The sequence below is a fragment of the Drosophila gunungcola genome, chromosome 3R (assembly GCF_025200985.1).
Source record: "Drosophila gunungcola strain Sukarami chromosome 3R, Dgunungcola_SK_2, whole genome shotgun sequence".
In the NCBI taxonomy this organism is placed as follows: Eukaryota; Metazoa; Arthropoda; class Insecta; order Diptera; family Drosophilidae; genus Drosophila; species Drosophila gunungcola.
This window is the reverse complement of record NC_069139.1, coordinates 29567261-29699985: the sequence shown is the minus strand read 5'-3', so window position 1 is coordinate 29699985 and position 132725 is coordinate 29567261. Positions and strand designations below refer to the sequence as shown.

Genomic DNA, 132725 nt, shown 5'->3' with positions numbered 1-132725 from the left:
ATGCGCTTTGAGCCCAGGCTTAATTCCCACCATTTTCGGCGTTAAGAACACTAAGCTGAATGCGTATTTCAATTAACAGAAAAAAAGAAAATGAATCATTAAAACAACAATTAATTTCATTGACTCTGGTATCCATTATTGCGGTTATATCCGCATTCCCATTCCCATTCCCAGTGGAGCCATAATTGGAAGCACCTCCCACCCAATATAACTTGAACCGTAGTGCAACGAGCACGATGTGGCTGCAATTTGTGCATTGTTATGTTTCTGGGAATATCTGTTGTGCACACACACTCGCGTCTGCCAATTGTTATTATTTTTCTGTCAATTTTTGCATTTTACAGAAATGTTATAATCCCAGACCCCCGGCGAACAAACATATCGATCGGTCGCAGTTTTAATTAATGCAAAAGCAGAAGCAACCATTTTTAATGTGACATTTGAACATGATTGCAGTAGGCATGGAAATGAGGAGAGATTCCATTGGATGGCTATGGTGGATGTGGCTGGATTCAGCACAGAGGTCCGTCACTTTTTAGTCGTCTTTAAGCATTGGCCTCGCATTATGCAGAAAACTTTACGAGTCCAACTTGATTTGCTTTTCTGCATTAATTTAATGCATCGCCTGACTAAATATTTATGCAATACACACCGCCCCATTGCACATTTTAGATTGGGAGCATTTCGGATAAAGAGTTGGTGGGGATTGTTTCATTGGCTGCGCTTGCCTGGATCGTTTGCGCTGATGGCCTTTTGGCCATATTTATGAAATTGCCCGACCCGCACTACCAAAGCGGCCGCGGATGAAACAAACATTTGTGTCGGTTCAAAGCGACTATGAAATGAACTTTTGGGAGAAACAACCATGTTATTACATTTTGCTTTCTCATAAACATTCTGTTTTTTATTTTAATTATACATTGGCATGCGTTTACGTTTATTTTTCGTTGTTGTCAAATAGCAAGCAAAGCCTTCATAAAAGGATTGAGGATGAATCCAACAAAGTTGTAACATCAGGATCTCCACGACACTGCTAAGACCAAATAAGGAACTAAAATGTAGAAAACATATTGAAACCTTGACTTGTTCTCTTGGCTACATTCATATTACAAAATATTTCTCACAAATTTTCTTATATAAGGAAAAAATATCTTTCGAACCGTCGCAATCAATGCCCACATTGGTATACCCTCCTCACGACCGGAAACTTGTCCTCCTTTATTCAGTTGAGTTTGTTTTTACACATTTCAAGTTAATGCTATTAAATGGTAATACTCACACGTTCCACGCATTCGAGGCAAAGGGGTCGTTGACCTAGGCTCAGGTAAAATAGGTAGTGAGGGGCGAAAATCTTTCCGAACAGGTGCATTTCCCCCATTTGTGCGCACTCAGTTGTGCGAAACTGTGCCGTTAAAAATTAGTTTTGGCCTGCATTATTTATGCCTTTTGTAAATGAATTCTACCTCCAGTTGGGGTGCCCATTCAAAAGAGGGATTTCCACACGGCGAAAGGTTTCAAATTGGAGTTGCTTTGCTGTTAATGGAACGAATTTATAATTTGCAATTATTATTTAGAAGTATGGCTTATTTCTCTTCATTAAGTTTTCAGACCGCAGTGAGCGAGAACACTTTTTAGGTTTTATCTCGTTTTTGGGCTGCTTGATATTTGTTTAATCTTACAACAATTAGAAATGTTCAACAGAAAGTGCATAACAAATTCCAATTTTACTACGCAAAATATTAAATCGTTTCAAAACAATAACCAAATTTAAAATAGAAACGCCATTCATTTTCAATAACATTTGGAAAATTAAATTATAATGCCAATGCAATAAAATATTTATTCGGTTATTTTGAGCGCAATAGTTCCTTATACCTTTATTCAATAATGTAGTTGAGTTACCCTTCCACAAGTCGTCAAACAAATACAATTACAGACCTGAAATTGGAAATTACAAAACAATGGCAAATACAGCAACAACAAATAACTGTGGAATAATAAAGTGTAAAAAATGAGAAATTCGCGGCAAAACAATGAAATAGCTCTAGCAACAAAACAAATATTCGGCAAACATAGCAGGAACAAAAAATGTTATTAACACAAATAGAAAATAAACAAAAACCTGGAATGAAATAATTGAGGGGGCAACATTTTGGAATTCGTGTGTTTGCTTTGTGTTTATTTTTGCGTGGGACAACCGGGTGAAAAATAAGCTACAAAAAAGAAATTTACATAATGAGGCTATTATAATTTCAATTAAAATTTATCTATGGCAGGATTTTTTGGGGTAGTATTCCCCTATGAACAAACCGGTGCATGACTAACGACCACAGCACTACAGCAAAAACTTCAAATTTGTTTTGGCACCCCTTCGCCTCTAGATAAAACAACAAAATTAACAACAAACACCAATCGCTTTAATTACATTATAAATTATGCAAACAAAGTATGTGCTGAAAACATTTTAGAAATGTGTGCTAGATGTGGATTTATGACAAATTGGGTCGTGCGAGCATAAGTTGGTACCAACTCTTTGGTGTAAGAAAATTTGACCAATTTTTACATCAAAGAGAGTTTTTTGGCTTATGTGTGGTTACTTGCTTATTTAGTGTTATTGGGATCGATTTACATCTTTTTGCGAACTAACTACGGCTTTAAAACAGACCAACCTCAATTAACCAAATATTTGCCACTACAAGTTGGTTATCAGTAAGTTAAAATTCACTTTTAATTTTGTAAAGCGTTTTATGTTATTTTGGAAAATGAAAAGCTTTTGAAAAAAAACTCTATTGGCCAAAAATTTTTTTTTTTTTGATTTGTTTGTTTGTAAACCATTGACAGTAGACTTAACAATTCTTCAGATAATAACAATTCTTCACCTTAAGGCAAGGCGCATTAAGAGAATTTCAACCCCAAATTAATCAGCATACGTTTCGTAGCCAATTACTTAAGACTTCTTATTTTAAGTTCCAGCTACAATTGGTAATTGATCCCAAATGAACATCTTACTTATGGGTATGCCCAAAATCGGAACCCAATATTTAAATTGGCAAATCCAGCAATGGCAGGCCGCAACATTTGCATACCCAAATGCGCCCATCTTTTTGCCCTTCTCGTCGCTCGCAAGCCAAAAATAAAAATGGCCGTTGTACAGTTGGCTGCCATATTTCGAGTCCTGCCAGTGTCAATGCAGGCGAATGTCATAAATTTCGCAGGCAGCCGACGAAGATGCAGGCCGCCCCTTGCCCCAGCTGCCTCCGCTGCAACTGCGCCGCATAAATTGTGTTCCAATAAATTTAAATTAGCAGAATGTCAGAGAGGTACGGCCCCGGAACAGTGCAGTAACACGAGACAGGCCGCCAAGTCTGGTGCACACAGTATTTATGGCACCGTGCCGGGGGCCATGGTGTTCAGGAGCCGGGGAAAGGGACTAGGTGTGACATTGTAATGGGTGTGGTTGTGCGGCCAGTGTCGCCACACCTAAGCACACTACGTTGCTGCTAATTAGCGTTGTCTTTGGACGGAAGGGACACTCTTAGGAAATCAGTACTCATTAAAACATGATGGTAATTATGTCCTGGGCGCATTAGAAATGAGCCAAATACTTAGTCCTTATTTTTTGCAGAGCTATTATTCTGTTTGGATTCAGGTACATTTGAGCACTAATAAATAAATTAATTTATATGGACATAAAACAAGCATAAGTGATTACTTGCCTAGCCAGAAAAATATTTGATATGGAAGAGAGGTAGTTATTTAGAAACTCATGACGTGATAACAATTTTTGTTTATTTTGGTAAAATTTTGTTCACTCTATATGGTAAACCCAATTCTAATTACACTCGCTTGTAAATGCAAATCAAGCTTATTTATTCAACGAATCTGGCTGAGAAATTGGGTGTGAAAAGTGTTACACACTTACTCTCCAATTGTGTAGTTCTTATCTTTTAAATTGAGTTCGTGAGTTTTCATATGCCAAAACGAATCAGAAAAGAAAAACGAAAGTATCTTTTTATCGAGAACGAAAGAAAGAACATTTGCAGGGCTGACAGCATTAAATATTAAGAGACAAGCCTCGAGGATGTCAAGCCAGTAATTTCTCAAATTGCAAATGACTTTGCAATCGTTCGAGGGTGTAAGCTGTGAAGCGTGGGCCCTGGGAGGTGGGCCGTGTTTCTAAATGCAACTCGTTTCTTACCCCACAAAGCAAATGGTCTGCGCTCCACCAGAGTCATCAATATAAACCTCCCACAACCGCAGACAACTAATGACTAACTGCATAAGTAAAACGAGATAGAAGGGGGTGTCGAAACACCATATCTTCAATACCCTTATTTGAATATCTACGGACAATTTTTAAACATTTATAAATTATTTAATTCATGCCTAACATTTTTGATAATTTCCTAAAGGCTAACTATAAAGTCAATTTAATCATTTACTACGTATCTGTCACAATGGACTGTTGGGATCGGAAGCTATCTGCATTACCCTGTGCCAGGGTATAATGAACCGAACATTTTGCAGCATTCCTCTTCTTGTGGCCGGCAAAATAGTCGCAAATGTCCATGAGCCGAAGCCACCAGCGCTGCAGTTTATCATTGTGAGAAAGAGCCCCCAGCCCGGGCCGTCTCCCTCCCACACAGCAGCCGTCTTCTTCGGAGCTGCCGAATCAGCAGTGAAGGACATCGATGTCAGCAACAGGAACAAAGGATGACCTCCGCCGCCTGCAGTCCGTAGCCCACTGTGGCATTCCATTTATAAGCCACCAAAACGAGACGATGTCGACAACGACGAGCATTGACCAAAACGAGTGGGAAGAGGGAAGAGGGAGACGGGCTGTGGGACACGGAAAGAGACGGCTAGATGAAGTGGGAAAAGGATGGGCAGCTGCAAGAAAATGCCACAAAACTGTTTGGTTTTCTTGCATTTTCGGATCCAACAAAACAAGGGGCGAGGAACACAACGCACCAAGGCTTGACAGCTGACATCGTGAGGAAGGAGCGGCCGAAAAATATTCAGGGCCCATTGTTGGTCCTCAGTTCTTGGCATTCTGTACGGGACAGCTGGAAAGTAAAAGTTCGTCATTCAATCTATGCGTGTGCTTGAATTCAGCCACGCCAATGACAACTTTCTCTTGAAAATTCAAGAGCTAACTTAAAACTTACAAGTTTAAGCTTAGTGTCCCTTTAAATGGGTAAGTTAGCTAAATGAAATTTATGTACATTAATAATTTTATAGAGTTACACTTTGATATAATGTTATAAGTTCATAAGAATATAAAGATATTCATAAGATTACCAAACATTGAAAGCAAAGATAGGGTAAAAACCCAATGATTATTTTAGAGACTTTGTTTCAGTACATAAATAAAAAGGATCAAGACATTCTTACACCCCCACTTTTACTTTGACACTATTTTGTATTCGATTATCCTTTCAAAATAATCTCTCGCTTGGGTTAGCTTGACCCGCATTACTATAAATATGCATTCGTTTCAAGGATAGCCTCCAGGACCAGGACCTGACCTATCCAACGCCTGACAAAGAGATCCGAAGCCAGCAAAGCATGAAATTTCAATTTAACCCATTAATAAACCCAGCTGAAAACTTCCAGCGAATGCAATCAGAGGCAGAGCGAAAGACACAAAAATAGACAATAGTCAAAGGCGGATCGTTGCCCCATCCCAGCATCCCCCCTTCACCAACTATTCATATCCCAAACCCAGCTTCCTGTCCAACTCTTTGGTTAGTCAGCTCTTGAAGCGGCAGTGGCCACAAAACAACTTTGGACTACATTTCACAGGAGCCACACACACACACACATAGAGACAGCGTCAGCCACGCCCACAATTTAGACGATTTCACACAACAGAAGGGAAGGAAGGGCGGGGCGTGGTGAAGAGGGGAGGGCAGCACTTCCGTTTCCGCTAGCTTGCACTGATTGTTTTATATCCTGTCAGAGGACACGCCGTTGCCGAAATTCACAAACTTGTTTTGCGCTTTCTTGGCGACTTGACTAAGAAGCGGACCCATGCACTCAACAAAATGTAATGAAAAGCTATTTGTATATCAGTAAAATATATCAGTCCTAAGCATTTTTTAAAACTGGCGAATAGTGCATTTAAATAAACAGCAACATCAAATAAATACTTCGGAAAGCGAAGTTTATATGCACTTCCAGTTATTACAAAAAATAAAAATTATTTAAAACGAATAATATTCCATTTGTATAAGTATATGTATAAAAACAAGAAAGGAAGCCAACTCCAGCAAGCCAAAGTGTATATACCCTTGCAGCTTTTGCAAAGATTAAATATTCCCTTAAACATCTAAATTTCATTGAAAACATTTTGAGCTCAATTGTTCGACTGTTCCTATGACAGCTAAATTGTATTGTTTACCGGTTTGCATAAAATTAATTCATTAAAATTTCCAAAATGGCAACTATGTAATTTAGTCGACCGAATTTGTATAATTTAAACTGTGGGTCTGAAATAATAAACAACTACTTTATCTCAAAGAGCTAAACAGACAGCAAATTTATGATTTTATTTTAATTTTTCCCGATTGTTCCTATGAGAGCTATACGATATCTAACAAAACTTTTAACTCCAAAAACTTCTGATAACATTTGCCGATTACTATTTATTAAAAAAAAGAATTTATTATATTTTTATTTAATTAGTTTCTAATTAATTTTTCATAGCCCTTAAAAATACGTTTGGGAACACATCCGTAGCTTTAGTCGTTTAGAAGTTTTGGGCGCGGGAAACCTATATATTTTAGCTATTTTCCCGCCAACCTAGCGGATTTTCTTAAAAAGTTGTAGAACAAACATTTTTCACCAAGATCTGCTTTATAGAGTAAAATTGGTTCTATTGATTATCTTTTGAACGGAGCATTCGAATGAGATGATTAAGGTGTCGTTGGAAGCGTATTTGGCACCAGAACAGAACCACAAAAATTATTGCTCCACTTTAATGCTGATCAATAATAATTTATAATATCGGAAATGTCTCCTTCACTGCGTTGCAAACTTGTGACTTGGAAAATACAAAACCCTTTGCAAGGGTATAATAATCGATCGTGTCCATTGCAACTATATGACATATGATTCCTAAGAAAGGTTTTTACCTTGAGTGTAAACTCGAAATCTGTCAAATTAAAAGAGCGAGCAGTGTCGAGCGCTACCCTATACTCAAATAAACTTTACCTTGTGTAAAAACGAACGAACGGACGGACAGGCTAGATGGACTCTTCTATTTAAATAAGTTTAATATATAATATATTAAATACTTTTAAATAAAAATCTGTTTGTAATTATGTGTTCTATCAAGGTTTTCTTTTTAGGTATATAAGTAAGGAAAAGAGGCAAACGGTCTTATAGGACTCACTCAAATTATTATAAACCGTAAAACACTTCCCAATTTTCGAGTGTAGTGAGATGGTGGATTTGGTGGGTACCGAGTCCCTCGACTGTAGTTGCATTGCTGCGGCATTTGAATGCGGTCCTCGTCCAGTGGCGTCCTGCGAGAGCCCAGCATCCTTGCATACTTAATCAAAGTGAATTACAAATGCCACCAGACAATGACAGTGGCAACTTGGCAAATGACGATGGAGTCGACGCCTCCTACGCCCCGTCCTTATCAATTTGAAAGTGTTTAATATAACGCCAGGACCAGCGCCAGGATAATGTTTCATTGTTGGCTGAGCAGCGGGGGAGCGCAGGAGTCGGGGTGTTGTAGCTTGTAATTTGTAATTTGCGTTAGCGAGATCAAAAAGCATTCAGTTAATAATAAGACCAGCAGTCCATTATTTAGCCATTGATGGGAACCGAGCACTTGGCGAGTCCTCCGCCTCAGAAATAGCGCTGCCTTCACAAAAAATTAATTTATTTCGTTTTCCAAGCTCCTTTCCAAGCTCCATCCCAAAAAAGAATTTGTTCTGAGAAAAAAGGAAAGTTTGCTTTATGGTTTGCACCTTTTTTTTCACTCAAACAGGAAAAGAACCCCTAAAATTCCCTCACCTTTTCTCCAAAGGGGCTTCCCCCTTGCTAAGCCCTATCTCAGTCCCGAAAGCGACAGTTTAATAATTACTCATTTTGCTTTTTTAACCAAATTAATTTGTGAAAAATGGCAAAGTTGGCTGGAAAACGGTTTCCATTATCTATGTAAACCTTTCTGATTTTAATGTCAGTGGCTTGTACTTCATTTACCCTTTTCTTTTAGGGCCTGATACGATTTTCGATTGTTTTTAGGTGTTCCATTTTTTTTGTTATCGTGTTTAATTAAAAGACTTTGCCCTTCTGGGCAGTTTCTGGGAGGTAATGAAATATCAAACACAATTAAAGAAAATGTAAATGAAAATTTATTTAACCTTATTTATCGATACAAAGGCGTGATTGTTAAATGCTCATTCTCTATCAATAATTCAATAAAATAAAAGTAAAATCAAAATCAGACACGTGGCAAGTTAAACTCAACTTTTTCACCAAAAATCTTACAAGGCCAGCAGAAAACAATATTTCCCATGACACCACCCACTCCGAATTTTACATCCCCGACGAGGCCCGCATAATTTTTGACGCATAGAAATTTGTCTGCAATTCAAATTCAAAATAGTTCGGCGACACAAGTGTATGAAAAGTCCCTCTGGGTGCAATAAGGAGCAAAGAAAAATGCGTAAGGAGACCCAAGACGTGAAACTTTCCAGCCGGACCGAATAATATTTTTATGCACTGCGGTGGGTCGGTATCGTTTTATGGGCCTTGATTTTATGACTGCTGCATATTTGCCGTGTGTTGGTGAGGGGAGGTGGTCCTGGAAAAGCCTCCCACGCAGTTTTCCCACTTTCCCTTTTGGACTGACAGCTGCTGCGGCACTTTCAATTAACCCTTTTGACATTGAATACTTGAGTACTTGATTTCTTGAATACTTGATACCGGCGGAGCTGCTGCCACTGGCTTAAATCGAGATTAGAATGCTGGAAATTTAAGGCCACACCCCACTCCTCCTGCCAACCGAAGCCCTCTGCATAATTTAATAAGCCCCTCCATGTAACCAACTCGCAGAGCTCGGCTTTCCTTTCTTTTCCACATCTCTCGGTTTAAGCCTATAATTTACAATGTTTCGGCGCGTCTTGACTTGCCATCCCTTCTCGGTGTTCGGGAAGGGGCAAAAATTAACATTTCTTTGCCGTCGCTTGCAATTTTCGGTAAGCATTTTTTAACTGGAAATTAAAGTGCGCGCAAGTGTAATTAAGTAGCTGCTCAAGTTATACGAGCAATCCCTTTCTGGCCATTTTTCAGCAGGCCAGTCGACTGTAAATGGGTTAAACTCTTGGGATTTATGACAATTTTTTAATTAGTTGACGCTGCCGTCCATCGCCCTTCGCTTTTCGGAGAACCAGAACCATTTACGTGATTTTCTCTCACATATTGAGCGGCATTTATAAATGCATATGGAAATTCTATAGCTTTTGGGTGTTTTTGGCTCATTTGAGTTGTTAAAAGTTTCTTTGATTGTTTTGGAATTGTTCGGAAATGTTAAAAGAAGTCTTGAGCAAACGATAAAGTTCACAAAGTGAAGCCTAATTGTAGCAAATTCTCCTAATGCCTTTTGGAAATGGTAGCTTTCTGCATGAAACCTGTAAATTATGGATAATCAATAAGCTCAATTACTTATAATAAAAGTCTACAATTTGAGTTGTTTGTTTGATCGACACTGAAATAATCAGAAATGTATCCACTTATTTTTATGGTATACCTTAAGTAACATGAATACCAGCTGTCTTAAACATTTATTTTGCTTGTCGGAGATGTCTCCTTCACTGCGTTGGAAACATTTGAATGAAATTAAATACCTTCTGCAAGGGAATATAATTCAATCCGTCGAAGTACATCCGCCATATCCGTCAGATTCTACGAAAACTAATCTCTCAGTTTTAAAGATATCTCTATGAAACTTTTCCCAACGTTGTCTTCCTATTGCAGGTAGTATATAAGTCAAACCGGACGACTATAGCATATAGCTCCCATAGAAACAGTGGACAGAAAAACTAATTATTACTTTGCTAATCTTCGGTTATTACAAATAGGCTTAGCCTTATATTTTATCTCGAATTGTGAAAACGACTGTTTTGATTTAAAACCAAACGATTCACTGAGAAAAACTGGCAAAAGTTTAGTTGCAAAAACTGGGTTGAAACGTTTTAAAGAGTGAAAGCTATATGCTAATATCGTGTTTCTTATTGTAACTAAAACGGTTTGTTTTACTTATCAAAATGTTTTTACCCTCATTTTGCACCTAAAACATCGAATTTAAGAGCTCTGTTTTCTCTGTATAGTTAAGTATTAGCTTAACAAAAATTAGGAACAAGAACGCATTGTTTCCTTTTTTTTAGTATAAAACTTTGCCAAGAATTAAACAGCCAAACAAACAACAAACATTTTCAACTTGAGAAGTATTTCAAAATAAAATTGCTAAGAAGTAAAAATATATATCATGTAATCCACAGCATCAAATCTTTAAAAAAAAAGATTTTAATGAAGAAATTATACAAAAGTAGATCTAAAGAGTCTTATCAGAACTTTACTGATGCATTAACAGCAGTAATGAAAGCAGTGAAGTAAAGCTGCGCGCGCAGTTTAATTTAAAAGCTAACATGATTTAAGTGGTCTAAAGAGTCTTATCAGAATGTTACTGATGCGTTAATCAGGGCGCAATAATGAAAGCAGTGCGTGCAGATAATGTTAGTTACGGGCGAAGTCTTAGTTTAAAGAGTCTAAAGAGTCTTATCAGAATGTTACTTTTGCGTTAACAGCGCTCGTTTGGAAAGCAGTTCAAGCAGTTCATGTTAGCTGCGCGCGCAGCTTTAGTTTAAATTTTAACAAGATTCAAGTGCTTCTAAAGAGTCTTATCAGAATGTTCCTTTGCATTAACAGCGCTATGTATGGAAAGCAGTTCAAGCAGTTCATGTTAGCTGCGCGCGCAGCTTCAGTTTAAGTGTTAACATGATTTAAGTGTATCTATAGAGTCTTATCAGAATGTTACTGGTGCGTTAACAGCGCCCTGTATGGAAAGCAGTTCAAGCAGTTCATGTTAGCTGCGCGCGCAGCTTCAGTTTAAGTGTTAACATGATTTAAGTGTATCTATAGAGTCTTATCAGAATGTTAATGGTGCGTTAACAGCGCCCTGTATGGAAAGCAGTTCAAGCAGTTCATGCTAGCTGCGCGCGCAGCGTTAGTTTAAATGCTAACATGATTTAAGTGTATCTATAGAGTCTTATCAGAATGTTACTGGTGCGTTAACAGCGCCCTGTATGGAAAGCAGTTTAAGCAGTTAATGTTAGCTGCGCGCGCAGCGTTAGTTTAAATGCTAACATGATTTAAGTGTATCTGTAGAGTCTTATCAGAATGTTACTGGTGCGTTAACAGCGCCCTGTATGGAAAGCAGTTTAAGCAGTTAATGTTAGCTGCGCGCGCAGCTTTAGTTTAAATGCTAACAAGATTCAAGTGCTTCTAAAGAGTCTTATCAGAATGTTCCTTTGCATTAACAGCGCTCTGTATGGAAAGCAGTTCAAGCAGTTCATGTTAGCTGCGCGCGCAGCTTCAGTTTAAGTGTTAACATGATTTAAGTGTATCTATAGAGTCTTATCAGAATGTTAATGGTGCGTTAACAGCGCCCTGTATGGAAAGCAGTTCAAGCAGTTCATGCTAGCTGCGCGCGCAGCGTTAGTTTAAATGCTAACATGATTTAAGTGTATCTATAGAGTCTTATCAGAATGTTACTGGTGCGTTAACAGCGCCCTGTATGGAAAGCAGTTTAAGCAGTTAATGTTAGCTGCGCGCGCAGCGTTAGTTTAAATGCTAACATGATTTAAGTGTATCTGTAGAGTCTTATCAGAATGTTACTGGTGCGTTAACAGCGCCCTGTATGGAAAGCAGTTTAAGCAGTTAATGTTAGCTGCGCGCGCAGCTTTAGTTTAAATGCTAACAAGATTCAAGTGCTTCTAAAGAGTCTTATCAGAATGTTCCTTTGCATTAACAGCGCTCTGTATGGAAAGCAGTTCAAGCAGTTCATGTTAGCTGCGCGCGCAGCTTCAGTTTAAGTGTTAACATGATTTAAGTGTATCTATAGAGTCTTATCAGAATGTTAATGGTGCGTTAACAGCGCCCTGTATGGAAAGCAGTTCAAGCGCGCGCAGCTTCAGTTTAAATGCTAACATGATTGCTCAAAAATTAATACAAATTTTTGCCAAGCTTACGAAACCCATTACAGTGGCAATTGCATGAACTATAACCCCGGTCGTTAATGGGATTTGGCAGGCTTTAACCCGCCTGCTGTTGAAATAGAGTCCGACTTTATAGCACAGAGCACCGAGCACATGGAGAATCATTAAAAAGCAATAACACAGAAGACACGAAACAGCTGTAGAAACGGCAAGTGGACGGCCCCGCGCTTATCAGTCCGATATTCTACTTCCATATTCTCCGGCACATGTTTCGATGTTTCGGTGCAGCACTCAAACTGCGATAAGCGTCGGGCGCGATTAAAGCCGCAACTGAATTGAGGCAGCCGAACCGACAGATCGGATTGCACGGCTCCCGCTGCTCAATTCAGTTGTTCCCCGTCGATCGCGGACTGCGGAAGTGTTGACATCGCTGGCACCCTCGTCCACTCTGAGCCTTACCCTTTCCACACGGAGGTAGTGAAGTCCCTGCGGTCGCGAGCCATGGAGATCCGAGTGGGAGTGGGCGATCTGCTGAAGATGGGCACCAAGTAGGTGGGCACGCTGGAGTGCATTTACAGTAGAAGCTCTTGTGAATGCCTCAGAAAAGTATTTGGGAACGAGGTTTCATCAAAACACACGATAAGGTTTATTGAGCCTCGAAATAATCACAAATAGTTGACTGTTTGAGTGCAGATTAAAGTGTGTTCTTCAAGTGAACGAGAAAGTATTTTCGGAAAATACCTTAATGGCCTATTTATTTGTGTGTCAAATATGTTGCGAACATTGCCTTTAATTTAATTGTCCGTCAATAGAAATAACTTTTCTATAGACAATATTTTCATTTAAGTTATATTGACCTTTTTATTTTCACTTTTTTTATATTTTTTAACTTATGATATAATGTCTAGGATCATGTTTTCCTATAGCTGGTCCGAATAGTCCTACTTATTTTGACTGAATCATATTTGTCGTTTGCTTAATTTGTTGTCATTAGAATTGTTCACTACAGGAGATCTTACTGTACTCAATTGATCGGTTGTAGGCGATAAGATAAGAAAAGCTTGTTATTAAACTGAATAATCTCTCTTTCTCTTAAGCCGAGGTACACTGAACAAAAATAGATTCAGATTGTCGTATACACTAACAAACAAAGAAGTTTGATTCCATAAAATCAGACAGCTTTGGAAATTATAAAGTGGTTTCATATTGATTTCAAAAACAGAATTTGAAATTTCTTTATTTGGCTAACAGCTATAAAAATGTTAAAAAAAAAAAAAAAAATCAAATATACCAAACCATTGATTCTTTTTAATTTATGTTTCTAAGTAAAGCCCTATTTCTCGCGCAGGCTCGTTGGCCACAAGATCGTCCAGTACCGCCTGGCCACCAAGCAGACGAAGGTGGTCTGCACCAGGGACGGCCAGGTGCGCGGACTCCGCCGCAGGACGCTCTACGACGACGAGCTGTACTTCGCCTTCGAGGGCATCCCCTTTGCCCAGCCGCCGGTGGGCGAGCTGCGGTTCCGAGCCCCCCAGCCACCACGCCCCTGGCTGGGGGTCAGGGACTGCACCTACCCGCGGGCCAAGCCCATGCAGAAGCACTTCGTGCTCAGCATCGTCGAAGGCAGCGAGGACTGCCTGTACTTGAACGTTTACTCCAAGCGCCTGCAGATCGGACAAGCCGCTGCCCGTGATCGTGTGGATATATGGCGGTGGGTTCCAGGTCGGCGAGGCCGGTCGCGACTTCTACAGTCCGGACTACTTTATGCAGCAAGATGTGGTCGTTGTCACATTTAACTACAGAGTGGGCGCCTTGGGTAAGCTATTCAATCTATTATTGTTCAAGATGTGTAAAGCAACTGCATCGGATCGGAGTAAATGTCATCATTTGAGATTGATAGCTAGGGTAAAAACCTTAAAAAATTCCATCTTTTGTTTTAAATGCAAAAAGTAATTTAGATAGAGGATGCAGGAGATTTGCAAGTGATCTCTGAAGTAAATTACAACTGTTTTTGATTCATTGCCCTTGAAATATCAAGATAGACTCTTCATTTTATTGTAGGCTAATAGAAATTTCGGTTATTTCAAAAATATATACTTGCTTTATGATCGGTTGCCACCCTGGACTATACATTCAGGAATATCTATAACAAACTAATTGTACGTTGCACTTGCCATGCCATGCTAAGTCAATTGCTCTCGGAAATAATTCGCAGACTGTATAGTTTAATTGCCCCCTACTGCCAATTCCACAGTCATGAAATCATTAGCAGAGAGATCATCACAACACCTGCAATTAATATTACCTTAGCGATCAATTAAAATAATGTAACAAACCAGTTAATATATCGGTGAACGCCTTTATTGTACCCTTGCAGAGGGCATTATAGTTTCAGTCAGAAGTTTGCAGTGAAGGAGGCGTTTCCGACCCTATAAAGTATATATATTCTTGATCAGCATCAGTAGGAGACTCCGTCTGTCCGTTTCTACGCAAACTAGTCTCTCAGTTGTAAGGCTGCACAAAAAGTTGTCTTCCTGTTGCAGGTAGTATATAAGCCCCATGGAAACAATCGAAAAAAAATGAAAATAAAATTTTTACTTCTCTAATTTTTCCTTTTTTGGGACCATAACTAAAGTTTAATAATTATAATTTCGCTTTTAATATTATTCAAATCAGAATACGATATCATATAGCAGCCACAAGAACGATTGAATAATTGAGCTGAAAATCGTCATAGATTCAATGTTTTTAGATATGTACTGTAATGTAATGTAATGTAAGTTCAGATGTTTTAAAGAATATTTAGTTTGCAATACCTGCAAGGGTATAAAGTATAAGTATTCGATGAACAACAAGATTAAGGTAAGTTTTAGCTAACTAAAATAAACTGAAAAAACCTTTGCATTGACTAGTGCACTAACAATAAAGTTAAGCTTTGTATAATGTATAAAACAGACTCCTAACAGAGCAACCGAAATGCTCAGTCTCTGAGCTAGACACTTGAACATTGAAACAGTTGGAGAGTGTCTTTCGATTCCATTTTTCATAGGGTCCTAAGGTAACTGATCATTTTCTGACAGCAAGTGAAATGGGGGACAGTTTCGGGGAGCTCTCATAATAAACAAACAAATTTAAAGCTTTAAAAACTGCGTAAAGTCGTAATTAAATAAATAAACACGACTGATTGCTTACATTTATTTGTTAAATACTTGTTTTAAATGAAAACTCTGTCCCGTTGCAGGTTTCCTCAGCCTGGCGGACCGCGACCTGGACGTGCCCGGCAACGCTGGCCTCAAGGATCAAGTAATGGCCCTGCGCTGGATCAGCCAGAACATAGCCCAGTTCAACGGAGACGCCCAGAACATAACGCTGGTGGGCGAGAGTGCGGGGGCGGCCTCCGTCCACGTGATGATGGCCACGGAGCAGACGCGCGGGCTCTTCCACAAGGCCATCATGCAGTCGGGGTCCATGCACTGCGAGTGGGCCAACGAGCCGAGGGGCAGGTGGGCGTACCGCCTGGCCCGCCAACTGGGCTACTCGGGGAGCGAGAACGAGAAGGAGGTGTTCCGCTTCCTGCAACGAGCGCCCGCCACCGAGATGGCCGCCCAGGGAATCGGCCTCGTCTCTCGGGAGGAACGGCGCGAGTACGTCCTGTTCCCCTTCACGCCCGTGGTGGAGCCGTATGTAACCGGGCACTGCGTGCTGCCCCGCTCCCACAGGGAGATGCTGCCAGCCGCTTGGGGCAACGACCTGCCGCTGGTCCTGGGGGGCAACTCCTTCGAGGGCCTCTTCGCCTACCAGTCCACCCTGCTCGACGAGGAGCACATGCTGAGCGCCTTCGAGGCCTTGATTCCGCGGGAGGTCAGAGAGCGGAGCTCGCAGTCGCAGCTGAAGGATCTGCTGCGCCAGTTCAAGGTGGACCAGTTCGAGGACCCCACCCGGGGGCGCATGGAGTTCAACGAGTGCCTGCAGATACTCTCCGCCAAGCACTTCTGGCACGGCATCCATCGCACCGTCTTGGCCCGCCTCAGACAAGCCCCCACCACGCCCACCTACCTGTACCGCTTCGACGTGGACTCGCCCCACTTCAATCACTTCCGGCAGGTGATGTGCGGAAGACACGTTCGCGGGGTCAGCCACGCGGATGACGTCTCCTACCTGTTCTACCACATCCTGGCCAACAAGGTGGAGAAGTCCTCGCTGGAGTACCAGACCATCCAGAGGCTGGTGGGGATGTGGGTGGCGTTCGCCCGCAGCGATGACCCCAATTGCCCACAGATTAGTCCGACCAGGTGGGAGGCCTTGGAGCAGAAAGGCCCTCAGATGTGTCTCAACATCGGGAAACAGCTGGAGTTTATGGTGCTGCCGGAGTCAAAGCAAAATCGGATTTGGGATAGCCTTTACGCTAAACACGACTTGTTATAGGTGGGAGGTTGGACATTTTGTAAATGAAGCGCAACTGGCTTGTGCCACTAATAAAACTAGAAATTTAATACATAAAATGTCATTTGCCTAACATGAAAATATAAATAAAATTGTACATAAACTTTAAATTAAATACGAGTTAGTTTTGTAATCGGTTCGCTTATAATAAATACAATGATGCATGACTATAACAAAACTGGTTAAGGTGCTCGCATTAATCACAATAAGAAAACCTATTTGTCTGCGTGAGGTAATTTCCCTTCACCATCAGTTCAAACTTGACCCTTGACTAGTGACTCGACGATGATTTGTACTTAAGTTAAGTTGAGTGCTAGCGGTAACTGAGCGAACTTATGTATTTTAACAAACTACTTTAATATCATGTTTTGCATTTAAACAGCTTATTTGGAACAATGTGAGATTTTGCCAGGTATTTGAACGGTTATAAGTAAACGATTAGAAAATGACAACTCATATAAATAATGTGTATTTTACATTTTCATTTGCTTTTATGCCAATTTTATTTGTAGCTCGAGTTCTGGTTAGCATATTTCGACGATTTGTTAAGCTTTCCGACACACAATAATTTGTTATTCGTTATCGAAGCTGCTGGAGCTACCATTTCTGCAAGCAATTTATCTTAACCATGTTTCGTTAAATCATTTTAAAAATTGGTATATGGGTATTTTTCAGAGGGGCAAGCACGGTCAGAAAATTACAAGTCTATAAAAATTTTTTTTTTTTTTTATAAGGAATCTACTAAATTTTACTTATATAAGCAAATATTACATTTACTCATAGCACATTTTGAAACATTCCAATGCAAAGTCAAAAAAGTTTGAAAGATTTCTTTTGAAGATATATTTTTTGATTGATTTATTTACACATTCTACGGTATAAATATTACCATATACATTCGTGTAGTATTGGGACTAACCCTGTTTAAACGGAGCTTAAAACAAAAGAAATGTAAAGTTTTATTTCCTTAATTATGACTCCATTAAAGGAGTTCAACTACACCATAAAATTCAAATTTCATTAAGCACTTGAGTTAATAATCTCAGATTTTGTAATTCACCGTCATCATTATTATATAATTGAAGGTCATACAATCTGTTTGGTTTAAAAATTAGTACATTTTTCGGTCCAGATAACCAATAACCATTTATTTATAGAATTAAAAATAGAAAACGTAATGTGTTAATCTCTAATTTCATATTTATAGATTCGGTAGTTCAAAATATGACCGAATACAAATCATTCATGTATCAGTACATTTTTATTTTGGCAAGTCGATTAGAAAAAAAATACAAAATTAAAACAATAATGTTTTGTGAAAAAATAAATGATAAGGCAATTAAAATAGACAATATGGCAACTTAAGAGGCGTTTAAGGAACAAATTGTATTAAAGCGATTTTTAATAATTTTTAAAGAATGTATGTCTATTTCAAAACGTTACTTAGAGCTATGCAACTTACACACACAAGTAAGACACAAATTTACGGACTAGTAGAGAGACTCCTTGTAGTAGAGTGAATCCCACACGGCCATGGACTCGGCCTCCGGCAACTCCCGCATTTCCAGCTCACAGCTGATGTTGAAGCACCGCTCCACGTCGTTTCCTGAAGGACGGACTGGCTCCCATTCGGCAGATCCCAGTTCCGGGCAGTTGGGATTCCCACTGGCGGCAAACGACGTCCACATGCCCACCATCCTCTCAATGGTCCTGTACTCCATCGACGACCTCTGCTGCCTGGAGGCTATGATGTTGTAAAACAGATACGACAGCTCATCCGCATGGGCCACCCCGCGGATGCGATCCCCGCACACCAATCGCCGGAACTGATTGAAGTGCGGGGAGTCGAAGTCGAAGCGGTACAGGTAGGTGGCCGAGTTGGGGGCGTAGCTCTGACGGGCGAGAACCAGGCGGTGCAGATCATGCCAAATCTGGCGGTGGGAAAATATATTTAGGGCCTCAAACATCCCCATCGCTTCCTGCATCTCGTTGTTGAAATAGAGCTTCTTCAGCCGTCGAACCAGAAGATCCTGCTCCTCCAGACTGCTGGATTGCCTGACTTCCCGCGGCAGAATGTTGTGGAAGTTCCTCATGCCCCACGGATCACTTCGCAGCACTTGGTAGGAAAACAGGCCCTCGAAGGAATTTCCGCCCATGACGATGGGTATATCGTTGCCCCAGGCCTCGGCCAACAGTTCCTTGTGCTTCCTGGGCACCACGCAGTGGTCGGTCTCATACGGCTCCACCACCGGCCCAAAGGCGAAGAGTAGGAAGCTCCGTATCTCGTCCTGCGTGATTACGTCCTGGTCAATGGCCGCAATCTGACGAGCGGAAATCGTGCTAAGAAATCCCAAAACATCCGCATCCTTTTCTTCCCCCTTGTAGCCCAGGTTCTTCGCCAGCCGGAAGGCCCAGTTGTGGTCCGGACTCTCCGCCCACTCGCTCAGGGCACAGCCCGATTGCAGGATGGCCTTGTGAAAGAGACCCCGTGTTTGTTCAGTGGTCATCATCACGTGGACGGAGGCTGCCCCGGCACTTTCCCCCATCAAAGTGATGTTGTTGGGGTCGCCGTTGAAGTGGGCAATGTTCTGGCTGATCCAGCGGAGGGCCATCACTTGGTCCTTGAGTCCTGCGTTGCCTGGAACGTCCAACTTGGGATCCTTAAGGCTGAGAAAGCCTATGAAAGGACAATGAAAGGTTTAACAAGAAAGGGGGCTCACTGCGGCAAGAAGAATTTATATACCCTTGCAGCTTTTGCTAAAACTAAAACTTATTTTAAGCATATAAATTTCGGTGTAAAAACATTGAAGCTATTATGATTTTTAGCTAAATTATTTTGTTAATGTTTTTGATATTGCGACTGTGAAAAAAAACTTGTTTTCTTAAAAATTGAATTATTTCCAATTAAACAAAGAATAAAAAACAATTAATAAAATTGCTGTCGATGCTGATAAAGATTATTAGAACGCTACTAACTATAAATCTATAGTAGGCACTTTTGGTGCTAAAAACGCTTCCTTCTACTGACTAATTACGATTGAATGAGTAAAAATTAATCTTAAACACCAGTCCTTCTTCTTCCTAAACTCAAGTAAGTTATTATTATATATATATATATATATATATATATATATATATATATATATATTTAAGTCAACAAAACTTACCTAATGCTGCCAACCTGTAGTTGAAGGAGACGAAGACCACCGGTTGCTTCATGAAGTAATCGGGACTGTAAAGGTCCCTGGAGGCCTCGCCCTTCTGGAAGCCACCTCCATATATCCACACGATGACGGGCAGCGGCTTCTCCGACTTCAGGGTTTTCACATAAACGTTTAGGTGCAGGCAATCCTCACTGCCCTCCACGATCCCCAAGAGCATGTTCCTCTGCAGGGGCTTCGATCGGTACGTGGTGCAGTTGAGCACTCCCTGCCAAGGTTCCGCCGGCTGGGGAGCCCTGAATCGGAGCTCGCCCACCGGCGGCTTGGCGTAGGGTATGCCCTCGAAGGCGAAGTAAGGTTCCTCGTCGTACACCGTCTTCCGCTGGAGTCCCCGAACCTGTCCGTACTTGGTGTCCAATGTCACGGTGTGACCTGTGGCCAGCCGGAACTGCTGAATCTTGTGGCCCACCAGCCTGTGGGGAAAATGGGGTGAGATCGGCTGAGATCGGGTGAGATCGGATGAGATCGGGTGAGATCGGATGAGATCGGGGGTAAGGGAGTTTGGCTGTCCCGCGCGATAAGCGGTCAGGAATGATAACCGCAGGCAGTGGGTCGCACCAGGTCCGAAGGTAGCGATTCCCGCACCGTGCCATTAACTATCTACTTTGGTTTTAAGTCGAATGTACTTACTGGGTGCCCATCTTGAGCAGTTTTGGCCATCCCACTTGCACTTCCATAATATTGTGGTTTTTTGATTGCTTTCGTTTCTGAATATATAGTATTTTATGAGTTTGTATCCACAGTTTTTATTTGAAGGCTGATCGGATGGCCGGATTATTGGATCGATCTAGGTTTGCCGTGCGACTAATCGCTAATATTTGGCTGCAGTACCTTAAATCAGCACAGATGACGGCAGCACAGTCGAACGCACATATGTATACATAAATATTTATTTACGAGTTTTCCGGAGCTTTGTTCCTTATCCGCAATCGCGCACAACAACGGATAGGCAAATAATACATTTCAACTTCACTAGAATAAGGTAGCGGAAATCTAATTGATTTCAATAATTTGCCTATCTTTAAATGACATTTTTAAATAAAATTAAAAAAAATAAAAAAATCATTACATGATTTAAAAAATTTTATTTTATTCCAATGTTAATACGTATGTATTGCAAAAGCGTATTCATTTTATGTTATTTAAATTGGATTCATGAAATTTCTGTTCAAAAACATAATTTTAGTGTAAACCAAAACTAGCCTATTCGAATTTGTCAAAATGTTTTCAAAATATTTTAATATCACCACTAAAGTCTACGTTTTGGTTATTTACTAAACGCTTGTTAGTCACAATGAAATAGAAAACATATAGTTTTAAACTGCGCACTTAATACTAAGAAACATGTGTACATAAGCGACCTTTCGAAACGTTTAAGTTTTTTACGTCTTTTGTATATTATGTTTTATTAAATATTGAGAAATAACAAAGAACTATCACACAAAATAAAGAGAATGTAAAACAGTGGAAAATAAAACAAGAAAACATTTTAATTTCGATTTATTTGCATATATTTTTAAAAACATTATAGCTATGATGATTTTTAGCCCAAATATTCAATCGTTCCAATGGCAGCTATAGGATATAGTTTTCGATAGCTTTAAAACTGAGAGACCATTTTTCGTAGAAACGGACGGACGGACGGACGGACGGACGGACGGACGGACTGAGGGACAGACAGACAGAGAGACGGACATGGGTAGATATATACTTCTTAAAGTCGGAGATGTCTCCTTCACTGCGTTGCAAACTTCTGACTGAAATTATAATATTATACCATCTGCGAGGGTATAAAATAGGGAGCTTTAAAATTACCGAAAGAAGATAACTACGAGCAAGGCCTAAATATAAATGTTCTATTAATCAAGCTAATACCCATACCTATAAACATCTAAGGGTGAGATAGATAAATATATGGTGTATTTACAAAATACACGTTTTAATTTAATGACATGAACAAAAACAATTAAATGTTACCAAAAATCCTAAAATCAGATTTTGGTTTTTATATCCTTGACAAGGGGACAACGCAGGGAAGGAGACATTTTCGAGCATCTTTCCCAAAAGTTGTCTCCCTATTGTAGGGAAAAAATCGGAGAGCAGTAAAAACAATCGAAAATTTTAATGAACAAAATTATAAATACGTTGTTTTGCATTTTTTTAAATATTTTAGAAGAATTACGGTTTTAGTTTTGCTAACAAATGTAAATGGAATAATGCTGTTTTAATGAAGTTTTAATTTTGGAAATAGCTGCAAGGCATCAAAAATTGCAATATTGTTTTTTATAATGAATATTTAATTTTTGGAATAGCTACATTGCCAAATTTTGCAAAGTTACAAACGAATCTTTAACTATGCAAAACAAAATTTACCACTATACAACAAATTATTCGTATTTATTATTATTTTCAATTTTAAACTACATGTAAGTAAATGGAAAGACATAGATTTAATGACTAAAAGAGGTCCTCTTTGGGGTAAAGGGTGTCCCACACGGCCATGCACTCGGCTTCTGGTAGTTCACGCATTTCCAGTTCATGGCTGATATTGAAGCACTGTTCCTTGCCACTTTCCATTGGCCGAAGTGGCTCCCATTTGGCAGTTCCCATCTTTGGACAGTTGGGACTACCACTGGCGGCAAACGAGGTCCACATGCCCACCATCCTCTCGATGGTTCTGTATTCCATCGAAGATTTCTCCAGCTTTGAGGCTAATATAGTGTAGAAGAGGTAGGATAAATCATCGCCGTGAGACACCCCGCGAACCTTGTCCCCACAGACCAATCGCCGGAATTGGTTAAAATGCGGGGAGTCAAAGTCGAAGCGGTACAAATAGGTTGGCGTGTTGGGGGCGTAGGCTTGGCGGGCGAGAACCAGACGATGCACATCGTGCCAGACTTGGCGATGGGAGAATATATACAAGGCCTCAAATGTGTCCATCGTTTCCTGCAGCTCATTCTTCAAGTAGTGTCTTTTGATACGCCTAACCAGTGCATCCTGCTCCTCCCGGCTGCTGGCTTCACTCACTTCCCTGGGCAGAATGTTGTGGAAGTTTCTGGTGACCCAGGGGTCACCACTCACCAGTTGGTAGGAGAACAAGCCCTCGAAGGAGTTTCCCCCCAATATGAGCGGCAAGTCGTTGCCCCAGGCCTCGGCTAGCAGCTCTTTGTGCCGCCTCGGAACCACGCAGTGGTCACTTTCGTAGGGCTCCACCACAGGCCCAAAGGCAAAAAGGAGGAAGCTATGAATCTCGTCCAGTGTGATCACATCCTGGTCGCCATTCGCTATCTTACGGCCCGAACTCCTACTTAGGAAAGCAAGTACATCGGCGTCCTTTTCTTCCCCTTGTAGCCCAGGTTCTTCGCCAGCCGGAAGGCCCAGTTGTGGTCCGGACTCTCCGCCCACTCGCTCAGGGCACAGCCCGATTGCAGGATGGCCTTGTGAAAGAGACCCCGTGTTTGTTCAGTGGTCATCATCACGTGGACGGAGGCTGCCCCGGCACTTTCCCCCATCAAAGTGATGTTGTTGGGGTCGCCGTTGAAGTGGGCAATGTTCTGGCTGATCCAGCGGAGGGCCATCACTTGGTCCTTGAGTCCTGCGTTGCCTGGAACGTCCAACTCTGGGTCCTTTAGGCTTAGGAATCCTAAATGGATGATTTACAAATTTGATTGGAGGAGTTTTCAAAAACAATACAGAAAAATTTAATTGGATTTATTCGGTTAAATTCACCGAAAAGAAGTTGAAAAATGATGCATTTTACAATTCGTATATTCAAAAAACAGTAAACGGACCCACGTTTTACATATGTTTTACTAGAACTTTTGAGCCACCGCTGATACAGTAAAATGTAACTAAATTGATTTCAAGCCGTTTGAAAGTGTGCGTGCTTGTACCGGTAACAATTGTAAAGGCGAAAGCCCATAAACAAAAGATGTAGACAAGTAATAAATGTGGTTAAAAGTGTTTGGTAAAATTAACTGTTGAAACATATGAAATGTATACATTATTATTGTTATTATAATAACAATATTCGCAGAACCAAGGTTTAAATATTAAATATTCCCTAAAACTTATAAATTTCGAATTATGTGTGTACATGTTTACAAAACATTGAAGCTATGACTGTTTTCACCTAAATTACTCAAACATAAAACGTCATTCTGAATTATAAGACCATAGTAACTTTAAGAAAATTATTAATTATATAAGTACATATTTTTAACTTTATTTTTTTTAATATTGTAATTGTTCCTTTAGGAGCAATATGATAAAGTCGTCCACTTTTAATCAAAATTAAACCGCAATTGTAAAAAAACAGACCATTAATATATATCGAAAAACTACAAAAACAAATAAAAACCAACAAAGCTATAATTTTTTTTATCATATTTTTCCCGATTGTTCCTTATGTTATGGTCATCTGATCCAGCTCGTTCCGACTTAAATAACAGGGACCGAAAATAGTCATTATTTATTATTTTTTAAACAAAAAACTCATGCTCACGGAAAGCTCATAGAAGTAATTCAACTACAGTAGTGTAATACTAAAGCACAACAGTTTCAAAATCCGGTTTAATTTAATTTTAATTTTTATTTAAAACTTGAAGAATAATAGTTATAATTTGAGTTTTATATAAATCTCAAAAGATAGGGGTTATTTGTTGAGTTTTATTTTCGGCTCTGCAAATATTGATTATTCAATGAGTTTTATTTTGTGCTTTTTTGTCAACGCTTAACTTGTAAGTTTTATTTTTTGATCATTATTTTTTATTATTTCGACTGAAAATAAAAGGAGAATGGAAAAAGATTAACTGAACTAATGCCAAAGTGTTAAGATTTTGTTTAAATTTTTACAAAAATAAAAAAATAAGTTTATACAAAGCGTCATGAGATTTCATCTCATAACCGTAGGTACCAGCTTGAGAGCCGAAAAGGAATAAGTAGGGTGAGTTTTTAACATTAATTTGTATGCATAATAACCGTTATTTTTGAGATTTATATAAGACTTCAAAAAAATTTTTTTCATGTGATACTGATATAGAATATATGTACACTCATCGAAGTTTCTTCTTAAAATCCAGTAAAATCGCATTGGAATTTTCGCCAAGAGCTAGTCGTCTTCATTTGAAGAAAATTTCTTTCTTAAATTAATGGTGCAAGAAATGCAGCTCTTAAACCAAGAAATAAATTTCTCAAGCCTAGAAATATTATTTCTTAAATCAAGAAAAAATATTTCTTAAAATTAGAAAAAATATTTCTTGAAAAAAGAAAATATATTTCTTAAAAATAAGATAATTTCTCAGAGTTCTGCCAGAGGAAGCGAAGCGTCGCGATACGAACAGTATTTGTATGAAATGGCAAGTTTCGACGTGCAAACTACTCTCACAAATGAAGCGCGCGACGAGGAGAAAACCCCGCTAGCTACACACATGCAATTTAATTTAAACTTTAACTAGAACATTGTAATGCACAAATAATACCAAAACTTGAAAAAAACTCACATTTTTATTTGGTCGTCGGCGAGAATCGAACCCAGGCCTTCCGCTCGCAAGTTGGACATTATAACACTAGGCTATATTCGCACTCAAAGATTAAACGTCAAAAGTAAAGACTGTTTCGTCAGCTTGGACGAGTTGTATGGTTAGTGGTCAAAGGCAGGTATTCTATTTTTTCTATTTTTTATGGAACTCAAAGGCAAATTCAAGTTTTTTTCTTAAAAGTTTACAATCAGAAAGGATTTCCATTTTTAATTACAATTTTTTCTTGAATCAAGAAATTTTTGTCATTGATTCAAAAAGTAGCCGATTTAAAGGCGAGATTTTTAAATTTTGGAATTTTTTCTATGAGTATACTTTATAAGGTCAGTTTTCATAATCAATTTTCAAAACTATTTATGCCACACAAAAGCCGACCAAATATACCCTTGAATATTGTTCAAACCAAAATTACAAAAAACAGAGGACTGTAGAATTAATGAGAAATTAAAATTGATTCCAATAAAGATATAACTCCACTTACATATATGGGCTGCATGATTAAAAACATTAAACATAGAATTTTCGTATTCTTAGCTAGACAGCGGAACCCTTGGCTGATGAAAATAAGTTTATGTGGGACTTTAATTATTATGGAAAAGTTCAATTGGCTCGTGGAAATTTCAAAAAGTTCGATTTTGTGTTCCTGTGTATTAAATTATAAAAAAATACGTTCGTGTTTTTTTAAAATTGTAATTTTACTTATATTGTATTTTTACTTAGTGAAACAAACTGAATAATAATCTAAATTAAAAAAAAAATTCAAACCAAAAAAAGGCGGTACCATTTTTTGTTAAATATCTTCCGTTCCTTAATTAACATAATTAAAACGAATTAATGGATTAAATTCTCAAAAGTGGTCAAATGCTCCTTAGAGCATAGAAACTATTGAAAAATTCAACGGAATTTCGATTTATCGTCATTGTATTTAAACATATACGCATAAAAATCGATATATAATCGTTTTATAGAGTTTGTTGTTATTACAAAACTAGCTGGAAGAATATTCATCTTCGGCTTGCCGAAGTTTGCCTTTTTTGCTGCATTTACTACCGCTATTATTTGTTTGCATATCATTAAAAAAGACTTTCGTAACCTATCCATTCAAACGTTATTGAGGCAGGTTATGGTTGAAAAATTTGGTTGCATACATTTCGAACTATAAACTTACCTAGAGCTCCTAGCCTGTAGTTGAGGGAGACGAAGACCACCGGTTGCTTCATGAAGTAATCGGGACTGTAAAGGTCCCTGGAGGCCTCGCCCTTCTGGAAGCCACCTCCATATATCCACACGATGACGGGCAGCGGCTTCTCCGACTTCAGGGTTTTCACATAAACGTTTAGGTGCAGGCAATCCTCACTGCCCTCCACGATCCCCAAGAGCATGTTCCTCTGCAGGGGCTTCGATCGGTACGTGGTGCAGTTGAGCACTCCCTGCCAAGGTTCCGCCGGCTGGGGAGCCCTGAATCGGAGCTCGCCCACCGGCGGCTTGGCGTAGGGTATGCCCTCGAAGGCGAAGTAAGGTTCCTCGTCGTACACCGTCTTCCGCTGGAGTCCCCGAACCTGTCCGTACTTGGTGTCCAATGTCACGGTGTGACCTGTGGCCAGCCGGAACTGCTGAATCTTGTGGCCCACCAGCCTGTGGGGAAAATGGGGTGAGATCGGCTGAGATCGGGCGATAAGCGGGTCGCACCAGGTCCGAAGGTAGCGATTCCCGCACCGTGCCATTAACTATCTACTTTGGTTTTAGGTCGAATGTACTCACTGGGTGCCCATCTTGAGCAGTTTTGGCCATCCCACTTGCACTTCCATAATCTTTTGTTTTGGGTGTAGTTGCTGGCGATTCTGTTGCTACTCAAGATTGTGGTGGTGAAATTTGGTGGTAAGGAATTTATTTCCAGGCGATGCGGGATTATTGGATCGACCGAAGTTTGCCGTGCGACTGATCGCTAATGTTTGCCGGCGCCCAGCTAAATCAGGAGCAATGCCGGCAGCGCTCGCAAATAAACAGCACCAATACAAATGTGCTAACAAGTTTACCGAGGCACTATCTTTTGTTGCCACGAACACACCCGGTCAACTCAATCAAACTCTTTTATGGCTGTCCATATACAACGTAATCACCTAGGGGGTGTATGATAGCTTTTGATATGGACAGCCCCTTTAATAAAAACATCAGAAATCAATTTTGTTTATAATCATATTTATTTAGAATTTGTTCGAAACATTTTGAAAAAAATCCTTTCCAAATGTTTAATTGAATAAAAAAAATTGTATTATGTTAAGCAATGCAATGCATTGAAACATTTAAAAACTTATAAAACTGCAAGCAACTGCAAATTTTAAATTAGATGCACAAATAAATTTCCCTGCAGTTCCGAAATTCATCAGGGCTCAAATTCATCGCTCTTTCATCAGTCTGCCGACTGCGTTTCCTAATCTTATTATGTATATGCAAATGCTAATTGTACCACTTTTTCGAATGGAAAATAGTCGATGCATTATCACCAGAGATTGAAACTAGTTGTCTTGACCGCAACATTATGTTTTGTTAAGTGTATGAGTGTTTGCGTATTTACAATCCGTGTCGTTTTTTCTTTACTCGTTGTATACCCGTTACTCGTAGAGTAGAAGGGTATATTGTAATCGTTGAAAAGCATGTAACAAGGAGAAGGAAGCATTTCCGACCCTCTAAATATATTCTTGACTAGGATCAATAGACGAGTTGATTTAACTAACTCGTTATTTAAGTCCGTCTGTCTGCCCGTCCGTATGAACGTCGAGATCTCGGAAACTATAAAAGGTAAAGATTTGGGATTTGAAATGCAGATTCTTGCAGTTCTTACGCAGCGAAAGTTTTTTTAAAACGTAACCACGCCTACTCTAACGCCCACAAGTGGCAAAAGTCGGTCACGTCACAGCGAGACATGTAGATGTAGAGTGCTGCACGATCTTAGCTTCTTGTGTTGGGAATGCAGTTCGACAGAAAGGGGAATATTTAGTTTGAAATTTGTGAGCGGAGTAACTAATAGAGTATCTAATAGTCGGGGAACTCGACTGTAGCCTTCTTTCCTGCTTGTCATCGTGTTATGTGAAACGCGCAACTAAAATAGAACTGCTTCCAACCGTGCTTTAACATCACAACATTAAAAAGCTTTTCTTTATTTATAAAATACGAATGTACATTAGGGTGGACGCTAGTTGTATAAGAATTGAAAGGCCGTTGATTGACCGTTTACGGAAAGGTGCACCTTTACCGACAATAGATCACTAATAACATTCATAACATTCGTAACTATTAATGGAGATAATACCTTTAATTTTTAAAAGCAGATTATTTATACATAATTTATATGAAATATGCCACACCTAGAACATTCAGTGCCACACTCATTCGTTTAAGTCTCGATGTTGCATTGTTGAAACGGTGACTGCAAAGTATATAAGGATCAAAACATGCAGTGGGAAAAAAGCAGATAAAATACTTAAATTTGTGTTTTGTTTATTTTTTAAAATAATAATTGTTATATCTTATGATCCGACTCTTCTACTCTCTTTTCTGTTTGAGGAAATTAATACAAATATTCAACTCTTCCTTCTACTAGGACGAAAAGTGATAACACTGACGTAATTCATACCCTTGAGAGTTTAGGAATAGTACCCCTACAACTGCCTGCCATTCGATTTCTTTAAATTGACCGCCACTGTGACTGTTAAAGTGTATTGCTGTTGGGGGCAGAAAGCTTTTCTCTGTAGATCACTGCACACTAGCAGACTTTCTGTAAACGCCAAGGCCAGCTGATAGCAACAATAGATATTGCTCAAATACAACAACCATGGCATTAACCCTAAAGTTTCACGCACACTGAGGCACCGAAAGCTACAAAAGCAAACTGGAAATCAGCTGTCTCGGCGAATTTGTTGTTTGACTTGTATTTTGTTTTGCGCGATAAAAAGGGCCATAAATGCTTTACCACCGCTAGATAAGGTGTTCGTGAGTGGCGCTGGCAGTTAACTGTGGATCATGGAGAGGTGAGGTCGAAAAAGTGCCCTGATTCGGGCGTGCACTAACTTTGGCGGACTTGCAGCTTGCAGGTGAACACGAGCAGCGGCCCGGTGCGCGGAAAGCTGCGCAGAGGTGTCTACGGCGACGAGTACGTCAGCTTCGAGCGGATTCCGTACGGCCAACCGCCGGTGGGTCCGCTCCGCTTCAGGGCACCGCTGCCCGCGGAGCCCTGGTCCCAAGTGCTGGACTGCAGCACGCAGGGGGAGAAGCCCCTCCAGTTCAACCAGTTTACCCAGCAGCTGGAGGGCGCCGAGGACTGCCTGTACCTCAATGTCTACGCCAAGGAGGTACCACTGTAGTCGCACTAAGTACTCCACCCCAAGGTCTCTGTGCATTCAAGGGGCATTAGGCTCTTATTACACAAGACCTTCTTGGCAACACGTGACACGTGAACTGCAGTCTATAATCTAAGTTATAAAACAAGCCACTCTTGTCGCTAGTTACACTTTAAGTATTAACTTACTTCTTTCAAATGCACTTAAAATATCTTACTCGGTTGTTTCAGAAGCAACATTTCTAGTCGCTCGCTGTTCCCACCCATTTAGGTCCGGGTAATGGAAATTTTATTCATTTAGATAAGTTACCTACGTACATACATGCTAGTCGGTTTGTCAGAGGGCAAAGTTCTATATCAGTGCTTAGGCTATACCAAGCTATAGAGGCGATTTGTTCAGATAAGACTGCTTAAAGATACCTACAGTCTGGACTGCATAAAAACAGCAACTAACTAAACTTTGAATTTTGTTACAATAAGCAGTCAATATTCGTTTTAATACCTCAAAATCTAGTTCCCTCAAGGTGGAAGTTCCATTGCAGAGAGACATTGTAGTATAAATGCCACATAATGCATAGATAATCCTTTGTAAAGATATTTATTTCTGAAGAAATTTAGAAATTTAGACTTATGTACAACTGATGTGTTAGGTTTTTATAATTTAATTATATATTTCAGTATATTTTTAGTGTGTGATGCTACAAGTGTAATCCAATGCCATCAGTGCGTCAGTCATAAAAGATTCACAACAAAGAACTAAATATATATATATTTTTTATTAAATTATTATATTACAACTAAAATGTATTTAACTGGCAAAAATTTGTTGAATAGTTTTATTTGAATTTATTTTTTTAATTTTTAATCAAAGTGTTTAATGTGTATTATTTATGTCATGTTGCTAGCAAAGCTATGCTCATTCCAGCTTCCATAACTAATTCATTTTTCTTATTGGTAGCTTAGCCTTTTTATTAAATTATTATATTACAACTAAAATTTATTTAACTGGCAAAATTTGTTGAATAGTTTTACTTGATTTTTTTTTTTATTGTTTAATCTAAGTGCTTAATGTGTATTTTTTATTACAAGTTGTTAGCAAAATTATGCTCATTCCAGCTTCCATAACTAATTCATTATTCTTATCGGTAGCTTAACTCGGCGAGTCCTTTGCCGCTGATCGTCTACTTCTTTGGCGGAGGCTTCGAGAAGGGCGACCCCACGAGGGAGCTGCACAGTCCTGACTACTTCATGATGCGCGACGTGGTCGTGGTGACGGTTTCCTATCGCGTTGGTGCCCTGGGATTCCTGAGCCTGCACGATCCCGCTGTGGGAGTGCCCGGAAACGCTGGTCTCAAGGATCAACTGCTGGCGCTGCAATGGATCAAGGGAAATGCGGCGAATTTCAATGCGGATCCCAACAATGTGACCGCGTTTGGGGAAAGTGCCGGGGCCGCATCAGTCCACTACCTGATGCTCAATCCCAGGGCAGAGGGTCTGTTCCACAAGGCCATCATGCAATCGGGCAATGTGCTCTGCTCCTGGGCCTTCTGTCCCACTGAGAACCTGCCGCATCGGTTGGCGGTCAACTTGGGAATGGATGGTGCCGGGCATGTGACCGATGCCATGGTCTTGGACTTCCTGCAGAGTTTGCCGGGGGAGAAGCTCGTGCGACCGTATCTCCTCACCGAAGCGGAGCTCCTGGACGACTGCTTCTTCCAGTTCGGACCCATGGTGGAGCCCTATAGCACAGAGCACTGTGTGCTGCCCAAGCGCCCGCAGGATCTGATGGACACGGCCTGGGGAAACAGGATTCCGGTCCTGATGAGCGGCACTTCCTTTGAGGGACTGCTGATGTACCCCCGGGTGCAAATGGCTCCGTTTTTGCTGACCAGCTTGAAGAAGGAACCGGAGCACATGCTGCCGCTGAACGTGAAGCGGAATCTGCCCCAGGCACTGGCCCGACATCATGGCCAGCGGCTCCAGGAGACCCACTTCGGCGGATGCGACCCCTCGTCCATGTCGCCGGAATCCTTAAACGCATATTGCGAGGTGGGTAGTTTCATTGCGCACATGGTTCATATGCACATAGCTAATTAAATGTATTAATGATTTATATTTTAAAGTTCATATTTATGAACGACACTTACTAAACTAATTTAATCCGTTCTACATTTCCTGCTTAAGTGCTTTCGGTGGTTGCTTAACTAACTTTCCAAGATGACGGCACACTTAGTCTAGACATTGAAATTGCCTCGAAAAATCTTAATTAACAAGAAAGGAAGCAAACTTTCATATACCTTTGCAGCTATTGCAAAAATTAAATATTCTACAAAAAGAAACAATTAAGAGTTGTCGATGTTCCGATGAATTTTTGATCGTTCCCATGGCAGGTAAATTATATCGTTGTCCGATATTAATAAAATTACAACCGTTATTTTCAAATTATAAACCATGACAATATACATTTGTAAAAGTTATTGATATTTTTGTATAATTGTTTCGAGGAAAGCTTTTTGATATATTCCAGGCCAGTTTCGACTACCGGCAACATAGAGAAGACTTTTAGAAAACTTTCAATCAAACAGTTTCAAAACCGTGGGACTGGAATATATATATATTTAATAGTGCTAAAAAATAGCGTTAAAATCTTTTGACTGAAGTTGTAACACCCCCTGCAAGCGTATAAATAGCCCGTTTGCTAATATTTTATCATGTGTGTAGTATTGCGCCATTAATTGCATAATTTTATTAATTTATATTATTGAATAAAGTAAGAATCAAAATTCAAAATGTCATTGTCCGTTTTCAATAAAAGTTGCATACCGATTTAGAATAACTTAACAACTGAAAGGCAGCAAGAATTGACTTCTAAATCATAGTGAAGACTATATGCTAAACTTCAAGGAAAAAATTCGCAAAACAAGGAAATCAGAAACCTTTTTTTTTAATTTATCTGTTAAGGTAATGGAGTAACATTTACTTGTGCATTGAATATGCATGGAATATTATAACTTTATTATCTTGGCCTAATTAGCTATGATTGCCTTCTAATGTCACGCCGGACTAAAAAAATAAATAAATTTTTTCAACCTATGTATCTTTAGCAAGGGCAGTGCATTACTATCTTACAAATTTACGTTTACTGGCTAGCATCGGCAAAACCCCATAACTTCTAAGATATTAGCTAGATTTTTCTGTCTACCGATAGTTATGACCCAAACACACACAAAGAGTCCAAAACCTCTGAATACAATACAATGAGTACAATATACCCTTTAAGAACCCTCCTCATGGGCCATTTATATTAAAGATAAGTCCTTTTCAGTGGTATTTATTTAAAACGAGATAAAACAAGAATGATCTGATCGAAGGTTTCATAATTTATTTTAGTATGCCAGCTACAAGGTCTTCTGGTATCCGATCCTGAAAACCCTGAAGTCCCGGCTCAGCAACTCAAAAGCGCCCACCTATCTGTACCGCTTCGACTTCGACTCGCCCACGTTCAATCACCAGCGATTGAAGTACTGCGGGGACAAGTTGCGCGGCGTGGCCCACGTCGATGATCACTCCTACCTGTGGTACGGCGACTTCTCCTGGAAGCTGGACAAGCACACGCCCGAGTTCCTGACCATCGAGCGGATGGTTGACATGCTGACAAGCTTCGCGAGGACCTCGGATCCGAACTGCCAGCTCATCGAGGACCAGCTTCCGCGAGCCAAGGGATGGAAGCCCCTGGGCAGCGACTCCGCTTTGGAGTGCCTCAACATCTCGGAGAACATTAGGCTGATGGAACTGCCGGAGCTGCAGAAGCTCAGGGTCTGGGAGAGTGTCTGCCAATGAAATTAACGTCTTAGTGTGTTACAGTTTTGTTTTAGAATCTACAATAATAATTATAATCAAGTTGTACTTGTTTTGATTAGGGGGTCATTTGGGCTACTTAAAGTTTGGGTTTGACCGTCCAACCAGACTAGGAGGCGAAGTCCTAAGAATTCTAGAGTTCAACACTATTGATGTTATCTGATTATTTTAATTATTTAAATATTTTTATAAATAATTGCTAGCTTTAGAAGATTTCAAGCCCACATAGAAATAATCTAATGTCTTACTACCTTAAGCCCATCATGACTTTATTGACGGCTTGCGTGACATATTTTTTTCTCAGTATACTCTTTGGGTCGCTAACTAGTTTTGTGCTCTGTATCAAATCCAAATTTCGGGCTCTTGTCCATTTCATCCTATAATCGACGATGAGAAGGAACATCAGCAAAGTCCACTAAGCGATCACATTGTTTTCGCAAGACTGACATTCTAATGCTTTAGCCTTATCTGGCTTGGATTGATCTGTTCTTAACCATGGCTAATGCCCTTAATGTTTTGTAAAGTGCAACAAAATCGTTTGTTATTTCCTGTGTTCTGTGGTGCAATTGGTCTACGTTTCCGCAGCCGAAATTTCAATAAGCAAACAAACTTTAATGACACTTCTCTGCTTAATTAAATCGGACATTTTAAAAATCGAAAAATTCACTCTTGGTCGTTCGGTAAACACAAGCGTAAATATTATATATTACTGATAATGACATTGACATGAAATTTGGCCCAGATTCCATTGACAGTCCCGCCAACTCAAGAAAAAAAGAACTAGCCCGAAAGTTAGGCCCGCGAAGTTTAAATTGAAAAATCACCCTCCTTTTTGCGCACGGTAGTGTGTACCATTTCTATAGTAAAACGTTTTCTGTAAAGTTGTTGGTCGTAGATTCAAAATTAGGAGCGTGGCCGCTTGTCGTACAGTGCGCCATAAGATCTGTTTTTTTATACCCTTACAGAGGGTATTATAATTTCAGTCAGAAGCTTGCAACGCAGTGAAAGAGACATTTCCGACCCTATAAAGTATATATATTCTTGATCAGCATCACTAGGAGTGTCGATCTAGCCATGTCCGTCTGCCCGTCCGTCTGTCAGTCTGTCCGTCCGTTTCTATGCAAACTAGTCTCTCAGTTCTAAAGCTATCTGAATGAAACTTTCCCAAAAGTTGTCTTTCTATTGCAGGTAGTATATAAGTCGGAACGAGCCGGATCGGACGACTAATGCATATAGCTCCCAATCGAAAAATAAACAAAAAAAAATTATAACTTTGCTGTTTTTTATTTTTTTTTTAGTTCTTCGACATATAGTAATAGTTAAATATTTCCGAATTACGGTTTAAATTTCAACAAAATCGGATGACTATATCATATAGCTCCCATAGAAATAATAAAAATATATAAAATAACTATCTAATAATTGAGCTGCAAATTATCATAGCTTCAATGTCTTTAAACATATACGCAAGTAAATCATAACTTTAATGTTTTCAAAAATATTTAATTCTTGCAATAGCTGCAAGGGTATATGAACTTCGGCTTGCAGAAGTTTGCTTCCTTTCTTGTTTTTTTTGTGTATTGGCTTTGTCTTAATTTAAAGTCTGATTTAATCATTTTATATATTACATGGTTTGGCTCGGACATTTTTATTTTGGATTTAGTTTTTTTTACACATTTGCATATTTCATAATTATTGTTTTTAATGTGTAATTTCCTGAAACTTTAATCAAAATTAATGTTATGTTGCTAATCATTCCCCTGAAGTATTTTGCCTATTTCTAAAAAAATTCTTGACCTTGAGCCGGCACAACATTAAAAAAATAAACAGAAACATTAAAGTAATAAACAAAGTTATATGAGATTTTAATCTTTTCTGCTTACTATCTTAATACTTAAAAAAATCTGTGAATCTTTTTTGATTAGGAAAAGTCTACTATGGCCTTTCATATTTTATTCTGTAGGCAATCTATTAAAATAGTTAAGATTTTATAAATCTTATTTATCAAATTTTTTTTAGGCCTTATCCATCCTAGAAAAAAAGAGCCCTTCTAGATAGCAAAAGTTTGGTTTTTCTTTATTAATTTTTGTTTATGTGCAGCAAATTTACAATTGTTCGAGATACGAGAACGATCAGAGTATTTTTAGGTTGATAAGCTCCGACTATCGGTGGTAATCTTCAGTGTTTATAAGGCGAGAAGGCAGTATACGCTCGATACTGCGGTTGATCGGAGATGACGGACGACTAGTAAGACATTCAAAGTCAACGCATGCGTTCATATATTTTTCAAGAACAAATATTAATTCTTATAGCACCGAAAGTGCGCCGGTAGTGTGTACTACCCATGGAAAAGTGCAGGGAACTCTGCTTAAATCGCTGTATGACGAGCGGTTCTACGCTTTTGACGGCATCCCATATGCTGTTCCTCCGCTCGGAACTCTGCGCTTCAAGGAACCGCATGACCTGAAGCCTTGGCACGGAGTTCGAGATTGCTCCAAGCCCTTGAACAAGTGCCTACAAGTGAGCTCCTACACCAAGTTGGTGGAGGGTTCCGAGGATTGCCTGTATCTGAATGTTTCTGTGAAAACTGTAAGTTAATCGCAGTGTTATACGGTTTCACATATTGATAGCTCAGCAAAATGTAATTAAATATTCCTTTATTTGATAGCTGCTCGGCGAACCTATGCCCATTATGGTCTATATCCATGGAGGTGCCTTTAAGGGCGGCGATTCTTCGAGACGAGCTTGGGGTCCTGACTATTTTATGAAGGAAAAGGTGGTCTATATAAGCATTGGGCATCGACTGGGGCCTTTGGGTGAGCTATAAAGAAACTGAATAACATTAAGGGTCGTAAGAGGAGTTCAAACTTGCACATAGGCTAACATCAGACAGCTTTGTGACAACTACATACATATACAGTAAAGTAGACCGAAAATAAGAAACGGATGGGTATTAAACCATCAATTGAGCAAAGGAAACAGGCCTGACCTTAACCCAATTGGGAAACGTAAGCCTACAAAATGGTGAAGTTAAGGCAAACTGTAGCAAAAGAATGGTTATATGACATAACAAAAGAATATTTGCATGGCCAAAAGGGTAAAAGCCAAGGGATACTACAAAATTACTAATTTAAATTTGGAAAATAAGTGTTATTTTGGAAAAAAATATGTTGGTTGAATTCTTACGGTTTTTATTATTATGAAGAGAGAAGGTATTATAATTTCAGTAAAAAGTTTGACTTAGTTAACAATGGTTCAAATGGGTACGCAATAGTACTAGAAAATAGTGCGTCGCTTATATGTTTTTCAGCATCACAAGCTTCTGGCATAATATATAACTTATATCTTCAGCAAGGGTACAAACTAACACATTTTTCTACTTGTGTCCGATTTAAGGCTTTCTGAGTTTTGAGGATCCCACACTAGAGGTCCCTGGCAACGCCGGGCTCAAGGACGTAATCCTGGCCCTTCAGTGGATCAAGGCGAATGCGGCCAACTTCAATGGCGACCCGGACAGAATAACGATCTTTGGCCACAGCTCCGGCAGCATGACGGTTCAGCTGCTGCTGGCCAGTCCGCGAACAGAAGGACTCTTCAACAAGGCCATCCTAATGGCTGGCTTCTCCATGGAGCTGAATCGCCTGCCTGATGTGGAATTCCGCCTGGCCAAACACCTGGGCTACGAGGGAGACAATGTCGACAGCCAGGTCTTGGGGTTCCTCTTGAAGGCAGATCCGCACCTGCTCGTCTCTGCGGACTTCTTCACTCCGGCGGAGAAGAGTCAAGGCCACGTCATGGCCTTTGTTCCCAGCGTAGAGCGATATGCCAGCCCAAAGGCAGCTCTCCTGTCGGAGCCCGTCGACCTCCAGCGCACTGCTTGGAGCAACCGCATCCCCATTATCCTGGGCGCCAACAGTGGAGAGGGCTTGACCAGCATTAATTTCATCAAAACCAACCCTACTTGGCTCAAGGACTTCCAGCACAACCCCGAGCGGGTGCTGCCGTGGACTCTGAGGAATCGCTGTGATCCCGGACTGCGGCGTCAGTTGGGCCAGGCGCTGATCAACCACTTCTGCCAGGCCCACGGACACGAGCTGACTGCCAGCCACACGGACGCATTGGCGGACCTCTTCACTCATAGCATGGTGCATGCCCTGGACCGACTCATCCGAGCCAGGTTGTCCTACGGCCAGGCACCCACCTACCTCTACCGCTTCGACTTCGACTCGCCGGACTTCAACTTCTACCGCATCCGCTTCATGGGGAAGGAGCAACGGGGAGTCGGCCATGTGGACGAGCTGGGTTACATATTTGTGATCCCAGCCACCTTTAAATTGGACCCATCTCGACCCGAGCTCACCGCTATCCGCCGCATGGTGGCCATGCTCGTGCACTTCGCCGCCACCTCGGACCCCAATGCACCACTCACCAAGTCTCTGGTGGATTGGAAGCCCGTCTCCCGGTTCGGCAAAAGAATGGCTCTCAACATCAGCGAGGAACTAAGGTTCATTCCCCAACCAGAGATGCCTAAGCTCAAGTTCTTCGATCGGCTCTTCGAAATTGCGGGAGTGCCTTTATTTTAGGAGGTTCCTTCTAATTGTTGAGTAAAAGATTGACTTCATCATAAAAATTAATAAAAAATACCTGGAAACGTAGCCTGTGCAGTACATTTTATGGCGCTACCAAATGATTTTGTAGCAAAATTCAAATATACAATTTGAAATATTTATGTAAAAGATAGTAATTTTCAAAAATGTAAGCTATTTTTTTATGTGTATTGAACTTTGGCGGAAAAACAAATACTTTGTTGTTGCCTTTGTGAAAAAGCCAGAATGGTGCAAAAAGCTCGATCACCAGACACGTTTTTTTAGCCACCTCTGTGAGTGCTCGAACTTTTGTAGCTTTGGCTTTGACTTTGCAAATTCGTATCTTCCTATTCAGTTTACGGACAACACGCGCTGCGAACGGACGATGTCGGAGAAGTGAGTTAAATATATCTGGAAACCCCAAGATTGTTATTTAATTAGCTTGGATGAAGCAGCCAGGAGACTTGCGAACTTACCCTGCCCCTGGGCCAAATAAAGGGCGTCAAGCGGCGCAGCCTCTACGATGACACCTACTTAGCTTCGAGAAGATCCCCTTTGCGAAGCCTCCAGTGGGAGAGCTGCGATTCAAGGCCCCGGTGCCGGCAGAGGCGTGGCCCGGGGTTTTGGATTGCACCCACTTTGCGGAGAAGCCAACCCAGAGGAGTTTGCTTGACGAGCGTTATTGAAGGGACCGAGGACTGCCTGTACCTGAACGTCTACTCCAAGCAGGTTAGTTTGATGGGAGTGTGCCATAAACAGCTCACTGAAGAACCAATCGGGACTCAAAATGATGTAAAACTAATACAAGATTAAAGCATCTCATTTAGCTAATTTAAAGTACATTTAAAATGTCAAGCTAAATTTCTTAAAACATAAAACTTAGTGCCTGAATGTTCTGACACCTATTCCATAACTGCTGGTCATTATAACACTTTCTTTTTTTAATTTAATTTTTATTTACAATCTGTCTAATGACAATAAGTAAATTGTATGACTAATATTTACATAACTCGAATAGCAGATTTCTAGTGAAACCTGCTATTAATTTAATTTCTCGTTTACTTAAATTTACCTATCAGGGAGATCAAGAATGTGGAATCTTTTGAGTCTTCTGAATGTTAAGCTATTGTCTACTAGACCTAGCTGATAGCTGATTTGCTTTTGCACTTGAAGACCGACAATCCGTTGCCCTTAATGGTCTGCATCTATAAAACAAGATTAAAGCATTTGACTTAGTTAATTTAAAATGAATTTAAAATGTCAAGCTAAATTTCTTAAAACTTAAAAATTAGTGCCTGAATGTTTTGACACCTATCCCATAACTACTGGTCATTAAAACACTGATAACACTGATAGATTTGCTTTTGCAGTTGAAGACTGACAAGCCGTTGCCCTTAATGGTCTTCATCTATAAAACAAGATTAAAGCATTTGACTTAATTAATTTAAAATGAATTTAAAATGTCAAGCTAAATTTCTTAAAACATAAAACTTAGTGCCTGAATGTTCTGACACCTATCCCATAACTACTGGTCATTAAAACACTGATAACACTGATAGATTTGCTTTTGCAGTTGAAGACTGACAAGCCGTTGCCCTTAATGGTCTTCATCTATAAAACAAGATTAGAGCATTTGACTTAGTTTATTTAAAATGAATTAAAAATGTCAAGCTAAACTTCTTAAAACTTAAAACTTAGTGCCTGATTGTTCTGACTCCTATCCCACAACTGCTGGTCATGTACCCCATCGATTATAACACTGATAGCTGATTTGTTTTGCAGTTGAAGACCGACAAGCCGTTGCCGGTAATGGTCTACATTTACGGCGGGGCCTTCACAATAGGTGAGGCAACGCGCGATGTCTACGGCCCGGACTACTTCATGGCCAAAGATGTGGTCCTGGTAACTCTCAACTATCGCGTTGATTGTTTAGGTGAGTCGGCAGAGATTGATAGTGGGTATCTTATCTATAATTGTGTAGCGATTTGGTTGGTGCCTTATCTTGCCTTATTTTGTTGTTAGATGCTACAGCTGTTTGAAATGTTTGGTTAAAAAAATTATAATGATTTTTGCACTTCTTTTTTGTAAGGTTTAAACATTTTCATTTTTCTAATGCGAAATTACAGGTGTCAAGAGAAATATTTCGCACTCTTCATAACAAAATTTTAAAAAACTAGTTTATATTAAAGTAACTTAAGCACCTAAATTTTACTCAGTTTAATTATTTCACTGTTGCGGACCAAGATTTAGTTTTAGTGGGTTTTGGAAAACTTTGTGGTTCTTTGGTCCTGGAAAACTGAACTTAAGGAACAAAATGTTGCTTTGTGATTTTCCTCCACCCAGGATTTCTCTCTCTCGAGGATCCTAGCCTAGAGATACCAGGAAACGCCGGCCTCAAGGATCAGGTGCTGGCTATAAAGTGGGTCAAGCAGTACATTTCCAACTTCAACGGCGATGATAATAACATTACGGTGTTCGGAGAGAGTGCCGGCGGGTGTTCCACCCACTTTATGATGTGCTCGGAACAGACCAGGGGACTGTTCCACAAGGCCATTCCCATGTCGGGCACTGTGCACAACTACTGGTCCAATAACCCACGTGAGGACTTCGCCTTCCGCCTGGCCCAGCAGTACGGCTTCACTGGCGAAAATGTAGACGCCAAGGTGCTGGAGCACCTTCGAGGAGTTCCTGCCAGAGACCTGGTTAACCACAATCTGATAACACCCGAGCACCGAAGGAACGGCCTGCTCTTCGCCTTCGGTCCCACCGTGGAGTCGTACGTGGGTGCGGACTGCGTGCTGCCCAAGCCGCCTGTGGAAATGGCCCGAGATGCGTGGTCAAACAGTTTGCCCATTATGCTGGGCGGAACCTCTTTCGAGGGCCTCTTCATGTATCCAGGTGTGTCCGCCAATCTCAAGGCCTTGGACAGCCTGAACCAGGACCCCACGAGGATGGTGCCGCGTGATGTGCGGGACGTCAGCAGCCAGCAGGAGAGTCTTGAGTTCAGCAAGCGTCTGATCAAAGCCTACTTCGGAGATTCCCCACCCAGTTCAGAGCTCTTCATGAACATGCTCGATGTGAGTAGATAGAAGCTAACGATTCTCCAAAGCCTTACTCTATACCCACATAATATCTATCCATAGATATTCAAACATAAATATGTTTTTCTTGTTTTTTTTTTTTTAATTGTATCTTATTTTATTGAAAAGGGTTAATTAATTTGGGCAATGATAAAAAAAACGTAGAAAATCCCACCATTTCTACTTAATTTAATTATTTTTCGCTTTCATTTTCATCCATTGCGGTATTAAAACACTTCTTAATATTTTATTTGACTGTTCTTGGATATGATTTTAATTATTGATTTAGCTTTCATCTAAATTTATATTTTTTCTTAAATAAAATGCATTTTTTCCACATTAATTAAAATATTTTAATACTAAATCTTGCCGTTAAATATGAATTGTAATTAAGATAACATACAAGATTTTTAGTTCCCTTTTTTTATCCATGTTCTTCACCTAAAAACAGATATGTGTACCGATTAGGTAATCTGATTAATTGCAGTCTCTGATAGCTGCTAATCAGTCCCATAAAAGCTGCTAATCTAATCGAACTCCCATTTTCCTTAGTTCTACTCCTATAAGGTCTTCTGGCACGGCTTCAATCGCACTTTGAACGCAAGACTCGCCTATGCAAAGGCACCCACCTATTTCTACCGCTTCGACTTCGACTCTCCGAACTTTAACTTTTACCGGAAAAAGTTCTGCGGGGACAACATTAAGACTGGTGTGGCCCATGCCGACGATCTGAGCTATTTGTTCAGGAACGCACTTTCTTGGAAACTGGAAAAGTCATCTGCTGAATACCGCACCATCGAACGGATGGTTGGTATTTGGACGGCGTTCGCAGCGACCTCGAATCCCAACTGCCCGGAAATTGGTCAAGTGGACTGGAGGCCATCGACGAAGGCTGATCCCAAGCCAGTGCTCAACATCAGTAACGAAGTGAAGATTATTGATTTGCCCGAGTATGAAAAACTTCAGATTTGGGATGGAATCTACAAGCCGGATCAATTAATCTAAGCCGAACATATAGTTAATTGCTTAATGCCATTATAACAGGTTTTAAAAAGAATACTGTTTTAAAACATTGTTGTGTTAAATTACCTATTAAAACAAAGTAAAATATTTTTGTGTTCTTTAAACTAGGCATTTCCACAATAAAACTGATTTCTCTATTTAAATAAAAACATCGTTTTACATCTTTCAGTAGAAAATAAGGTTACAGTTGTAAACCTATGTAAAGTCGTTAATCGTGATATAAATTTGCTGACCAGGATGTTTTTTATTATTAGCAGATATAATTTTAAAGATAGATATATAAATATATTTTTTTGAGTGTTTAGCTTACCAAACTCCTTTAAAGTAAAATAGTAATAAGCATCTCAAGTCCTAAACAAGCAAAAAAAAAATTGTAAAAAATCGTTTTAAAATCGTATACAAACGTGGATAAAAAAAAAAACTTTTGCCCACTCGTGTAATTCAAATATCAGCCTTTAATATAATGAGAAAACTTTGGACCGTATTAAGACGTGTTAGTGATTGGCCAATGAGTTTGATGAAAAGCATCAGGTGGAATTCTTACTGCAGTTACCAAGGTGGTTCTATGGGAAAACCTAGTGGAAACTTTACCCTTCTAATCCTCATGTTGTAGGGAAATGTCATTTGCAGTCCTTTCATGGAATCAGTTTCCAGCAAGCGAACTGGGAGGGTTCTTGCGTAGGTGAGCTAGCGCCTCTTCTAGGTATCGAGGCTTAAAATATTGCTGAAAAGAAGTACATGCCATAGAAGTAGCCCTTATGGGCGATGTTCGATTATTGCTGCATCTGCTACCTGTGGAGTGTAAAATCCCAAAGCACTTGGTTTATAACGGACTTTGAGCTGCAAAAACAGCTTAAGTATCTGTAAACACGATTAGCAAATCAAGTAACATTCGTTGTTGGGATACATAAAATAGGAAAACCGTATACATACATATATTACCACCCTTAAAACCAGAAATGTAGATACTTTCAGGCTTAAATATTCAGTTTAAGCTAACAAATAATAAACAAAATGTTCACAAGTGACCTTGCTGATATGTAGATTAAGATTTCCCCCCAAAACTTTGATAATAAAATAACTATCTGGGTTTCTTGTGTTTTTTTTATTTTCTTTTTTGCTCGCTTTACAGAGTCGTACTGAAAATTATGTTTGCGAGTGGGAGCGTATGAAAATCAACAGCATTTAGGGGGATGCGCCTATCCACTCCTAGTACTCCTCAGCACCCTCGCCCTCGCCGTCGCCAGAGTCCATGCCGACCTCCTCGTAGTCCTTCTCCAGGGCGGCCAGATCCTCGCGAGCCTCGGAGAACTCGCCCTCCTCCATGCCCTCGCCGACGTACCAGTGGACAAAGGCGCGCTTGGCGTACATCAGGTCGAACTTGTGGTCCAGACGGGCCCAGGCCTCGGCGATGGCCGTGGTGTTCGACAGCATGCACACGGCACGCTGCACCTTGGCCAGATCTCCGCCAGGCACCACGGTGGGCGGCTGGTAGTTGATGCCCACCTTGAATCCAGTGGGGCACCAGTCCACGAACTGGATGGTGCGCTTGGTCTTGATGGTGGCGATGGCGGCGTTCACGTCCTTGGGCACCACATCACCGCGGTACAGCATGCAGCAGGCCATGTACTTGCCGTGCCGCGGGTCCACCTTGACCATCTGGTTGGCCGGCTCGAAGCAGGCGTTGGTGATCTCGGCCACCGACAGCTGCTCGTGGTAGGCCTTCTCGGCCGAGATGACCGGGGCGTAGGTGACCAGCGGGAAGTGGATGCGCGGGTAGGGCACCAGGTTGGTCTGGAACTCGATCAGATCCACGTTCAGGGCACCATCGAATCGCAGGGAGGCGGTGATCGAGGACACAATCTGGCCAATCAAACGGTTCAGGTTGGTGTACGTGGGCCGCTCGATGTCCAGGTTGCGGCGACAGATGTCGTAGATGGCCTCGTTGTCGACCATGAAGGCGCAGTCCGAGTGCTCCAGGGTGGTGTGCGTGGTCAGGATCGAGTTGTAGGGCTCCACCACAGCGGTGGACACCTGGGGCGCCGGGTAGATAGCGAACTCCAGCTTGGACTTCTTGCCGTAGTCCACGGAGAGACGCTCCATCAGCAGCGAGGTGAAGCCGGATCCGGTGCCGCCGCCAAAGGAGTGGAAGATCAGGAAGCCCTGCAGGCCGGTGCACTGGTCGGCCAGCTTGCGGATCCTGTCCAGCACCAGGTCAACGATCTCCTTGCCGATGGTGTAGTGCCCGCGGGCGTAGTTGTTGGCCGCGTCCTCCTTGCCGGTGATCAGCTGCTCGGGGTGGAACAGCTGGCGGTAGGTGCCGGTACGGACCTCGTCCACCACAGTGGGCTCCAGATCCACGAACACGGCGCGGGGCACGTGCTTGCCGGCTCCCGTCTCGCTGAAGAAGGTGTTGAACGAGTCATCGCCCCCGCCCACGCTCTTGTCGGAGGGCATCTGGCCATCGGGCTGGATGCCGTGCTCCAGGCAGTACAGCTCCCAGCAGGCGTTGCCTATCTGGACGCCCGCCTGGCCCACGTGGATGGAGATGCATTCACGCATATTGATTTGTACCGGGTGGGTTCCGGTACTCGGTTTTTCACACGCGACTACGGAAATTCACGGAAAGTGTGGAGCTACGATTTGGGGTCTGACTCGGCGAGCGTATACGTTGGAATGCCCGACTACGGTTGGGGATCGACGCAAATAGCACGGGGCTCTGGGCTCCGGACTCTGGGCTTCACAGCAAACTTCACAAACTCGGTCGGAGATTATTAGATAATAAACGCGTTCACCAATCGATTTTGCTCTGGTGGCACGGAAAAGCTCTGTCAGGCTTGTTTTTGGTAAGTTTGTTCGAATTCGGCTTGAGTTTGAGACTGCTTTCTACACCACATTGCTAGCTCTTGGCCAAAATTGATTTACCATCGGCAGGAGTGCTGGGATGCGACTATATTGGCGGTATTTACCCAATTTAAAAATCTGTAAAATTGGCCTCAATACAAACACGCTTGTTCTGTAGGTTTAGTGTGGCCGTTGCGCGTTCGCCTAAATATACCGCCTGGCCTGCACAAAATACCAAAACATTAGTGGTTCTAGAAATTGCAACGAAATTAGAGAACGTATATATAAATTGTAAATTTGATTGAACAAAATAAAATCTTAATGTTTATTATTATTTTGAGCGAGAATAAATTACTCAAGATATAGTTGATATTTTTTGGGCGGATAACGGGTAACGTTTTTTGCTTAGCATTGTAATAGCCTAATTCCATTGCCGCATTACTTTTAAATTGACTTTTTAAATGTGCCTCAATCCATTGGCGAATTAGCATTTAGCTGATGTTACTCCGGCATGTGAGTGGCACGAAAAGCTGATCTGGGTTTCTTTACTTTTGAATTGTAAAAGCTAAAAATATTGTAAAATTTGCTGAAGAGCCTGAATGGTCGCTCTTTCCTACTTAAATTAAGAAGGCAACACTGGTTCAAACATGAAATTGGATTCCACATATATGCAAATTAAGAAGTTTTGACAGTCGTAAATAAATACATTCCTTGCTTTTCCTCTTCCTGGGCATTTTCCTCGAATTCAAGCAAAAGCTAAGACAAACAAAGCTAGTGCAATTTACAAACAGTATCTGAATCTGCTGTTTGGCTCGTTCCCCCAATTTCTGTTGAATTTTCTGCTTTCAACCAGAAACAATTAACAAATTTTAATATTTTTATTGAGTTGTATTATTTCAAAGCGATAACTTGAAATACAATAAACGAACATTATTTTATAGCCTTCACTGGGAAGATTTACCAAAGAATTATAAATAATATTTTATTATATCAACAATATATATTTATTGAGAGATAGATTTAATAACAAAACAAATAAAATGTTGTAGAACGGGCACGCAATAATTCACACCCACATTAAGCGTACGTCTTTTTTAGTATTTCCTGTGCGCCGTATTTTTCGGTATTGTGCAGTACTGCGCAGAAATCGATACATTTCGCGCATATATCGATTAAGTTACCGCGAAAATTGAAACTGAAAATGAGTATTGGCCTTTCCAATATTTTAAGATCTTGGTAGGCAAGTACCGAAACGATAAATAACTTGATGTGAATCCTAGCAGTTCACGCCATTTACGTTTTGCTGTGTATAAGTCATAAGATTGAAATGTTTTTTGAATCTTGCCTAATATTATGGACTGTTCTAATTTTTATACAACGATCTGAAAAAACGTAAGTTGAAGACGTACATTATGAGTTTGTTTGGTATTAATGCAGTACAATCAAAACTTAAATATAAATAAATTTCGATGAAGAGCTCGGAGGTGAAAGTCCTTTAAAACTATTGGTTTAATAAAAAGTTGTATTTCCTGCCCATCTCGTTGGCCTTCGAAAAACTACTCAGCTCTGAAAATGTATCAAATTATTTGCCCTCAGCTCATTACCCGAATCCGTAACTGAAGAAAATAAATCCGAAAAAATGAATTCCGAGACTTTGAAGAAGACTGAGGACTCCAGTCGGCTGTTTGTGGAGCTGAAGGACCTGCTGCTGTGGCGCAATTTCCGAATGACGCTGATCGTCTTTACGAGCGTGCTGCTCCTGTTGCTGGATGTAATGGCCCACTCGGTGATCAGTGTGGTTAGCATGGCAGGGATCACTGTACTCCTTGCGGCCATTGGTCACCGCTGCTACTTGCAGTTCTGGAGGTCCAGGAAAAGGGATGCCAGTAAGGAGCAGCTCCCACGATGGTACCCTCAGGTGACTATCGATATACCCCGGGAGGAGACTATGCGACTGGCCGGAACGGCAGTGCTTCATTTCAACAAGATCTTAAACCGTCTGGTGGGATTGTTTCTTGTGGAGAAGTGGGAGGACACCTTAAAGTTTCTGGTATTGCTCTGCGGCATCAATTTGCTGGGCGACTGTTTCAACGGCTTGACATTGCTGCTTTGTGGTAGGTGGATTCCTTTAAAATTATCTCCTTGTTTTTAAGAAGCTCATTTATAATGTTAAGCAACACAGACCTGCTAACTTAAAAATCCATTAGAGATTTAACAAAAAAAATTCGGCACAGAAGTAATGTTGAACTTATGTTCATTTTAACATTTGTGCTAAAATTATCAATTATATATATTCTAATGGTTTTTTCTTGCAAGTCTTCCATAACAAAACAAAACTAATGTAGCATTTGCTTTATTATTTAGGACACGTGCTTGTTTTCACCCTACCAAAACTGTACGAGTGGTACAAGCCATTAATTGATGCCCAGGTGCGAAAATTCCGTAAATGCAAGCAGCTGGAGAAGAAGAATGAATCCGAAACTACGACTGAAAAATCTGACAATCTTCAGGAAGAATATCCAAGGGAAGTGCCTTTTGAAGGTCAGGAGTCCAGTGATGGCAATATGCTGTATCTGCTGGAGGAGGAGCACCGCAAGGGATGTCGTTGCTGCGACTGCGAGCTTCAGGATTTGCCCATCAGGGCACACTAAACTGTAATCAGTTAATAGTTTCCTTTGATGTTTGCGTTCAAAATTTGTTTTGTGACTCATATTATATGTTTATTTCCCGCTCAGTTGACAATCGTATATGCTTTATTTCTCGACCTAGTTCGTAAATTTAAAAAGGGGAACTGGGATCGAGTTTGCCGTCCGTCTCTGGTCACTCGATTATGACATGTGGAAACTCTACCAGCCGAGTAGTCGAGCTGGGATCAAATGCTTCCGATTTATCAACCCGCGTTGTGGCAACAGCATCAGGCGAAAATCATGCCCGTCGGATGGCCTGGAGGACTTCAGAATCGTTGAGCTGTCGGTGGGAAGTGTGAGGGGTCGTCGGCAGAGCGGTATCTATGGTGACACCTTCTTCAGTTTCGAGGGAATTCCCTTCGCCAAGCCCCCGCTGGGAGAACTCCGATTCTTGGCCCCTCGTCCGGCGGATCCATGGAACACAGAGCTCGATGCCCGGCAAGAGAGGTCGATTCCGCTGCAGATGGATAGGCAGACAGGACAGGTAATTGGCAGCGAGGATTGCCTGTACCTAAACGTGTACACAAACATGTAAGTAATCGAATTGATTAAATAATTCCATACCCATCAAACGTGGTATGAAAGCCGTGACTTTTGTACCTACGACCTTAGAGCGCGCCGAATAAGAACATTTTAGAGAAAGGTATTAGAAGTAAACATCAATTATTGCACTATTGACCGACATTAGAACTATTTACCTTGCGCGAAACCAAACCCACAATTTCTTTTAGAAAAACACAACTTGACAGAGTGTTTTGGGATTATATAATGCAAAATAAATATTTGTTCTGAAAATCCCTCTCACGACATTCTATAAACCACTTTGGGCCTGCTGCGGTTCTCTTTGTTTTTCTTAAATTTACTATTGAAGAACTAGTCCAGCTGTCGGTCAGATGCTTTAACTGACCAACGTACGCTTTTGGTTCGAAGGGCTGATTAAATTGCAAACCATTTTGTACATTTTGTTGTTGCAGTTGCAAATTGTTTTTTTTAATAAAAGTGAAATTATCTGAAATTGAAGCTCTTAAAGCAATAGGAGAAAAATCGTTTAAAACATATTCAAAAATAAAAATCTGGACAGGCTTTTAAAAATCGAAAGGTTTCACACTTTGTGGCTTTAATCAAATAGCTCTTTAAGTTTGTATTTTTAATGTATTAAACAGCTTAGTATAGCTATATTCAAAACGCCTTTAGTGACCAGAAGATGGCGATTGCAAGTCTTTTGTTGGCCGTGCCAATAGAGCTGCATGTGCGCCATCTGCTGGACAATAAGAAAAACACATAATTGACGACATACTTTTTTAAAAACTGGTAGACAAAGCATCGTGTATCTAGGTAGTCGGAGCTCCTTCTTCTTGACTAGCTTAAGCTAAAGAAATCTAAAAAAGGGACACTCCAGCTCTTTCGAACAAGTGATCGTAGAACCTAAGCTTGGGCGTCTCTGGCAGTGGAATAAACTGCAGTTCCTCGCTGATGTTGAGCACCATTCGAGTTCCAGAGCGATTGACAGGCTTCCAATCTACCAACGGCTTGGTCAGCGGAGAGTTGGGATCCGAGGTGGCGGCAAAGTGCACCAGCATTGACACCATTCGACAAATCACGGTGAATTCTGGTCGTGAATCATCCAATTTAAAAGTAGCCGGAATTACATAGATGTAGCCTAGCTCGTCCACATGAGCAACGCCGCGCTGCTCCTTTCCAAAGTATCGAATCCGGTAAAAGTTAAAGTCTGGGGAATCGAAATCGAATCTGTAAAAATAAGTTGGTGCTCGGCTGTAAGCCGTTCTGGACTGCACTAATCGATCAAGCGAATGGAAAGCGTTGTGGGTAAACAGTTCTGATAAGGCATTGAAATGCTCAGTGCTCAGTTGTTCGCCATGCGCATTGCAGAAACACTCCAACAGTTCCCGACCCATTTCACGCTGCAGGTCGGGACCGCACCAACGCTTGAGGGTCCAGGGAAGCACGCGCTCCGGATATTTGTGGAACATCTTAAGGACCTTGGGATCGGTCCTCCCACCGACCATGTCGAGTAGTCCTTCATTACTATTAGCGCCAAGTATGATAGGAATGCGGTTGCTCCAGCTGTTGCGCAGCAGATCCTTGGGATTGGCCAGAAGAACAGCGTTGGAAGTGGGATACCACTCTACGCTAGGTACAAAGGCCATAGAAAGACCTTTACCCTTCTCCGCTGGACTGAAAAGGTCCGTTGAGACGAGCTGATGCGGATCTGCCTTCAAGAGGAACTCCAAAACATGACTATCAACGTTTTCTCCCTCAAATCCCAAGTGTTTGGCCAGGCGGTATTCCATATGAGGCAGGCCGTTCAGCTCCATGGAGGAACCGGCCATAAGGATCGCCTTCTGAAAGAGTCCTTCCGCTTGTGGACTGGACAACAGCATATGAACGATCATACTACCAGAGCTGTGGCCGAAGATGGTAATCCTGTCAGGGTCCCCGTTGAAGTTGGCTGCGTTCGCTTTTATCCAACGTAGAGCCATGATTATATCCTTGAGGCCTGCGTTTCCAGGAATTCCCAGCGAGGGATCTTTAAAACTGAGGAACCCTGAAATATAGGTGTAAGAATTATAGACAAAATTCCTTTAAAAATAGTGTTTTTAGGAGCAGGGCTTGAGTAGAAGATATAAAACATTATATTATCAAACAAAAACACCTTTCGACAAGGTAAAATTGACACCTTCATTTTAAAAGCTTCTGATATCATATTTTTTATTTTACCAAAAAAAAATTACTTTATTTTTATTCAAATTGTTTTGTAATCGGTTAATCGGCTCTGAAATGTATAAGTAACAAGGCTGTCGTCACAAAATGTTATATCAGAAGTTTTTGTTTTTTAAATTCAGTCACAAGTTTCAAACGCAGAGAAGGAGGCTTTTCCGACTTTATAAAGTATATTTATTCTTGATCAGCATCACTAGGAGAGTCTATCTAGCCGTCTTGCCGTTTCTACCCAAACTAGAAATTTTCTAAAAAGTATTCTTTCTATTAAAAGACATTTCAAAGAGAAAATAAATTAAAACAACTGCCTTTAAATTTTTATTAAATACTAGCTAGCCCTGCGCAGTTCGTAAATATGCAAATACATAGTATTATGATGAGAATGAGAATCGGCAATATTTTTTTGACAAAATATGCAAAGTACTACATTATCCATTGGCTCATAGAAATGCTATAACGCATTCATTCATTCGTATACAAAAAAAAACGAGTCATAAGAAAATTGTCACAGCGATTCAATAAAAAGTAAAAATTTGTACTTATCAAACATTTGAACTATTTTATTTTTCAATTTCGTTTTTTTTTAACAGAAGCACATTTATAAATAAATTGCAAATGTCAACATTTAAATTCTAATCTATCCGGTGCATGAATGAATTAACTATGTGCAGTATATATAAATATAAATATAAATATAAAAACACGATTCTTCTAAATGTACGCCGCATATTTTAAGTGTTTGTCCTTGTGTCTAGTTAATAGTCCTGGCAAATGATAGGCGCACAGAAAATTGCAGACTTTTGAAATTAAATGGAATGAGTGTTGGAATCATTTGAATAGTGGTATACCAACATTTTCGCCTTGCGCTTTTCGCTTTGCCATTGATTATAGTTGCTTAAATCAAACATATCTTCCAAAACACGTCGTATTCGTGTAGGCCTTGCTGGATTTCTTGCATGAGCTTTTTTAAGTCTATTTCGTTACCGTGAACTTTGTGATTTTCTTTGTTACATCACGCCACGAGCAGTTAAAGTACGTCGACCTATGTTTGATTTTGGCGTTTTCTTTTAAAAATGTCTTTGATGGTATTTATAGAAAATTTTCACTTTATCAGAAAATGAAAATTTTTTCACATTTCAAATCTTTTTCGCTCTGTCACATTTCAAGAGAAAAAAAACTTGATGACTGTCATACGAATAATGCGTCGGTGGATGCGGAGGTGTGACAACAGTCAATACAAACCATGTTCTGAACATTTTAACGTGAAAGATTTGGGTAAGATTGGTCAAACGGTTCGATAGTTAGAGTTAATGCGTAGGTGTGTGTATATTATGAAATTATTATTATTAGTTGGAATTACAACGAAAGTGGCATTGATTTTTATATATACAGATTTTAGGATTCCGGTTTGAGTTTTATTAAAATATGACGACTATACCATAAAGCTCCCATAGGGACAAACGGAAAAATATATGTAATATATTAACAATATCAAATAGCCGCTTCGTTTTTATAAGGAACATTACAATTGTTTTTGCTTACTTAAAATATCGAGTTAGTAAAGCTAAATAAATTTGTAAGAGAGTAACTCACCCAATGGTCCCAAGCGATGTCCGATGCTTACGTGAAGGACATCTTCTCTCATTAGGTAATCCGGACCCCATGCTTGTCTCGAGGAATCTCCGCTTTTAAACAAACCGCCATGGATATAGACCATCAACGGCAAAGGTTTCTCACTGTGCAGCTATTACGAGTATCGTTATTTGATTATTAACATTTTACTCAACATAACGTTCAGAATTAAACCAGTGTTGCAAAAAGTATCAGTCTTGAGGACTTAAAAAGGTTTAAAGTATACCAATTTCAAAATATTAATACTTCGTTTTTTTCCAGATTATTTCAAATTACATAGCTGCCATTAGAACAACACAGTTTCATTGCTTTTAAGTTTTTTAGTAGACGTGTTATAGAATATTTTATTTAAGAAAAAGCTTCACGGGTAAAAAATCTTTGACTCACCGAAGTTTGCTTTCATTGTAGTTTTAAATTAGATTTTATTTAAAATTGAAGTTTAATTTTAATATTTTGTATAAGAACTCCAATTATGTCGGATTATGGGAATAATTACGATAGAATTGGCTTATCTTTACGTTGTTGTAAAGTACCGAGCTCAGACTGTAAGTAGGAAAGGTACACTTATTTTCTTTTCCTAGACATGTTTTAAAAGTACACCGTTTAGTTTCCTTGCACTATGGGGCCAACGACCACATTCGTTGTTTAAAACTCATTTTTGAAAAGTCGTTATAGCAAAGAATGTAGTTTTAGGATGCATTATCCAAAGACCATTCTGCTATGTTTTCATTTTTCATTTTAGAAATTCCGATAGAGGGCGCTTCTGTTAAGATTACAGCTGCTAAATCAGACGTTCGAGATGCAGCCCTCGTGTTTAGGAAATTCTAACTTAACATTGCAGTTTAAAAGTAAATAAATAAACAATTTAAAAGCGTTTTAAGAAGACATTGTTAAATGAATTCGAAGAATGGTTGTGCGTATTAAGTTTTTGTGTGTTTAAACGGTTGAAATTAATCTGTTGTCCATGTAATTGATTCGATTTGCGATGGAAATATCCAAAATTTTTTTTTAATTTAGCTTATATATAAAATAAAAAAACAAAAACGTACTGCTTGGCTGAATAAATAAAACGTATTATATTCATACGCAGCTAAAGAAAAAAGTCTATCTGTCACATAGGAGAAGTTATAATTGATCAATTTAAATCTACATTTTAATTTTTTTTTTAACCACAAAGTTTGATATATTGATCGTATGGCAGCTCTACTATATATTTGTCCGAACTAATTTTTTTTTAATATATATGTTGAATAAGGAAACAAAAAAAAAAGCGATTGGAAAAGTTTTAGGTCGATATCTTTAAAATTAGGTGAGTTATTAATTTTGGCCAAGAAAAGTGGTCGTTGGCCCTATAGTGCTTTGGAAGGAACGAAGGTACAAGTATCTAGGTTCTCCCCAACACTGTATAAAACTAATGTTACCGAATATAGACTAAATTTTTTTCGACACTTTTAGACTCACGGTTTTCACTGAAATATTCAAGTACAGGCAGTCCTCGGAACCCTCCACCAACTTGGTGTAGGAGCTCACTTGTAGGCACTTGTTCAAGGGCTTGGAGCAATCTCGAACTCCATGCCAAGGCTTCAGATCGTGTGGCTCCTTGAAGCGCAGCGTTCCGAGAGGAGGGATAGCATATGGAATGCCATCAAAAGCGTAAAACTGTTCGTCATATAGTGTTTTAAGCAGAATGCCTTGCACTTTTCCATGTGTCGTTTCACTACTGGCGAAATTTCACTACTGCAAGTTTTAAGTATATTATATTATTGTGGGACAAGTTGGCCTTAAAAATGTTGGCTTACTACTCGGACGTCATCTCCAAACTCGAGAAGCACACAACCTTCACTGTAAGGAAATTTAACAAGAAGAGAAATCCCAGCGAGATAGTAGCTTCTTATCAAACTCAAAACAAACTCATTATTTACAATGCCTAATTTCAGGCACTTAAACCACTGAACCACAGAATAAATATATAAAAACCATGTGATAAGTAACATGAACTTCAAAGACATTCACAGTAAGCCTCTCAACTCCATGTCTAATTGGAAATTTTTTTTGACGAGAATATTAAAGCAAAAAAATATGTTTTTATAATTTCAACACACTACAAAACCAAATTATCCATAAAATGTACTGATTTTTTTTTTTGCTTGGACATTTTCTAGAAATTTATATATTCTTGATCAGCATAAATTCATGGTTTAAAAAATGGAATAGTAAAAATAAATATCTGACTATTAAATATAAAATTGCATACTATATATTAAAATTAAACATGATTTCATAACATTATATACAATGCAAATTAAATTACATGATTAGATTTAGATATTAAATAGTTCCTATTTGGTTTAAATGCATTTTATTTTAGTTAAATATGTTTTAAATTTAAATTAAATTTTCAGATTTTTAAATAATATCCGAAAATATTAAAATGAAACTTCTTGATATAGTCGTCCGAATTAAATACTATACTTCCACTAGGAAGACAATTTTGTAGAAAGTTTCGTGGTGATAAAATGAGAGACTAGTTTGCGTACTGTTCTAATAACCGGGGAACTCGACTAAAGCGTTTCTTCTTGGTTTAGTTCAGCACTGTGTTTCTAGTTTTACACAAAATATATTGAGTGCCTCCTCTAGTTCGATGAATCGAGGCCTCCCCTGCCCGTTATGGTGTACATCTACGGCGGCGGATATCGCACGGGCGGAGCCATAAGATCCAAGTACGGCCCGGATTACCTGATGAGCAAAGATATCGTATATGTGCTATTCAACTATCGGCTTTGTTCGCTCGGATTCCTAAGCCTGCCGAGTCGCGAATCGAATGTGCCGGGAAACGCGGGTCTCCACGATCAGTTACTGGCTCTTCGCTGGGTAAGCCAGCACATCCGGAACTTTAACGGGGATCCGCAGAATGTAACGCTGTTTGGCGAGAGTGCTGGAGCTGCCTCGGTGCACTTCATGATGTGTCTACCGCAGGCCAAGTGTCTCTTCCACAAGGCCATTATGATGTCTGGGTCGATGCTAAGTCCCTGGGTAGAAGCCCCCGAGAGTCAGAGTTTGTTCTGCCGCCTGGCCCTTGCTGCAGGATACAAAGGACCTGCGGAGGAACCCTCTATGTTGAAGTTCCTGCGCCGCGTGCAGGCTGAGAAGCTGATGGGTCACGATTTCATCACAGCCCGCGATCGGTGCTTTGGATTTCTCAACGCCTTTGTTCCTGGAGTGGTCCTTCTGGAGGGTGGTCTCATTCAAGTCCCCTTTCAGCAGCTTATGAAGGAGGCGTGGTCCGCAAAAGTGCCCCTGCTCCTGGGCGGCACTTCCTTCGAGGGTCTGGTTTGCTACCCCTTCTGCCAGCTGAACAATGGCTATATGCTGGAGCTGCTCAAACAGGAACCCGCGATGGTTCTGCCCCACGAGCTATACTGCTCGATGAGCGTCGAGGAGCGAAACATCGCCGCCGAGGCACTGGTGAAACATCACTACGGACCGCGCGGAATCACCAAGAATAACATCACGCAGATTTTAGATGTAAGTGGGCATTTGTTGATTTAACAAAAATATAAACATTTAAACAAGTTAAGTCTTAAACCACGCGAAAGGCTTTGACAGAATGCTTACGCTGACAAACACAGTAAAAATAAATATCTGACTGTTGAACTCCAAATTTTATATTTAATATTTAAATTAAATACAATGTATATTAAATTGCAAGATTTAAAAGTAAAATATTTTAATTAATGTGGAACTTATTGCGATTAAAATACTGATTTATTGATTTAAGTGCAGTATGGTTTAAATTAAATTAAATTTTTAGACAATGAATTCAGATCAAATAAAAAACATTTGAATTGAGTACAAAATATTTCGATTTACTAAGATTTTTGCCAGTGTAATACTTGTAAAATGGGACGGAGGAAGTCTTTATTATTTTAAAAATATAATAATTATTGTTATTTTTCTGACGACAGAGTCATCTTTGCAAAAGTAAGTTCCCAGATTTGTTAACACTTTCCTTTCATCCAGCTCTTTAGCTACAAGCTGTTTTGGCACGGCATGCATAGGGTAGTCCTCTCCCGATTATCCCACGCCCAAGCACCCACGTATCTATACCGGTTCGACTTTGATTCGCCCAAGTTAAACCTGATGCGAAACCAGCTTTGCGGTGACGACATCAAACGTGGTGTCTGCCATGCGGACGACTTGGGCTACATATTTCACAAGAAGGCCCAGAAGAAGCAGCCCGTGGATTCCGCGGAATACCTGACCATCCAGCGAATGGTGGGCATGCTGACGACCTTTGCCAGGACCGGCGATCCCAACTGTGCGGAGACGGGACCGGATCAGTGGCTACCCGTCACCACAAAGTCCCCCTTCAAGGTATTGAACATTGGACAGGATGTGGAGTGCGTAACGCAATTTGAAAAGGAAGGACTGCAGGTGTGGAATCGGCTTTATAATAATAGGAATTTAATTGAAATGTAAATGCATAATTTATATATTTTATAGCCATAAGATTATTTATATTACTGACTAAAGTTTTATATTATGTAGTTTTCTGTGACCGGTTTCAGCACGGCTGGAGGTCGTGAATTTGAAATGCTTTTTTTAGAAGATTAAAATACACATTTTCCTCCATTCTATAAATGTAGACTACATCTATAGCACGCGCCAAAATCAAACCTGACAATGCCTTTGGAGTTCTACGGCAATTGGGTAAAAAATACCATTCAATAAAATACCACCACTTAAAAAAAAAAATTTTGCTCATTTATTGAAATTTTTGACAAAACGGAAAGAAAAACGAGGCTTAAATGTATACAATATATTTTTACCACTTGAAGGTAACATCTGAAATCCTTTAAACGTTAAAATTAGCGGCATAGGCACAATATATTAAACAAAACAATAGTTTTAAATTAATGTTAAAAATGTATTATTTATTACTTATTTATTACCAAAAAAACTCAAGGAGTATCGATATAGTTGTCCTTGTCTCTGAGCTTCAATTATTCTGTCAATGAATGATGCTGGAACTGGTATTTTCCTGTACCATAAACCAGCAAAAAAAAACAAATTTTTCTAACTCTACCTGTTCCTCTTCTTTTATACCCTTGTAGAGGATATTATAATTTGCAACGCAGAGAAGGAGAAATCTCCGACCCTATAAAGTTGGTAGAACATAAATAGTGTGCACTATCGAAGGTTTTGACTATTTTATTAGATTAGACCATATATAGTTAAAAACAAAAGAAATCCCGACCACTTTGCAGTTTTTTTTAATGAAATCAGCCATTATCTGAAATTTGAGCAATAACACTACTAATATTTTGACCGGGCGAAATCAGTCCACATTTCAGAAATAATTAACTTCAATAAAAAAACTGCAAAATTATCTTGATTTCTTTTGTTTTCAACTATATACTAATCTAAGTAAATAGTCAATCATGGCAAGATTTGGACCAAAAACACAACAATTACAAACATTTATGGATGAGGGGCTTTGACACTATTATTATTTTGACAGCAGCTGTATGTTTCAATTAATTGTACTTTGAGACTTATTTAATTTTTGCCATAAATGCACGGGTATATAAACTTCGGCTTGCCCAAATATGCTTACTTTATTGGTTAAAACTTGCCTTATGAGCAGAAGTTAGATTAAATAAACCTTAATAATAGCAATTTTAATTATATGATTTGTAAGATTGTTTTTTTACATTTTTATACCCTTACAGGAGGTATTATAATTTCAGTAAAACGCAGTGAGAGAGACATCTCCGACCCTATAAAGTATATATATTCTTGATCAGCATCACTAGGAGAGTCCATCTAGCCATGTGCGTCTGTCCGTCTGTCCGTCCGTTTCTATGCAAACTAATCCCTCAGTTTTAAAGCTATCTGCATGAAAATTTCCCAAAAGTTGTCTTTCTATTGCAGGTATTACATAAGTCGGAACGAGCCGGATCGGACGACTATAGCATATAGCTCCCACAGGAACAATCGCAAAAATTAATAAAAAAAATTATAACTTTGCTGTTTTTAATTTTTTCTTAGTTCTTCGACATATAGTAATGGTTTCATCAAAATCGGCAATTGTTTCCCATGGGAACAACAAAAATATAAAAAAAAAAAATTAAAAGAATTTTTTTTAGAAACTCTTTTTGATTACTTAATTATTTGACAGTTCAAAATTACGCTTTTAATATTATTAAAATCGGAAAACGGTATCATATAGCAGCCATAGAAACTCAAATAATTGATCTGCAAATCATCATAGCTTCAATGCTTTTAAACATACATATATAATTTTTGCAATAGCTGCAAGGGTATATGAACTTCGGCTTGTCGAAGTCTGCTTCCTTTCTTGTTATTATATTTTTTGTTTTGTTATGTTCGCGATGTTCGACCGCATTTTGTTCAAATCGTATTTTCACAGAGTAAACCACCTTGTGTTCCCACTGTTCAGATTTTCTTCGCTAAAGCTGATTCAAAGCTTTGCGGCAACGCCCCACTCCAGTCAAAAGCTTGGTGACCGTGTAAACAATTCCAGATCGCATCAATTTGTTTGTTTACAGTAGTTTGGCCAGCGCGATCAAAATGTTGTTGACCCACTCGGTGGGCGGCCCACCCCTTTTTCCGCTTGATTTAGTGCCAAGAAGCTCTACGTTAGCCGAGCTGTTAGTTCCAGATACTTGGCTAAGTTGAAGATCAGATAGCTCAGCTACTAGAGTGGGCTTTTTGCTTACCTACTTATGTGACTTGGATACTTGTCAATTTTGAAGATACATAACAAGCAGAATTTTGTGCAGTGTTCATTAATTATGCATTCGGAAAGAGGTGTTGGCACGCCCCGCGCCCAAGTTTCCACCCGACGGCCCACGCTCGATGATCGCTTATGGCTATATCAGTTATTCTGTTTATCTCGGCTCCGCACTTGAAACACAATTTTGTGTTCTTTTTGTATTTTTTATTCTCTCTCTGCGGCTCTCTACGCTCTTCTTTTTTGAGTAATTTGTATTCTGATATTTGTGTTAATGTAGTATTTTTTTTCTATAATATTTTTTTCACTTGTTTTTGCCTATTTTGCGGGCTTTTTTTTGCTGGACGCTCCGCCGCTGGAATTCACTGTGAAAAAGTGTGTTTTTAATTTCAGTTTCGGTTTGGCGCTGGCGCGATCCAGTACGCAGCTCGTGGATATATCTATATATAGTTGATCGATCGGTTCGTGAGTGGCTGGCTAACTAGTCTACCCGAAATGAACAAGAACCTCGGCTTTGTGGAGCGCCTGCGCTGGCGCCTCAAGTAAGTTTCGACGTTGACCTTAATGCCGGGAATTAATTATTAAATTACCGCCGATTAATGCCGGAGAGTGTTCTATACTTTCGATTATTGTTGTTGTGCCTTCGTTGTGGTAGCTTTGTCAATTGAAGCGGTGCGTGTTTCGGGTTTTTATTGTTTGGTCTCCTCTCTTTTACCATTATTTATTAGAAATTTCTGTTCTGTCGAGCATGACTAATTCGGTGGAAGATGGGGATTATTAATTTTGACGATCTAATTGAGGCAGTTTTGCAGCTTGCGATTAGATTTTGTAGAATTACGCAATCGTAATAAATACGATACGATTCATCGACGAACATCGTTGCAAGCTGATAAAATTGTATTTTATTGACAACAAGCATAAAGCAAATAGCGAATCTTAGTTAAATTTACGGGGTCTATTAACTATTTTTATATGCGTAACAAAGCCTGTTTTTACTTAAAAATGTAGTTCATTAAGTTCTCACCAGAAAATGATAAACATATATAAACAATTTTAGTCCAACAAAAACATTGCCAACAAAGTTTTCACATTTGCTTCTTTAATTCGAGAAAGTTTTTGCATAGGTAATAAAACTGTCACTTGTAGCCATTAAACGATTCAATTCATAAATTTATATTTATTGCTTAATCAGAATAACGTGAACGATTTATTTTGTTTATTGGCCTATATACCAGTAATTTAATGGCTTGCCATTTAATCGATATAAAAATTAAGTTGGTGTAAGCAAATGCGTTCGAACTTTGTTGTATACTTTGTCATGTAATGTTATATATATATATATTATAATTGCATATGTTCACAATCAAAAAAAAATATAAAAACTATTGCTCCTTCATTTCCAATTATAATAAAAGTAGCTTGTCAATTGGTAATGATATCAAATATTGACTTTTGATTGATGTGGTCCAGTCATTGATATTCTCGTCCGGTCCTTATCACACATTAACCTTGATAATAAAGACGACTTGTAAATAGGTTCAGTTTCAACTCGCTTCACGGCATTTCACTTAAAATGTATTGCCGCTAATTGTGAAATTAAAATTTTATCACGATGACAGCTAAATAGGTGTGATTTTATTTTGTTTCCTTACCGTATTGCAATTAAAAGTCTGTAAAGGGCTCAGAATAACTATCAGCAATTTTTCACATTCTCGTCGTTTTTACTATTGGATAGGATACGTATGGACACGCATTAATCCCGTGCTAGTATTTTAAATTAAAGTGTAGTTTTAAACGTCAATAGACCTGAAAACGAACGTATCTCGGGACCTTTCTGGCTAGAGGCACTTATTTTTAAATATAATCAAAATAATTAAGTCTACTTAAGAGCTTGGCCTGTGATAACAAACTGACACCTGCTGATAAGACAGAACAATTGCCCATGCTTATTATATATTCAGAAGATTATGACGACACTTTGATGTTCATTAACGGCAGTAGAAGGGTTTGCCTGAACTTCAAATGATTTAAGTTCTGAGTACTGCATTGGTAGCAGCGGGCAGAGTTAATTTATCACAGACAGACACGTCTGGTTAGCAGGTGGACCACACAGACGACTAAGCCACCCAAGCATAATGTCCAGAATGAACCTACATCTATTGCAATGCGTACACTCAACCAAAATCAAGTCTACTTTTTACAATTCGTTAGAATAAAACCCACCTTTCTACAAAAAAAGCGTTAAAAAACCAAGATAAAAGTAGAGATAAACAAAATACTGACAAAAAGTGCTTGTTGATTCGTAACATAAGATCTTGCCAAATTTTCCTAAGCAATGAAATAAATGCTAAATGCTGTGTTCATGAATTTGCCAGTCTGTAAAAGGTTTCTGTGAGGGAAAAATAAATTTTCAAATTTTCAAAGTATTTTTCTTTTCAAAAAGTCAGTTACCTTTTTCAGAACTCCGGCTTTAAATTTATTTAAATAGGGTAAGATATAATGTAGCTGCCATGGAAACGATCGAAAATTATGCGGAAAATAGACATAGTCTCTCCGTAAAGTCGTTATAATGAATATTAAATATTTACGATATGCAAGGGCAAATAAACTTCAGTTTGCCGAATTGGGCTTTCTTTCTTTTTAACATTATATACAAATGATATATAGTTGATCTAAGCTTTGAACAAGACTATTATATAATTTATTTTATGAATCGCTTATCAGCCCTAGAATTAAAGAATATTTTTCAGAGTGGTTTTGTAGAGATGAGAATTGGATTGTTATGAACACCAGCAAAACAATTTAAATTTAATGCAATGCATGCAGTCTGCCTACTGGCATGTGGCTTTGAAAATAAATTAAAATAATTGGCTCTGTGACAAAAATATCAAATTATCCGGCTGCTAGTCGAACCCAATATTGTTATGCTAATTATACGTTCGCTGGTCGATTGCAGAACCATCGAGCATAAAGTCCAGCAGTATCGCCAGACGACCAACGAGACCGTAGTCGCCGAGACCGAGTACGGCAAAGTGCGGGGTGTGAAGCGACTGTCGCTCTACGACGTGCCCTACTTCAGCTTCGAGGGAATCCCCTACGCCCAGCCGCCGGTGGGGGAGTTGCGGTTCAAGGCCCCGCAGAGACCCACCCCCTGGGACGGGATTCGGGACTGCAGCCAGCCCAAGGACAAGGCCGTCCAGGTGCAGTTCGTCTTCGATAAGGTTGAGGGCTCTGAGGACTGCCTCTACCTGAATGTGTACACCAACAATGTGAGTATGGCCAAAGAATACAAAATGACAGGATGCATATAAAGAGATATGAACTGCAAGACTCGAACCACCCAAATTTATTGGACAGTCTAAGGCCCTTAGATCACTATGCCAACTTATACTATGCTGCGTTTAAGGCTTGAGCATTGGCTTCGAAGTTTCTGATTTGTACTATATATGCCTTAATGTGTTCTAGCTAAATGAGTAACTTTTTATGGAAACTTCGAGACCATTGCGCACGCCTAAAACTGTAAATAAACAATACTACTTAAATTCCAGTTAAATTACCCAATACGTAAAAATACAGTTCCTTTAGTAAATGGGAAAATGTTCTCCAGTACTGATTACCACATCTCGTTTATTAATTATAAATGTTTGTTAAATAAATTCTTACATCATTTCTTAGCCAGCACGCCTTCATCTCATGCCTTGCTGACTAATGTTTATTTTGAGAAAACTTTTACTTACTTTACGAATAATGCCATCATTGTGCAACATGACAGTCAAATTTATTAATGAAGATTGTGCGATAAAAATCTTTTAAGATAAAATTTGGCACCAAAGTTTGAGAAGATAAGTCTGTTTTTAAATAACTAAAACTGAAAAGTATTTTTTTTTAGTTCACTTAAATATTTGTATTTGCTTAAAGTTAACACTTTTTATTACGATGTTTATGCTGAGTGTTAAGATACTAAAGACTGAAAGACAGTTTATTAAGACATTTTAAATTGAATTCTGGCAAGAATATTTGCTTTGAATAAAAACAAAAGAATTTTTGCCCTGCAATCTACTAAAACCATTCTTCCATTTCAGGTAAAGCCCGATAAGCCCCGTCCTGTTATGGTTTGGATCCATGGAGGGGGCTTTATTATTGGCGAGGCCAATAGGGAATGGTATGGCCCAGACTATTTCATGAAAGAGGATGTTATTCTCGTCACCATTCAATATCGTCTTGGAGCTTTGGGTACGCTTCAAGCAAGACCAAGTATAGCCAATATTTGTACTAACTATTTTACACCAACGAAGGTTTTGTGAGTCTGAAGTCCCCCGAGCTGAATGTTCCCGGAAATGCTGGACTCAAGGATCAGGTGTTGGCTCTCAAGTGGATCAAGAATAACTGCGCCAGTTTCGGTGGAGACCCCAACTGCATCACCGTCTTCGGAGAGAGTGCAGGCGGAGCATCGACCCATTACATGATGATAACCGAGCAGACCCAAGGACTCTTCCACCGCGGTATCCTGCAGTCGGGCAGTGCCATTTGCCCGTGGGCCTTCAACGACGACATCACCCACAATCCCTACCGCATAGCCAAGCTGGTGGGCTACAAGGGCGAGGACAACGACAAGGATGTGCTGGAGTTCCTGCAGACCGTCAAGGCCAGGGATCTCATACGGGTCGAGGAAAATGTCCTGACTCTGGAGGATCGCATGAACAAGATCATGTTTGCCTTCGGGCCATCTCTGGAGCCTTTCGCCACGCCCGAGTGCGTGATTCCCAAGGCGCCCAAGGAGATGATGAAGACCGCCTGGAGCAACTCAATCCCCATTATGATAGGGAACACTTCCTACGAGGGACTGCTGTGGCTGCCAGGTAGTTTTAGTTACCTCGCTTGTCTCCCAAAATGAATTCCGCACTGCTCACATTCACGCTCTTCTTTCACAGAGATCAAGATGATTCCACAAGTGGTGCAGCAGGTGGATGCCGGCACTCCCTTTATCCCAACGGAATTGCTAGCCACGGACCCCAGTAAGGAAAAGTTGGATGCATGGAGCGCACGGATTCGCGATGCTCATCGCACAGGAGCAGAAAGCACCGCCGATAACTATATGGATGTAAGGGGTGTAACTAACAGCAGAGGCTTTGATAACTTTAAATGCTCGTACTCTTCCAGCTCTGTTCGATTTACTACTTCGTGTTTCCGGCCCTGAGGGTGGTCCATTCCCGACACACCCATGCCGCTGGAGCTCCTGTGTACTTCTACCGCTTTGACTTCGACTCCGAGGAGCTCATCTTCCCGTACCGCATCATGAGAATGGGTCGTGGTGTTAAGGGAGTGAGCCATGCCGACGACTTGACCTACCAGTTCACAAGTCTGCTGGCTCGTCGACTGCCCAAGGAAAGCCGCGAGTTCCGCAACATCGAGCGAACCGTGGGGATCTGGACTCAGTTCGCAGCCACCGGAAACCCGTACAGTGAGAAGATCAGTGGCATGGACACTTTGACTATGGGTCCAGTTCGGAAGTCCGACGAGGTCATCAAGTGCCTCAACATCGGCGATGAGCTTAAGTTCATCGAACTGCCCGAATGGTCCAAGGTCAAGGTCTGGGAGAGCCTATATGATGACAACAAGGACTTACTCTTTTAAAGGGATCAAAGTGAATAGCTGAATAAACTTCTACATATATAGGACAAAATGCTTTATAAAATATACTCAATAATTTGCTTGTTCGATGAGTATACTTTTAATATTCAGGAAAATACGTTTCGAAGATCGTCTTAAATTTAAATTTTCTGTTTTATTTGCCAAAAAAATGTTCTAGCTTTGTTATGCTATGCAATCTACAAATTTTAATGTTTGTTTTTCTATGGCCAATGTATCTATTATTTTTTTATATAACTGCGATGGTTACTAGACTTGATCTTGTTTGATTAACATTAATAAGTTCTCCTTCATGTTCGAATATGTGAAACAGGGCTTCCCAAGCCCTTTCGACTTGGTTGTCAGTTTTCCTTTAAAGCAATAGGGAAATTCTTTTTTTTTAGACTTTAACAAATTGAAAAGTTATTTTTCGACACGCACGGAAAGCAAAGGAAAGAATCTCCGATTCCGTTAATAGAATGGCTGCCACTCGCCGTCTGACCCGGGAGCTCTCCGATTTGGTTGGGGCCAAGATGAGCACTCTGCGGGACATCGAGAGCAGCGACGAGTCCCTGCTCATGTGGACGGGTTTGTTGGTCCCGGAAAAGGCGCCGTACAACAAAGGCGCGTTCCGCATCGAAATCAGCTTCCCGCCACAGTATCCCTTCATGCCGCCCAAGATCCTTTTTAAGACGAAGATATACCACCCCAATGTGAACGAGAAGGGCGAGGTGTGCCTGCCGATAATCAGTACGGACAACTGGAAGCCGACTACGCGCACTGAGCAGGTCCTCCAGGCCCTGATAGCCATCGTCCACGACCCGGAGCCAGAGCATCCGCTGCGCTCAGACCTGGCCGAAGAGTTCGTGAGGGACCACAAAAAATTCCTAAAGGCCGCCGAGGAGTTCACCAAGAAGAACGCGGAGAAACGACCGGAGTAAGGTCAGCAGTTCACAATACTTGTATATCAAAATTAAATAAAGTTTAGGCCATGAGTCACAGCCTGTCGCGCATATATGGTCCTTACTTAGGTCGATTTTCCACTAAATTTTTCGATCCATCTTTTGGCAGCTTTATGATTCGTTGTCCGATTTTCATAAAATTAAAACCGTATTTCTGAAATGGGTAGGGTTAAAAGGCCAACAAAATATATAATTTTGTGATATCGCTTTTTAAGTGTTGGCAATTTCAATTGTTTTTTTTACCCGTTACATATTGTCATTTTAAGTATTTATAAAAAAAAGGAGAGATCGTTCTAGCCGAGTTTCCCAAATGGCGGCAGAGGACTTCAAAACCACACAACTTCTAAAATAATAGCTAGATTTTGAAAATGTCTACCTATAGATATGACCGAAACACACACACAGAGTCTTACCCACGGTTTAACATGTCTCAGAGCGTTTTGAAATAAAATTGCACTACTTAGGAAAAACTAGAATCTGCATGCCAAATCCCAAATCTCTAGCTTGTAAGGTTTCCGGGATCTCGACGTTCATGGAGATGGACAAACGGGCATTTTACATTTAAATTTTTTTACATTTAAATTTTTTTAAATTTATTTGTATACTTTATATTTATATACTTTAAATTGACTTAAATTTAAAAAAAAATGTTTGATGTTATGTCAGCGGCGGAAAAGTGGGTATGGTTAAATTTGAAAAAATATCAAAAATCGAAATTCGTACTAAATTTTTATAATAAATGTGCCAACTTTGAAAGCTTTTTCATCAATTTTATAAGTGCAACGTCTGACTTGTGGAATTGGCTTAACCCAGTTGGGAATTTTAAGTACACATGAGGGAGAAAAAACCAAATGGTTAAAATTAATATGTTTAGTTTACAACTAGTTACAGAGAAACAGAGAATTACAAGAAAGAACGCTATAGTCGCGTTCCCCGACTTTTAGAAACGCGTTACTCAGCCAACGAACTTTAACCTTAGTATTTCTCCTACAAAACAATTGAAGTTAAGGTGGCGCCACCTGTCGAACTGCATAGCCATCACTAGAAGCTTGGAGCGTGCAGCACACCCACCCCCCGCTTACAGTTCTGTAATTCTCTCTCTCTCTCTTTCACTCCCTCTGTCATCTGCTAACAGCGGCCGATCGGTGGCTTAGCAGCGGCAGAGGGGCGGCAGAGAACTTTATAAGACTCATAACTTCTAAAATAATAGCTCGACTTTTGGGACTGCCGATAGATATGACCGAAACGCATAAACAACAATCAACCCCAACCTTCTACTTTCACGATTTCTGGCCGTTCGTTTTGAAATATGTAAGCTTGCGCTGCTTAGGAAACACAAGAATCTGCATGACAAAATCCCACATCTCCAGCTTTTATAGTTTCCGATATCTCGACGTTCATACAGACGAACAGACAGACGGACATGGCTAGATCGACTCGGCTATTGATCCTGATCAGGAATATATATACTTTCCTTCTACCATATACATACTTTTCAACGAATTCAGTATACCCTTTTATTCTATAAAAACACATAAGTTTACTGTCAATACAGTAAAGTAAGGTATCATAATTTTTTAGTAAACTTACTATTAAAGTTCGTTTTCTCATGCAACCAAATTTGTTGCCATCTGTTGATAAGTATATTAGAATTTGTAAAAACAGAGAACATAGTCAAAAGTTGGTTGTGTTCAAGCATTCGATCAAAAGTCTTTCAGGGCCAAATATTTAATTATGGGCCCCCATCCAATTCATTGCTCACCATAAAATATGTGTGCCATCTTGTACTTGCTTTTGGGAATCACATGTTTGTATTTTAAATTGAAAGTTCACTAAAATTTTGACATGGTCGTGATGAGGTGATCCTAATAAACCAGCCGATAAACAAGTGGGAATTACCCTCTCTGACTTTAATTGACCAATTAAGTTGTGAATAAAATTTGGCGTATTACATTAAAAACTATTCTACTATTTCTACTATACAAGGTAAAAAGTTATAAGCTTACTGATCAAAAAATAATAAACCCTATTTAAGCACGTCAGTTTGCGTGGCTAAGTGGGGGGAATGGCGCAGTAAGTCGAAGTAATACTCTATAATTACGCGAACTATATGTTGCAGGTATTTGCCATCAGGGGAAAATAACTCAATTAGTTGGGAGTATTTTCTGGATGGTCAGCCATGTTCTTATATTGATTGCGTGTAATGCCCTTGCTGTACAATTCGAGCCAATGATGGTATTTAGTAATGAAATCATGTAGATTTATCAATGTCATGTCCCAGGGCACTTTAATTGTATTCAACAGCACTTAATTAAATTACTGGAATTATTAAGTAATGCGGAAAACTGGTTTATTATTCACTGAGTCGAAATAAATGTATAAATGAATAATATATAAATGCATTTATAGGGTTAGGCAACCTTTTACTCATTTCAATCCAAATTGCCTTTATTGTGCATTTATTAAATGAACAAATTGTTTTATAAGCCGTAACTTATATGTAGTTGTTAATAAAGTTAAGAAATTGGAAAAAAATTAAAGTGATACTTATTTTTTTCAAAATTGTAAAACAAAATTTTAATAATTAAACCAATTCTGATGGAGTTGTTAGGTGAAGCTATCTTATATAAAGTGAGCTCATTAACCGAAAACGAACTATTTTAATGGAGTAATTTATTTGTTAGGTGACTGCTGTAAAACATTCTAGGCAATTATTTGAGGGCCACAAATTTTATTTTAACGAATTGACTTTCAACGTTAAGCGGTAAGTGCCCCGAATAAATATTTAAAGATTACTAGGCAACCTTAAAGGAATGCCCGAAACTCCGCCTACAATAGGCAATAACATTAATAACAATTGTGGGGGTGATAGGCTAATACCGGCGCATACTATAAACAATAAACAAAGCGGCAGCAACAAAAACGATAACGCCTAAACAAAACAACGGCGCCCAGAACGGCCAGCAAGCGGACTCACTCGAGCAGACCGAATGCCCAAGGCGTTTGAGTGCACAGCACACACAAATGCGCGGCAACCTAAAGCTAGAATATCACTCATACGACCCCGTGGCCAGTGCGGAATGGGCAAACGAGTGGAAAATCATCATCGACACGCTGCCATTGCTTGTGCGAGTCGAACGTTGGCGGGCACTAAACTTAGCCGGCGCTTACTTTGAACGCTCAGTTGCCGAGCGGACCCTGAGTAAAGCGCAACGTCAGCCTTAGATTCTCAGGCTAGAAATCAGTCCCTGCAATTCAGTGCCTTTATTTCAATTATATCTCATCGGTGAAATCAGAGCAGTTACGGCTACGGCAACAACAAGTGATGTGACTTTGTGGGTTCTGCGAAGCGGGTGAAAAATCTGAAGTAATTCCGCATAAAAACAAAAAGTTACAAGGCACACGTTTTAAGGGCCAGCAGCTGATCGAGTTCCATTGCGCATCGCCCGTTGTCCATCGCGATTTTATAGATATTCGTGTATGCCGTCCGCGTTTATTTTCAGTGGGATTTTGAACAGCTTGCCAATGTGTTGTGTACTTAATAGTTTTTGCACATATAACATATACATATCGGAAGGGAATTGACTGTGGCTGGCGGCTGAGACCACAGCAAATGTCATTCGATATAGCCGTGGCCGATCAGATGCGCATTGCGCTGAAGTAAGTCTAACTGGCCTTTATTTCGTATTCTTGCAATTCTTTTTGAGTCAACAATGCAATGATATTTGCAGTGAATTAGTGTATAAAACACATTTTCGGGTTATTTCAATAATAAACATTTCGCCGGCGCTGAGTTCTAGTCATCTAGTCATCGATCAGTTAGGTCAATTGGGAATAGCACACTTATTTGTACCATGACAGCCCAGATGCCCATGACCCATACGAGTCTCAAGTTGAGGCGCACTGATAAGAAAAGTCCGGCCCGCCGAGCCTTATTTCTTATCAATCGATTTCAGGCTGCTGTAGTAAAGACCCGAATCCGGTTCACCATTGAGGTCTTGTTAATAGTCATTAAGCCACTGATAAGCCCTCGTGTCTGCATCCGCATCAGCGTCGCTGCCGATAATCAAATCAAAGCGTCATCAAAACAAAGTCTCGCCAAAGGAATGGTGTTAAAGCCCGTCAAAAATCAGCAGACATCTTGTGTGTACCTTGTACCTCTTCAGCATTACACATCAGTTCTAAAAATCAAAATCGGGGATCCTGAGTGCGAAAAAGTTCAAGCGAATTATGTCGAAGCAAGCCACAAAACTGATAACAGACAACTTGTTAGTGCTGCTGTTTGAGCAAATTATCAATTATCAATTGTCAGTATCGGCATATAGACTGATAAGATTTTAAATACCTTGGCTTACGGCTCAGTTGACGCTTGTGGTGCGTCAGTACGAAGATTACTCAACTGTTTTGCCACCCGTTGATATAAATCATATGGGGCTAAAATACTTGTAAAAATAAACACAAACACAACTATAGTTTGGGTGCCAAATCAAATAATATTTAGTAAGAATCACGTTTGTGAAATGTCAAGGCAATTATTGTTGCAGTCTCAGCACAAAAGTTTTAACCTAAAAGTTAAAAAACAAAGAAGTCGAGGAAAAAGAAGCTAAAAGCACTAACGAAGAAGTCAAGCAAGGTAAACAAGAGAGCAAGAAGTTCAATGGACGAATGCAAATCGTTTGGTCTTTAAAACAATAATCTTTGACTTTTGCCCATGCCGTACATTTACGACCTTTTTCTGCCCTTAAATGCCTAATTTACTTCCCACACGATAAATTTAATTTCCAATCTGAATGTTTGAAGCAAGTAAATGGGCTTGAGAATTGAAATCAATTTGAACAAAATTACAATTTCAATTGTATATTTATTCCATCAATTTTTTTATTTCGTCAGCAATCCCAACGATTAAGAGTACTCAACTAGAAACAGCTGCGAATATTGTTCTACGCTTTTTTTTATCAATAGATAAAATTGTTTTAGAAGAAAGGCGAAACAAAAAGTAAATAAAACGAGTTTGATCAAATATCAACCGCCTTTTATAACATTCTGCATCGCTTTACACACGAATGCATGAATTCGATATATGAAAATATGAAATAATATATTTCTTTATTTTTTTTGGGGCGAAAGTATTGAATACTGAATGCACTCAAGCAAAATGCCATTGACCTGCATGCAACGCTTTGATGCATGGCAATATTGATTGATTTTCTGAAATTTTCCGTTTTCATTTCCATTTCACATCTTCTCATACGAATTTTAATTTGTAAATATTTTGAGTTGGCCTGTGGAAAGTTTATTTTCCTAAAAAGAATACAACACACAGAGTCAATTATTTTTGAAATGGAATTGATTTTGGATTTCCTTAATCTGTTAATTTTGATTCTAAGACCAGAAAGGAAATTCACATATTTAATGTCGCCATGCGGGTATGAAAAATCAAATGTTCAATGGTGCAAAAATCCTATCTGCTTTACTGAGAACAACCAAAAATCAAGTTCGAAGCTGGAATTATGTGTTACTCAACAACTAGACTTAGGGCTCGACCTCGACTGAAATCATGCAATTAGCACTTGATCTCTAATAGATCACACCAATTGCATCTCAAAAAAGATTTCTACTGAAATTTTCTCAAGGCTGCGGCTGCAAAATCATTAGAAGTAGACGCTGGGCAGCTGTTAATTAATCGTTGCCTCTGTTTACTGCCCGTAGACCCGTTTTCTCGTATGATTTGTGCTCATCGCACTTGACTCGGCGTGTCTGGGCCGCGCAGTCCGTCTTCTTTAATTTATTTCACCGTACGGGTCTAATATGGCCACAGACATTTATGAGTTCTCCTATATTGTGGCTGCGTATGGCGGCCTGTTGTGGATCGGCTCACGCGTCGATTAGAGCGCACGTTTCAAATGGAATCGCACTTGATATTTAAATGGGCCGCGCCTCCACCGATATAGGGTATTTCCGATGATACCCATGCCCCCATTTCAAATTCAATCTGGCTGCTTCGATTTTCTTGTTAATATTGTTTTGTTAAAACCGATTACAATTTTTACGTTTTTATATTGAGGACAGAGCTCTTTGCTGTTAACAACTTATAACTAAATAAACCATGAGTATTTTAAGTTATGTGGCTTTTAGTGTTTTATGATAAAATTTATTTAAAACTCCAATAAAATGTAATATAAGTGGTTGCGTGTTAAAACATTTCGAGCAAACAACTTTTCGCGCCTTTAAATGAAATGGTTTGACTACCCTTTTTAATTTTTGACAATATTTAAAATGTTTGTTTAAAATCTCTAGAAATTATTATAAAAATAGTTTGATAAAAATTTAAAGCAATATAATAATATATTTTTCGCTTTTATTGTTGCATTTGTAATATCTATAAAAAAACATTTTGGAAACTATTGATTTCGCTTTAATTTCATGTGTTTGGTAATACAGGGCATTTTCACACTACATCACTTATCGCACACATTGTAATTCACTATTGGCTATTTATATTAATTTTGTTTGTGCGCTTATTGAAAATTGGCAACAAAAATATACTGGAAGTGCCAACAAGCGTTTGTTTACAAACAAAATCGAAAGCTATATGCCAAGCACTTCCAGAGGTGTCTTCCCGAGCAAAGTGTTTCTGGCTTACTGTATCTCCGTGATTCCCTTGCAGCTACGTCAAGTTCAAGACGAACCAGCAGCGCCTGCGCAGCAACGACAAGGTGATCGCCGATACAGTCTACGGCAAGGTGAAGGGGGTGAAGTGGCAGTCGATCTACGGCAACCACTACTACAGCTTCGAGGGCATTCCGTTCGCCAAGCCACCGGTGGGCGATCTCCGCTTCAGGGCGCCCGTGGAGCCCGACCACTGGCCAGAGGTCAAGCGGTGCACCCGGGTCCGCTCCAAGCCCTGCCAGGTCAACATCGTGCTGAAGCAGGTGCAAGGTAGCGAGGACTGCCTGTACCTCAACGTCTACACTCGGGAGGTGAGTCAAACAAACCAGGTTTTGTCCAAATAGACAGAGTGGGCCCAGGATGGTTAAAAATGCTGTAAAAGATGCACACCTAGAAAGAAATCGACCTAAAAAGGAATAACATAGAAAACATTACCTAAAAAGGGCGCGAATACCATTTAAGGCTTAAGATTAGGAATCTATGACCCAAGCATAGACAAGCTATGGGCCTAAAATATAAACAAAATATCTAAAAATGTTTGCATTGAGGTGTTTATTGCCCTTTTGGCATCATTTATTCCTTTAATTCTAAAAAGTAATTTATAATATTATATTATTTAAGTGTATAATGTTATAAGGGTAATCCCTTTTTTAAAAATTTTGTCTAACATACCAAAATTTAAATATTTCATTATTTTATATTATATTACTGTATATGGTGTCAAATCGATTTATAATCGTTTTCTCAATAAAATAATTGGTTTTAATTGGTTCTTTTTAATAAATCGAAAGGCGCTGGGCGCCCATTTTTGTCTTTTTATATTAACAGTAGATTATTTATAAAATTAAGAAACTTTAACGAAAAAAAGAATGAATAAAACATTCGCGAAGGAACAAACATTATGCTTCAGATAAATATTTACCTTATTATAAAACGCAAACTATTATATTTCGTTTCGGATTTAAAAAAATAATGTTTCTTAAATAATAAACCAATGAATTTAAAAAAGCAAATTATATTTCCTTACTTTATTTTCTGTTGTTCCAATGGAAACTATATGCTAATAAAAAGTTAAAACCGTATTCCGAGATAACACAAAGTTAATTTATTTTGCCTCTGTTCCCATATTAACAACATGAAAACGTAACTCTCGAATAATAAAACATTTAATTGTAACAAAGTTTATTCAAATAACTTTAAAATCTGGGAATGTATTTTATTTTTTTCCTGAAACATAATAAAACAATTAATTTATCTCACGGTTTTTGAAACAAAATAAGAAACTGCAAAGTAATAAATTGATCATTTCTTCCTTTTGTTCATATGGGAGCTCCGTTCGTCCTTCATCCGTTCGGACTTATTTACTACTTGCAATACAAAGACAACTTTTGGAAAAGTTTTATCCAGATATCTTTGAGACTGACATACTGACCTCAAGTGACCCCAAATTCACCTGACCCACACTAGTTTGTCTATTAAAAAAAGGACAGTGTGACACAAACTAAAAGTCCAAATGATGAAATAGACTGATCTTATCAGCTTAGTTAATCTTGGTTTTATTATTTACGGCCAATAAGTAAGAGAATTAACGCCTGGTAATTGTTACACGTAAACGTTTTATTTTCTGTGCTTTGAGTTTAAAATTCCATTTTCAATTTATTTTCTCATAGTTGCATCCGCAAAGACCTTTGCCGGTTTTGGTTTGGATTTATGGCGGCGGATTTCAAATGGGCGAAGCCTCGCGGGATCTATACAGTCCGGATTACATAATGATGGAACACGTGGTGTTGGTGGTGATATCGTATCGTCTGGGAGCCCTGGGCTTCCTCAGTCTTGAAGACGAAGAGCTGGATGTTCCTGGAAACGCAGGGCTCAAGGATCAGGTGATGGCCTTGCGGTGGGTGAAGCGCAATTGCCAATTCTTTGGTGGCGATCCGGAGAACATTACCGTTTTCGGCGAGAGTGCCGGCGGGGCCTCCACCCACTACATGATGCTGACGGATCAGACAAAAGGACTCTTCCACAAGACTGTTATTATGTCGGGATCGGCTCTGGCGCCCTGGGCTCAGACCCCTGCCCACATAAACTGGCCCCATCGCCTAGCCCAAGCCACGGGCTACACCGGTGAGCCGAACGATCGGCAGATATTTGCTCATCTCAAGAAATGCAAGGCCAGCAGTATGCTGAAAGTGGCCGAGGACATCATCACCATGGAGGAGCGTCACCAGCGGCTGACCATGTTCAGCTTTGGTCCCACCGTCGAACCCTACCAGACCCCGCACTGCGTGATCCCCAAGTCACCTCTGGAGATGATGCGCAGTTGCTGGGGCAACAGCATTCCCATGGTCATCGGTGGCAACTCCTTCGAGGGACTCCTCATGTTCCCCGAGGTGAACAAGTGGCCGGAATTGCTCTGCCAGCTCGGCGACTGCGAGTACCTGGCGCCCATGGATGCCCGCCAGAACGTCGAGGACAGGAGAGCGTTCGGGAAGCGAGTGCGGCAGGTATACTTTGGCGATAGAACTCCTAGCAGGAAGACCATACTGGAGTACAGTGATGTAAGTTCAAAGAAAATGGCTCAATGGTTTAATGATCACATAAGTTTTGTAAACTTAAATTCAGAACTATTGGTGATATATTATTGAATTTCTTAAAATTTAAAGCAGGGATTTCAAACATTTTATATAAAAACGTTTATTTAAAAATTATTTAAAAATATATACACATACGACTTGCAGACGGTCCCTGATATTTGTTGATACACATTCTTCCGATTGATACATTACCAGAACTTTTAACTAGATCAGTGTGAAAGTAACAAGATATGCAACAAAACTGATTCCTAAAAAAACAAATTTTGAAATGAAATACTATCAACACCCTTATTTTTTCAGCTCTTCTCGTACAAATACTTCTGGCACAGCATCCACAGGACTTTGCTCTCGCGTGCTCATCATGCTCCATTGGCACCTACCTTCCTGTATCGATTCGATTTTGACTCTAAGCACTTCAACACCATGCGAATCATCACCTGTGGACGCAAGGTGCGCGGCACTTGCCACGCGGATGACCTGTCGTATCTGTTCTACAATGCGGCGGCCAAGAAGCTAAAACGCCGCACGGCCGAGTTCAAGACGATAAAGCGGTTGGTGTCGTTGGTCGTTCAGTTCGCCATTTCTGGAGATCCCAATATTCCTTTGGTCTCCCACGACGAGAAGGAACCGCCCCAGGGGGCGTGGCTGCCCATTTCGCGGGAGGACGAGGTGTTTAAGTGCCTGAACATTTCGCACGATGTGCGTGTGATTGATTTGCCCGAGGCCGAAAAGCTGCGACTTTGGGACAGCGCCTATGGCAGAGAACTCCTATACTAAAAGGCCTTACCCATCTGCCCATCGCAGTACCAATTATCTATAGCCATATAGCCTTAGTCAAAGATATAGCCATTAAGCTGGCCCTGAGGTGGCCTTAAAAGCACGTTATATGTACACATGTAAATAGGGATTTTTAAAGCTAAGACCTAAGAATAAACACAACAAAATATGAACACAAACAAGGTCTTATCAATTTTCTATAAATGGTCCGTTGTTAGGAAAAGTCAAATATTCGTAAGCAGTTGCATGAAAAACGACAAATTTTTTGTGTTTTTTTTTGAAGCGGTAATGCAATGAGGTACGAATCTCTTAACGTATCTTGGAATATGCAACTGCCTACTTCTTGATATATTTATAAGTGATTTCAAAGTATACGTTAAATGGTTATGTGTCCTTATTTTTTGTCATTTTTCTACAGTTTAATGAAGTAAACCGAGTCATTAACGCAAAAACCTCTAACAGTTGACAATGCTAAATTTTTTTTTACAGTAAAATTAAATAAAAAATTTTTAGAACTTTAAATTTGTAATAAGTTTTAATGACAATTTCAACTCAATTCTTTAAAAAAATGCTGTTGTGAACAGGCATTTAAAAAAAAAAAAACAAAAAAAAATGTACACTTTCAATATTTAACATGGGCGTTGAAAATAACAGGTGCGTATTTTATAAATTGTGAGAATTGTGAAATTAATTGGAATAAATCACTGAATCACTGCCTACTGGCTTTTCAACAAAAATAAAAATTTTATATCAAAGTGACAAATTCCATAAATTACAAAATTTTACAAACCAATGGTGGTTGGTATTTTAAACTTATTTATCTAAAAAAAACAATTTTAAAAGTCTTTTCGCTACATGAAATGCTCTTGAAATAGGCGTGAATACATTTACTAAAGCATACAGAAATGCTAAGAAAAGTTTCTAGATACCATTTTTGCACTGATAAGCTTGCAAATTTTAAAAAGTCCCATTTTGTTGTGCTGTGTTTCTTAAAATTATCCCAATTATGTTTATCATTTAGAAAATAAAACTTGACAACCTCTGTGCGCCCTTTTCGGCCGTGTTTGACCAATTTTTTTCCATTCGAGTAGTTTCAAAAATTTGTTTATTTTAAACACATAAATATTAAATAGAAAATTGCAGTTTCGTCTGCGAATGTTGTGACTGTGACAGAATCACGCATATGCTTTGTGTTGCTTAAATTCATACGAAAGCCTCCCATAAAGTATGCAACAAATTATGATATTAAAAATACTTAAACGCTCAAACATGACAATATTAACACCTGCACAAAAACGAAGCACACGTACGCATACAGATGATAGCTGTCAAGTGACAAAACCAAAAGCCCGCGCACACCTGTCCGAAAATATAAATACACATACATACCTACATATGCTTGTGCTACATCCCAACCCATTTCAACATTATACCAGCCGTGTGGTGCTTCTGTGGATGTGCTTGTGGCAACTTCAAAGCCCGCTAAAAACACAGTGCACACACACATCGAAATCGTTAGCCTCTGAACCGCCATCCCTTGCCCACGCCACCCAAACCATTAATTGTAATTAAAAACTTACACGTGCTTCAAATTTACTGAGCCTGGTTGCGTTGACTTCCGTTGACCTTTGCCCAACAACGGGATTTTTGGGCATTTTGTTTATGCTGTAATATTGTAATTATTATTTACAGGTGCTTAGCAAATTTTGTGGAATTTTTTGTTTCACTTCGTTCGTGGGCCAGCCTTTTGTGGGTTTTGATATGAAATTTTTACGTCGGCCCCGAAATATGCAATATTTTTCGTTTGGATACATTTTGCTGTTAAAGATTTAAGCTTTGAGATTCAGAAGTATCGAACCCTTAATTGATATTAACCATGGGTTTTATTTCGGTTAATTATTAGACACATCTTTTTATTGTTCAGCCTCTGAAAAAATAGTACAAAATATCAATAAAACAAATCCAAATTTTTAATTTTTAGATGAATAAAAAAGCAAATTATACCGAATTAATATTTACAACTTCTTAGCCTACCTCGACCCTTTTTGAAAATTCCAGCATGTTTCGCGAAATATAACGCAATATACTTTAAATATTCTTTAAATATACCATATAAAAAACAAGATAGATCGAGTTTCCCGACTATTAGATACCCGTTACTCAGCCAACAAATTTCAAATTAAGTATTTCATCTACTAAACAATTCATAGCCAACACTAGAAGCTAAGTGCGTGCAGCACCCCCACCTCCGCTAATAGTTCTGTAATTCTCTTTCTCTCTCTCTCTCATCTGCTAGCGGCAGAAGTGCCACAACTTCTAAAATAATTGATTGATTTTAAAAACTGTTGTCCCTACCGATAGTAAGACCGAAACGCACACACAGAACCAACCCGTTCTAAAATGTCTCAGAGTGACAGTGCATACTTTCACGATTTGTGGGAAACACAAGAATCTGCATGCCAAATCCCAAATCTCAAGCTTTAATAGTTTCCGAGACCTCGACGTTGATACAGACGGGCAGACAGACGGACATGGCTAGGCCCTGATCAAGAATATATATACTTTATATGGTCGAAAACGCTTCCTTCTACCTGTTACATACTTTTCAACAAGTACAATATACCTTTTACTCTTAAAGTAACGGGTAAAAATATTTTTTAAGAGCGATAGTGTCGATGGTGAGCCCAAACTATCGATGTTTGCTAAATGGTTCGGCTATCGGTATTTTAGATGGTTTCACCAACCCTAATTTGCAGGACCCGGCATATTAACTTGTTAAGACGTTTTACGACTTATTTTTTTTTAAAAGACAGCACAACCGGTACAAATATTTCGGTTACAGGTATTCCGGTTGCTATATATTTCGATTAGTTAAAAAACAAATTATATCGGTTTCGGGTTCGGTTACGGTTTTGATAAGGTTGTACCGGTTAAAAATAAAGGTTACTAAGCCGGTTGGTGTGATGTGATAATAAAATTAGTAACCATTTTAATTTTATTAAATTTCCATAATTTGTTATCAAATACAAAAATAATTGGCAATGGCTTAAAAGTGTTAATTCTTTAATAAGACTAAAGCGTTTACAACCCTCTGATTTATGTCGCCATTATTTTTCCACGTGTAAAGTAAAGATATCTATTTTTGTCGCCACAAAGCTCTTTGGGACCGCAAGTATCAATACTCGTTGAAGCCGATTCCTTTAAGGAGCTATCCCATTTCAGTTATTCAACCCAATTCAAACCAGACGTGCGAGCTTCCTTTGCCCTTAAGTGTGTCAAAAGTTCTTGTTCAAATTTTTAAAATCACAGACAATAGTTCTGTGTCACGTGCAAAACCGACGAACGGGAATGGTGCTTTGATGGCTAGGGAAAATATTCAACCCCAGGACCTCCTCCAATTATCCTTGTACAAAGAAAACAAAAACAAGGGCGCATGTTAGCCGTGCACTGTAATCAAGTCACGAAATGGCATGGAAAAGTCACGCGAACTGCCGGAAAATTATGACTTCGCCGGGGCGGAAAGGCGGAAAAGGGGACCTGATGAGGGGCGTGGTAAAGGGTCCACTTTGATTTGATTCGCCTTTGAAAAATTCATGAGGCAATTGTTGCGCTGTTGGGCGGCGCGAAGTGCTCATGATTATCATGTGCGACTTAAACCGCTGAACTGGCACGTTGTTTCGAATCAGCTCCTGGACATTTGATATTCCGTTAACATTTTCTTGGCCAAGCTTGAGGCAGAAAAATCTGAAAACAAAAGTGATTTTTTGATTAAACGGAATTTTCGTTTTCGGGAAAAATATTTACTCATTGCCCTAAATTCCACAGTCGAAAAGATGAGCCATAAAATGTTCATGTCAATAACTCACTGGAAAAAATGGGCTGCAGCCGGAGTACGTCTATTTGATTGAAGACCATCTTAAACTATTTCAAATGTTATAATTTTTGAGGCCAAACTTCAAGAAATTATTGTTGTAATGAACTTGAATTTATTATCAAAATAAATTTGATCATCAATTCTTTTTTCTTGGTGCATTTTTCAAAACATTATAAGCAAGGTAAACAGAGGAACAACCGAGAACCAACAAATGGCCAACGTGAACCCCCGAAAACAATATTCAAAATGGCAAACTTTATCTATTAATAACATTCCCACATGCTACTGATTGGAATAGTTTGGTTTAATTAAAATCATTTAAAATCTAACAATGTGCGACAATGTGACGGCCTGACAATGCCAGAAATAGTCGTTGCTGAGCTGCACAAAAAACGACAACTTTATTTAAATTGATTTAAATGAATTAGAGAACCATTCGTACATATAGCGAAAAAACGTGCCAGTCCCAGAGCACGCGATCGTTCCCAGATAGGTATATAAAGAGATAAATCGAGAGAGCAGTTTAATCCGTACAGCGGGCAAACCATATATATAATATAACAGCCAGTTCTGATTGAAAAGCTCGACGAGCGAAAAGCGCATGGCAACATAAGCGCCAAAAGTCACGAGAGTTTATATTACCCCCCGGCCAAGGTTATTTATTTAGCATATCATAAATATAAACAAATCTGTCGGCTGGGCATATAAGCATGCACAGAGAAAAATTTCTTTGTTCCAGATCAATGTCGTTTCTTAGTGCTGTTATGGTTATCTCACAAGATCTCGCATGTGACTAATAATCTGGTCTGTTTTAGTTTTGGCATTCAAAAGATTTGATTGTAGAATTCGTTTTCAGGTTGGGATTAGTTTTTTATGTTTTTTATAATTTAGCAAATTTTTGGGCCATAATGTAAAATTTCCTGAAGTGTTATATGTAGATAAAAAAATAAAGTAATAGGTAGTTAAATACTCTTTTTTGGTACATACATTTGTAAAATGTTTTGCAACCTTATGAGCTATTTTTCCCGGTGCATAGGCTTATTGGCACATGGGCTCGTTTAATATATCCCATAATTTGATTAGGTGTAATCTTCGCTGATTCCAGTCTGTGGCGGTAGTAGAACTGACCATAACTAGAGGCAATTACTTGAGGCAGACCAAATCAAATAACACCATCATATAAATCCAAATCATTCCGTCAGTTAAAAGCTGTAAAGCGAAAAGCTTTCGAGCAATGCTTGATTTGGCCTAAATTTAGCCGAGAAAACAGCTTTTTGCAGCAACAGGAGTCAGCTCCTTCAACCAGCTGTGTTTATCCCCTTCTTCATTTTGTTTTCCTGGCAGACTTTGTTTACTTGGCCCTTTAGTGGCTACAAGAAAAACAAAATGAGTATGACACGCTCCTAATGAATGACTCTGTTCGAGGAAATGTGGACTTCCTGGTGTACATAATAATTTGAGAAGGCTTCCAAAAATATATTTACAGTACAAGGAATTTAAATACAACAAATTTATGATTTTGTTCAATGCTCACAAGCATGTACATAAAAAAGCCAACCTTGAGTTTTTCATACATATGAAATAAAATGTTGTTCAAAGTAATTCATGGTAGCGCGTAAAAGTCCCGAATGATTCTTCCCCGATAACAGCTTCCTAGAAGTTCCCTCCAATAAAAATGACTCATTCGTGAAATTGATTTTACGCTTTCTTATCAAACCATGAGTGGGCCATAAAGATTACTGCCGCATGACACCAACATCAAACAAAAAAGAACCAACCAAAAAAATATTGTCGAATCAGCGCAATCACAACATGTTACCCATTGCGAATCAATACGATTATTGCTATCTCTGCGGTGTTTTTTTTTTTTTTTTTGGACAGTGATAAAGTGTATAATGTGGATATTGGCAGGACAAAGTCAAGTTTTGTGCCATGTAATTGGCGGTGAGTGGTGAGTGGTGAGTCAGTTCGATAGAAGTGCCCCAGTGCACATAGTTGCGGCCCTATTGAATTATATTGTAGATAAGGGTTCGCGGTTTGCTAGAAACGCTTTTATGTTTCGCACACGCTCGAAAGCTTTTCGACACGCTTAGAACTTTTTGTGCTTTGGCGGGCAGTTGACGAGCTGCCTTCACGCCAAGCGGACGCGAAACGGCAACAAATGCCAAACTATATATAACAACAATAGACCATCCATTGCCCACAAAAGTCACAAACTGTATACGAGTTCAGCGGGCAACGGCAGTGAGCAAACCGATCCGCAAAATTTGATTCCGCGACACCAGCAAACGTTATGTGATAAGTGTTTATTTGTTTGTTCCGGAATCGTTTCGCATCCTGCGTCCTGATTTTCCAGCGTGGTGTTCGACGCGTGTGCGTGTGCGTGTGCGTGTGTTTGTGCGCAGGACATAAAGCTCTGTATTTTGTTGATATACGCAGTCCTTGCAAGGCCACCGAACAGCTGGCAGTTCCTCAACTCGGCTAGGGATAGAATCCAAAACAACTTTTATAAACATCTTTTTAAATATACATTGAATCGCCACCGAACCCAGAAACGTATTTACATTTTACAAGTACAAAATCTACAAAAACTCTGCTGCTTTGGAAAAGCATTGATTGAACTCGAGCCGAAAAGAAACAGAGGAAAGATAGCAACATGTCTTCTATGGCTGCGTTTGACCAGTTCAAAATTGGACTCAAGTAAGTAGAGAATTCCACTTAGAGAGTTACCAATTAAAAGGCTCATTTAACTGATAAATCAGCTTGCTTAAGTACCGGGTTCCCTACTTGGTCGGGCAATAGGTTGGGTCCTTAAACATTTAATTTCCTCTGCTAAGAGTCCGAATGAAAATCGTTCCAACTATACAAGGCACATGACATCAGCGCATTGTGTCATCCCGAATGAAGCAAACTATATAATTAAACTGCACACCTCCAAAAGCCTTGTGTATTTCGTAGCTGACATATCTATGATTTATGCCCAGAACTAAAGAAATGCTCAGTAAAGACGGCTGAAATGACCGAATAACTCTATCGCCGGTAATTCTCTTACTCATACCAATCGAGCATTTTCCTGGAACGACAAAAAACGTTTTGCGTCAAACCGTATGGCGAAAATATTTATGCTCGGCAAACCCAATTTTTATGGATTTTTTTACTACGCAGCTGGGAGCAATGAAATTGCTTCTATATTGCTGAGCAGCTGCTTACATTGTCCTTCCCCAGGGATTGGCTGTCCTTGTGGAGAACACGCACACATATTTAATTATGTGCGAGTGAACAACAACAACAGACAGGATACAGGTGGGCAGTGATGGCTCCAAAATGTTCATGTAATTAAAACTATGGTTGAATATATGTTTTTATGTGGAAAAAAGGATTGCAAACTTTCTTAGTCACCTTCTATATTAAAATGTACAATATAAAGTAAAATGTCGATAGAACAAAATGGGTTTGACATGTTTTGTTTTGGTTCTGGAGCCAAATTAGTTATATCGCATGTACAATTAAATATGTACAATCCTTCGTGTTATGAAGTTTCTATTTATTTTTCATTAGGCTGCGGTGGCCCCTTACTGCTCCTTTCAAGCTGTTCCTCCCACTAGCCTTCTATTGGTGCCATGAAATTGTAGATTGTCTTTATTATGAGCAAACATAGACACCCACTAGCACTGTAGTGTTCCATAGAACACAGATACAAGGCAGTCGTACACTTTTCGATTCGATTGTGTTCGGTTCTTTGGCCCTCTCTTTTGTCTGTGGGCTTTTTGTCGACACTAAAACTGCGCAAATAATTAGGTAGCAAACTAGAAAGCCTCCGAAACCCCGCTCCCAGATGTCTGCGGGATGTATGTAAATTATTGTGTTGTGTAAACCATAGAAAGCCTATGTGACTCATATTTTGGGCTGGTGTGCACAAAAAGTGTTTGACGTTTTGCAGAGAATGGGAATGGTGGTGAATGAGATCAGCTTGGCTTGGTGGCTAACTGGTTTCATTTCAGTCCCCTTCAAATGATGATTTCATTGAATTTCAAATGCCATAAGATGAACTGTAGCGAATGAGATGGTTTTTAATTTCCCTTTGAAATTGCTACCGCATAATTCAGACGAGCTTACACATATTATTTTTGTAAGCGAAATACGCTGTTTGTTTGTTTCAAACAGACATTGCATTTATTTTAATATATTTACTCAAAAAATGTTTCCATTGATACGCCCTGTAGATATTTGCAATATAATGACGCCATATCAGAAGCAATTTTTTATATATTTCAAATGTGCATTAATTTGCATATTCAAATCGTTGTTTTTGTGATTGCTGTCAGTCGCGACTGTTTGAAATAAATTCACACAGCCCACATTCAATCAATTTGGCACATATAAATTATCAACTTACATACAATATATTTTCTGCTTTGCTTTTTAAATTGCTTGCCTTTAAGTATTCGATATTAAAATTTGGTCAATTCCAATTCGTTATTTATTGGCTGAAATCAATTTTAGTCATTGGTTTGATCAATTGACACAGCAAACTCATCGCTTGGCAGCCAATTAACCTTCAATTACAGACAATCTTTGCTGGGAATTCTCAGTTCTTCTTGGCACGTGCAAAAATTTCGTTACGAGGTATACAAATATCTCTTGGAAATTCTTTGTCTTCTCATCTCGATTTGCCCAGATTGATCTGGTTCAAGCCGGTAAAGATTTTTTAGTACTCTTCAGTAGCAAAAAATGATCGCCATAATAAAATTATTGTAGTTAACATCACTTGGTTGACTGATAATGACAGATAGTAAAATAATGAATACATAAAAAAGCTCATAAATACTTTATTGACTTAAAAAAACGAAAAGTTCTAATAAACTTCCAAAACAGTTACCCTTACAAAATACTTCTAAGCATATTTGATCGGACTTCTCTCAAAATTTGGTTTCCAAAATTGTTGACTCTTACTAATGAAACAAGGTTGAAAATTTAATAAAGCTTATAAAGCTAGAAATAGGTTATTAGTTATAAAACAAATCAATTTGAACTCGGTTTTCGCCATGCTTTTGGCCCGTTTAACCCATGTGCTGCAGGGAAGATCGCTGCGTCTCTTTGGCCAGACTGGAGGCGCTCGTCTTTGGAGCTCCACCCAGCCCCAGATGAGGAGCAATCCTCGGGCGACGCCGGCCGTAGTGCCCAAGAGGGATGTGCCGGGGCCGGGGATGAGGAAGTATTCCAGGGGGTCCAGGGATCGCGACCGGTCCCACTTGGAGAGCCGCACCAGAGGACCCTCTCTCAAGGATCGCCTGATGGGTCCGCCCAGCGAAAACGCCTATTCCATGGGCAAGGGGGCCGCGGCAGGAGCGGCCCTGATGGGCCTCGTGGGTCTGTGCTACTACGGCCTGGGCCTCTCCAACCAGCCCAGCATCTATGACCGCTCGGTGGTGTGGCCCCAGTACGTGAGGGATCGAATCCACGCCACCTACGCCTACTTCGGGGCATCCTGCGGGGTGTCAGCCGCTTCGGCCGTGGCCTTCTTCCAGTCGGACGCCATGATGGCGCTGCTGACGCGTTCCGGGTGGATCGCATCACTGGTGACCCTCGGACTGGTGATGCTCAGTGGAGCCGTCGCCCAGGGCTTGGACTATGAGCCCGGGTTCGGGGCCAAGCAGCTGGCCTGGGTGGCCCACTGCGCCGTTTTGGGGGCCGTGCTGGCGCCCATGTGCCTGCTGGGCGGACCCATTCTGACCAAGGCCCTGCTCTACACCGGCGGCATCGTGGGCGCCCTGTCCACAGTGGCCGCCTGCGCGCCGAGCGAGAAGTTCCTGCACATGGGCGGGCCGCTGGCCATCGGACTGGGGGTGGTCTTCGCCTCGTCGCTGGCCTCCATGTGGCTGCCGCCCACGACTGCGGTGGGGGCGGGGCTGGCCAGCATGTCCCTGTACGGCGGACTGATCCTCTTCAGCGGGTTCCTGCTCTACGACACCCAGAGGATCGTCAAGGCGGCGGAACTGCATCCGCAGTACAGCAGCTCACTGTACGACCCCATCAATCACGCTTTGGCTATTTACATGGACGCCCTGAACATCTTCATACGTATTGCCATTATTTTGGCAGGAGATCAGAAGCGAAAGTAAAGCCATCGATATTCCCGCAATAGTTGGCCTCCTTTGCGTACAAATTCAAAATACCCAGGCACTTGGATCGGTAATTTGAAAAAGTCTAACACCAAAAGCAAATCAACTTAAATCCGGAAATCTTATAAATATAAGATAGGAAAAATTAAGATTTATGCCCTGCTAATTGAAGGTGTATCGTATAGCATCTCTTGATTAAATCATATTTATACCCGTTACTCGTTGAAATGTATGTAACAGGTAGAAGGAAGCGTTTCCGACCGTATAAAGTATATATATTCTTGAACAGGATCAATAGCCGAGTCGGTATAGTCTGTATGAACGTCGAGATTTTGGAAACTATAAAAGCTAGAGATTTGGGACTTGGCATGCAGATTTTGGTAGTTCCTAAGCAGTGCAAGTTTGTTTCAAATCAGAGCCACGCCCACTCTAACACCCAGAAATCGTGAAAGTATGTACTGTCACTCTGAGACGTGTTAGAAGGCTGGGGTTGATTGTTGTGTGTGCGCTTCGGTCATATCTATCGGTAGACCCAAACATTTTTTTAAATCGAGCTATTATTTTAGAAGTTATGGGGCTTATGAAGTTTTTTGCCGCTGCTAGCAGATGAGAGAGAGATAAAGTGAGAGATAACAGAACTACAGAACTGTTAGCAGATGGCGCCACCTTAACTTCGATTGTTTTGTAGGGGAAATACTTGGGTTGGTTGGCTGAGTAAAGGGTATCTAATAGTCGGGGAACTCGACTCTTGTTTTTTTTATACAATAAATAGATAGATTACCATAAACATCTTTGGTCAGCTGCTTTTGCCGTTCTGAACAAGTAATTGTTTTTAGATTTCTGTGCATTTCAGCATTCTTTTGTTCTGTATGCTTTATTTATGACGCTGCGCTTACGTCGGATACAAACGCGGCATAAAAATTCGTCAGTGTAGCATGTGAAATTCTGTCGCTAGCCGTTCGTGCTCGCCGTCTATCTACCGCCCACTCACACCAACACACTTGTCGACTGTCAATTCCATTAATTTTGCAGCATATTCTTTTTCTCTATTATTTTTTTTACCGAGAGCTTTTCTACGGCGAAAACAATTTTCTTTAAATGAAAAAAGAATGAAAGAATTGCCGCGTCAAGAGCGAGCACTCTGATAAATTTGTATGTATGCATAATGTGTATTATAAGGATTTTTCAATGAATGAGTTCAAATTTTAGCGCATTCATCATCAGATTAAGGCACGCAGATCAGTTCGAGCTGTTCATTATACACATTTACCCTATTAAGGTTAATAAAGTGAACATATGGCCATTAATGCTATTCAAATTTGTATTAATCTTAATTTTTATTAAAATTTATGTGAAGTGATTGTCATATTACCTTCTTATATATTGTTCTAGTTTGATTGGCAAGTTTACTACAAGTGTTATTACTTATGTAAATTTGTTTGATTTATAATATTTTTTTGTTTAATTGAGCGTTGAGCTCGATTTCGGGCTTGAAACACATGTAACCCTTTAAATGCTCTAAGTAAATGTTGTTTGCAATTAAATTTTAGCCCACACACATTATTCAGATAACTCCTTGACCTGTAGCTTGACCACCCCTTCCCCCATATTCCATCAAAGCTCCACAAATGTAGCTTTCGCAGCCTTGCCAAGGTCATCGTTATGTCCACGAATGCGTCTGCAAATAGAAGCCAACGTTTTGTAGGTACTCCGAGCGGAAATTAATTTCTCGCGGTTTAATGTCTCTAATTTTGTACGAGAACTAATCATTATTTTCGTGTGTTCTCATCTGCTGCAAGAAACTAACGTGGCCATGACTGTCTGACAGTCTGTCCGCTAGACAATATTTGATGTAGCTTTAGATTAGATGGTCCTACATTTCCATCTATCGCGTGCCGGATTTGTGCCTAGGTCTAGCTGATAACGCACAGCCAAAAAGATTACGAAGCGAGTATGCAAAAATAATTGAATCATATATGACACAAGCCGAGCTTATCACTTCCCCGAGTGCATAGGAACTAAACACAAACTAAAAACTGTATGGAATTGTTCCAAGTATTCTATTGATAAGGTGATCTGAATAACAGATGTTTCACCATTCCTTATTGCTGCACTTATTTTATTTTTGTTCAATTTTTTGGAATTTTGTTTGCTTTGGGAGATAACTTTTTATTTTTTTTATAAATAATTATTATTATTTAAAGTGACTGTTATCTGTTGATATGACATTGGAAAAAAAGTTATAAATTATTTTTGAACGAGAAAATTATGTTCTCTAATCAATTTTAAGTGCTTAATTTAGTCTTTAAATATATTTCGTGAAAATAATTTTTAATTTATTTGTATTTTTTTGTTGCTTATTTTGACACAGCTGTCGTCACTTGTTGTGAATAAGCAGCAACATTTTTTTCATCTTAGTGTAAGCACAATTTTTTGTTTATTTTGCTTAAAATTTATCACTGCAGCAGCCAAAAATAGCACATAAATCAGTTGTGACACACAAGATCGTTTATCAGATAAACTTTTGACGGAAGGCAAAAAAATGAATCGGAAAATCAAATTTTAAGCAGCTCTAAATGAGTTAACGCAAATTGTTTTATGTGCACTTATTGATACTTGTTTATATTCATCTAAGAAAAATAAAATTAGCCATGGTCAAAGTGATACATGTAGGTTCCATATATGAGCAAAAAGAACAATTTCAAGAACGTTTCTTCTCGATAAAGTGAAAAGTAAAAATACTGAAAGAGAGCAGATTTGCTCTTGGTGTTTTCGTTCTCAAATTCTCTCGGTGTAGGCTTTCAGGATTTTAAAAAATGTTCAGTGGTCAGTTCGCCCCGTTTGGGTGCGTTTAAGGACCACCAATTGAGAAATGTCCTTGCTACACGCAAGCCCGGCATTAGGACACAATTTTTATGGCCGGGGCAGACCCGTCATAAACATTATTTATATTGACTTTCCTTCTTTTTTATAGGTGCCGACCATTAGCTTAAGCGCTCCTTCGCCGTAACAATTTCCATGGCTAAGTTCAAGGCCACATTTTGAGATAGTCGCAGCAAATTGCTACGGATGTATTATTCACATCATGCGTTGGGGCTTCGGCTTCCATCTCGACCGAAAAATGCTCGTTCCGGCTATTAATAAACACACATTTTGATATATTTTCGCTGCCCTTGGGGTGGCTTCAGCTGCTGAAGGCATTTGCAAACAACGACGACGGGAAAAAAACAAAGAGTGGGACAGATTCCCTACTTATAGTTCGGTTTTGGTGTTATCGTTCTGGATATGACATATACGGGATTACGCAGGCATTAATTTAAAGTTGAAACACGTTCCTTTCAAATAATGGAAATAACGACAGAAACGGTTTTGATTTGTATATAGTACACGACTTGGCCATAATGGATAGCTATAAACAAAAGCCGCCTCATGGTGATCTAAAATTGGGGGTCTCTAGGGTAGGAAACATTTGAAATCACTATATGGATACGAAATGAATGAATGTTTGGGACACCTTATCAAGGTAGCTTAATGCTTTTATTTAGACAATTAAAAAATAGCACCTCAGCCTTTGTGTGTTAACAGTTCCCGCAAAAATCACGGCACCTCGTTCTATTTTTAAAGCACAAAATATGTAAACAATTGCCAATTTGTGGAATGCCTTACCAACGGTATAAAAACATTTCTTTTTCAATGGCCTTTGCCTTGAGTTTTTGCTAAATGATTTGTATCTGTTTTTTCATTGAACGCTAGGGCTTTATAAATAAATAATTATATGAACACATAGCCCAGTTGTGATCGGTTGTTAAAAGTTTAGTACACTTTTCAGTTTCAATGGCCTCTACCCTTGAATTCCTGCACTCAAGTTGAATGACTTACACAACTCAAAAAATTATACCGAAAATTCGTTTGGCTAGCGGTTTGTTTATCTTTTGATACCAGAGTGCGTCGGATTTTGTTTGCACGTTAGCCAGAACAAATAAGCCGAAAACAAAAATCGGAAGGAAAAAAGAATAGCAAAATATCGCAAACTGATTTAGTATGTATCGTGGAGAGTCGAGGGGCTTATAAATGGTGCACACCTGGCCCGTCAGCCACGGGCTGATAAAAAATAACCTTATCAGCAGAGCACTAAACGGAAAGTAGACTCGCATCAATACCAGCGGGGCTGACGTCGTTTATTGTCTCTGATTAATGGCCGCAACGGCTCAGATCCGTTGGTGGAAATCGGAAAATGTCTTGTGAAATCCTATAAGCTCATTTCGGTCTCTTTCCCCACAGAATGGTTGACTTTAAGGTCCAGCAACGCCGCTACAGGACCAGCGAAAAGACTGTCGTCAGCACCACCTACGGCCCATCAAGGGCGTGAAGCGGAAGTCCATCTACGGCCAGTCCTACTTCAGCTTCGAGCGGATTCCCTTCGCGAAGCCGCCGGTGGGCGAGCTGCGGTACAAGGCCCCTCAGCCGCCGGAGGTCTGGACGGAGGTCAAGAGCTGCACCTCCCAGGGCCCTAAGCCCCTCCAGAAGCACTTTGTGTTCGAGATGACCGACGGCTCCGAGGACTGCCTCTACCTCAACGTCTACACGAAGAATGTGAGTTAAAGCCAAAGTCGACTACAAATTAGGGAGTGAAAAAAGCAGTCCTGTATGGAAATGATTTCAAGTAACCTACTTAAAGCACTTAACTTTTTTAAATGCGGAATAAATTTCTTATTTTATGATCCCAAAGTCCCTATTTCAACAATTTACTTATGAAAGTTCATTCAATAATTTTTTTTTTTTTGACCATTTTGGAAATTTAATAACGGCCGAACGGATTTTATTTTCTCCAACATTTTAAAACTTAGAAGAGTTTTTTAAAGAAAAGTGACATTCGAACTAAAATAAATCTAAAATGGCTAGGAAGAAATATTAAAATAGTTGTATGATGTTGGAAAAAAAATTAATTTTCACAAATTATCAATATCGCCTTTTTTCTGCTATCTAAAACCGCGTATTTAGATCTACGCACCGCAATCAAATCCATTTATTCTAAAAAATAAACTAAAACTATAAAATTATGCAATATATATATTAACAATAAATTTAAATTACGATATAAAATACAGTTTTACTCTGAACATGAATTTCAAATTTCTCCGACAGTTATATCCCACCAAGCCCATGCCAGTGATGGTCTGGATCTATGGCGGTGGCTTTCAATTTGGCGAGGCCTCTCGCGAGTGCTACAGTCCGGATTACCTGCTGCGCGAGGATGTGGTGGTTATTTCTATTAACTACAGACTAGGCCCACTCGGTAAGATAGAATTCGGAGATTGCAAATGAAAAAATTCTATTGTGCCTTTACTTTGAAGGATTTCTGTGCCTGGACGATCCCGAGCTCGATGTGCCCGGCAATGCGGGCCTCAAGGACCAGGTGTTGGCCCTTCGATGGGTCAAGGCCAACTGCTCCCGTTTTGGAGGAGACTCGGCGAATATAACCATTTTTGGGGACAGTGCGGGCAGTGCCTCGGTCCACTACATGATGATAACTGAGCAGACGCGCGGACTCTTCCACAAGGCCATCTGCATGTCGGGCAACTCGCTTTCTCCGTGGGCGGTCACCCCCCAGAGAAATTGGCCATATCGGCTGGCTGTGCAGGCGGGCTATGCGGGCGAAAACAACACCCGCGATGTCTGGGAGTTCCTGAACAACGCCAAGGGATCCGAAATCATCAAAGCCAATGGAGAGCTGTGCATCGACGCGGAAAAGAAGGAGCGAATCGGCTTCTCCTTCGGACCAGTGATCGAACCCTACATAACTAGTCACTGTGTGGTGCCCACGAAACCCATCGAAATGATGCGAACCGCCTGGAGCAACAACATCCCGATGATCATCGGAGGCGTCTCCAACGAGGGTCTCCTCTTGTACTCCGAGACCAAGTCGCATCCCAAGTGTCTAAACGAGCTGGATGACTGTCGGTTTGTGGTGCCCATCGAGTTGAACATGGACAGGGAGAGTGCCCTGTGCCGGGAGTACGGAGACCAGTTGAAGCAGAGCTACTACGGCGACAAGACGCCGAGTCTCGACACCCTCCACGAATACCTTCAGGTAGGTTCGATACAAGGCTTAAGTCATATTAGTGGATATTCTATTCGCCAAACTTAAATTATACGAAGTTATTCCCAACAAGTCTCGTGACTCAGTAATCTTATTACTTATAGCAGTGTAAGCCTCATATATTTGGATGTTTAAGACTAGTTTTCGAATAGTGACAACTTAAATTAATACATTTTGACAGTACTTAACAGCAGCTCTGCTAATTACATACTTACTTAAAGGGATTACGAAAACAACTGTGATTGTAGATGTTTATGTGCTGACGGCATAAACTAAATATTTGTCAAACACTCATTCTCTGCCTTGTTATTAAAACTCTCAAATTTTTAATAATTAAAGACGACATTTTTGTCCTTTAAGCCAACTTCTTAGTCATAGCAGCGTTATGTTTGCTTCAAAATTACTTAAGCAGTTCATAAAAGTTCTTTGAATATGTGTCGTATTTGCAGAAAACGATTTTGTGAAATTTAACTTATTTATTTATTTATTCGCCAATTGATGGATAAAACCTTTTTCCTTTAAACAAACGTTCTGTTAATAATAATTAAAAAAAATCTTTAGATGCAGTATTTATTTATTAAGGGTTAAGCTGCCCAAAGTTTCAATACCTTTTTTTTTTCTTTTTATTTTATTAAAAAGGTATATATTTGACGAATAAATAAGTTTACATAGCTACCTATGTATCAGCTTGAGCAGGTTGAAATTAAATGTATTCTAAAACATGAATTCGTTGGACAATTTACAGATGGTCTCCCACGAGTACTTCTGGTTCCCCATCTACCGCACAGTATTGTCCCGCCTGCAGTACGCCCGCGGCGCGCCGACCTACCTGTACCGCTTCGACTTCGACTCGAAGCACTTCAACCACCTGCGGATCCTGAGCTGCGGCAAGAAGGTGCGCGGCACCTGCCACGGCGACGACCTGTCCTACTTGTTCTACAACTCGCTGGCGAGGAAGCTGAAGAACCACACGCGGGAGTACAAGTGCATCGAGCGGCTGGTGGGGCTGTGGACGCACTTCGCCGCCAGCGGAAACCCCAACTTCGATCCCGAGCAGGAGGACCTGTGGCAGCCCGTCGACCTGGCGTCCGTCGAGAAACACCAGCTGAAGTGCCTTAACATATCCGACGAGCTGAAGGTCATCGACGTGCCCGATCTGAAGAAACTGATGGTCTGGGAGAGCTTCTTCCGACGCGACGAGCTGCTGTAGGGATCTGCAGGGAGCCACGTAGACTAGATCTGTAGCTTTATTTGAACGAGGGTGGGTCAAGAAACTTCGAAGGTTGAATGGACTCTGGGATGCTTTATTTGGTCTGAATTTAAACCAAAATAGTACATACAAGCAAGTCTTGTGTTTGCTATGATCAAGGGACTCTTTCCGAGGTTTGAAACAGCCGTTGTCCACAGATTGCAACATCACCATTGAAGTTTTTCCATGTTTTTGGCATCATGCCATTTTGGCCAAGTGAGCCCACCCTAACGTTTATGATTCTGAAAGCTTTACGTTGAAGCCTCTGTTTGAAACAACGCAAAGCGTAGCTTAAGACCTGAAATCAAGAGAGTTTATTGTTGTTAAGTTTGCAAACGCAAAGTATTCGATTTAGGTGTGTTAAAGATTGTCCTCGTTTATCTATATCTTATCGAATCGAATCTGTAGTTTAAGCAGGCTGTTTGTATGTAGCAAGACTCATTACTTGCAAGTGTGAATCAAGTCGCAACTGAAGTACCTTCTATGAGAATCTACCAAACCAACTAAACCAACTAAACCAAACTAAACAAGACAGCCAAGGAATCTGAGCAAAGAACTTATATTTACAGTTCTTTTAAGTCGCGCTGATATTTTTAAAAAGCCAACTAATATCAACCGTATTTTATACGATTCAACTTATTCGAGATCGTTTAAGTCCTCAGCACAAACCTGAGTTAAGGGTTCCATTATTTTTCTTCCATTTCTATGAAAACGCACACATCTACCAAAAGGAAATTTCCATTTGTGTTTCCTAAAAACAAATAACTGAGACAACTAGTTAAACGTAACCAATTTATTTATATACTTAGCCTAAGACTTTTTAGACACTTAGCCTTTTGTATACATAGGTTGTTTTTGGTAAAATGTTATTTTGAACAAACAGAAAACCTGTCCAAGTTTTACATAATTTTTAGAAAATAAAAATAAATCCAAACAAAACAAAAACTATTTATACAAAGTCGTTTATGAATGTCCGCAAAAAGATACATACTTAAGACAGATGGTTAAAACTAGTTTGCCTAAGAGTTCTCTATGTATCTAAATCTGTTGGAAATTTCAAGTTAAAGTCGATAAGCTTCAAAGCTATGTGATGCAAATAAACTATGAAAATCAATAAATGTAAAAAAACCATATTTTATCTAAAAAATAAACAACTTTGTGTTTTGTAACAAAGAAATAAAGTGTTGAAAAGGTGCATTGTACTATTTGTCACACAATTGAAATGGGAAAGTATTTAGCTGCTCTTACAAAACTGAGGCACTTTGGCATCAACCAAAAACACACTGTTCCGCAAGCTTTCACGAATGGTGACTTTATAAAACAGTAAGTAATCCCTAACGAAATCAGTTATCTCAACATGTGCCTGCCTTTTTTAATTACCACCGCCATAAAACTTCCCATCACAAATTTCTGTCTTGCTCTCCTATCACCAAACTTACGAAATAGCTACAAATTATCGCATATGCGTTGATGCGAAAACTTAATACATATCGCGAGATCAAATACAGCGTGACTAACTCCGTGCTAAGTGGAACGTTTATTTTTTCGCATTTGCTTGGTCGCGGTATTTAGTTTTAATAATTGTATAATGTTGTTCAAAGTGAATGTCAAAGCGCTGTAATCAAAATTTGTTTGATCTCTCGTCTACTGTCGGCGATTGTGCCATTAGCTGTGAATCAGCTGCTTGGTGCTAATAGTTAGTGTAATCTTCTCGGTTACTCGTATAGTGTTCATATATCTGATCATGCAACTGTGTATCAGTTATATTTGGAACTCGCAGCTAGACAAGTCGAAATGGATGCAATATTGAAAGTTATCTTGTTGATCAGGTAGGTTCGTTTGTTCATTGGCGACTCACAAAACTAAAGCAACTTGTTTTTAGTTTTTATTTTATTGCTGTAACTATGCACTTTGGATTGTGTGATGATGTTCCGTCCGCCGATGCAGACACAGTTGTAACAGAAAGTGAAGAACACTACACCGCACCAGATGACTTTGACTTTTAATGGATTTGTTAATCAAACATTTAATCCCAATCATAGATAAATAAATAAAGATTCTTTTAGCATCTCCCAAATTGCTTTTGTTGACACTTTTCGACGGCATTCCAAACTTCAAGTTCATTGACACTTGAAATATTACAGTAAGGCCTAATTTTTGCTTATAAAGGGCAAATTTGCGTAAAAGCCCGGAAACTTTTTTTTCGGGTTCTATTGTGTAGAATGCTACAATCAAATCAATCCTTGTTGGCGGGCAATGAGCAAGGGCAAAAATTTGGAAAAACAAGAAAGGAAGCAAGTTTCGGCAATCCAAAGATTACATACGCTTGCAGCTATTTACATCATTAATAAAACACCTTTGAAACATCTAAATTTCGAATCATATGAGTACGCATTGAAGCCCAATGAAGCTATGATGACTTTCAACTCAATTTTTTTATCGTTCCAATGACAGCTAAATGATATCGTTTTTCGAGTTTCATAAAGGCAAGGCATAATTTTGAATTACTAAACCATTACTAAACCATACTAAACCAAATTAGGGATGTTACAATTTTTCTATCTTTATATCCTTGCAGAGGGTATTCTAATTTCAGTCAAAAGTTTGCAAAGCAGCGAAGGAAATAATAATAAAATAATAAAACATTATCGAAAAACTATAAAAAACATCAAAGTTATAATTTTTTATTACCCGCAATAGGAAGAAATCTGTTTGAAAAGTTTCATCCTAATAGCTTGAGAACTGAGAGACTAGTGAAACAGACGGACAGACGAATATGGCAAGATCGACTCTCCTAGTAATGTTGATCAAAAATATATGTACTTTATAGGGTAGGAAATGTCTCCTTCAATGCGTTGCAAACTTCTGACTTCTGAAATTTTGGGTTTATTGAATTAGGGAAAATTTTCGAAAAAAGGCAATACTTGATTTCGCATCTTTAAGCATATCTTTGTAGCTATTTTAGTTTTAGGGGTGTCGAAGTTTATTCGAACACACGGAAACTGCTGTAATTCATTAATTTCATTTTCCACATAGTGGTGAAATTGCTTGCAGTGTACTTATAAGAGGCTCTCATTGGGGGCCTTGAAAGAGTTTAAAATAATGGTTGGAAATCGTAAATTAGCCAAGTTCATGTTCAAGGTGATCTTGTGGCGTTGGTTTTATGGGTTGAATATTCAATTTCTGAGCTTGATCATCTAGCTTGTGAGTGTAAAATCAAGTAGCTCTTTGTAAGAACTAATTGAGCTTTCAAATTAAAAGCTCTAGTATTTCAGCACTGCCAGAAGCAACAAAAATAAAAGCTTTAGTTCGATAGTCTGGACAATAGGATACCCTGTAAAAAATTTAAAAATCCTGCTTTTCAATTATTTATTAAACAAACAATGCATTGATGTTATTGTGAAAGAAACTAATCTGAGGTCGTATCTATGCAGTAACAATAAATAAATTAATAAGTCTCGTTTCGGAAAGTTGATGTGCTGATTAAGAAAAATAAAATGTATGTTATATGTATGTATGTTTAATGCTCTGTTGCAGTCATAACTATTACTGAAAACATAACAGTAAAGAAAAATCGGAAAGTAAGCCACACAACCGGTATTTTTGAGAGCAGTGAGCTATAGCCAAACAGCTGATCCCCGTGAGCAACGCTTCCGATGTTCACACACACTGAGAGAGAAATATTTTGCTGAGGTGAGTGGTTTTATCGGCATAGTAAGACCCGATCGGTCAGTTGCTGCTGAACGCTCTTGAAGAGCGCTTTGTTTGTACCGCTCGCCATTTACCGCCCCTTACTCCCGCCGGTCGTGCCTACTTTGTGCTTCGAGTTGTTGTGACACTTTTCCCGAATCGACGCCCGTTATCGAAGCGTGTATAGCGTTACCATCAATTACCTGTGGGTTTTTCGGGGTTAATGAAAAAGAGTGCGCGAAGAGACATCCGAAATGGCAACGCGCTTTATGGATATGGTGAAGCTGACCTTTAAGTGAGTTTTCCAGTCTCGGCTCCTCCACGAGCGTTAAACGGTTTTCTCTGCTTTGGGGGGTCGCGTCTTGGTTTTGCAATAACTTCTGCCTAGCATACATACAAAAGCACACATGTCCACTGAAGAAAACATTTTAAATTTTGTTTTATTTTTAATTTATTATTTTAAAAGCTGTTTGGCTGATTATATACAACTTTACGCTTAAAATTATAATATTTTGTTTTAAGTTTCAACATGCCTGAAAATGCTCAAAAAATTATAAAACTCAATTAATATTTGCTATAAATACAACATCAGCAATCAAATTTGTTGAAACACTTGGAGCATAAAATCAAAAAAATAATTATAATTTTCCTAAGATATGGTTTATTTTTTAATGCTAGATAGCTTAAAAAAATTTAGTTTTAAAGAATCAATCAATACACAGTTTATTTAACTTGAATAATGTTTTCTCTGTGTACTCGCCACACACATAAATTTATGTGTGTTGCGTTGGTGAAATTGTTGCGCAAACTTAGCTGCGGGTTGGATGTGTTTTTTTTTTATGTTTTTTGTTTTCTGTTGTTTTGCATAAACTTAATGATGCTGCTTCTTCTGCTGCTCATTTCTGTCCGTTTAGATTTCCCCGCCTTTTGTTTTTCCCTGTTGTTTTTCACCCATGATTCAACGATGTTTCACAGTGGAGACATTTGTTAGTCTTTTTTGTTTTTTTTTTTTTTTTTTGATTTGTGTTTACTATTTTTTGCACGTTTTCGCAGGTTTATTAGCAGTTTTGCGGGTAGTTAGTATTTTTAACGTAAATTATTGCACAGCAACACACAATGGTGTTAATTGCGTGTGCCTATATTTATTTCTCACTATTTGTTTATGTGGATTTTCAATTGGGGAAATCAAAGATGTGGGTTAGGTCAGCTTTAGAAGAACTTAAAAATTACATTGTATGTATACAAAATCTAAAAATATCTATTAAATATAAATTTCTTTGAAGTTTTAGCTGCTTTGTTCCTAATTAAACTTAAGCGTCGTCATGACTCTGATTTTAATTTTAATTGAAGACAAGTGTACTTTTATCTTCTAACTGGTTTCCGTGCAAGTTAAACCCATATATTAATAAACCCACGTCTGCGATACTATAACACTGAGTCAAGTTAATTGTTTAAATTACCTGATAAGTTCCTGGGGTACAGGGTTCACTTCACTTCCAGATGAAAGGTATTCCCATATTTTTCTGCTCTATGGGCATGACATGGCAGTTTTTACCTTATTTATTTGTAAACACTTTTGAATAAATAAGCATTCATAATTTCTAATTGACGAATTAAAACTATACCCGTTTATATTGTTTGTCATACCGGTTACTTCCATTTTGTTGCCAAGTGAATGACTTTAAAATTGACTGATTGTCATGCTGATGATAAGAATAAACTAACTTTGCTGAAACATTAGCTTGTTACTTAAGTTTCAATTCGAATGAGTTTCTACATAAAAGAGTGTTAAGCTCTGGGTTACGTGAGCGAATTAGTCTTAATTTATTACCTTCATATCTTACGCTTGGCTACATTGCTACTGGGTATTTCAGGCGTTATGCCATCCAAAACAAAACGCACTGGCAAATAATATTTCAGGAAACCAAGTTAGTTTGAAATGTTGAAAAACGTTATTATTGGGAGTTAGCCTGCTCAGACTCACGGCAGTCACGTACGGTCCAATCTGCGGCGAATGATCTCGCCTTTCTCTCGATCCCAGCCGTAATTACCGATTTGTATGCACTCGTGTGCAGTGATGTTGACTCAAACTATGTCAGTGCACCTGCAGAATGCCAGTTGGATGTTCGACTTGCGCCTCTACCGAAGGTGCGCAGTGTGAACAAATAGAAATAGGCCATTAATTGCATTAAAGCGCCTCACGCCCACCCACAAATTAGCCATAAAAATCAGAAACAAACAATCCCAGGCGTAAACAAAGGAGAGATATAGAAATTAGAGAACTGGTCGTGCATGCAAAACGTGAAGCGTTGAGGTTGGTCAAAAGCCATTCCAACGCAGCAAAGACCTCCAGCGACATTGAAAGTGGTGCGCCGGCATTTCGGTTTTGGTGCCCGCTGCTGAGTGCTTACTGTGGTCATGTCCCCAATGCGTGACAGTCGCTGACCGGATTAGTTTCGCAGTCAATATTATATAAATATTTGAAAGAGGAGCTATCTTTTAACGAGCCGTAGAGTATTACGACGTTTCCAAGAAGTGTAGCAGGCCACAGAAGGGGGTTTTCACGATCACATATGAGGATGTATACCATGACCATGAAACAGCCAAACTCTTTTCACTGATTTAAAAAACTCATATAAGAAAGAGGAACTCATTTTCCGATCGATTAAGCTTTTGTTTAACTAAAACTATACTAAATATGTCATAGCAATTAAAAGCTTAATAAAAGCTTAAATGATCAGTAAATTGAATATAATACTCAATTTGCTTATAACAGTTGCTACATCTATGTACAGTTGGGGTCAAAACAAACGCATCAAAAAATAATTGTGCTGTTTTTCCCGAATCATGTTTATATAGTGTACTTTTATTAATATTTTAATTTAAATATTGTAACTTTGCACTTATTTTTTTGGTAAGAAACCATTAACAGCTCATTTAATTGTACCTGAAGCGTGAAAAAGTGGATTTTAGAAATTATTTTTAAGTTCCGATAGACTCATGTGCGTGTTATCAAAAATTAATTACCATACCATCACGGAATAGCATTAATTTAATTTAATTAACTGCTGCTTTTAAAAGCACTTACTAATTATTAAAGTATAAACCGATTTTGAGGGCTTTTCAGTTCAAGAAGCCAAATAAAAAACCCGCTTAACGGCTTCAACCAGTCAATCTTAACTAACCTGTCAAAGGGCTTATGAATGCGAACTAGAAATGTGAGTTTTAAGCAAAACGCGTTTTAAAAAATTTAATTCGAATTCCAAATCGTTTGACACCACTCCATTAAACGGCCGATCACTTTCGTAATTTAACAGATCGTATTCTTGAAACACGTATCTTCCTGAATATGCAACAAAAAAGATGCGAATTTTATTACCTCATAAGGAGTCTGGGTCAATTCTCAAGCAAGACAACAAAAATAAAATCTAAAACAATTAAAAAAAAATTCTTATATATCTCAAAATATTAACATATTTTCTTATGGAATTTGAACTAGTTTATAATTTCCAACCCGCCAAGAAATATTTTTGAGAGAGAATAATATAATTTACATTAGCATTAGGTTAATAAATGAGTTATTAAAACTACATAGTCCATAGTTCTTTAAATTTTGAAATTAGTTTTTTCTGTGTGTCTAAGTGGTATAGAAAAAATACAACTGCCTTAAGATTTTTGTGCGAACGTGATGGAGTTCCAATAACCAACTTTTGTAATGTTATTAACCATTAAACTTGGCTTACAGGGTGCTCAGTTTTAAGTACGAACAGCGCAAGTTGGCCACTGCAATCTATTCTGTGATCAAGACCAAGCTGGGACCTGTGCGCGGAGTGAAACGGAACACTATCTGGGGAGGAAGCTACTACAGTTTTGAGAAGATACCCTTCGCCAAGCCCCCAGTGGGAGCGCTTCGATTCAAAGCCCCCCAGCCAGTGGAGCCATGGGATCGGGAATTAGACTGCACTTCGGCGGCAGAGAAGCCCCTGCAGACACACATGTTTTTCAGAAAGTACGCGGGCTCTGAGGATTGCCTGTACCTAAATGTATATGTCAAAGATGTACGTCTTAAACAACTTCTAGTACGAATAAACACTAAAGACAAGCTTTTTCTTTCAGCTGCAACCGAGTAAACTGCGTCCCGTAATGGTTTGGATCTATGGAGGAGGATTTCAGGTTGGAGAAGCCTCCCGAGATATGTACAGCCCCGATTTTTTCATGTCGAAGGATGTGGTTATAGTCACGGTGGCCTATCGACTAGGTGCTCTGGGCTTCCTTAGCTTGGACGATCCTCAACTGGATGTGCCCGGAAACGCTGGTCTCAAGGATCAAATCATGGGCCTTCGCTGGGTGCAGCAAAATATCGAAGCTTTCGGTGGTGATCCCAACAATGTAACACTCTTTGGCGAAAGTGCCGGAGGAGCCTCCACACACTTCCTCTCACTAAGTCCCCAAACCGAGGGACTCATCCACAAAGCTATCGTGATGTCGGGCAGTGTTCTGTGTCCCTGGACGCAACCGCCGAAAAACAATTGGGCCTATCGTCTGGCCCAGAAACTGGGGTACACTGGTGGCAATAAGGACAAGGCCATTTTCGAGTTTCTGAGATCAGCGAGTGGCGGGGAAATTGTCAAGGCTTCCGCCACAGTCCTCACCAATGACGAAAAGCATCATCGGGTATTGTTTGCCTTTGGACCGGTTGTAGAACCCTATACCACCGATCACACGGTGATTGATAAGTCACCCCACGAGGCAATGCAGAGTAGTTGGAGTCACCGGGTGCCCATGATGTTCGGGGGCACCAGTTTCGAAGGGTTGCTCTTCTACCCAGGTAAGTGGTGCTCTTATTCGCATATGACAAACCTAATCACACATTTAACCATTGCGTAGAGGTTTCAAGGCGTCCTGCCACCTTGGACGAGGTGGGAAACTGCACAAACGTACTGCCGAAAGATCTAGGCCCCAATTTGGATCCCAAACTTCGAGAAAACTATGGTCTGCAGCTGAAGAAAGCCTATTTCGGCGATGAGCCCTGCAATCAGGCCAACATGATGAAGTTCCTCGAACTGTGCTCGTACCGCGAATTCTGGCACCCTATATACAGGGCAGCTTTAGCTCGAGTCCGCCAGTCCAGTGCACCAACCTATCTATACCGATTCGACCACGATTCTAAGTTATGCAACGCCATTAGGATCGTCCTTTGTGGCCATCAGATGCGAGGTGTTTGCCATGGCGACGATCTCTGCTATATATTCCACAGCATGCTGTCACACCAATCTGCCCCCGAGTCCATAGAACACAAGGTGATCACCGGAATGATCGACGTTTGGACGGCTTTCGCCGCTAACGGTGATCCGAACTGCGAAAGCATTAGGTCCCTTAAATTCACCCCCCTCGAAAACGAAACGGATTTCAAGTGTCTCAACATTGGCGAGCAGTTTGAAATTAAGGCACTCCCAGAATTGCTAAAGATTGAAACTGTTTGGAACAGTTTTTATGCCCCAAATGAACTATAGATGCAGTGCATCACTAAGAGGTTTTGAAAGCTTTAACTGTCTTAAATGCATGGATTTGGATGATCTTAGATTGTGTGAATACGTTGTACATACGTTTTGGTTATTTAAGTGTTTGAGATGTTTGTTGTTCAACTTGAAAATGCTGTTTTAGGTTTACCATGAGATAGGATTAATTTACAGGGCACAAAATTAATAAAATACATTTTTTACAACTACAAAAAGTTTAGTTATAACGCTGGGGAAGGTGAGGAGAAACATACACCCCAAATGGAAAAAGTCAAAAAGGTCTTAAAAATATTTATATCTATCTTCGATCCTTACCGGTTGCAGAGGTTTTATTGAAACGCAATCGAAAACTTCATGAACAAAAACCAAATGCTTAGTTTTTGGAATGCTTGAAAAGGGTATGGCGAAACCAACACCCCGTGAGGCAAAATCGACTCCATTAAAAATATTTATAATTTTGAAATAAAACACAAGCGTTGCCAAATATTTAAAATCACTTTAAACTTTAACAAAACACCTCTTAACAAGGCAAAAAGAAACCTGAGCGATGAATCTTTTTGATATCAGAAGATTTTGTTTGTTTGACAAAAAATAACCGCTCAAACAAAGATTTTAAGCGTTCCGAAAAATCATTAAAAAAAAGTGTACCTATATATTTGTCAAAAAATTTGATATCAGAAATTATGTGAGTTGAAAGTGCGATCGTCACGATAGTTTTTTCGTCGTTAAGAGATATTTCCGATCCTAAAAAATATATATTCTAGATCAGCATCACTAGGGAAGTTGGCCTAGCCATGTCAGTTTTAGAACTATCTTGATGAATCATTCCCAAATGTCTTTATTCCATTGCAGGTAAATAAGTACGTCTTCTGTGTGCAGAGTTTTGACGATATTTTTTCTTTGACTTCTACAACAATATTTAAGTAAAACAATTAAAAACGTAAACAAGAGAGAACAACAAACTAGACTAGAAAACTAGTCTCTCAGTTTTAAAGCTGTCTGCATGAAACTTTCCCAAAAGTTGTCTTTCTTTGCAGGTAGTATATAAGTCGCAATGAGTCAGATAGAACAACTATATCATAACTTTTCTGTTTTTTATTTCTTTTTTAGTTCTTTGAGATATTTGTTATTTCAGAACTACGGTTGAAACTTGATTAAAATCGGACGACAATACCATATAGCTCCAAAAAAAACATTTAACAAGTAAAGTACGTATTTTCAAAAGTTAAAAATGCGTTCTTCGGCATGCTATGGTTGTGTATTTTGGACTTTTTAGCTTCCTAATAAGCCAAGTATCAATTCAAATGTCTCCCATAAGTGTGACACATGTGGCTCAAACAGTTATGTGCTCTGTGCGAGTTCTGGAGTCGGAAACATTTAAACCATTTAAACTTTCCTTCGTTACTCTGATTGATGTACGCAGAAATAAATATGTATTGTGACTGGGTAGATTGTGAGATGTATTTATTTTGATTAAATATAAGTGCCTTTACACATCCTAGCCAACGTGGGAAAGAAACGCAGTTTAGCGGAAGATGCTAAGTTCAATGGAAAACGTCAATGAAACGAGCTCGATCCGAATCAGTTTAATATCTCAAACAAAATTTGTATGAGACAAATTAGGAATTTTAACACCCCATTGAAATCATTGTGTTCGAAACAAACCGAAAAGTGTAGAAAGAAAACATTGAAAATTAGCACATTAGCACGAAAATAAAAAAAAAAAACAAGATATCACCAACGGTAATTTCACCACCACAAAGCAAATCAAATAGCTCAGCAAAGCGTCGCCGAATGTCGATCCAAAATCATAAAATTAATTTTCATTAATTCTTTCGTGAAGCCATAAGAAACAAACGAATAAAAACCAAAGTCGGTATTAGCCGAAATATTTGATGAAATTTGATGAAAAAACCGATTTACATGTTAAATGCCATATGGGTCGTGCTAGACCGAGAACGAAGAATGTGTTGAAATTTGACTACACGGGTATCCTGTGTTGAGTTAATTGTTATATGCCATGCTTATGTATCTTAGCTGTATATTTAAAATATTTACATTCCATGTGGAATATCCGCTTAAAGTTTCAATTCAGTGTCAGTAAAGACAACGTGTTACTAAACCTGTCGGTTTGTATAAAACGTTTATTTTTTCGTTCGTCTATACGGCTAACACCAGGCGCAACTATCAGTGCCAGACCTTCCACCCACTTGGCTATATGCTGATGTGACATTTATGTGTGTAAGCCGACGCTTGACAATCAAAGGGGACAACAATTTCCGCAATGCCACCGCCAACAACGACAGGCAGGACGACACTTGGGAGCGTGGGAGTGTGGAAAGAATGAAAAAAAATTCCATTAAAATTTTTGCAAGTTTTTAATTCGTTTTTTTTTAGGCGAAGGGGCTTTGCCGGAATACGCCAAAATGTTTGTGTGGTAAATGCAAAAGGGGTTTGTTCCCGTGTGTTCGGGATGCGTGTTCCCATCAGTAACGTGAAAATTTCATTTTGTCGACAGGCTGGGTGGTCGCAGAGAGTTGGGCAATTTTTCGTTAAATTTTTCCTATATATAACATTTTTTTGCTCAGAACTAGACTGTGTTTTGGTCATGGCTGTGGCATGCGGCCGGGCGTGACCAACGTATGGGGGTGTCCCGAGGGTTTCCAGGGGGGTTAGCGCCCAAATCCCGTGCATGTGCACAGGGTGTAAAAATGGGCGTTAACTCAATAAATTAGAATTTTTTCCGTTGCACAAAATTGTTTGAGAATGCGATTTCTCGTTTCTCACATTCCTTTTTCTCTTTCTGACGCTGGCATTTGATTAAATATTTTTTCAATTTGGTTTTAATGAATTTGTGCATAAAGTTAGGTTCTAATTTCAAGTGGAGTTAATCAATAAAATGTTTATCTCAGTTATATTTTAGATTTGAGATAATATTTTTTTATTGTTTTTACTTAATATCCGTTTTGTACAGAAAACAATAATGTTTTGAAATAAAGGTGCCTAAGAGTATGCAAATGACAAAAGCATGATGAATCTATCGAACCTCCGAACTAAAAGAATATTGTGTATTGTGATTGTGTAGCACTTTTATAGGTTTAATAATTAAATAATCGATATACTATTTATTTTCGAACAAATAACTCTTATACTGGATACTAAACTGTTACTTAACTAAGCATGTATATAAAGGAAAATCGGTCCATGCGGTCGTTTCTTGGCCTTAAGTAATTTTTAGGTCATGTTTTTCCTACATTTTTATGGCAGACTCAATCCTTATATAAGGAATATTTTATAAAATCAAATATGTTCTGTAAACATTCTCTGGCGTTCTTTTATGCAATGGCTTTTATCATTTATGATGACAACGAAGAGAAACGATCCTAGGGCACTATTTACTGATTAAAGAAAACACCAACCCATATGAACTTGATAGTGGTTCAGAAAAAATGAATGCAGAAAGATTGTAGTAAGATTTGTAGTAGTCGACTATCAGTCATAAGACCATGCTGGTTAGGACTGATATTGCGACCAACAAGAAAAGTCAGTGGCTTAGCCACAATTATTTCACAGTTGGCAAAGTTGGTGCATCACCTTGTGAAATCGGTGTGCTTTAATAGACAGTACGATTATAAAAAGTCACGAGAATGAGGTCACTTTGCGATAGATACAATTTGATACAATTTATATCGATTACCTGCAGAGGACATACAGTTTTCATTTAAAAGTTTGCAACCCAAAATGCAGCCCGTTTCTACGCAATCTAGTCTCTTAGTTTCAAAGCTTTCTGGATGTCGACTAAATCCTATAGCTCCCAGCGACCAAAATTATTATTTGAAGTTTTCTAATACTCTGAGATATAGTTTTTGTTTTATAAAGTAAACTTTTTAGCTAAAAAAAATCGGACAACGATATTATATAGCTTTCATAAATGGCATCGGAAAATCAACGTCGTTTTATAGAACTAAAGTCGGTTGCCGATTTTTGACTTCTTTCTTCACTAGTAGCGTCAAAGTTGATGCAAAAATGATTGCCTTGAAAATTGTATACTTCATTGTAAATAGGAAAGATAAAAGCCACTCAAGCATGTCAGTTAGTTTGTTTTTAAGTTTTGCGAAGCTGTACATATTTTCCAAGACAACAACCTATTTCGGTTTTTTTTGTAATAAAAAAAAATCAATCTTTTTAACAATAAAGGTAAAAGGTGATACCCACACCTATAATTTTTATGAAATTATTGAATATTTTTTATTTGGTGAAAATATTTGTTTAAAATACAATTAAATGTTAAGAGCCCAGACACTTTGTTCTCTTTTTAGTTGCATTTTCGCTTAATAGACACTTAATTTAATAAATTTTGGATGCCACATATTTTTGCACTCATAGTTTTGGTTTTTTTTGCTAGCAGTTCAGATGATAAGAAATTTTTTCCGCCACCGCACGAAAGTATGCAGCGCTTATAAATGTTTTTTTAGCTTAACATTTCCATGTGTCAATGTGGGTGCGTTTGCTGCATCCGCCGTGTTGCCACTTGCCGTACGGGAGCTTTCCCTTTGCCTGTTGCTTGTCGTAGTCACTCGTCGGATGTCTGATCATATTTGTTTGCGGTCTGAACTGCGGCGGCCGCTTAACAAAAAGTGGTCAGTACACACACAACGACCACAATTATAATGGCCGACGAAGTTCAACTTTTATAAAATTAAATTTGCCGGATTACAGGTATTTAGAGCTGAAACAGTCTGTGGCGGGGGCTTCAGGCAATGCAAGTGGCATTAGCGGTTGTAATTGAATTTCAGCTATGTCCATGCATTCCACCTTTTTTTCGAGCCCGTTGTTTTTAACTGCGGCCTAATTGAATTTACTTCACATTTAAATAATAAAATAAGAAGACAATAAAAGATTCTGGTTTGTGTGCGGACGCAGCATTTTTTTGTTTGAATTTCTGGCTGTTTGGATGGGATCTCCCCAAACTCAACGGGTTTCACATGTTTTTATATCCGTTATTTTTTAGCTGGTCGAAGTGACTTTGACAGCTCATGGCGCAAAAAGATTATTCCTAATTTCCAAATTGAAAATCTCACACTGATGAAATATAAATTGTGTTAAATTTTAATGAAAATGTATTTGAATATGAAATAAATAATTTGTAAATTTTTAAAATTTAGATGGTATAAAATAAAAAGCTGTTCTCTCACCATTGAATATATTAGTTATCGGCTTGCAAATAATGCTTTCGACAACCAAACAATTTTATTTTAAGTCTTAGGCGTTGCGCAGTTTCCATAAAAATTACTCATTCGACACGTTAGTCAGTGTAAATTTTGTGTAAACAAATCTTTTTAACGTTTCCAAACTTGTCTACTTCTTGATCTCGCTTATATTGAAGTCCAAATATGGAGAGCAAATGCCATTCCATACAAGTCTCACCACCTGCATGAAAATATGTTTTTCTTCTGGGATGTTCTATACTTATTAAAATGAGAATTGCTTTCCACATTTAATAAAATTTATCAACGCATATTTTCTTTAGAAACAAGCCATTCTTGAAAGTACTTGAATATTTAAAAAAAACTATTGAACAAAAGGCATTTCTCTGCAAAATATTTTATTCGAAGTCAATTAAAAAGTCTGTCCGTCTTTCAATTTTTGGTGACATGGTCCATACATTCTTGTTCACTTCTGGCTTCCAAGTGTGTGGCACTGAGAAAAGGTTGCTCTTAGAGTCGAGACTGAAAACGGAGGCAGCTGCAACTCAATTACGTTGCAAGCATAAATTATTCACTTAAGTGTCACAAATTACGTGAAAAAGGTTGCCAAGGGGGAGCAGTTGACTGCGTTTTACCTGCAAAACACTTCGACGCACATGGACGCAACTCAATTTGAGCATAAATTTCATTTGGTCCAAGTGAAAACAACAGCAGCAGATTCCGAAGAAGCTGCGTCCTCCCCGGCTTTAATAACAAACACAATTTAAGTGCTCATAAAGCGGCTTGCCAGGCAGCTGAAAGCCCGGCTCCTGCCCTCCAGGCGAACGGAGTGCAGCAGGAGTTATGCACTCGTAGGATATGCTCCGCATTTTATGCACTCCCAAGTAAAGTTATTGAGTAATCAGCTTTAAAATTTCCGAGCCACTCCTGCCCCACCTCCCATCTGCCGCTGGCCATTTGTTTGTTCCTTTTGGCCAAAGTAGCATGGGGCCAACTCCGTCCTGCCCCCCTAAAGTGCCCGAAATGTATGCCGGGGCACGTGGCAGCTGAAAATGATTGCGCGACATGCTTGGTTTATGCATTTTGGGTGCCGCAATTTATGTGGCAGTGCAGCTCTGGCTCCATGACCTCAAGACGCTCGAAACTGCACTTAGCCACAGGCAGCGTGACGTATCAGTGTTAATGGGTTCGCTTTCCCACATGAACATGCAGCTAATCTGCAGGTTGATACATATATCCAGGTGTCACTTAAAAATAGATTATTTTTCGGATACAAACATTTTAATAAAATTACACAACTTATATTAATATTGCTATTATTAGGAATAACGAAACAAACAATATTTAGGGTAGTGGTCGTAGAACATAAAAACTTAATCTGGAATTTTTGTTATCCTGTGGTTAACATATGCGTAATAATATATTTGTCACAAAGTTAGTGTACACCAAAATAAAACCTGATATGTGTCAAATCAAAATATTCAGATCAAATAGATTTAAAGTTCATCAAAAAATTTTTTTTAGATATATTATAAATGTTTTTGTATTATGTTTTCACACTAGAACAAAGTTGGAGACACCTTAATTTTTGCAGGGGGGTGCTAAAAATTTTGATGTTTTTCAAAAAATATATACTTCTTAAATCTTTTTATTCTTGTATGTTTAGTAATAATTTATTTAATATACCCACTCTAAAATAGTCGATGAAAGAAGTGTTAATTATTAATGTTTGTTGACCAACAGGATCATAAATTAGACGCAGACAATGAGAGATGTAGTTAGTCCATGTCTGAGGGCCATATATATTTTTACTACGCAGTTGTCCTTGGCTTCTTTCTCTTACGTCTCTGCACATATTCATACCCGTTAGTCCAACAGTAAAAGGGTATATTGTATTCAAAGAAAAGTATGTACCAGGTAGAAGAAAGTACTTTCCGATCCTATAAAGTAATTATTTTCTTGATCATGATCAATATTCGGAACGTTTAGATCTCGAATTGAGCTTTATATGTTTATTCGGTCAATATCTACAGACTCAAACACAAATATTCCAAATCGAACGATGGTGAGCACAAATTTAAATGTTCGGCAGATGGCACCACCTATGCTCCGGTTGTTTTACAAGTAACAAGTATCTGAGTAACAGGTATCTAATAGTTGGGGCGTTCTTTCTCGTCTTCGCAACTTATTCCAGCGTTGTGTGTATCTGTTTCTGTCCGCTTTTTTCTGCAGCTCGCCGACTCATTAAGCCCAGTAATGACACTTTAACACTGTGAGCACGTTCTAAGCAATAATTCATGCCACTGAATGATTTGTGGGTCCCTCTAAAAAGGCGAGGAAAATAGTGAGCGAGGGACCGCCGCTATGGGCAGTCGTCGAAGTTCAGCCATCGTTGACGTGTGAACATAATTTGTTGGCATACTTCAGGTAAAACAATAGGTAAAGTTGTTTCCAGCAGCTGCTAACCCAGACAATGGTAAATTATTGAGCGAATCTCCGTAATTTTTTCTTTAAAGATTTACACGAGCAGAGTGAACTAATTAAGGATTAATTATTTATGAAGGAGTTCCATTCATTAGTGGGCAGCCGGGTTGTACTGGAGTTGTTTGTTAACAGGTGAACAAAAAATATTTAAAGCTCTTATTCCGTGAACTTATTTCAGGAAGGCTCTAATATTATTCAGGGAATAAAAAAATCAATATTAAAATATTTTATAATACAATTTTACCGATACGTGTCCAGTTAAGACTGACACTTTTGTTAAGTCTGCTTACCTTTAGGCATTTATTATTTTCTACGAAATAAATGCTTATTTAACTATGAAGTCGATGCTGACTGCTGATTGTTGCATGATTATACAGCGTTATACTAGTCAAAGTGCAGAAATGCAAAAGCTTGAGCGCAAAAATACCTAGGACGTGAGTTTGCCGAAAATTCAAGCGGAGAACAATAAAGTTAAATTTTAAAATTCAGTGACCCACTGAAAGTGGTACGAGTGCTTATGGTCGACAGTGTAAATATTTACATGTTTACATGCATATATACACGATGTGGTGAGCAAGACAGAAAGCGGCCACATGCAAAAAACCACAGCAAACTAATAATAGCCAGCAAAGCCACATGGCTAAAAAAAAGTGCGAGGGACCAGGAAGCTGGAGATATGTGCTAAGTGCGCCCAAAGTGGACAAAGGGGGCGTTGGGAAACTGCGATGGCAACGCGACACAGCAAACATAATTGCAGCCCAAAATTTACAAATGGCTTTTAGTGTCGCCGCTAAATACAGTGCGCTTGCACACACAAACACTCTGCGAGTGAACACTTCATCAGACACTTGAAAAAAATTTTAGTTGGCTTTCAGAAAAAAATGTTTAATTCCACAATCATTAGTTAATTTAAATTAAACCCACACTAAAAAAAACCAAAAAAATCGTGGAAAACCAATAAATCCCGGGGATTTAAATATAAATGCGGCAAGTCTATTTTTTAACGTAACCACCGAGCCGGAAATAAGCTTCACCTGAAAACATGATTTTGCAATACAAATGCTTACTGAAAACGTATTAAGTGGTCTTTCACAAATAAACCGCCACGTTGGGGCATATTTGGGACAACATATTTGATAAATATCGCCTCGTTTTTTTTGTGGCCATTTTGCAACGAAACTTTTTCGCTCTTTATATATCTGACGATCAACTTCTGACTAAAAAAACACATTTCTACATTTACAATTCATTTTTTATACCCTTGCAGAGGGTATTATAATTTCAGTCAGAAGTTTGCAACGCAGTGAAGGAGACATCTCCGACCCTATAAAGTATATATATTCTTGATCAGCATCACTAGGAGAGTCGATCTAGCCATGTCCGTCTGTCCGTCTGTCCGTCCGTCTGTCCGTCCGTTTCTACGCAAACTAGTCTCTCAGTTTTTAAGCTATCTGCATGAAACTTTCCCAAAAGTTGTCTTTCTATTGCAGGTAGTATATAAGTCGGAGCGAGCCGGATCGGACGACTATAGCATACAGCTCCCATAGGAACAATCGGAAAAATAAATGAAAAAAAATTATAACTTTGCTGTTTTTAAATTTTTTTTTTAGTTCTTCGACATTTAGTAATGGTTTAATATTTCAGAATTGTGGTTTAAATTTTATCAAAATCGGACGACTATAGCATATAGCTCCCATAGGAACAATCGGAAAAATAAATGAAAAAAAATTATAACTTTTCTGTTTTTAATTTTTTTTTAGTTCTTCGAGATATAGTAATGGTTAAATATTTCAGAATTACGGTTTAAATTTCATCAAAATCGGACGACTATAGCATATAGCTCCCATAGGAACAAAAAAGTAAATAAAAAAAAATTATAACTTTGGTGTTTTTAAATTTTTCTATAAGTTCTTCGACATATAGTAATGGATAAATATTTCAGAATTACGGTTAAAATTTCATCAAAATAGGACGACTATATCATATAGCTCCAATAGAAATAATAAAATTATATAAAATAACTACCTAATAATGAGCTGCAAATCATCATTGCTTTAATGTTTTTAGACATATACGCAAGTAATCATAATTTTAATGTTTTCAAAAATATTTAATTCTTGCAATAGCTGCAAGGGTATATAAACTTCGGCTTGCCGAAGTTTGCTTCCTTTCTTGTTTTAAATCAAATTGGGTTTTTCAGGAATTCTTTTAAACTAGTTACAAAAAAACACATTGACAGCAACTCATTTACTCCTGCAAAGCTAAGCTTTTCTGCAAGGCAACACATTGGTTCTGAGTGCACATTGATGCAACTAATGCACTCAATGCATATCTGCGGCGGGTCATTCCCGGGTGGCAATATCGCTAAACAAATGCACCGCGTTGGTGGCGCAAGGATAAGGAAGCGGGGTCTGCGGCTCGGGGAGTGCAGCAATAAGTTCACCACTTTGGACACTCGAGAGAGCACGTCCAATTTGTCATGAGTCAGTGGGACGGAGGTCGGCAAAAAATTGTTAATGCAAAAAGCGGGAGCTGCGAGCTCGAAGCCAGGATTCCGTCCATGTCCATGTCCATGTCCTTGGCCACTAATTAATGCGGCTTGTTTGGCTCGCTGGCCAGGGCTTTTTTGGCAAGTCGCAGCCAGCACTTGTAACTGTCGGTAGAACCGACACTACCACCCGAAAACCCAACGCCCCGCTCAGCATTAGGCGTTGCCGGCTTCTGTTGAAAATTGTTGGCTGCATGGCCGTTGGCTGGAAATTAATTTTTGCATTGCCGCAGCGAGCTTTCTGGACGATCTCAGTCCCGAGCTCTCGACTTTTTCGCATTTGTTTAACGTGGCCCTGTTGCCGCCCACAGTGCGTATGCGTAATGACATATTTGGGGTTGTTCGAGAGTGGGCTTTTGGGATTGGTACAAGAGTTTTATGGCCGTACCCAGCATGTTCATGTTGCAACAGCATTCAACATGTCAGAGAGTATGTGAAAAGTATGTGTGTGTGGTAGTTGAGGAAGCCGTGATAAAGGAGCCGTTTTGTTGCTCGAAAGTTGTTTTGCTCTTAAATTGTTAGATACTGGCGTAAATCGGGCCAAATATGGGATTTTCCATTTAAAACGATACCAGAAATCAATTTCTTTTGATTAGTTGTTGTTGTCTACCTTCTATGAGCACTACTGCATAAAGCTTTGAGCGCGGTTCTCTTGAAACCACGACAGCTTAAAACAAGAATAAAATTTTTAACCGAGTGACACGACTCTTAAATACCCGTTACTCAGCTTACCAATTTCAAAATAGAAAACAATTCGGTGTTAGGTGGCACCATCTGCCGGACCGTGACTTTATAGCTAAGAACTTCTAATATAATTGCTCAATTTGAACATTTTTGTTTCTACCGATTGGTTCGACCGAAACACACATACACAGCCCAATAACTAACAACTACCAAGTCAGATTGGCATGACAGAAGGGGCGTGGCTACAGACATAACTAGAATCTGCATGTTAAGTCTGAAACTTCTAGGACAGACATGGCTAGGCCTTCTTCCACTGTACGGTTATACCAATTAAGGGGTAAACATGCTTGATCTTTTTGAAAATGATGGAATAATTTTTTAAAAATTACCACATTTGGAATTCCGATAATCCAGATCCTGAGATCGGGATCAATATCCTAAAACCGGGATCCAAGGCCTATGATCCAGATCTTGTGATCTAAGGATTTCAGGATCTGAGCCTAAAATTTTTACACAAATAAGTACACGTATTTATTTAAACATTATATATTACTGAAAAATGGATATCATGTAGTCGAGGTAATAGGCTCCAGCGTTCCTTCTTGTGTATAGTTTGAGTAAGAAAATAATTTATTTTATATTGATTATTAAACTGTTTGTATGTGTTTTATGTGTTTTTTTCAAATACCATAAGCCATTTTAATGCAAAAAAAAAAATCCGAGCAATTCAAAATCGACGCAGTAGACAGCAACATTTGCACCAAGCCGAAAACTTTTCTCATTACAAAATCGTTGCAACAAAAAGTAAACAACAGTAAAATCGTTCCCCTCTTCTGGATGCAACAAGCAAACATTTTTTCGAGCAAAAGTAAAACAATGCTCAATAGTTTGTCTACCCCATTCATTTGTACTTTGGCCAACTTTAGCAAACAATAAAAGTGCAAGCCAAATATTTGCCGTATGATAAAAGTTAGGGCGTCCTTGGATCGAGAGAAAATGCCATGCTAAAATGGGCCTCAGCAAAAAATGGAACACCGACAAATATATTATATCAAATTAGGTTAATTATAAATCGTTTTTCTTTCCACTGCAGCAACTTACGGGGTGAAAAAGAAAGTTGTGCCGACAGCAATTTCCGGCGCTCAGCTGCCAGAAATGGAAGGAAGACATATGCAAAATGCTGGCAACACCTGTCAGCAGGTGTGGGAATCTAGGAACCATCCTTCCTTCCAAGGACACAGCTACATTCGCAGTGGCAAAAGGGTGTCATCAGACAGTTGGCTGTTACTTTGTTCCAGGGGCAACTTTTTGCTAATTATCAGCCGGCAAGTGCTGCACGTTGCTGTGTTTTGTTGAGGGCACAAATTGCCTGAAATATTTGCATTTCCGTTACGTAATTTATAGTTGAACTCCGCATTAGCAAGTTTATCGCCTGACATCACATCAGCTGCTATGTGCGTGTGCAAATGGTGAAAGTTTTTGGGTCTTGTCTTCAATCTGCGAGAAGCGAGCAGGGATATTAATTAAAGGCGACTCCTCCTTTTGATGAGCTTATTTTCACTTTGCCAATATTTCTCACTACTTTCATACGACTTACCGAACACCAGAGCAATGAAGCGAGCTTTAAGCAAAACATGAAATTCTCTCTGGTATTAAACTTAATACCACTCCCGCGAATTGGAAGACAAACTTAAAGGCTAACAGAGGAAGTTCCATGGCATCCCATATGTCTGCAGTTGCAATGTGTTAATGCAACAAATAAAACCAACAAACTGCCATGATTTCGATTATCTAGTAAACACATTAAATGGTGTGGCAGACAATGGCAGCAGGACACGAAGGACGAGGCCCAGACCCAAAACCGAAACCGGAATAGAAACATCTTGAGGCACAAGCAAAATAACTTGGAAGAAATTGAACCTTAAGATACTCTGTATTTAAAATATAATTAATTAACATTGAAACAATTTATGTAAGGATGGCAAAACAGAAGAACCTTTATAATCCTAAACTCTAAGACAGTTTTAATTTGGTTTTAAAAAACTACAAAATAAGTATTTACTGTAAAACAAAATCTCGTTAAATTCGGAAAAAAACGAAAGGTGTAATAGTTGGTTTTTATTAGGTAAATACAAAGGGCCTTGAAAAGGCGAACAAAAAATTGTAAAACGCTTTGAAAATATTAAATTGATTTTATAAGTCTGAGCCGATTCAACATACCTTTGTGCGCCATGAGTAAGGGTATAGATAAAGAAAACAAAAACATGAAAAAATTCGCGTGCGCCAAAAAATATTTATTGGCCTCGAGCGCAGCCTTGGCAGCGTTAAAATAGAAATCTCAGTGCCCCATGCTTTAGATATGGCAACGGCATTGGCCTCAGCTCCGGCTTCTGGAGAAAATTCGATGGAAATGGTGGAAATACAAAGTTGAGGTATCAGACCAGGAAGTGCATATCGCGTCAGGGAAATGCGCGAACAACGGCAAAAACCAGGACAGCTTGAAATCGTAAATAAAATGCAATACAAATGCAGGAGTGCAAACAAACGAAAGCCGATATGCTTCCAAATCACTAACAGTCGCAACAGTGAAATTCGACTATAAAATTTTGCAGTTTTATAAATTTGGATCGCCTTTAACTACTTTCTTGGGAAGCTTACTTAGATCATTTTATTTATTTTAAAGTGTTGTGTTGTGACTTTTTCTAAAACCACAGTTCTATTTCTTCTCAATGTAAAATAAACAAAGAGCAACTAAAGTTGTTTTTATTTTTTGTTAGAAAAGTCCCGGTATTGACTATAACAAACCGTTTGGTTACCTTTTAATACCCGGTTATATTAAAAAAAATATAATATCTCTGCTTTGAAGTGAGTTCAACCCAATTCCCCTTTCGTTATTCCTTAGTGAATATGCGCTGTAGTCATGTATAAAACACGCATGGCGACTGGCAAATAAAATAGCTGAGGAAAAATCAAATGGCAGCCGACATTTGCCGTGTGGACAACCGCGTGTGTGTTTGCCCTGATATACCACAAACTGAAACAGAGTCGGAGATATTGGGGCGGGGTGCAACTGTATTTTCGGCTCTTGGGAAATTGGAAAATTGCAAATCACGTAGTGCAAAGAAATAGAAATTCGCGTTTTGTGTTCCTGTTCACTCCTTTTTTCGGAAGAATAAACCTCTAAGCCAAATAAAAAATGCATTTTTATTGCCCTACGTCTTTGTATGCCATATGAAAATTTCCGATTGGCCAACTTAACACGGCGATGCTTACCATATTCGCAGGTCCCCCCTTTTTGCTCATTTGGTAGGCAATAAAAAACTTGTTGCCAAGGCAAAGAGTGTTTGCCTTTTACCTTTCTCGACTCCCCCGCAAAACAACCTTTTTCATGGCTTCCTTACTTTGTTTCTGCTCAAGTCAGGCGCTATTTGGCTGAGGGCGAGAGTAAATTTAAATTTTCCAAGTCAAAATACTTTTGACACGGCCACAACACGCCTGGTGGCTCGCATTATTGCACGCCTTGCATGTGTCAACACTGGGAGTCCCAAAGTATGCACTGTTTGTTTAGGCGCCTGGTAAACATTTTGCCCACTTTACCCAATCCTATACCCTTTCAAAGGGTAACAACCCTCCGGTCCTTCTTAAATATATTCTTCTTTATATTGCTGGAGGCTTGTATCTTTAAGAAACCGTTACAAAATAAACTCTATAAGTTACAAAATTTAGTATTCAACTTTTGTTCTTATGGACATTTAAATCAAAGGTAAAATGCTGTCGTTGGGCTTGGCTTAGTCTATATAAACATAGTTTGCTGTCCAGAGGTATTTAACCGAGCTGGTGTTCTGTCTTCCCATTTAAATTAAAGCTATCACTATTTAAAATTAGTAGGTACTAGGTTTATATCTATCTTTCTATACTTCTTTCGATGCATGTTTTAAAAAAAATATTTAAGCCAAATAGGGTATCAAAATTCCCTTTTTAGTTGTTTTTTATTTTATCGCATTTTGGTTGGTCTTCATTCTTCTCGACAAAGTTTACGAGTATAGAAAACTAAATTTGAAATGTCTATTGTGGGCGTGTTTGAGGTAATCCCAGTGGTTTTAGTTGCTCAACCAAGGACAAGCGTTTTATGACATTTTTGTTGAGGGTAAAAAAGTGATCGAGTGAAGGTGTACAATGGCTTTTACTTTTATTACTTTTTTAGCTATGTGCGATTTTCAAAAATCAGTGAATCCAAACCAGTTTATTTTTTATTTCAGTTTAATAAACCTAACAAATTTTCAGATAGTTTCTAACAATAAACACAATTGGAATTTTTGCCATTTTACTCATTATATTCGCAATCAAATTAATTAATGTGTCGATGGAAAAAGTCACCAAAGCGTTTAGTAACATTTATTAAATTAGCACCAGCTCAATGTGCAATGAAATTAATTATCTGCATTTCGTTAAACGCCGCGTGCCTTAGTAAAGTAAAGTGGTTGTTGTTAGCGCTGGAAAAATAAACACAAATATACTAGCAAAATTGTGCGAGATTAGCGAGTGCGAAATGAAAACTGCAAATTTGTTTCTCTTAATTCGTATTAGCGCACTCAACATTATAAATCAAATTAATTTCGAGTTATTTGGTCACTGGTGTAAGGTAATTTTGGCATGTGCATTTCATGTCACGATGCTTGAAAATAAATATAATTTATAAAAAAGAGGACTACAAATAGGAGCCAAAAATGACAGGCGTGCAAAACTAATATAATTTAATGTGGCTGATAACCACAGGCGAATCGGAAATAATTGATCTATATTAAAACTGTCCAAGGATTTTTTTAAATAATCAACAAATTTAGTTTAATAACTAATTGCCTTAACCATATAGGTAAAAGTATTTTTATTGTGTGTAAAAAAAAAAACATTTAAAAAAATAGATGGCTTAGGAACTAGTAATAAAATTTCGCTTAGAGTCGAATATACAAATTTGATTAGAATCAAATTTTTATTAAGATAATGACATTGTTTGGTTAAGGTTTTGTAAGGTTTTGAGCGTCGAATTTAATCTAATTGTTCCAAAAATATATAATATATATATGTATACATAGCATCTCAACTTTATTAACGAGTGTATATAGCTGGGCCAATTTATTTGTTGTGATAAGTTGTTTCCGTAGTGTAGCGGTTATCACGTGTGCTTCACACGCACAAGGTCCCCGGTTCGAACCCGGGCGGGAACAAATTTAGTTAATATTTTAACTGTTTAGTTTTTTTAGCTGGTTTATTTTCACTTTATATAACAATGGAATGGAATAATAGCCGACATGTAACAGTATAGTACTTAAGAAGATACATATTCAATTAAAACAGGAAAGAGCGCTGATGTCGAGGGCCGCGACTTTGAGATTATTAGACAGCCGTTTATCAGCCTATCAATTTCAAAGCAACTTTGAGATTATTAGACACCCGTTTATCAGCCTATTAATTTAAAAGTAAATATGTCCCAGGAAAACAATCGGGTTTTAGCTAGCTAGGTCACTACTACAAGCTAAGGGCAAGCAGCACCACGAGTTTTCAAACAAGCAAAAATTTACATTTATGCTAACAGCCTCTAAATGGTTCGAATTTGTCAATAGATATTGACCGAGTTAATATAAGAATCTAAACAACTGGCCTCTTCCATGTCTCAGAGAGACAAAGCAGACTTTCGCGATTTGTGGGCGTTAGAATGGGCGTGGCCACATTCTAAAATAAACTTGCGCTGCAAAAGCGTTACTAGAGTCCCAAATTCCTGACTTTTATAGTTTCCGGGATCTCCGGGAAAACGGACATGGCTAGGTCGACAACTCGACGGAGACGCATCTTCTACCTGTTACATGTTTTTCGACGAATACAATATACCCCTAGAATCTGCAAGTAACGGGTATAAATATGACCAGCGTTGTACAGACTTCCCGTTTATTCTGAGATTCCCTGCGTTTGCACCAACATTTAAGAATATAGTGTTGTAATTAACTTGTGTTGATATATGAAGTAAATAACAAACATAAACCCTTTTAACCGTAAATTTATGTGAAGGGGCTAATATGGTTAAGTGCTTCACAGGTAGATCCAACCATCTCAAGTTCCATGTGCCTTATTAATTCAACTGGCTGTTTTTGTCGCTCGCAGCAGTCTTGTTTAAGGACTCCCATTCTGTCACTGAGCTTCCCAAACATTCCTTTTCCTTGTTTTTTCGGGCACGTTCTGCATTGCGTTTGTGTAATGCCAAGTCATAATTTCCTTATATTACTGTCCTTGGCCCCTTTGCCATTTTTTTTGTTGCCCTGGCAGTGCAACATTTGCTTTGTGCAACATTTTAATTACGCATTCAGTTGGCGCAGACTCGCAAGAATTATGGCCCAGAGCGGGTGAATGGAGGGCGGTGGGTGGCGATGGGGTGACATGGTGCGTCCTGCTGCCGGCAGAAGTCAGCTGTTGTTGCCACGCCCCCGCTCCCACTCTGCTTAACATTTCGCGCTATTTATGCATAATTTAGCCATTTTATTTTATTATTTGCGCCCCGCTTGCTGCAAATAAATGGCAGCAAATATGCAAAAATAATGTACAGCGCCAAAAACACTGTTGCAATGCCGTAACTTTCGAGTGGCGGAAAGGGAAAAAGGGTTCTTGGCCACAGCCTGGGTAAATGTTTGATTGGGATGGCCTAGCCAAAAGTTTTATGGCACCCGAACTGCGCATAAAATCTTCGCAACTCCCAAATTAACCATAGAACCTAGTTAGGCCTGCCCTGCGGCCTGGCGTTGTTTTCCGTAAAGCATTTTAAGTTTAATGGCAATTAACCTTCGCTCTGCGAAATTAAAATCATGAGCCCGGCTTAACCCGCGAATGTGGCTCTACATAAATCTTCCTCCCAAGTCGAAGTCGGGTTGCGAGTGAGTGGAGTCCGCATGAAGGCAGACATGACACGTATTTATAGCGCGCCAACGACCTCACTCGGGCCACATTGCTAATACGCCATGTTGGCTGCTGCTCAGTTTTCTGCCCCGGCATTGTTTTATGTGCTCCAGAACCCGCACACATACTAGTATACCCACTTCGAATGCAAGTCAAGTTGAAGCTGGCCTTGCATCCTTTAGTGCACACAGAGAAAAAGGTTTAGCCTTTCATTTACATCAATTAATTTCAACTTCTATCTATTTAGTTAAAATATTATAATAAAACAAGTCATTTACTTAGGCACGCAATTTACCTATGTCTTGTTTCGCTGAACTTGAATTGGCAATTATTTAATTTAAAATTAGAAAATGACTATCATTGTTTTAGTCCAGGGAGGGCAGCACATTAAATAATTAGTTTTTACTCGTAATGGTTGGTTCCCGATTATGAAAGTAAAAAAATATAAGGAAGTAGTGGCTATAAATTTGAAGTTACATAATAATAATTTTCATCTTTATTATGCTATATGTTTTGAGAAATTTTCAGACTGAACAAACTGGTAGCAATGTCTGATTCCCACCAACGCTAGAATTATCTTCAATAGAGGCAGCTTTTCAAGTATTCAGAAACTAAACTAAATTAAGTTTATCCTCTGTGCACGCATCCTCGACTCTGCATTCGTATTAGCTGATTGTGTGGGGCGATGCAGTTGAAGCAGAGGCAATTGGCGCGTACAAGCTCGTAAATTGAATAAAAGTTCAAATGTTGGCAATTAATAAACCGAAAAAGTTAATGCTAAGTTTTTTCTCCGGCCCCCGGCCAGTTGCAACCACAAGAAGCTGCTACTTTGCAGGAAACGAAATAACAATACTTTGTCAAGCCCAGACTGGATTGGATTCATGAAATATTTTATAGCTTGAAGCTGATAGAAATTTTGCTTAGATGTGTAAGGAAATATGTGTAGCCTATTTGTTAAATTTCAAGGTAAATTTCTCTTGCACTTATCTGTACCAAGTTGTGGTTTAATAAATGAAGATGGTTGAGCTTCCACAACACAAATGTTTATTTCAGTAGTGTACTCAGTTTCAAACCAGCAATCGTGTGTGCATATAGAAGCTTTCCCCGATGTATATAAATAGAGCCATTCCCCGGCTGAGAGGCAATTCGTTTTGTTAAAATTGTCTGTATCTAGCTGGCTTTTACCTCTTCCTTTTAGCCCTCTGCCGAGATTGTAGCACACGCTAATTGCTCGAAGCGCTTGCAACCTATTGCCATTAAAGCTCCCCTCAAAAGCCCTTTCTAAAACAGCCCCCTGTTTTGCCATCCATTTTGCCCTAATGCGTTGCCATTGTAATGAAGTCGAGCAGCATTTTGAAATCGCTGCAGTGGGGGCTCTGAAAACAATGCCGGGTCTCAGTTTTTGTTTTTTTTTTTCGCATGCTAGGTATTGCACATTTTCTGCAGTTAACACTTGTTGTGTATGCTCCAACCTATTTTCACTTCTAGCTGGTTTTATTGTAATTTAATTGCTGTTCAAGTTCCCACAGCATGTGCATGGAGAAAAGCCAGCACAGTGTATAATTAGTGATGTAAAATCTATTATTTGGGCCACGAAGTGTGTACCTAATAACTCAATTTCTAATTATCAATTCATATTGTGCCTTTGATTTTATCGGAATAATTTGGTTGTTTTAATTGTGTCATATAACACCTATGTCTTTAAAATCTTACAACGTCATTTAAAAAGCATTGATTTATCAATTTAAAACACTGTAATATCCGCAATTGCAGAAATTGAGGATTCATATTTTACCAAATTACACAGCGAACCGGCTGCCATAAACAAAAAATTTTGTTTTGCACCTGTTTCGTCATAATCTTGATAGCCCTGCAAATTGTTTGCCACAAACTTTAAATTGTTTTTGTTGTGAGCCGATGATTTGTTTGCCCAAATCAAACAAACAACCCCTAAATGGCCAACACAGGCCAGCGCGTTAATGCTTTTTTTTAATGCTTTTTTTAATGCTTTTCTGTGAACAGTCGCGCTTTTTAATTATTTAAAGTCGAAAACGCGGCGTATGCGCATTATTTAATAAATGACAGCTATTTGCAGGAAGTTCAGAAATTATTACGCCCATGGAGAGACGATTTCTTATAGCTTTTTTTCTGCACGTTTTTAATTCCCCTGACAGTCGTCCGACTCCTGTTGATATTTGTTTGACTGCCAGCGCCAGGCAAACAAGGCAAAGGCAAATCTAATTTCTAACACAGAACGGCACAAAACAGATTACGCAACAAAAAACGGCCAGATCTGGGAGTGAAAAAAGAATTCTCCTTTTATTTTGGCGAGGCAGAAGAAAAATCAAGAGACGTCTGACAGCCGAGCCCCCCAAAAAGCGTATGCAATGCATGTGTGTGGCATAAATCAAAGCTAGACAATTTGGCTTGGGAAAACATGAGCAGCGAAAAATGAGAAAAACAACCAAAGGGGAGGAAATCAAAAGTAAGTGACAAGCAGACAGGCAGACGCACGAAAAACACATGTGCACCGCAAACAAACAGGATGTCGGCGGAATGGGGCTCGGTGATTGGGGAAGGGGCTTCGGGGGTCCTGGCATGACAAGTTGCGCTTTGAATATTTAGAGCGATCCTTGCCACGGACCGTTTAAGTACATTAATTGTTTCTTGCCAAGTTGATAGCATCATGAAATTGGCGAGGACAATTCGGAGAGAGGTTCCAAGTGGTCCCCATTCTTATTTCATTCAATAAAAAAATTTGTAAATAATGCACATCTTTATTTTCTCTTCACTAAAATATGCTCTTTGCAGACAAAAGATAACCGTAAGATGATTTGCATTCATACATACATGTGATTATACCCCATGTTTCACCCCCTTAAGTCCACTATTAAAATGTTTACGACATTAATCACACTTCAAGTAAATTCGCTCCATTTCGGATCAAACGCTACATCTTATCAAACGTTTTTTTCCAAGGCTAACGATTGGAGAAACGCATTTGTAACACGCTCCGCTCAATGCTTAAACTGTTTCCAATTATTTTACCTTCATTGGCTTGCACAGCACACACAGCTCTTATCAGGACTCAATAAATTGCTGTCTCGACACGAAATGCACACCTGTGCTCGGGCGAGAGCAGGAGGATCAGGTAGCTGTCAGCCGGCTGCGAGTTGCTTAACCTCTCCACCAGCCAGTCCCCGTTTTGTTATTTTCTGCGCCATGGCTGGCTTTTTTAATCACTCCTCTGGAACCCCGACGCCAGACAGTTGGGTATACAAAATATGTCAACCGAGGCGACAGCCGGCAAAAAGAAGGCGAAACGAAGGCACAACTCCGGCCACTGTTTGCTTAGACCTTTAGACACTGGCCAGACAATGGCCGGTCATGTCAGCGGCACTTCTGCCTGCCTCTCACGAGGAAAGCACTCAGTTCTGCAGCGATTTGCTGGAATTTTCCTATGAATAAACGGATAACCGCACTGACATCCCGCCAGGACGTTCAATGGACTCGAATGAATCGAACAGCAATTATGTGCGGACTTGTGAGTGGTCAACAATTGCATTAGGCAGTGGTTAACTTTGAAAGCAAACCATTATATGCAGATTGCTACGAAAATCATTGAAGATGAAGTGGAGATTATGCGCTACTTCTGTACTGAGGAAAATCTCGTAGTCCCGAAGACAGAACAACATAGATTTAGTAATTTATTTACAATACTCTTGAGTTTTCTCTAATACCTTCCTTTCAAAATTGTCGTTTTGGTCTTAGGCAAACGCAAAGAGTAATTTCAAGCAAAACACCCCAAGATACCTTTTCTCCGAGTGCGCGAAAACATTCATCGAACTCCATTGACTCTTTTGGGGTCTGTGTGATGAAGTATGTGGATGGGAAACCGCACAAACCGCAAGGGCTTACTACATCAGAAGAAACCGCAAAAGGGGTTAATGCACTCAGTGCACATGGGACGCAGGAAGCCAATTGGGTTTAGTTTAGTGAGATTCACAGGTTGCCAGGGTCTGTCATATGCTCGCCATTTAATATTTATTAATGGTCGGGAGGGAAAACAAAAACGGGAAAAACCAAACCAAAATGTAATGCATAAGCGAGCCAGCTAATATTAAATTGCCGCATCAATAAGCACAACAACAACAAAGACATAAATTTGATTGAGCATCAATATATAACCAGTGCGGAAAACTATGCGGAGTTGGGGCTTGAGGTTTCCACCCGAACATCAAACGCTTCATAAACGCGGCAGCATAACCCGAAAAACCCAAAAAAGGAAGAAAAACTTATGGCTCCCCAGGGGGACACTTGAGTGACTACGACAACCCGGGGCGAAGGGGTAAGAAACCGAAACTATTTCTTTGCGCAGCGTTGTGGAAAATTAAAAACGCCCAGGCCTAAGGCTTAGGAGCAACCTCCTGCTGATGCTGCTGCATCTTCCGCTTATTAATATCTGCGGCGAAGGCAGAACAGTTATTAGACTTAACATACTTGAAATCTGGGCTGTTCCACTGCCACCATACAGGGATATATCCAGCCCGGATCGCGGCCGTTGAACCTCTTGACAGGCACTACAACATGCAGACGCATTCCGAGCTCCTCTTTCCATTCCACTTGCCTCCAATCAGCACTCATATTACGCATACGCCTGGTTGTCATAATTTCGCATTATTGATTTATTAGGTCGCAATGTTTGCATAGCCGAATGTGACTGACAGGGCGATAAGCGGCCTGTTTTTGGCCTGGTTTTTGCATTAGCATAAATTACATGCCGATTGGCAATGCGGCGAATGTGTGATCGAGGAAATGGTGTTTCAAACTGAGTTTAACTGAGTTTTGTTTAAGCACAGACAAATTGTTTATTTACAAACATGCAAGCCTTAATGGGAAAACATAAGAGATTTTTTTTTTAGACAACCGTTCAGTTTTCTATTTTCATTTTTTCTTCTTAAAAGGAATTTTTGTTTCTCAATTTTATTTGAGATTAACAATTAGTTATCACATGCAACAATTTATGGACATACTAAAAGATATATTTGAGCTAAATTGGGTTTTTTTTTGTACTCATCCTTAAGTAAAGTAATTCCCAATGCGTTTCATCTTTCCATAGAATAATTAAATTTGCAAACTTTTAAAATAAAAACAAACAAGAAGGAAAGCAAACTTCGGCAAGCCGAAGTTCATATACCCTTGCAGCTATTGCATTAATTAAATACTTTTGAAAACATTTAAATTATGATTTACTTGAGTATGTGCTAAAAAAAAACATTGAAACTATGATTATTTGCAGCTCAATTATTAGATAGTTATTTTATATATTTTTATTATTTCTATGGGAGCTATATGCTATAGACGTCCGATTTTGATAAAATTTATACCATAATTCTGAAATAATTGAACATTGCTATATGTCAAAAAATTAAAAAACAGAAAAGTTATAATTTTTTTCATTTATTTTTCCGATTGTTCCTATGGGAGCTATATGCTATAGTCGTCCGATTTTGATGAAATTAAAACCGTAATTCTGAAATATTAAACCATTACTATATCTCGAAGAACTAAACAAAAAATTAAAAAACAGCAAAGTTATAATTTTTTTTCATTTATTTTTCCGATTGTTCCTATGGGAGCTATATGCTATAGTCGTCCGATTTTGATGAAATTTAAACCGTAAATCGGAAATATTTTACCATTACTATATGTCGAAGAACTAAACAAAAAATTAAAAAACAGCAAAGTTATAATTTTTTTTCATTTATTTTTCCGATTGTTCCTATGGGAGCTATATGCTATAGTCGTCCGATCCGGCTCGTTCCGACTTATATACTACCTGCAATAGAAAGACAACTTTTGGGAAAGTTTCATGCAGATAGCTTTAAAACTGAGAGACTAGTTTGCATATAAACGGACGGACAGACGGACAGACGGACAGACGGACAGACGGACATGGCTAGAAATATACGATCCCTTACAAATTTCATTCTCCTATCTTGTCTCTTAAGGCCATAAATAAAGCCCACTTTGTCTAAGCAAGCAGATATCTAATATCGTTATTAATATTTTCCGTCCTTCGATAAAGCCACTCAGGCTGGAAAAGGTATTCCCCAATTAGAATCAAAATGGCCATTATTCCGAGCCGCCAAGGCCTCAGCTTTGCGAGCCTTGATTAAAGTCGAAACCAAGGTAAAGTGGCACAAGAATGCAATTGTACTTAAAAGCGCAGCCAGAGCAGTGAGTGAAAATGGCGGATAATAAAGAAGGGGGTGGAAAATGCGAGGGATGGTGGAGTGGGGTAGGGCTGGGGTAGAGTCGAGAAAGCCGCTGCGAACATCATTTATAAAAATGGCTCGGCATTTTGTGGGTGAGGCCGGGGGGCGGGGACACAGCGCGAAACCAAAACGCATTCAGGGAAACAATTGCAATTGTAATTGAGCCGAGACTCCACGAATCACTGTCTGTGTGTGGGCTGTGCATCTGTGTGGGGTCCTGTATCAGTATCTGTATCTGTGTTTGTGTCTGTGTCTGTGTCTGTGTCTCTGTGTGTGTGAGTGTGCGTGGGCCGGGTCTGTTTGCATTGTTATTTCAACGTCGGTGGGTCGGTCGGTCGTTTGTTCGGTCGCTTAGTGGCAATAAAAAGAGTGCGCGTTCCATGGGGAAATTATGAAAGCGGATTCCTTTTGTTTAGAATCGTTTCTAGATTGCATGCAGCCAAGCGGTACGCGTGTGTGGGTGTGAGTGTGTCTGCGCAGGAGCGGTATATTCGCCATTCCCGCTTATTGCCAATGCGACTCTTGCTGCGGCCCTACCGCCATTCACGATTACCCCTAAGCCTCGCCCCACTTGAGCCTGTTATGTCTAATGGTGATTGCAGCATCAGATATTTATTAATTTCCATTCTAACGGCCACATGGAAAGGGTTATGTGACAGCAGCAGGGGTGGTGCGGCAAGTCAATCAGATCATTAGTGTTAGCTTTATTAGTTATTCTTGGACTTATTGTAATGTTCAAGCACATAAACAAATTGGTTAAATAGAAACATTGTATATACATTTATTTCCTTAATCTTATTTATATGAAAGTAAAAACTGAATACTTGATTGCCACTTCTTTCGGTTTCCAATGTGCTTACTAAATAGGCCCCTTGCCTAAATCTCTTTTATAAAACTTTACATTTGTTGCGAATAAAACAAAATCATCTGCTTTGAGCTAAACTACTCCTAAATATTCCTTATACTATTAATGTTATTTAAAAACTGTACCTAATCATGTCCTCGAGTTTAGCAAGCAACTAAAATTTTCTAGTTATCTAGATGTCACCAAAACTAAGATAAAAGTCAGTATTATAAATAACAAGAAGTCAAGCGTTGCATGTTAGATCTACCTAAAGTTAAAAACGACAATTGGATTCGAGTGGGTTTGACCTGCCATTACCAAGTGGATGGGTGGTAACACAAGCCTATCCTCACATTAAGTAACTATCAGAATTTTTATCAAATTCCCATTTCGCTTGCATGCCAAAGAATCCATTCAATGGGGGGCAAATTAAATTTCGAAAATATCGTATTATATGCTAGCATGTATGGCAATAACTGTAATTAAAGCGATGCCTTGAGCGGCAAAAATTCCTTTTCAACGCTCGCTTTCAATCACCAGCACAGAGTTAAGCTGCTGGCTCCTCCAACTGCAAATTCAATGGATGATGCTCCCCCGAGTGCCATAAGAAAATCAAATTTTTTATGATTGAGCAGCCAAGGAGCATGAAAATGCCATTTCCTTCCCCGCCATTCGAATGGCTTGCTATTTTGTATCATCATGCAATATGACCAGGGAACGCACTCCGACTTTATGCCAATTTCAGCGAGCTGCTGCTGATTTCATTTCCTCCTTAAGCGCGAATATAATTTGCATGCGAGTGCGAGTGCAGTGCGAGTTCAGCTGCGGATGCCAAGTATCTATCTCTGGGTCATGGGGGAAATCGTAGTTTTATCAAGTGTATCAATTTGCATAGTACTTGCGATCCGGTGGACAATGAACTGTGATGACTGATGGATCTGGGTGCTCTATAAGCGATAATGGAGATGTCACCACTCTAGAAGGTTACTGAAGGAAAGCAGGCTAACACTCCTTGAATATATTCCGCAAATTGTCTCCTTAAGTCAACGTTTTGTTGGGTTCAATTAAATTCCTGTTTCAATTGACTCGCCATTGTGCCAACAAGAACAACATAATAGCCGGGGATAACAATGCAACTTCAGACGCTGCACAAAAACAAAGGACTTAAGATAAATATTTTCACACGCGACGTTTTCACTGCTAATGAAATTTTGCTTTCAACTAAATTAGTATCTGTCTGTCCGGCCTCGCCTGAAACAAAGACAGAAATAAAATTAAATAATGCAAGCACTTTTAGGTTAATTAAACCTGAAAAGCAGCAAACGGCTGGCAAACGGAGCGCCAAACTAACCTGAAATAAAGTGGGAACGAGGAGCCCAGCCCCCAGCTTATGCCGACCGCCTCAGCAACTCCTGGAGTCAGGCTTGTCCTTGTAATTGTTATTACAATACTTGTCCTGTTTTGGAGCATTGTCTGGCTGTCTCGCATTGCACTTTCACATAATTGTGTGAATGCATTTGCAGTAGTGCATGCCGAAGCCCAACAAAGTGCCAGCAGCCGGGCTCTGGCTGCTCCTTTGGCCCAAAAACCAAACTACTTCTGGTGGCTTCTCTGGCCAAGGACTGGCTGAAATGGACCCGGGGAACGGGTTCCGGTTGTGTTGCTTTTTGGCTGCAAGTCTGCGAAAGTAAACAAAAGTGTTGCCAACTTGCCAGAGACAAATACAAGCGGCAGGACAAGGAGCACAACAAGGATTCGTCGGAAAACTCTGAATCTTTCCACACACTCGCAAAAATAAAGCCTGCATTTTTTATAAAGATGTCGATTTCAAAATATGACAACATATGCAATAGAAGAGCAGGAAAACACTAGTTAAACCTCTTATTCGTAGAGCAAAAAGGTGTATTGTATCTGTTGATAATTAAGTAACATGTGGCATAAAGAATTTATATATATTCTTGATCAGGATCAATTGCTGAGCCGATCTAGCTCCGTCCGTCTGTCCTTAGGAACGCATCTCAAAACTATAAGAGCTAGGGACTTGGGATATAAGTTTATTTCAGAATATGGCCATGTCCAGTAAATCGCGAAAGTCTGTCATTTCACTCTGAGATATTGTATAGGCCAGTTATTATTACATCTATCGACTCATACAAAGGTCTTCCAAATCGAACAATTACTAAGGCGCCACCTAAAACCCACCTATTTTCAGGGGTCATATTTCTAATTTTGTATTTGGTAAGTTGGGGAACTTGTTTCTAATCCTCGGGGCACTCGACTACATCGGTTTTTTATGTTTTTATTTTTATTTTATTTAACAAATGCTATTATCATATCATATTATTGGGCCTAAACTGGAAGTTTTTTTCTATGAATTTAATTGTTGTACGTTAAGCACTAACGCTTGAGATATTTTTCTTAGTGTTTATATTTGTGTTTTTGTCTGAGTGCAACAACAACTTCCTGATATGGCTGCCTGCCGGTTTTCCTTGCTTATTATAATTGCCTGCGATTTCCACCTTTCCCCGAAAACTTACCCAGCAGCTGTGGGCGTGGCAGGAACTTCGGTCGGCAGTGTCCTGCGACAAATGTAAGCAATGACATTGATGCTGCTTGGCCATTTTTGAGTGAGAGAGAGTGTTTCTGCTCGTGCTTTTGTTTTCCCCTGCACATATTTATTTTGTATTCCCAAGTTTGTCGGCTTGGGAATAGTTATTATTTGTGTTCTGATTGTTGGCAGCATGTCTTTGGCACAAAGCAGCTGAAACGAAACCCAACCCAGTCAACATTGTGGTCAGCAAACGGAGATTGAATGGATTTTGAAGTGTTTCAGGATAAATAGCAGATATAATGAAAAGATAAATTTACATGCACAGGTGGTCAATTGGGAATATCTTTTTTATCTAATTTTTCTTGCATTAGGATGGGCTAATAGAGCTTATCTATAATCGGGTAACAGGAGATAAAAGTTTGATTGGAATAACCAAAAAGTATTTTTGGACTCCTTGCGTTTTTTAATGTTGACTGGTGAAAGTGACTGAAATTCTTCGTAAAATTTAGACCTCAGTGTGAGCAGAATTCTCCGATCACAATTAATAAGTAATTAGGTAAATTAATAAGTTATTATTACAGTTGTATGTGAAAGTGCAGTTCACTTAATAAGTTATTATTACAGTTGTATGTGAAAGTGCAGTTCACTTGTGAAGCCGAAAGTTTCTTGGGTTGTGGTTTACGACTGGAAGACGTTCATATACTCATGGGCAGAAGCTGGTACCTAACTGCCTGCAGTTGTTGCCAGTCGTCTTTGGCATCATCCCCCAGCTTGGATGTCGCCATAACGCCATTTGTAGCGCACACAATTGCTAATTGCTTTAAATGCATTTTAGCCGGAAGTGGATTTGCCCAAGCCTTTGGCATATGCAGAGCAAGCCGGAGCTGTGTGCCCTCTGCTATTTGTCCTGCGTATTATGTACTGCATATTGGCCAGCATTATCTGTGGCACTTCCTGCCCTTCTTGGTTTTACTCTGGTCTATTTTATTGTATTGTGTTTTTTATTTATTTAAAGCTATTAGGTCGGCTTAGTCTTTGCTTTGGCTTCTGCAGACCTTAGAGTGCAGGGCGAATGGGGCGTATGCGTAATGTGATTCGCCAATAAGCCAGTTACTCAGCACGACAAACCACACCACCCAGCAGAAAAGAAGCAGGAGCTTATGCAAATGTTTATTTTTGTTATTTGCATGCTCTACCCTTCGGACTTGTCACCACACTGGTTGGGGTGTTTAATTGAAATCTACAAGTTTATGATTGCTTTGTATGCAATTTCGATAAGCAATTAAATATGCATGCCATTGAATTCATTGTTTGCCTATATGGCCTGTGCCCCTGCCCTTTTTCCTTGTCCTTTTTTCTGCCACTCGACGCCTCACCAGTTGCTGTTTGTTATGGCCAGGCCCTTTTGTACTGTGGCTTAATGAATTTTGTGGCCGGCATAAATAAGAAACAGACAGCAGCCATTATTTGTTTGGTACTTGCATTTGTCAATATTTATTATGGAGTGCTGCCATTCCAATCGAAATATTGCCTTGCGAATGTTTGCCTGGCTTAAATGAAATTAGTTTTAAAGTTGCATAAGACTCGTATGAATATCATTTTTATTAATGCATTTATTTTGACTAAAGGATTTATAAAGAGGGTAAAAGGGTAAAAGTTCAGAGTGCTGTTCTTGCTAAGTTAAAGCTACAAAGTGGCTTCAATTTGAAATTTGTATGACCGTTAGTGAGTTATTGAGTGAGTTAAAAACCATTTGATTTTTAATTCACGAGTGAGATTGAATATTTTCATTAGGTTATTTGAAAATTTAAAATGTTAAGCTTACACTATTTCAAATAAAATGGTTATTAAATTGCCCAAAGTTATATGAAATTCTTTTGGATAATGCAAATCTTGGATTTATTTCCTCATAAGCCAGCCGAGAATGGAATTTACTTTGGCTAATAAAATTGATTGTGTTTTAAAACCCCCAGCCCCAAAGTGCCAAGAGGAGAGACCGCCCATAAAAGAATGCTACACTTTAAAAGTGTGGCTTAGTGGGGAGTTTCGAGCTGTTTTGGTTTTCGGGTTCGAGTTGGCTGCTTATGCGTTGACATTTTTATGGGTATTTTATGTGAATCAAGTGAATATGGCAAAGACAAAGCTAAACTCCTTTCCGAATCGATAAAAATGCAAATTAAACAGCGCCAGGGTGAGTGTGTAAGTGCCACATAAGCTTGCATATGTGCCTCGCATATATATATATATATATGCACAGAGATATGGCGGGAAAAAGGCAGGAGAAAGGCAGCTCGTTAAAAGGAAGCCGGGTGAAATTCAACTGCCGGAAAATGGCTTTTGTTTAGAGGGAAAACTCTGGTAGTGGAGCTCGCTATCCCCTTCAGCTTCCCCTTCATATGAAATATGAAGAATATTCCGAAAACGTCAAACGGAAACAAGTTTTCAAGTCGGACTGCATGATGGAGCACTCATGTCCTGGCGGCCACAGAACTCCTAGCAGGCAGACACTCCTTCGACCAGTCGGGCGACAAATGAAAATTGCAAAAATGATCGGAAATGACCAATTTAAAATAAAAATGTAACCAACTGTGTGCCCGAGACAGTCAGGCCTTAGATATATACATATATTTGTATGACATATATTTTAACAGTAGTGCTCACACAAATATCACATAAATACGATATGTGTCGAAACGATAAATTAAAACATTTGAAATACATCAAAACAAAATCGCTAAAGAGTAGCATTGAGTAGCTGTAATACGCAATTATGCTAAAAACGTTACAATAATTAATGCAGTTGCTTAATTTTAAATAGTATCAAAAACATAACATTTTGAATTACGTTTTCGAATATTCACCTCGTAAAAAGACCAATTTTTTGTAAAAATGTATAGTTTACCATGATTTGGCTCAACGCAAATGTATTCTAACCATAAAAAGGAAAGTGGGGGACATTTTTATTTTGAAAATGTTTTTTTAAAAGCTCCCAGCTTGACAGTGGCTGTACTTTCGTGTAGGTGTGTG

At 39.2% G+C, this 132725-nt stretch overlaps 16 protein-coding genes and 1 non-coding gene across 19 annotated transcripts; 14 read left to right on the top strand and 3 right to left on the bottom strand.

The window, feature by feature from the left end:
* The first annotated feature begins 12530 nt into the window (after positions 1-12530).
* Positions 12531-17058, top strand: LOC128266402 (esterase B1). Its single transcript, XM_053002901.1, is given in 4 exon segments — positions 12531-12781; positions 13582-13903; positions 13905-14049; positions 15475-17058. Coding segments are annotated over 4 exon segments (1698 nt in total). The 5' UTR covers positions 12531-12734; the 3' UTR covers positions 16659-17058.
* A 716-nt stretch (positions 17059-17774) lies between these two features.
* Positions 17775-27475, bottom strand: LOC128252525 (uncharacterized). The gene is given in 8 exon segments (XM_052980303.1): positions 17775-19353; positions 19844-20310; positions 20528-20604; positions 22080-22116; positions 22356-23244; positions 23247-23540; positions 26603-27069; positions 27196-27475. Coding segments are annotated over 8 exon segments (3465 nt in total). The 5' UTR covers positions 27243-27475; the 3' UTR covers positions 17775-18166.
* A 1796-nt stretch (positions 27476-29271) lies between these two features.
* Positions 29272-33670, top strand: LOC128252679 (esterase B1). The gene is made up of 4 exons (XM_052980619.1): positions 29272-29462; positions 29519-29783; positions 30920-31819; positions 33161-33670. The coding sequence occupies exons 1-4, from the start codon at positions 29455-29457 to the stop codon at positions 33608-33610; spliced, it is 1623 nt and encodes a 540-aa protein (XP_052836579.1). The 5' UTR covers positions 29272-29454; the 3' UTR covers positions 33611-33670.
* Positions 33671-35816: 2146 nt separating this feature from the next.
* LOC128252521 (uncharacterized) lies at positions 35817-42450 on the top strand. Its single transcript, XM_052980297.1, has 9 exons — positions 35817-35875; positions 35941-36217; positions 36297-36444; positions 37025-38196; positions 38570-38610; positions 38667-38943; positions 39997-40147; positions 40558-41291; positions 41847-42450. The coding sequence occupies exons 1-9, from the start codon at positions 35862-35864 to the stop codon at positions 42297-42299; spliced, it is 3267 nt and encodes a 1088-aa protein (XP_052836257.1). The 5' UTR covers positions 35817-35861; the 3' UTR covers positions 42300-42450.
* A 953-nt stretch (positions 42451-43403) lies between these two features.
* On the bottom strand, positions 43404-45358 carry LOC128252682 (tubulin alpha-3 chain). Its single transcript, XM_052980623.1, has one exon. The coding sequence runs from the start codon at positions 44877-44879 to the stop codon at positions 43527-43529; it is 1353 nt and encodes a 450-aa protein (XP_052836583.1). The 5' UTR covers positions 44880-45358; the 3' UTR covers positions 43404-43526.
* Positions 45359-46436: 1078 nt separating this feature from the next.
* LOC128252689 (reticulon-1-A) lies at positions 46437-47895 on the top strand. The gene is made up of 3 exons (XM_052980629.1): positions 46437-46553; positions 46758-47275; positions 47526-47895. The coding sequence occupies exons 1-3, from the start codon at positions 46489-46491 to the stop codon at positions 47810-47812; spliced, it is 870 nt and encodes a 289-aa protein (XP_052836589.1). The 5' UTR covers positions 46437-46488; the 3' UTR covers positions 47813-47895.
* A 64-nt stretch (positions 47896-47959) lies between these two features.
* LOC128252698 (juvenile hormone esterase-like) lies at positions 47960-48398 on the top strand. Its single transcript, XM_052980641.1, has one exon. The coding sequence runs from the start codon at positions 47997-47999 to the stop codon at positions 48381-48383; it is 387 nt and encodes a 128-aa protein (XP_052836601.1). The 5' UTR covers positions 47960-47996; the 3' UTR covers positions 48384-48398.
* Positions 48399-48980: 582 nt separating this feature from the next.
* LOC128252686 (esterase B1-like) lies at positions 48981-53950 on the bottom strand (the record flags this gene model as incomplete). Its single annotated transcript, XM_052980627.1, has 3 exons — positions 48981-50414; positions 52181-52331; positions 53681-53950. Coding segments are annotated over 3 exons (1608 nt in total), but the record flags the coding sequence as incomplete, so codon positions are not given.
* Positions 53951-53985: 35 nt separating this feature from the next.
* Positions 53986-56745, top strand: LOC128252681 (esterase B1). Its single transcript, XM_052980622.1, has 3 exons — positions 53986-54063; positions 54857-55744; positions 56240-56745. The coding sequence occupies exons 1-3, from the start codon at positions 54007-54009 to the stop codon at positions 56696-56698; spliced, it is 1404 nt and encodes a 467-aa protein (XP_052836582.1). The 5' UTR covers positions 53986-54006; the 3' UTR covers positions 56699-56745.
* A 2613-nt stretch (positions 56746-59358) lies between these two features.
* LOC128252677 (esterase B1) lies at positions 59359-64697 on the top strand. The gene is made up of 6 exons (XM_052980617.1): positions 59359-59518; positions 61933-62245; positions 63059-63209; positions 63272-63835; positions 63908-64077; positions 64137-64697. The coding sequence occupies exons 1-6, from the start codon at positions 59472-59474 to the stop codon at positions 64608-64610; spliced, it is 1719 nt and encodes a 572-aa protein (XP_052836577.1). The 5' UTR covers positions 59359-59471; the 3' UTR covers positions 64611-64697.
* A 133-nt stretch (positions 64698-64830) lies between these two features.
* Positions 64831-65619, top strand: LOC128252695 (ubiquitin-conjugating enzyme E2-18 kDa). Its single transcript, XM_052980636.1, has one exon. It carries the CDS (start codon positions 65084-65086, stop codon positions 65543-65545), a length of 462 nt encoding a protein of 153 aa, XP_052836596.1. The 5' UTR covers positions 64831-65083; the 3' UTR covers positions 65546-65619.
* Positions 65620-69143: 3524 nt separating this feature from the next.
* On the top strand, positions 69144-75827 carry LOC128252675 (esterase B1). Of its 2 annotated transcripts, none has more exons than XM_052980615.1 (4): positions 69144-69226; positions 72234-72546; positions 73906-74793; positions 75130-75824. In XM_052980615.1, exons 1-4 carry the CDS (start codon positions 69180-69182, stop codon positions 75604-75606), a joined length of 1725 nt encoding a protein of 574 aa, XP_052836575.1. In that variant the 5' UTR covers positions 69144-69179; the 3' UTR covers positions 75607-75824. The 2 variants fall into 2 exon arrangements, with proteins under 2 accessions (XP_052836575.1, XP_052836576.1); XM_052980616.1 differs by lacking the exon at positions 69144-69226 and adding an exon at positions 71783-71805 and having other exon boundaries at positions 75130-75827.
* Positions 75828-81575: 5748 nt separating this feature from the next.
* On the top strand, positions 81576-93709 carry LOC128252678 (esterase B1). The gene is given in 6 exon segments (XM_052980618.1): positions 81576-82180; positions 89884-89957; positions 89960-90195; positions 90748-90898; positions 90957-91693; positions 92448-93709. Coding segments are annotated over 6 exon segments (1707 nt in total). The 5' UTR covers positions 81576-82136; the 3' UTR covers positions 92913-93709.
* Positions 84356-85749, top strand: LOC128252685 (growth hormone-inducible transmembrane protein). Its single transcript, XM_052980626.1, has one exon. It carries the CDS (start codon positions 84526-84528, stop codon positions 85600-85602), a length of 1077 nt encoding a protein of 358 aa, XP_052836586.1. The 5' UTR covers positions 84356-84525; the 3' UTR covers positions 85603-85749.
* Positions 93710-94091: 382 nt separating the features above from the next.
* Positions 94092-102375, top strand: LOC128252673 (esterase B1). Of its 2 annotated transcripts, none has more exons than XM_052980612.1 (4): positions 94092-94274; positions 100387-100699; positions 100758-101469; positions 101529-102375. In XM_052980612.1, exons 1-4 carry the CDS (start codon positions 94174-94176, stop codon positions 102152-102154), a joined length of 1752 nt encoding a protein of 583 aa, XP_052836572.1. In that variant the 5' UTR covers positions 94092-94173; the 3' UTR covers positions 102155-102375. The 2 variants fall into 2 exon arrangements, with proteins under 2 accessions (XP_052836572.1, XP_052836573.1); XM_052980613.1 differs by lacking the exon at positions 94092-94274 and adding an exon at positions 96680-96936.
* On the top strand, positions 94576-95028 carry LOC128252700 (uncharacterized). The gene is made up of 2 exons (XM_052980643.1): positions 94576-94780; positions 94834-95028. Exons 1-2 carry the CDS (start codon positions 94746-94748, stop codon positions 94955-94957), a joined length of 159 nt encoding a protein of 52 aa, XP_052836603.1. The 5' UTR covers positions 94576-94745; the 3' UTR covers positions 94958-95028.
* A 15860-nt stretch (positions 102376-118235) lies between the features above and the next one.
* On the top strand, positions 118236-118308 carry Trnav-cac (transfer RNA valine (anticodon CAC)). The gene has a single exon. It is a non-coding gene; the product is annotated as a tRNA-Val (tRNA).
* Positions 118309-132725: the final 14417 nt, after the last annotated feature.

What these genes read in the sequence shown, in the direction of transcription:
- LOC128252679 (XM_052980619.1), top strand. An exon ending in TCAATGTCTACGCCAAGGAG is followed by an intron (nt 29,784 to 30,919) that starts GTACCACTGTAG and finishes TCTTATCGGTAG; the next exon opens with CTTAACTCGGCGAGTCCTTT. An exon ending in CCTTAAACGCATATTGCGAG is followed by an intron (nt 31,820 to 33,160) that starts GTGGGTAGTTTC and finishes AATTTATTTTAG; the next exon opens with TATGCCAGCTACAAGGTCTT.
- LOC128252521 (XM_052980297.1), top strand. An exon ending in GCATCGACTGGGGCCTTTGG is followed by an intron (nt 36,445 to 37,024) that starts GTGAGCTATAAA and finishes GTCCGATTTAAG; the next exon opens with GCTTTCTGAGTTTTGAGGAT. An exon ending in TGAACGTCTACTCCAAGCAG is followed by an intron (nt 38,944 to 39,996) that starts GTTAGTTTGATG and finishes TTTGTTTTGCAG; the next exon opens with TTGAAGACCGACAAGCCGTT.
- LOC128252682 (XM_052980623.1), bottom strand. Translation starts at nt 44,879, where the DNA reads ATGCGTGAATGCATCTCCATCCACGTGGGCCAGGCGGGCGTCCAGATA.
- LOC128252689 (XM_052980629.1), top strand. Translation starts at nt 46,489, where the DNA reads ATGTTTTTTGAATCTTGCCTAATATTATGGACTGTTCTAATTTTTATA. An exon ending in ATACAACGATCTGAAAAAAC is followed by an intron (nt 46,554 to 46,757) that starts GTAAGTTGAAGA and finishes ATTTGCCCTCAG; the next exon opens with CTCATTACCCGAATCCGTAA. An exon ending in CTTGACATTGCTGCTTTGTG is followed by an intron (nt 47,276 to 47,525) that starts GTAGGTGGATTC and finishes TTTATTATTTAG; the next exon opens with GACACGTGCTTGTTTTCACC.
- LOC128252698 (XM_052980641.1), top strand. Translation starts at nt 47,997, where the DNA reads ATGTGGAAACTCTACCAGCCGAGTAGTCGAGCTGGGATCAAATGCTTC.
- LOC128252681 (XM_052980622.1), top strand. Translation starts at nt 54,007, where the DNA reads ATGTTGGCTTACTACTCGGACGTCATCTCCAAACTCGAGAAGCACACA. An exon ending in AGAAGCACACAACCTTCACT is followed by an intron (nt 54,064 to 54,856) that starts GTAAGGAAATTT and finishes TGCCTCCTCTAG; the next exon opens with TTCGATGAATCGAGGCCTCC. An exon ending in ACATCACGCAGATTTTAGAT is followed by an intron (nt 55,745 to 56,239) that starts GTAAGTGGGCAT and finishes CCTTTCATCCAG; the next exon opens with CTCTTTAGCTACAAGCTGTT.
- LOC128252677 (XM_052980617.1), top strand. Translation starts at nt 59,472, where the DNA reads ATGAACAAGAACCTCGGCTTTGTGGAGCGCCTGCGCTGGCGCCTCAA. An exon ending in CGCCTGCGCTGGCGCCTCAA is followed by an intron (nt 59,519 to 61,932) that starts GTAAGTTTCGAC and finishes GGTCGATTGCAG; the next exon opens with AACCATCGAGCATAAAGTCC. An exon ending in TGAATGTGTACACCAACAAT is followed by an intron (nt 62,246 to 63,058) that starts GTGAGTATGGCC and finishes CTTCCATTTCAG; the next exon opens with GTAAAGCCCGATAAGCCCCG.
- LOC128252695 (XM_052980636.1), top strand. Translation starts at nt 65,084, where the DNA reads ATGGCTGCCACTCGCCGTCTGACCCGGGAGCTCTCCGATTTGGTTGGG.
- LOC128252675 (XM_052980615.1), top strand. Translation starts at nt 69,180, where the DNA reads ATGTCATTCGATATAGCCGTGGCCGATCAGATGCGCATTGCGCTGAA. An exon ending in TCAACGTCTACACTCGGGAG is followed by an intron (nt 72,547 to 73,905) that starts GTGAGTCAAACA and finishes ATTTTCTCATAG; the next exon opens with TTGCATCCGCAAAGACCTTT. An exon ending in CCATACTGGAGTACAGTGAT is followed by an intron (nt 74,794 to 75,129) that starts GTAAGTTCAAAG and finishes TTATTTTTTCAG; the next exon opens with CTCTTCTCGTACAAATACTT.
- LOC128252685 (XM_052980626.1), top strand. Translation starts at nt 84,526, where the DNA reads ATGCTTTTGGCCCGTTTAACCCATGTGCTGCAGGGAAGATCGCTGCGT.
- LOC128252673 (XM_052980612.1), top strand. Translation starts at nt 94,174, where the DNA reads ATGGGAAAGTATTTAGCTGCTCTTACAAAACTGAGGCACTTTGGCATC. An exon ending in AATGGTGACTTTATAAAACA is followed by an intron (nt 94,275 to 100,386) that starts GTAAGTAATCCC and finishes CTTGGCTTACAG; the next exon opens with GGTGCTCAGTTTTAAGTACG. An exon ending in AGGGTTGCTCTTCTACCCAG is followed by an intron (nt 101,470 to 101,528) that starts GTAAGTGGTGCT and finishes ACCATTGCGTAG; the next exon opens with AGGTTTCAAGGCGTCCTGCC.
- LOC128252700 (XM_052980643.1), top strand. Translation starts at nt 94,746, where the DNA reads ATGGATGCAATATTGAAAGTTATCTTGTTGATCAG. An exon ending in AAAGTTATCTTGTTGATCAG is followed by an intron (nt 94,781 to 94,833) that starts GTAGGTTCGTTT and finishes ACTTGTTTTTAG; the next exon opens with TTTTTATTTTATTGCTGTAA.